Here is a 130855-nt window from a genome sequence, read left to right on the forward strand (position 1 = left end):
TGAGTAACTTGCATAGAAAACAATGAAGAGAGAAAAAAATACAGTTATTAAGAAAGACAGACAAAGGACATGAAAAAATCAAAAACACAATACCCTAAAGTTCTCACAATAAATTTTCTTAACCTCAAAAGCTCACAGTTTAACACTATGAAAGCTAATATTTAAGCTAAAGTAATCATTCTTACAGTTGCCTTATGAATATAGATAACATAATCCACAATGAAGACATGTCACTGTTAGATTTTCAGACTCCAAGTAAAACAAACACAGAAAAAGCAAACATGTTGGTAATACAAAGTTTATGTCATTGACCAGCTATTAAGCTTTAATGAAAACTTCGATCATGTATAGAATAGAAACCTTACTCATTATATCCTCTAACTTACTGCTGTAAAACTGCCATCAGTAAGTAGGAAATTAGGTGAAACAAGATGCCAACATTTCAATTGGAGATTATTAAATGTATCATTTTTTAAATCCTAAGCATCAAAATATGAGAATTTTATAGTTACTCTTTTTAAACAAGATAAAATAACAAAAGAACAGGTAAGTTAGAAAAATACCAGAAAATAAAACTTGAAAAAAGTAACATTTTACATAAATTAACAAAATTAATTCTGAATAGTAATAAAACATCCCTTTAAAAACATAGAAAACACTGTAATAGCATAATAAAGATAAAAATTCAAAATTAACAAGTAGATAATTTTGGAAATATTTCAGAAACATCTTAATCAAGTTTACTTCACAAAGAAATTTTCAAAAAAACCCCAGCAAATTAACAAGTTATATTGTAAGTAATGTCTCCTTTATTACAAAACTGTAAAATATCTGCACTGCGAAATACCATCATTAAAGTTTTTAACTAAAGTAGAAATATATTTGTAAACAAAGACACATTTCTTTAAATACACAGACACATCGTGGAAAGAATCAGGTTGTCTAGTTGGGAGTGAATGATTCATGCTAATAATGGTTCCTTCCACCAATACCTAACGAGTGTCTTCCAAGGTTCAACCAGCCTTCCCTTCTAGCACCCTGACAAATGCTGACTATGCTCCCTTGCAATTCTATTTCTTCTTTCTGTGCCCCCAGCACACTATGGTATATGGTCCACTGTATGAAGCTAGTATTTGGATTTGGCAGCTGAAAAGATCTCCTAACATGGGCACTTTTGGTCCCTTTGTTTTGAGCCAATCCACCATGATGACATGGGACATCCCACTGGATAGGGTCCTCTACATCCTTGAAGGTAATGCTGTGTCCCTACAGCTACCTACCACCTTTAAAAACCATTGATTATCTGTACTACCCACAAAAAAATAAGATACTCATAGTCGATGGTGTCTTGGCTTGTCACCCAGTCAGTGTTGTCACTTGCAGTCCAATCATCTATCCAAACAGCCATCTTCTGGGTGGTTTCATAGTATACTGATTATTCGTGCCACCCTCAGAGAACAAGATGCACCTCCAGCCCGTCTACCTTAAAGTATGGAAAACTCCTGGGTGTTGTCATATCACACTGTGTCCAGCCTGACTGTAATAAAAAAACTTTGATAAAACCCCTCCCCTTGCTTTTGCTGAACATTCCCCTCAGCACCTCACACCCACCTGTTCACAGAATTCCAGTTCCAGGGTCACATCTCCAGTTTCCTCTCCTCAGCTGGCCCCATCAGGAACACCACCTGTATCAACAAATGTTGTAACTCTCATATTTTGCCTTCTTCTCTAACACTCACATTTTTCCCCTCTTTGAAAATATCTGGCATCTATTATTTCACTGTGTGATTATAGGGTGGGAGTTCAAAATGCTATCACAGTGTTGAGCCCATGAAATATTATTCTCCTTAAAATACCTTCTGGTATACAAATGTTGCTATACACCATTCAACTTTCTACTCTATTTTGGTAGATTCTTTTTTTTTCATTTGTAACATCCAATAACAAAACACAAAAATTAGTTTATTTTTAAATAAAGGAAACACAACTTTCTTATAGAAATAGAATAGAAATAACTCTAGGCTAAAGGTCACAAATACTGTCAGCTAACTACCTGTACCTTTTAAAAACAAGAAAAATTGCACTCAAAAATAAATTTTACACTGAGCTCAAATGTCCTTTCAGAATAAGGAGATTACAGGATGCACCATGAGAGGAAGTAGCATGCTGATATGAAAAACAAGCATTTTAATTGTCTATGGGGTCAATCAGCTCCAGAGCAGACCAGAAAACTGAGACTGCAATTAAATAAAGGGGGAGCAGAGTGGTAAGTGAATTAGTGAGACATATGCTAATCTTATAGAAATGAATTTCTGGAAATTTATTTGTAGTCAAAAGTAAGACCAGTTGGTTGAGCAGATAATGTATATCTTGATATTATTTCCTTTTAAGTCAATAAGATGGTCTCTAGATCTTGGCAAGATGTTTCAGAAATGTGTGTCACTGCAAAAATATTTGGGTCAGGGGACTGTTTTTTTTTCCATTTTGAAGAATATACAGAGCTTCCATTAAACCCATTTGTTGCTGCCTTTGAACAGGGAAGGTATTAAGCATCAAAAAGGAAAAAGAAAGAAAGAAGGAAGGAAGGAAGAAAAAAAGGAGCTAAGGCAATTTTATGAGAAAGAAAATTTTCTGGAATAATCAGAGACAACATGAAAAGATTAATTTGAAATCCAGTCTTCACAAGTCTGTTTCTTTAATTTCATAGTTTGCTCTATCTGCAATAAAACATACAATCTAGTCAGACGAGATGAGATGCTGGTCTAATGACAGCAGCTGGTGCCTCCTGTCAATGTACCTGTTTCAGGACAAAAACATGACTTGTAGCCTCCGGAATTACTTCCTTGTCCACACTACTTCCAGCGGCCTGTGTCTTGAGAATAAATAAATAAGTGTTCAGTTTATGCTCCCAGAAGCACAGGAGCTATTCAAGAAAAAGCAAACTAGGGAACCAAATGAGAGGTTCCAAGAAAAGGAAGTATTCAGGGTGTTGTAAAGTCTGACTTCACAGTGACTACCACCCAAACCAATGTCATCATGCCCAGAAAAATAATACCTTATCTTCTTCCCCTACCTGAAAGAGGATGCAAGAATGTTGAAACTATCTTTGGAAGTTTGGTGCACAAATGAAATTTGATCTTCAGTTATGACTAAAAAGTTATCACAATGGCTACAGAGCTGCTTCTCTGGAAGATGAATCTCTCTGCAACAGCTCTAAAACATGTTGCTCCTGGTCCATGCAGTTTGTGGTACAACATGAAAATATCCATCCTGAATAATGGCAAAATTAAATGTTTTCTAAACCAGGTCCTGGGGCTTGCAAGGTAATGTATCAGAAGAAAGTGAGCTACCCCTAGTGACCCCACTTCTTAAAAAAATTAACTTGAAAGAGAGAAACCTCATTGACTTACTTCCTCCGTAATGAGATGGTTTATGCTAGGAAACAAACAATAGACTTTGTTAATGTGGCATCATCATGTCCCCAGAAGGGTACAAGAATTACATTTCCTCTATGGAAAACATGGGACTCATTAAAATGTCCATAAGATCCCGGGCCATGATCACGAAAAAATGCCTTGCAATCTTTCTTTCTCTCACTTAAGGATTTATGCAGTAAGATATCAGGAGCTTACCTTGGCACCTTCCAAAACATTTGCTAATTAAAATTCATCCCGATTACCCCTTTATAATTCTTGCATAAGGCAACAAAAAAATACTATCATTCAGTAATTACAGAGAATTCAGAGAAATTACAGTAATTCAGAAAAATAACCTCATGAGTAAATTTCTTGAATAATTGGCCCAGAATATCAAGGTGGCTGAAAACTGACTTCTAATTGAACAATAAATATCAGACATTATTGTACTGCTCTGTTCTCACTACAGTAAAATGCCACTTGGAATTTTTGAGCAAATTAATCATGTTCTTATTTCTCTTTTCTACTCTTAGAGTACTTCACAGGTTCTATAGAAGAAAAAAATTAATTGCTGCTTTATTGTCATTCAGAATTGGAGAGCCCCCATTTTTCCTTGATTATCTAAGTCTGATCCTGCTTACCAAAAATTTCCAGATTCCACATCCTGCATATTAAGTTGTTTTATACTGGTCTCAGTCTATCAACAGTTAACACTGTGGCTGGATCAGAGATTATAGTAGTTATAATGCTTGCAAAACACCCTTCAGTGGGGTGGGGAAGATATAGCTCAGTGATAGAGTGCATGCTTAGCAATGCATGAGGTCCTGGGTTCAATTCCATGTACCCCCATAAATAAATAAATTTAAAAAAAAAACCTAATAGCTTTCCCCTCAAAAGAAATAAAAATTAAAAACAAATTAAAACCTTCAGCAATCATCAGGAAACTTTGAAAAAAAAATGTTTTATTACTGACAAGACCTGAAAATTACACAACACACCTGAGGCCACATGATGCGGTGGGGGGAGGGCACAGCAGTGGGCCTGAGGTTCTACTCTTGTTAGGTGCAAGGATGGAGACCTAGGATTCCTTGGATTCACACTCTTTTTAATTGAGGTATAGTCAGCTTATAAGTTGTGTCAATTTCTGATGTACAGCAGAATTCTTCAGTCATACGTGAACATACATATATTCATTTTCACATTTCTTTTCTCCATAAGTTACAAGATACTGAATATATTTCCCTGTGCTATACAGTATATGCTTGTTTATCTATTTTATATACACCAGCCAGCATCTGCAAATCTCAAACTCCCAATTTATCCCTTCCCACCCCCCTCCCCTCTGGCAACCACAAGTCTGTATTCAACGTTGGTGAGTCTGTTTCTGTTTTATATATATTCATTTGCCATTTTTTTTTTTTAGATTCCACATATGAATGACATCATATGGTATTTTTCTTTCCCTTTCTGGCTTACTTCACTTAGAATGACATTCTCCAAGGACATCCATGTTGCTGCAAATGGCATTTTTCCTGGCTGAGTAGTATCCCATTGTATAAATATACCACCCCTTCTTTATCCAGTCATCTGTTGATGGACATTCAGGTTGTTTCCATGTCTTGGCTATTGTAAATAGTGCTGCTATGAACATTGGGGTGCAGGTGTCTTTTTGAATTAGGATTCCCTCGGGGTATCTGTGGATTTTTGAAGGACAGCCATTCTGATTGGCGTGAGGTGATACTTCATTGTAGTTCTGATTTGCGTTTCTCTGATAATTAGTGATATTGAACATTTTTTCATGTGCCTATTAGTCATTTATACATCTTCATTGGAGAATTGCTTCTTGTTTAGGTCTTCTGTCCATTTTTGGATTGGGTTGTTTGTTCACTTCACTCTTTGTTGGTGAATGTAAAACATTAGAGGCAGAATTTGAAGTGCCAGAAGATGTGGGGAAAAAGATCCAACCAGGAGCCCAAAATGTCAGTGACTGAAATGAACTAAAATCTCTAAAACAAAGGTGCCTCAGTGGGAGAAGGTGGCCTGATTGATTACCTTGTCAAGTGGCTGGCAACGTGTCTGTTGGAGAGAGACATCTTTGAGGTGGATTCCCCATTGAAATGGATCCCCCATTGAATCAAACCACAAATCAAGCACTCACATTACAAAAGAGAGAAAAAACCTGTCAGTGCGTGTGCTCCATAAACTGATTTTCCTTTCCTATATATTTTTCTAAATTATTAAGCCCCAGTTTACTTGGAGTTCAGAGATGTTTGTGCTCTCCTCAGCATGAGGGAGAACATTCTATTTCCAACCATATCCTGCTAGGTGTATATATATATAAATCTTCTAATGATTTTTTTTAAAAATGTCCTCCCTGTCACTTAAAATATATCACTTGAAAACTATTTGGCTTCTGTTATAAGCTGTCAGCCCCTTTAAAACTCACTCATGGATTCTTTCCTTTCTTATACACATATTAACATATTTGTGATTTAGCAAATAACAATATAAACTCTTTCCTCTTTCTTCAGGGTGGGGTGCTACTGCCTAGATGATTTTGTTTAGCCACCATATCAGTTTAATATCAAAAATCCAAACATTATAAAAACACATAACCATTAATATTAACACTTCTTTGAGACAGATTTGATTCTACAATCAATATGCTGAAAGTGAGGGTTTTTCCCCCTAATGTCTTCTATTGTTTGCCAATAGATACCATCACAGAGGGAAAATCTCCCAGTCGACTGAGTTGGACCATTAGCATATAAAACTGTGGGTGCTGTTTTGTTCACATCTGCATCTTCAATGCCTCAGTAATTGTTAATAAACAAATGCATTTCAAAAAGGAGATAAAACAAACATAAGATCCATGATGCACTAAACATTGCATGTACCTAGCAACATCCAAAATAATAAAAGGTATAAGGGAAGATGTATTTAATTCACTTAAATAAATATCTTCTGTCTAGTAAGGAGATCATCTTAGAAGTGCACTGGTGGTAGAAAATTAAAATGGAAAGAAATGGTTAGACTAGAGAGACAGCTAAAAGGTAAAATCCACAGGACTGTGTCTAGGTTACGTACAGCAGGTGAAATAGACAGGAGTTGGGATGATGTATGTTCCATTTTGTGATACTGGGAATAGTGTGGGAAAACAAACAAAATCAGGGAGCTTTCGATTTAGTTTGGATGTGCTGATTTGAGGTTGTTTTAATACACCCAGGTGGAGAAGGGAAATACATAGTTGAACATAGACTATTGAATATCTGTGTTGGAACAGAAATCTGGGAGTCACCTGTGTAAACGCTTTAAACTGTGATGACTCCAAAAACCTACTAAGGAAAGAAATACAAAAAATCAGAAACTTGCAAGCAGGAGGGAAAACGCAGCAATAGAGGTGAGCTCAGTGTATAACGGGACTCACTCAGGGGAACTTCCCACAAGCTGAGGGGTCCTGGAATCCATGGCTAGTTGAAAGAATAATGCCACTGACATTTATGTTTTGCTCTTTCTTTTATGAGCAACAGGTCAAAATATCTCTATCTCTGCAAAAGAAAAATTACAATTATACCCATATAGCATATGGTTATACCTACTAAATAAATTGATTTTATGAATAAACTTTATACACAATAAAACGTCTAGAATAATCTAATTTTAGTTTGGGTTGCTCAATATTATGCAGCCCAGTTTATAGATAACATACAGGTTATGCAAATTGTACAGGTCACACAGATGTTATGTGGTGGAATGGGTATTCAAACTCAGCTCCGTCCAAGTGGAAAATTCAAACTCTGTTTAAAATGTTTTCTACTAAAACTCACTTATAAAATCATGAACATGACCAAATCATTTACTGAGTCATTATCCATTAGCCAGTCTAAATAACTCTCTTCTAAATGTCTTTTAATAATCATGTCCCACTGAATCATAAAGTTATCCTCAGAATTTTTTGTTCTTTTTTAAAATATTTTGGAGGGAGGGAAGTAATTAGGTTTATTTATTTGTGTGTTTGTTTAATAGAGGTACTGGGGATTGAACCCAGGACCTCGGGCATGCTAGGCATGCACTTTACCACTGAGCTATACCCTCCCCCTCCTCAGAATTTTTTTCAGTGCTCCCTTCACTTCCTTATTTCTCAGAATATAGATAAGGGGGTTAAGTATGGGAGTCACCACAGTGTAGAAGAGGGACACAAACTTATCCTGGTCCTTGGATCTCCTCTTGGCTGGCTGCAGATACATGAAGATAATGGTTCCATAGAAGACTATCACCACCGTCAGGTGGGAGGAGCAGGTTCCAAATGCTTTACGTCATCCAATGGCTGACTTTATCTTTAGAACTGCTTGGGTGATGTGCCCATAGGATATCAGGATGAGCGACAAGGGCACCACCAGGAATAAGACGCTAGCCACAAAAAGCTCTGCCTGGTTGAAGGTGGTGTCCACACAAGCCAACTTGATGAGCACAGGAACCTCACAGAAGAAATGATCCACATGGCGATGCCCACAGAAGGGCAGCTGCAGGGTGAGAGTGGACTGTATGAGGGTGGTTGCCAGACCACTGAGCCACGCCACAGATGCCAGGATGTGACAGAGCCGAGGGTGCATGACAAAGGCGTAACGCAGAGGACGACAGACTGCGACATAGCGATCGTAGGACATCACAGCCAAAAGGACACACTCTGTGGATCCCAGGGCAAGGGAGACATAGAGCTGAACCACACAGCCTCCATACGTGATAGACTTATCTGGACCCCCCAGGTTGACTAGAAGCTGAGGAATAATACTGCTGGTGACGCAAAGGTCCAGTAATGAGAGATGGGAGAGGAAAAAGTACATGGGATTGTGGAGTTTAGAGTCCAAGAGGGATACTAGGATGATGGCAGCATTGCCGAGGAGTGTCATGAGGTAAAGGGACATGATTACCCCAAAGAGAACCAGCTCCAACTGAGGTCGGTCAGAAAAACCTACCAGAATGAACCCAGAGAAGGTGCTGTCATTAGTCCACGGCATTACTCTCACTTTGATTACTCACTCCAGAGTGATTAAATCACATTAAACAGAAACTGCAAGGATTTTATGTCAATTCCCTGGCAGTTAAGATCTGGATGTTGAGAAGTGAGTTTGTAAACAGTTAAAGAGAAAAGGCCAAAGCAGAGAATCCTGGTGTGTGATATCTTTGATTATCTCATGAAGTGGCATTCCTGGTCTCATTGGTCATAGGTTTTCCATCTACCTGGAGGATGAAATAAAAGTTAAAATGCATTAACGCTGAGATTTTTCACACCTTTTCCTCAATATAATTTTTTATATAAAGGTAATGGAATTTCACAGGAAATACAGGAATTACAAACACCATAGTACATTCTCACAGTCTACCAAATGGATACATAAATAAGGCAGGAATGTGATAAAACATGTGAGAGTATGCATTTTATGATCAGTGTAAGCGGTTCACTGTGAGGATGCAGAGTTGGGAGAGGAATCTATAGAAGAGGAGGTTTGGATTGTATTCACCTTGCTCTTAAAGAGATGAGAAGGAGAGCAATCCAAGACCAACAAATTTCTTGATAATAAGAAACAAATATAGAAATGGAGAGTACATGGTAGGGTTTTATTTAAAAAAGGAAAAAGAAACTAAGTTGGAAGCATGATTATTTCATATATTAACTACGCCACATAACAGGATACGATACTTACAAGGTAAATTTGAGTCACTTCTTTAAGGAACACAAACATCAGTAGATATCATTTGGATAGCATAGGCCTTGTAGGACGGTTTTGGTTGTGTTTGAATTTTCCTTTTCAAGATAAATATGCTTGCACAGTATAGAATAATTTAAAACCAAAGAAACTCTAGTCCAGAAAGTCTGTACACAGCCAATGCAAAGTGGACAATCACAATTAGAGACTGAATGTAATATCAATAGAATGCAAGAAATGCTGCAGAGGGCTCAGTGAAAATCATTAACATTTAACTCCCAACAGGATATTGAGACAACAAACAGGAAGAAGCTAAGATTATTGAAGTTTTACATATGATGAAATAAGGAGATTAAGTAGTTAAAAACCGTGTGCATCCATTTAGTTCCAAGTCAGCTGAAGCCGGGAAGAATCAGACTGATCATTTCTACAACTGAGAACCATTGTTTCGACATTCTTCTTGTCTTTAGGACTTTAACCCAGAGTCCCACTCAATCTGTGACACATTAACACTAGCTACTCATTTGACACCGTACACAATTTACAGTATCTAATGTCCCACATGCAGGTGCCAGAAATAAGAGTTGCCCAGCTTAGATTTACGTTCCTTCCTCTGCAGGAGACTGCATGGGCATCACTGTGCCCACCTAAGACTAACTGCACGATGAATACGGTCACATATAGTCCCTGAGTTAACGAGTTCCCTTGTGATGTGATTAACTCCAGGGATTCTGGGCAACAGGAGCCAGCGACAAAGGGCAAACAAATTAACACTGGAGGACAAAAATGAGGCCAGGGGAAGTCAAGCAGCTGGCCTGCTGGCCACAGAGCCAAGTGTAATGAAAATTAAAGTTCCACTATTGGGGACCTCTTCCAATTGAATTTTGTGATTTTCTTTCCACTTCTCCTGCCCTTTTCTCTTGACTTTATGTATATGGAGTGGTTGTGGGGGTAGGAAAGAGAGAAATTGTTATAATTACACAAACACAAAAATACACTAAGTGAGAATAAAAATATTTTGCAACTTAGAGTAGAGGACACTGTTCAGCAGGTAGATGCCTGAATACCTGATGGGATCCTCAACAGGAGGAAACCAAATGTTCTCAACAAATCTTTTTTTCCTTAGTTATAGGGAGCACAGAGCTATGGGCCCAAGGGTAAAGAAAATGCTTTTCTGACAATCTTGCCATCCACCCCTAATATATGACACAAAGAAAGATTAAACAGAAAGACATATACAACAAAAATGAAATAAAAATATCTGATAAAAAATAATGATGCCAGTCCTACAGTTTATGGAACTAAGTTAAGAAATAGACTTTCCTAGAATCAAAAATTGATGCCTCAAAATTCTGCTACTGAAAACTACCATAGACAATCTGGAAAAAAAATGCTCCTTGACTTTTTTATGGCTTTTTATTGATGTAAATGATTGCTAAATGGCAAAAACACGACAGAGGATAGCCTCCTGGATGTGTTCTAGAAATTTAAAATATATGCTGATATTTCAGTACAATGTTCCATATTAAGGATAAATGGTAATGATTTTTACAGACTAGTGAGAAGAGTCAGTAGGACACATGGAATATACTGCTTCTTCCATTTGGGAGAGCAAATGCAGAGACAATGAGGAGGACAGATGATCCCCAACACCACTATATAGTTTAGGACACAGTGATCCAAAGAAATGGTGGTAGCAGTTTGTGGAAAAGGCTCCCAAGTAATTTAGCATCTTTGAACCTCACTGTAAACTGTATGTGACAAAATGTAGTAGTTAAAGCTCTTGGATAACTGATATCCAAAATAAACCCACTTTGGCCACTTAACGATCTTGGAAGCAGCTAAAGGTAGCAATTAGAAACCTTACAGCACACACAAGTGGCATGCAGCCCTTTTGCAGATTCACAACAAACATTATCATATTATACAACGTGGGAAACTAGGGAGTGGGGAAAAAAATCCCTCTCGTACTTTGTGAAAACCACAACTCCCTGCTTTTCCTTTAATCCACGGGAGAAACATTTTACGATGTGTTGGCTTATGGTGTGCATATTTAGAGCACCCGTTTACTGAAACACTGCTGTGAGTGGACCCGCACACCTCACGCCCGTGTTGCTCAAGGACCTACTGTCCCTATGGACACCCATGTGGAGGCCGCGCGGAGGGAGGGGACACAGGTTACCTTTGGCCTTCTGGTGCGGTCGCCCCTCAGGCTGCAGCTCGGAGGCCTCTCGTCCACGAAGACGAAGACGAAGACGAGGCTCCTGGCTCTGTGGCCTCCCCTGTGTGTCGCAGGTGAGGCCGCTGAAGATCTCCTCCCGCACGGCTCACCTCCGTGGGAGCCAGGGGCGGGAGTGGCCGGGCCACCAGAGCCAGGCAGTAGAGCTGGCCCACAGCGGCAGCCACAGAAGCGGGACCCAGACTAACACCCACTAGCTGTAAACCCCCAAAGCCGTAAAGTCCCCCAAGTCGTAAAGTCCATCAAGCCGTAAACTCCCCCAAGTCGTAAACTCCCCCAAGTCGTAAAGCCCCCCAAGTCGTAAACTCCCCCAAGTCGTAAACCCCTGCCGTAAACCCCACAGACGTAAACCCTACGCATATAAACCTGGCAGCCAGACGGAACCCCAGGATGCATCGAGGTCTTTTTCTGGAAGCTGCGGTCTGGAGCGGAGAGCGAGGTGGCCAGGCCCAGCGCTTCTGCTGTCAGACCTGCCGCCTCCGCTCCCTCCGGGGCCTCTGACAGGACGTCGGCCCCTCAGGAGACAGCGCCCCCGAGGAGCCTCTGACAGGACGGCCTCCACAGAGGGTGAGTCTGCAGTTCTCTGAGCTTCTCAGAGCTGCTCGAGCTGGGGGCGCGGGCCTCGGGTGCGGGGTGTTCCGGCGACCCTCGGTCCTGGGCGTGAGGTCCCTCTCGACTGGGCTGGGGTTGCGGGGCGGGCCACCCGCCCTCTGGCCTGCAGGCCTCTGGGAGCCCTTGGCCTGGTCGCGCTTCTCCAAGGAACCTGGTGCGCGGGGGTCGGAGGTCTGGTCCTCCTGCGGCACTGTCGGGACCGGGGCCCCGACGACCATGCGTGGTGTTCCTGGTTTTCTTGGTTGGGGTTTCGGTCGTGAAGGTTGTGTGCAAATGTGTGTGTATCCCGGGTCTCGCCTATATTTTTCCACTTAGGACATTTGCTTGTGGAAATAGTCTTTGGTTTGAGATTACGTGACATTTTCTGCTAGTTTTCTTATGATTTTATTTACCTCCTACCTTGTTTCTCAACTCAGAATTAATTTGACTTAAAATACGAATTACCCAAATTTAATATTTTTTCTGGTTGGCTCTACAGCAGTAGTTACTGGATTACTGATCCTTTCTCACTGATGTATCTGTTTGGGTCTCTGTGTTCAGTAAACTGTTGAGCCGGTTGTAATTCTGTGCTTTTTGGAAGAGGCGCCGCGCTGTTCCCCACAGTGGCCACACTAGTTTACATTCCTGCCACATCGTCAGGAACACATTATTTTACACTTTTCTCCTTAGATTTTTAATATGTTTTTGTTGTTCTCGCTCTTTCAGTGGGTGTGAAGTGATGTATCATTGTGACTTTGAATTGCATTCCTCTCATGACCAGTTATACAGAGCATCTTTTCAGATGGCCATTTGTATAACTGTGGACTTCAATAAGTCCTTTTCCCATATTTTAAGTGGGACATTTCTCTTTTCGTTCTTGAGGTGTAAGCATTATTTATATATTTTGAAGACAAATCCCCTTTACATTTACTATTTGTCTTTTCACTTTTCTGATCATGTTCTTTAAAGCACAGAGGTTTTCCGTTTTAAAGTGCAATTTATCTATTTTTTCTTTTGTTGCTCATGTTTTGGTTTTCGTATGTAAGTATTCACTGCCAAATATAAGGTCATGAAAATTTATTGTAAAGTTTCTTCCAAATAAGGTCAGTCATGTTAGCCTTTATATTTAGGTTACTGATCCATTGTCAGGTAATTTTTGTATATGGTTGCTGTAGGCAGCCTACCGCCGTTCTTTTACGAGTGGGTATCCTAGCGTCTGAGCGCTATTTATTAAAAAAAAACTGTTTGAACCCATTGACTGGTGTTGCCATCCTTGTCAAAAATCAATTGGCCATGGATGTATGAGTTTATTTTTGAATTCTCAACTCTGGTTCACTGGACTAGACTGTCTATTCTTAGGGCAAAACTATACCATTTTTGATTATCTTTCATTATTTTCCAGAATTCTGAAAGTGTTGATTATGATGATTTTTGCCAGGTGTTTGTTGCTTTTGTGGAGTTGCAAATTTCAGAGGTTGTTTATACTGCCATCTTCATGGTTGACCAGTTTGTACATTTGCCAAATTGTTAGATATACATTATGGGTTTCCAGTTTCATCATTTCATGTCTCTCTCTCATTTTCTTTTTCTGTCTCTCAAATAAAAGTTTGTCTGATTTTCAAGATGTTACTTGGGCTTTTTTTTTTTTTCTTGATTGAAATGGTTTGTGATGTCTTTTATAATTTTTTTTAACTTGGAAATTAACTGCAATTAAAGACATCCTATCCTATTTGTAAAAAACTTTTAGTTTGCCTTATAATTATACATAGAAGTACAAATATCTTAGAAGTGTGCCTTTTGAAAAACTTTCGCAATCTTTACACATTTACGGAAACAGCGTCCAGCTCAAGGGAGTAACACTACCCAAACCTCAACTATCTGCTCACATATCCCTTCAAGTGTCTTCACTCATTAAGAGGAAACTTAATCTTGACTTCTAACAGTATAGATTCATTTTGCCGTGGTTTTTTTACATACTGTGTATAAATTGTATAATCATTATGTGTTTTGTGCGACTTAACTTTGTTAAACTTTATGTTTGGATGTTTATCTCAAAGGTGTGTGTTTTTGTAGAACATTCATTTGTATTCTGAATATTATTCTGTTACGTGAATATATCATGATTCTTCCACTATTGTATTGAAGGGCATTGTGGAGTTGACATTTTATAGATACGAGGATTAGTTCTGCTGGGAGCATGCTCATCTGTCTCATGGTGCATATATGTTTGGGTATGTATTTATTAGGTGTAATCTAGGAGTGTGATTGCTGTAGATGAGTATAGGTATGTTCAGCTTTAGGAGGCACAAAGAGTTTTCCAGCAGTTTCCAGTTTATTCATATGCCCTGTAATACTTAGCATTTTAATCTTTTATAAATTTTAGCTGCTCTCGTAAGTGTTGGTATGTTTCACTGTGTTTTTCATTTGCATTCCTCTGACTATTAATCAAGTTGAGTGTCTTTCATGTGCTTTTTTGCTATTGGCATATATTTTCTCAACTGTCTTCACAGGTCTTTTGCCCACTGTACCACTGAATTTTCTATGTTACTCATAGTGATTTGTAGGAATTCTTTACATGTGGTGGATAGACTTATTGGTTGTATATATAATTACAAATGTCTTCTCACAACTTAGATTTTTATCATGTTTTTAATAAACAAAAGTTCTTAACTTTGAAATAGTCCAATTTATTATTTTCCTTTCTTAGTATTATTTTACCATTTTAGGAGATATTTGTCAAAACCAAGATCACTAACATAACATATTGTCCTACATTTTTGTTAAATCATTTTTTTGACACTTAAATCTGCAATCCATTCATTTTTGTTATAAGGTAAGATGAGAATTGGGTTTTCTTTATAGTGTGAGGAAGGCGTTTAGCTGCTGCTTCTTCTGTTTTCTTTTCCTTTTTTTTTTTTTTTTAATCTCTATGGGTATCTGACTGTGGTGAGAAAATTCTGAGATATCCTGTAAGTTTCCTGCCCTTGGTATTCAGTATAATCTCGCCCCCTAGAGTATGTAAAGAATGATTGTCATGATGGATTTTACTTTTCATTAGGTTATGTTATAGACAAAGGTAAAGTGATTTTTCCAATGTCGTTAAGGCCTCAAGTCAGCCGACTTTGATTTAATTAAAAGGGAGACTATTTTAACTGGATCTGATCTACTCAGATGAGTCCTTCGGAGGGACTTGGCCCTTTTTGAAGGAAGAGCTTCAAAGCATGAGAGAAGTTCTCCTGTTGGCTTTGAAGGAGTGAACTTCGATTTTGGAGAGGGACCCATATGTGAGGGAATAGCAGATGGTCTCTATCAGCTGAGGGCTTGAGCTCAGCAACCAAAAGAAAATGAATTCCAGCAACAACCATGTATGTACAAGAGGACACAGAAACTTAAATGAGTCTCCAGCCCTGACAGCAAGCACCTCCTATGCAGCCTTTTAAGTTTGTGAGCAGAAGATCCAGTTCACCTATACCAGTACCCACAGAAATGGTGGGTAATAAGTTTGGATTGTTTTAAGCCAGCACATATGTGATAATTTTTTATGGTACCATAGAAGACTAATTAATGCCTGGTTAATACAAAAACTACTTATTGAAAAATGCATCATTGTCCCCACTGCATTATAAGGCCACCTTGGCCATCAACCACATACAGTTCTATTTCACGATTCTCTGTTGACTTTCACTGACTACGTAGTCAATGCCTGTGCTGATGCCACATTATCTTTTTATAATAAGTCTTGGTATCTGGTCGTGTTCAGTCTTTCAGGTTTGTTAATCTGCTTTCAGGTGCCCTTGGCAGTTCTGGGTCCTTTGAGTTTCTGTATGAATTCTAGAATAGACTGGGATTTTTGAAAAATAAGTGCAGGGGTTTTGATTGGGATTGCATTGAATCTACAGAGCTAGCTTTAATTCTGTATTTTACTTACAGTTCCTTATTTAATGTAGTAAAAATTGATCCACACTATGAGCAAGTAGTAAATATATTTATTTTCCCTTTGTATTTCTGTCTTAATTACACTACCAAATTTCAGTATATGAAAACCTTTTCCTTACTCTATCTTTATACTAGTATTTACTTATAATCTTTCTAATTTATCATTGTTGATTAATACCATTCATTTCCTTGCTGTAAAAGATGATGAAATTGGTATGTTTACACCATCTTCCACTTTCCTTAGTTTTTTCCTCAAAACTTTTGTTTTATTTCTGCATTATTATAGCTTGTGACATAAATATTTGTTTTTAGTTGGCCCTAAAATGAAATACATTCCATGATATTGCCATTTTTTCTTTCTTTTTTTTATTGAGTTATAGTCAGTTTACAATGTTGTGTCAATTTCTGGTGTACAGCACAATTTTTCAGTCATACATGAATATATAGATACTCATTTTCGTATTCTTTTTCACTGTGAGCTACCACAATATCTTGTATATATTTCCCTGTGCTATGCAGTATAAACTTGTTTATCTGTTTTATATCTACCTGTCAGTATCTACAAATCTCAAACTCCCAGTATGTCCCTTCCCAACCCCCTCCCTCCTCGCAACCACAAGTTTGTATTCTATGTCTGTGAGTCTGTTTCTGTTTTATATTTAAGTTCATTTGTTTTCTTTCTTTTTTTTTTTTTTCAGATTTCCCATATGAGTGATATCATATGGTATTTTTCTTTTTCTTTCTGGCTTACTTCATTTAGAATGACATTCTCCAGGGACATTCATGTTGTTGCAAATGGCATTATGTTGTCATTTTATGGCTGAATAGTATTCCATTATATAAACGTACATCTTTATCCAGTTATCTGTCGATGGACATTTAGGTTGTTTCCATATCTTGACTATTGTAAATAGTGTTGCTGTGAACATTGAAGTGCAGGTGTCTTTTTCAATTAGGGTTCCTTCTGGATATATGCCCAGGAGTGGGATTGCTAGGTCATATGGTAAGTCTATTCCTAGTCTTTTGAGGAATCTCCATACTGTTTTCCACAATGGCTGCACTAAACTGCATTCCCACCAAAAGTGTGAGAGGGTTCCCTTTTCTCCACAGCCTCTCCAGCATTTATCATTTGTGGACTCTGAAATGATGGCCATTCTGACTGGTGTGAGGTGATACCTCATTGTAGTTTTGATTTTCACTTCTCTGATAATTAGTGATATTGAGTACTTTTTCATAAGTCTATTGGCCATGTGTATGTCTTCACTGGAGGATTGCTTATTTAGGTTTTCTGCCCATTTTTGAACTTGTTTGTTTGTTTTTTTCTTATTAAGTCATATGAGCTGTTTATATATTCTGGAAATCAAGCCTTTGTCGGTTTCATTTACAAAAATTTTCTCCCATTCCATAGGCTGTTGCTTTGTTTTCCTTATGGTTTCCTTTGTTGTGCAAAAGCTTGTAAGTTTAATTAGGTCCCATTTGTTTATTTTTGCTTTTATTTCTATTTCTTGGGTAGGCTGCCCTAGGAGAACCTTTTTTAGATATATATGAGATAATGTTTTGCTATATTTTCTACAAGGAGGTTTATTGTGTCTTGCCTTAAGTTTAAGTCTTTAGTTCATTTTAAGTTTATTTTTGTGTATGGTGTAAGGGAGTGTTCTAGGTTCATTGATTTACGTGCAGCTGTCCAGTTTTCCCAACAGCATTTACTGAAGTGATTGTCTGTATTCCATTGTATGTTCTTGCCTCCTTTGTTAAAGTTAATTGACCAAAAGTTTATGGGCTCATTTCTGGGCTCTGTATTCTGTTCTATCGATCCATATGTCTGTTTTTATGCCAATACCATGCTGTTTTGATCACTGTAGCTCTGTAGTATTGTCTAAAGTCTAGGAGGATTATTCATCCAACCTTTTTCTTTTTCTTAAGTAATGCTTTGGCAATTCTAGGTCTTATGTGATTCCATATAAATTTTATTACAATTTATTCTAGTTATGTGAAATATGTCCTGGGTACTTTGATAGGGATTGCTTTAAATCTGTAGATTTCCTTGGGCAGTGTGACCATTTTTAACAATATTGATTCTTCCAATCCAGAAGCATTGAATATCTTTCCATTTTTAAACTCTTCTTTAATTTCCTTAATCAATGTTTTGTAATTCTCCATGTATAAGTCTTCACCTCCTTGATTAGATGTATTCCTAGGTGTTTTATTACTTTGGGTGCTATTTTAAAAGGAATTATTTCTTTACTTTCTTTTCCTGTTGATTCATCATTAGTGTAAAGAAATGAAACTGATTTTTGTACATTAATCTTGTATCCTGCTACCTTGCTGAATTCTTTTATTAGTTCTAGTAGTTTTTGTATGGAGCTTTTAGGGTTTTTCATATATAGTATCATGTCATCTTCATATAGTGATAGTTTTACCTCTTCTTTTCCAATTTGGATCCATTTTATTTCTTTTTCTTGCCTGATAGTTGTGGCTAGGACTTCCAAGACTATGTTGAATAGGACTGCTGAAAGTGGACAACCTTGTCTTGTCCTAGATTTTAGTGGGAAGGTTTTCAGTTTTTCATTGTTGAGTCCTATGCTGGCTGTAGGCTTGTGATAAATAGCATTATGTTGAGATATGTTCCCTCTATACCTACTTTGGTAAAATATTATAAATATTTTGTCACTTACGGCCTTTGTGTCCTTATTGAGAAGCTGGCATATCATTTGGAATATCCTTGGGAATGAAAGTAAAATAGATGGATTACTTATGAATTTACCTAAATTTTAAAACCAGACACTATTCATCCTTCCTCATTTGAGATAACTAGTCATAGGTTAAATAAGTAGTATGTTGTGAACAAAACTATAAGCATGTATATTTTCATTTTCTTAGGAACCTTCAAGCAGAATTCTATGATTTACTATTGGAAAGAAAGACCCTAACCCTTATTCATTTATTCCTCTTTTTTTTTAAAGGCACTCTCAGTTTCTCCTTTCAGAAAGGCCAGTTATCAAAAGGTATTAGTTTTTGAACTACTACCTCAAATTTATGGCTAGAATCTCTAATACATGGAAAAGACAAGATTGAAGTAAATATCAGGTCAGCAAATGGTTTAGTCACTGGTCTTATATTTTAAAAGTTTATTTAATATATTAAACCTCAAAAACTGAAATACATGATTAGGAGTATGAATGTTGGCTTTTGAAATTTGGAAAGCAGGATTGAAACTGGATATTCTAAGTTGTATATCTGTGGGTGTTTATTGTCTTAGGAAGGTCTTCCCACCACCTCCATGTCCTCAGACCTTACAAACAAGAGGGTGCAGAATACTGTATCTCATTATGTCAATCTATATGGCTTTACCCAAACCACAGAAATGCCGTATTTCAGAGTTTCTCAATGCAAATATAGTAAAAGGACATAATTTCTAAGATTTGGCCAGAAATGAATGTTTCATGAACTGCTGAAAGAGAAGCTCCCCTGGAGGCCACTATGCTGTATCATCTTTGTTACTGGAAGACAATAAGGAATGAAGGTTCTAGTGAGGAAGTACAAATTCATAATCATTCTCAGGGGTACAGGAAGAAGACCTAGTAACAGAAGTCCTGAGACGGGCATATTCTGTTTCCGACTCTTCTCTTAATGGTCTCCCTCTTCCTGTGGTAGACAGAACATTCTCATAACCATCATCATTGGAGCTCAGAGAGGGTCTCTGATAGGGCAGGTGATTAATGACAGTGTAGCTCACTTCTTCAGAACCACTGCCATTCTCATTTTCCTGCCAAGAAAAAAAAGAGATCAAGGATCCAGAATCATCCATCAGGTTTTAACTCAGTGACCCACGCCTCCTTTCTTCTTGTTTGATGGTGATCTTACACCTCAAGTGTTCAAAGCCCTTTCTCCAAGCCTCTTAGAGACCTTATTTTAGCAACATGAACTGTGCTCCAAACTACTACTCATTCTGCTTTCATTTCACCTCAGGATAATAAAAGAGGAAAAAAAGTCGCTGTTGTCTCCCTGAATACCTAGAGAAAAGCAGTCGTATATTTTAGGTCACACATATTGAGGTGCAATATATGCAGCAATCAGATCTCAATAAGTACGTATTCAAGTTACATAGCAATACATTTTCATAGGATAAAATACAATTAATAAAATTTACAGTTTAAATACATTGTCAGTTGCATAGACCCATGGAAGAAAATTTAAAACATGAATACTACATGTTAATTAAATCAGTATAATGCTTATGTATTAAAAATAATAGACATTTTAATATGTTTATTGATATTCCATACAATGTCTAAATATAAACGCTAATTCCTGGACATGTGGATTAAAGAGGAATGTGAAAAGATAAAAAGAATTGATGCTCTCACATTGTAACTGAATTTGATTTCATTTATTTTTGTTACAAGGTTTTTGAAAATTAAAATAATAGATTTCAGTAGACTTGGGACAAGAATAAGAATTTACAGATTACCTAAATCTGTTAAAATATTTCAATATTTTAATTTCCTTTTATGTCTGCATTAAAATGAACAAGAATATTATTTAAAATATGAAAAATTTGATAAATCCATTCAGAAGTCACAAGTAAAGGAAGAGCTACAACTAGGCTTATATGAAGTTGTCTGTATTTTGACATTTATAAGACAAATGTAATAATTTCTCTATTACCTGATTAGAAGTGGATGGGACATCTTTACCTGGAGGATAACAAATAAAAAGGATAAATTGGGAGTTCGAGATTTGCAGATACTAACTAATATATAAAAAAAATAGATAAACAGTAAGTTTATATTGTATAGCACAGGGAACTATATTTAATATCTTGTAGTAACTTATGGTAGAAGAGAATATGAAAATTCATATATGTATGTTCCTATATGACTGAAGTATTGTGCTGTACACCAGAAATTGACACAACATTGTAAACTGAGTATACGTCAATAAAAATATATGTATGTATATAAAAAAAGAAAGCAACCTGAGAGTTGTAGAACTTCACAGGCTGGTGGTAAGGAGATGGTGAAAGAATAAAATACAGTGATAAAACTTCATCTAAACATCGGACATGATTGCATGTTATTACTACGTTCTCAAGGCTATATGACAAAATCAAGGAAAAACAAATGTTATGAGGCAGTGTCAATACTGTGTTTCTGTGTAAGTGACACACACCAAAGCTGGTGAATAAAAGTGGATTTTGAAACTGAGTAACAAAATTTTGTCCAGAAACATGCTATGAAATAGAGTTTGGCAAATATTTTTTAAAGAGTAATTATGACTGTGATATTTAAAATATAAATTGTATAAAATTATCACAGGAAAAGCACATGATTTTTAAGATGAACAATTATTATAGAGATAAGTATTAAGTAGCAATCATTACAGAGAAAATTACATTATAAAGAAAGTACTAAAATAACAAAAGTAACTATCTCCAGTTAAATCCAGATTCAGGTTGATTATACCTATGAATACTGAAGCAAATTATACATGTGTTAATCTGAGATCCACTACTAGTATTTTAATAAAGAAGTTATTAGAGAGGTCACAGAATACTAAATATATCAAAACCCCAATTTATAAAAGGAACATTGACTAATTCTTAAGTCTACAGCCTACTAAACTTGGTAGTGATTCTTAGCAAAATCTTAGAATATATTAAATAAATTAAACATACTTTGTATAACAAAGTTTGTTAGTAATTTCTAATAGCTCACTGTTCTTCACAAAAACAATCATGTTCAATGCACTGATTTCAAATATTTGCAGCAACATGGATATTCCTGGAGAATGTCATTCTAAGTGAAGTAAGCCAGAAAGAGAAAGAAAAATACCATATGAGATCGCTCATATGTGGAATCTAAAAATACAAAACAAAACATAAATACAAGTCAGAAACAGACTCATAGACATAGAATACAAACTTGTGGTTGCCAAGGGGGCGGGGGGTGGGAAGGGACAGATTGGGATTTCAAAATGTAGAATAGATAAACAAGATTATGCTGTAACACACAGGGAAATATATACAAGATCTTATGTTAGCTCACAGAAAAAAATGTGACTATGAATATATATATGTTCATGTATAACTGAAAAATTGTGATCTACACTGGAATTTGACACAACATTGCAAAATGATTAGAGCTCAAAAAGTTTAAAAAATTTTTAAATAAATCCATATAATCACATATCTTTATAAATATAATTATATATAATTTAATTAACAAATTTTTTAATTAATATCATCTTATAATCATAAACTGAGAGAATTATGTAGCCTGAATACAATTCAATTAAAGCATTAGAGGCAAGAATCTGGGGAACTAAGCATCAATATGAAGGGCATGAAGAAATCAAACAGTATTGGGTGAAGTGGTTGCAGCTTTTGGTGCTGAAGGTGTTAAAAGAAGTATCATATTTATTCTCAGAGTAAAGATGTGAAACATGTCATCACTATGCTAAAGGTCAGCTGAATTAACATCCTTAGTAGATTTCCTATTTGAGGTTAAGGCATTGATTGGAAAAGAATATGAACCTTAGAATTAGAACAGGAATATCAGGAAATTTCTGATGACTGCAATTAACCTGAATTCCAAAACCAGCAAGTAAGACTATGTTTTTAGATGAAGGACTGCCTCTCATCCTGAATAAATAGTGAGACTCTTCCTTCCTTGATTAAAAACCCTGCGGAAAGTCATCTTGCAGAGGAAAGCCAGCCAATATCCCTCAACAAAACACATCATTGTATTCAGACTGAAAATAAAAATCAGATCCAAGCATGCCCTTGAAATGGAAGAGATTAGAACAGGAAGAGAATATATGCCTTTTTATTCTTTAATATTTATTAACTACCTGCCCAAATCAAATAAACAAAAGGGTGAATTCAACAACATGGTATTTGATTGAATTGATTCTGTGAGTCTTAAATTATGAAGGAAAACACACACGTTATGGGACTGAATGAGTATCTAGATATTGGTGCACTTACCAGAAGATCTGGACTCAGTATTTTAGCTCAGAGTTGAAATTATTAACTAGAGCGGCTGCCTAGGAACTGACCTCAGTAATGACCCTTATAAAATAGCATTACTATTTCAGGTTGTAATTGTCTCCTATTAATGCTGGCCGTCTCCTATTAATCTTGGCCGTCTCCATTGCTTCAAACCAACTATGGCTATTTGAGTTTTTCTCATGCTGCATCACTCTGACTTTGTCTTTTCTGCTTCTCTCTTCTACCTTTTAAGAACCTTTGTGTTTATATTGTGTTAACCTGGGTAATCCTGAATACTCTCCCCACCTCAAGATTTTTTTTTACTGTCATACAGTCAGTTACAATGTGTCAGTTTCTGATGTACAGCATATGTTCCAGTCATGCATATACATATATATATTCATTTTCATATCCTTTTTAATTAAAGCTTATTAGAAGATATTGAATATAGTTCCCTGTGCAATACAGAAGAATTTTTTGTCTATTTTTATATATAGTGGTTAACATTTGCAAATTTCAAACTCCCCAATTTTTCCCTTTCCACTCCCTTTCCCTCACTAACTATAAGATTGTTTACTATGTTTGCGAGTGTATTTCTGTTTTATAGATGAGTTCATTTGTGTACTCTTTTTCCTTTTTTTTTTTTTAAGTTCCATGTATAAGTGATATCGTACGGTATTTTTCTTTCTCTTCCTAGCTTACTTCACTTAGAATAACATTCTCCAGGGACATCCATGTTGCTACAAATGGCATTATTTTATTCTTTTTTATGGCTGAGTAGTATTCTATTCTATAAATATACCATAAATTCTTTATCCAGTCATCTGTTGATGGACATTTAGGTTGCTTCCATGTCTTGGCTACTGTATATAGTGCTGCTATGAACACTGGGGAGCATGTGTTTTAAAATTAGAGTTCCCTCCAGATATATGTCCCAGAGTGGGGTTGCTGGGTCATATGTTAAGTCCATTTTTAGTTTTTTGAGGCATCTCCATACTGTTTTCCATAATGGCTGCACCAAACTGCGTTCCTTTCAGCAGTGTAGGAGGGTTCCCTTTTCTCCACAGCTTCTCCAGCATTTGTCATTTGTGAACTTTGGAATGATGGCCATTCTGAATGGTGTGAGGTGATACTTCATTGTAGTTTTGATTTGCATTTCTCTGCTAATTAGCAATATTGAATATCTTTTCATGTGCCTATTGGCCATTTTTATGTCTTCTTTGGAGAACTGCTTGTTTAGGTCTTCTGTCCATTTTTGAACTGGGTTGTTTGACTTTTTTTATTAGCTTGGATGAGCTGTTTATATATTCTGGAAATTAAACCTTTGTCAGTCACATCATTTACAAGTATTTTCTCCCATTCCATAAGCTGTTTTTTGTTTTGCTTATGGTTTCCTTTGCTCTGCAAAAGCTTATAAATTTAATTAGGTCCCATTTGTTTATTTTTGCTTTTATTTCTATTGCCTGGGTAGACTGCCCTAGGAGATCATTGCTAAGATGTATGTCAGAAAATGCTTTGCTATGTTTTCTTCTAGTAGGTTTATAGTGTCTTGTCTTATATTTAAGTCTTTAAGACATTTTGAGTGTATTTTTGTGTATGGTGTGAAGGAGTCTTCTAACTTCATTGATTTACATGCTGCTGTCTAGTTTTCCCAACACCATTTGCTGAAGAGACTAGACTGTCTTTTCTCCATTGTGTATTCTTGGCTCCTTTGTCGAAGATTAATTGACCATAGGTCTCTGGGTTTATTTCTAGGCTCTCTATTCTCTTCCATTGATCCACGTCTGTTTTTGTGCCAATACCGTGCTGTTTGAATTCCTGTACCTCTGTAGTATGGTCAGAAGTCTGGGAGGGTTATTCCTGCAGCTTAATTCTCTTTCTTCAATATTGCTTTGGCAATTCTAGGTCTTTTGTGTTTCCATATAAATTTTAGGGTGATTTGTAAAATTGTCATTATATGGGGGTGACATGGTACTATATTCTAAAGGCTGTACACAAAAACTACTAGAGCTGAAAAAAGAATTTGGCAAGGTAGAATACAAGATCAACATACAGAAATCAGTGGCACTTCTTTACACTAATAGTGAAATATCAGAAAAGGAAAGTAAAGAAATAATCCGTTTTAAAATTGTATCCAAAAAAATAAAATACTTAGGAATAAATCTGACCAAGGAAGTGAAATATTTATATGTGGAGAACTACAAAATGCTGATTAAGGAGATTAAAGATGATTTAGAGAAATGGAACGATATCCCATGTTCTTGGATTGAAAGAATTAATATTGTTAAAATGGCCATACTACCCAAAGCAATCAACAGATTTAATGCAATCCCTATCAGATTACCCAGGACATTTTTCACAGAACTAGAACAAATCATCCAAAAATTTATATGGAATCACAGAAGACCCATAATTGTCATTGTGGTTTTGATTTGCATTTCCCTGATGTTTAGCAACATTCAGCATATTTTCATGTGCTTGTTGGCCATCTGTATGTCCTCTTTGGAAAAATATCTATTCAGTTCTTCTGCCCATTTTTAAATTGGGTTGTTTGTTTCTTTGATGTTGAATTGTATGAGCTGTTTATATAGTTTGAATATTAACCTCTTGTCAACCATATGATTTGCAAACATCTTCTCCCACCCAGTAGGTGGTTTTTTGTTTTGTCAGTGGTTTCCTTTGCTGTGTAAAAAAAGCTTTTAAGTTTAATTCGGATCTATTTGTTTATTTTTGTTTTTATTTCCATTGCTTTAGGAGATAGGTTAAAAATATACTGCTGTGATTTATGTCAGAGTGTTTTGCCTACATTTTCCCCTAGAAGTTTTATAGTTTCTGGTCTTACATTTAGGTCTCTAATCCATTTTGCATTTATTTTCGTATGTAGTATTAGAGAAAGCTCTGATGTCATTTTTTTTACATGAAGCTGCCCAGTTTTTCTAGCACCACTCACTGAAGAGACTATATTTTCTCCTTTGTGTGTCATAGATTAATTGATCATAAGTGTATAGGTTTATTTCTGGGATCTCTATTCTGTTCCTTGATCTATGTCTGTTTTTGTGTCAGTACTATGCTGTTTTGATTGATTGTAGCTTATTGTCTGAAGTCAGGGTGCATGATTCCCTCTGCTCTGTTCTTCTCAAGATTGCTGTGGCTATTTGGGGTCTCTTATATTTCCATACGAATTTTTATTTGTTTTAGTTCTGTGAAAAATACCAAAATTAGTATTTTAATAGGGGTTGCTTTCAATCTGTAGGTTGCCTTGGGTAGTATCATCATTTTAACATTAATTCTTCCAACCCAAGAACACTGGTATATTTTTCCATCTGTTTGTGTCATGTTCAAATTCTTTAGTCAGTGTCTTTAAATTTGTGGTTCAAGAACTGATTAAGGGACCAAGGAGACTGCCCTGAAAGAATCTTCTTTATATTTTGGCCTTAGTAAAGGATGGCTAGGTCTTGGACAGTTTCTCAGATTTAATTAGATGGCAACTTTGATTGCATTTACTGTTCGGATAAGGTCTGTTTACTTCACTAAAGCAGCAGAATGACAGATATCTAGATACATTTGCTTTCATGTGGAGGGACACCAGTGCTGCTTCTTTGGTGTGTCTCAGAGCTTCAGCAGTTTCTGTCTCTCTGTCAAAATCTGACTTGCACAAACATTGATCATTTCATATACCCACAGGACGTATTAATGGTCTACTACATGGAGGACATAAAGCTGATAGGTCCTAGTGAACGGAAAAGAGCAGGTACCTCAGGCCACTTTAAACACATAGGTTGCCAAAGGAAAATGAAAGAATCTGCACCTCACTGAAGTTTGAGGGGGGTTAGTAGCCTGAATTATTTCAGGATAACTACATCGGATTCAACTTGCATCTCCTCTTCCTGTAAATCAAAATAGCACAATATTTGATGAGCCTCTTATTATTTGGGTAAGCTATATACCAATTGGAATTAGGCCCAGAAAGAGAGCATCTCTTGTGATAAATGATTAATGAGTTACAAAATCTGATTCCATAAAAATATTAATGAAATAAAGGAACTCTAGTAAAACTGATTAATCAAATAATAGAAAATCTGCATGTGCACACGTGCACACACAAACACGCGTGCACGCACACACACACACACACACACACACACAGAAACATTGTTAGAAATCAGAGGACATCATTATAGATCCTGCAAACATTAAATACATACAAGGATATGATTAACAATTTTAAGCTAAGGGCTTCTGAATTTTAGTTGAAAATGACAAATTTGATGAGAATTTCAAATCTGACAAGATGAATTAGAAAATGGAGATGGTCTATAACTACAAAAGCATTTACATCTATATGTTAAAAAATTATTCACAATACATATGACCTTTCCTAGATGATTTTTCCAAGAAAATTCTACCAAAGAGTAGAAGAAGTAAAATCATTCATACACAAATTTCTCAAGAAAGTAGAAAGATTCTAAATCTGGGTCACCTAAGAAGCACTGGCATCTTAGATGTACCCAAGAAAGGGTAGCACTGGATCGTAGAGAAGTGGACAGCAATTGAGAACCCAAACAGTGGAATGTGGTGTCAAAACAAATGGAGGAAGGAAGAATTTCAAGAGGGAGATGTTGAGCAACATTTGTAAGTGCTAGAAATAGTGTGATTTACAGCATCCCTAGTATGAGACATATTCTGAAGCAATGACTTACTTTTCTTATCTTGACCTTGATTTTCTCTCTCAAGTGTAGTCATTTCCTGCCTACAAAGGAAAGAGATAATAACATGAGACACTCCAGTTCTCAAAGCTAAAATTGCACTTGAAAGGAATGTTTCTTTGCTCTTAACCTAAGGTCATTGCTAGATTACATTTCAAAGGTTAAGTAAAATTAAAAGTCTGCTTACTTTGTCTCTTTCTGAAAAAGTATGAAATACAGTTAATAACACAGTATTATATAATTGAAATGGCTAGAGAGTAGACCTTAAACGCTCTCACATAAAACAAGGCAAATGTGTGAAGTGATGGGTGTGTGAATTACTTCAGTGGAAAAATACTTTCCAAATGTGTACATATATCAAATCATCAAATACTCTAAATATCTTAAAGTTTTACATGACAAGTTACTTCAGTAAAGCTGAAAAAAGAAAAACCACAAAAATGTAGGATAATAATGAAAAATGTGAAGAACAGACTCCATAATTTATGAAACTTCAGGAATTACTAAATTCTTAGACAATGCATATTGTATATTATCATATGTACAGAGAACATGTGCAGAGAATATGTGCAGTATGGTGAAATCAGGAATGATTCAATGAAGAATATTGAAACACAATTTGTTTCTCTGCTATTCTTCATGAGAGAGTACGTATCTTCAAAGACAAATGAGAAGTCTTAGAAATTCTAACTGCCAACTTACGGTGACATACATTATGTGGGCTAATGATGAGAGAAATAGAGATTATTTCCACAGGGACACAATTCTTTATGAAAACAGAGAAGAGACAAAGGGGTTGGGATTGCCAACACATCACCTTTTGTTTGCTTCCCGGACTGCTAAACTTGAGAGGAAAAATGGAGATGGCAAAGGATACAACCTGAAATGACCTGTCCACCGCAAAGAAGGTAATACACGCAGAACAGGGATGTGCCCAGGGCAGAGGGAGAGTATTTGGTGAGGAGGCAGTCTGAGACTCATACTAAAATCAAAGCCTGAATCTTAAGTTACTTCTCCTCTGCACCCTCCCCAAGCAAATGCTCAGATGTACACATACATATCACTTTATCTCAAAAATGACCTGCATAACAAACATAACACAAAAATAGCACAAACAGTGTATTTTTTAAGGCAGACAAAGAGTGATTATCTGCTATTAAATATTAAGAATAATAAGACATGGAGAGGGAAAGTGGGCCAGCATAAATCAGGAAAACAACTGAAAGAAATGACAACATTTTAGAGAAATTAAAACAGCATTAAAAACATGGAAAAGTAAAATCAGTTCCTCTAAAAACAAAGGAGTAGCATGTAAAGCACACTGGAAAATTAAATGGTATAAAATGAGGAGGTCAAGTCGTTAATTATGAAAAAAGAAGGCCTAATAAACATAGTTGTTATTTCTGGAGGTGAGAACCAAACAAATAAAGCAAAAGTGTTCAAATATATAAAAATAAAACTTAAAGACTTGAAGCTGAATATTGATTTTATAGGGAAAAATGCACAAATCATATGGAACATTGATACGTAATGCCTTCTGAACTTCAAGAATAAATAATGAATCCCAAAACATCCGTGGGGAAAACGCTGCAGATAAGAATCAGAAAGTTGGTTCTATAACATCAGCAGATACTTGCTATCTCCTTTCCAACCACAAAATGTAAAGGAGAGTTGCAAAGTGTCATAGGGCAGGCATAGTCCCTCTAGCGTTTCTACTTTTTCCTTTGTGCAGAGAAAGCAGATATGAAACACGTAGGAAATGACTGATTCCTGCAAACATTTTTGTTTCACATCACCAGCAAACACCTAGGCCTTCCTCTCAATCCCTCATCCTTTTATGCTTTGTAGCTGCAGGAGGGGCCATCTCAGAGGTAGAAACCCAAACCTTGAAATGGAATGATTAGGAAAGAGGTTGAGTGCAAAGATATGAAAAGCCCATGACCGATAAACAAGTCAGGGTGTTTCTCTGTTCATCTAAGCCAAGGCAAAATACCGGTGTCCAAATATAGATTGTTTTTTTCACTGCTTCTTTTTTTTTTTTCCTTTTTTTCCATTGAGTGTCTTGTGAGGGTTGGGCAACAGATAGGCACTTGTAAGTCAAATGGTGGTTAGTGCTTTGACAAACACATGGCCTGTAGAGGAAGATGGACTATAAAAAGCTAAATTAACAAATATAAAGTTACGAGGGAGGAGTAAATAGATGGAGCACAAGAGATTTTTAGGGCAATGAAAGTATTCTATATGATACTGTAGTGGTGGCTACATGTCTTTATGCATTTGTCAAAACCCATAGAATGTACAACATCAAGAGTGAACCTTAATGTAAACTATGGACTTTGGTTGATAATAATGTGCCCATGTTGGTTCATCAGTTGTACCAAATATGCCACACTGATGAGGGATGCTGACGGTAGAGGAGTATATGTGTGTGGGTAGGGAGGGCTATGTGCCAACTCTATTTTCTGCTCAATTCTGCTATGAACCTGAAGCTGCTCAAAAAATAAAGTCTATTAATAAATAAATTATATGTATGTATGTATGTGTGTGTGTGTATGTGTGTGTGTATGTGTGTGTATATATATATACATATATATGTAAAGTTACAAGTTAAGATAAAGGCATGGCCTATATAAGTGGGGGAGGTGAGGTGGGCAGTGCAGGAAATCCACCAGGTGTGGAAAAAGCATTACCACATAGTCTAGTCAGGGAGATTTTTCAGAGTAATCACAAGAGCCAGCATCTCCAAAAGAGATGATATCAAGCACAAGCAAGGAAAACAAAAACCATGAGCCCTAACAGAGCTGTATGTACCAGGGTCCTGAGGTGAAAATGATTGGTGGCTTGAAGAGTGTGACTCCCTGGGAGATAATGGGTGAGTGTGCAGGGTGAGATAGGACATTGGAGAGGTACACAGGAGTCAATCCTCATTGAAGCCTCAGGTGAAGAATTTGGATTTTATTCTGATGTAAGAGAGAACCATTGAAGAGTCTTAAGGGAAAGTCATAATTAGACATGTATTTCCCAAAGACTATTCTGGCTAAGCATAAAGAATATGCTAAAAGTGTGGCCATTACAAATAGCCAACCAAAACCAAACATCTTTTATTTCGGCTATACATTCATGCATTTGCTTTATATAGCTATTAAAAAACAAAATATGTACACCCACTAATACCCCATCTTTCATGTTTAGGTAGAGTCCCCATCCAACATTCTGCGAAGATCTTAGAAGCAATCACCAAAGAATTGGATCATTGTGGTTCTAAGAGGTCTAACATAAGGTGTTAGCTCTCTTGGGACAGAGATTCTGGAAGTTAATCTTTGGGAGAGGGAAATGCTCTGATATGCTGTGTTCTTACCGTTTACTTTTCACATCTGGGTTCTCCTTCCCGAGCTGCTTTTGATTATCTTTCAGGCAACTAAAGGAAAACATAAAGAAAGAGACTGCTACCTCCCTCCAAATATTTTCATCTCCATTTCTAGCTTTCCTTGCCATGAAAACCAAGCCTGCCTTTCCATTTTGTCAAACTTCTCTTTTCCTTTGAAATTGGCAGTCGTAGTTACAGAATGCAATTTGGAAATTGACCACAGGGGCCAGGCTGATGATGGGGCAAAATGTCTGTAGTGTGATCTATGATCTCAATGTGTCATTTTTAATAATCAGGAAAGTTCCAAGGCTGTAATTGATCAAAATTGGGAATGCAAGTTTCCTGAGTCACCAGAAGAGGTAGGTGGGGACAAAAAGGTAGAAAGACCTTAATAATGGGAGGGTGCAGACTCTCCATTGAGCCCAAGTAGCATCAGCAGCTTATGAACATCCATGTGCAGTACTAGGGCTATCGACCCTGGTCCTCTGAGCTAGAGCAAGGTCCTCCAAACACTGCTGTCTTGCTATCCATGTACATATAGGGCAATGTAATCTTCACCACTATTCAAGAAATTTTGGGGGGAGGGGATAGCTCAAGTGATAGAGCACTTGCTTATTAGCATGTGCAAGGTCCTGGTTTCAATCCCCAGTACCTCCCAAAAATAAAAGTAAATGAATAAACCTAATTACCTCCCCTCAACAAAATAAATAAAAAAAGAAAAATTTAAAGAAAGAAAAGAAATTTTTGTTGTACATATTACTCTTAGGGTTTTCCCATAAATTAAAATCATTCTTATGAGAATCAAACACAGACTGAATGATGATGATGTGACCAGAGTGACAATGTGATTACACTGTGGTTATGCAATAGTTAGCAATAGAGCCAGGCTCATAATTCAATTAATCAAATCTTTCACTACACCTGTTGTACAACAAGCATAGCATTACTTTGGTCTTTTTCTGCTGTCATCAGATCCCCAACATTGGTCTGTTGTCCTGTTTCTACATAGGGCTGCATGTAAAATATCTCAGACTATGAGCTCCACACTTGTTTACTGGCTTTATTCGGAGAAGTCATTTCCTCAGTGTTGGTGTTTACAGTTAAAGAAACATTGTTAGATATTGACATATAGGACCACTAAGCAGAGAATAGAATTTGTTAAATACAAAGTAAATCAGATTTGCAGAGGAAGGGACCCTTTTCTTTTACAGAATATATTCTGTTATAGAGATTTCTGGATAATACTCAAAAGTGGTCAGATTTTGATGTAATGATTATTAGTAGGATAGATTGTAAAATCAGGTAAAATTTAATTTCAGCGTCCCCATCTTCTGTTCTTTTTCTGCCTTCCTAGAGTCCAGTTTTCTCATGATTTCATTTTCCTAAATTGGTCAATGAAGAAAGAATCTACTAAAGTAATTGTCCTTGAGGTTATTAATGATTCACAGATTTAACCTTCTAAGGGATGTTTGTATTTTAAAGTTTAAAAAAAGTAGGAGCATAAACTTCTTACCTTAGTAGGAACCTAGTTAGAGTTTGATGTCATTAATATTACTGAACATAACTGGGCATTAAATTCTACTGTACATGAAGTAAAAGATTTTTTTAAATCAAGCAGAATTCAGGTAACATCAGACATCGGTGATATACAAAGATTTGTTGACTGAATTAATAGATTATCAATATTCTGTCATTAAAATAGCAGATACTAAGTTAAGCCTAGAAATGTATGTTTGCCAGAGTACTGAGATAATGGCTGATTTTTGCATATTTTAATACCTACATGTAAGATCCATAACCAAAAAATTCCTAGAAGGGAATATACACAGAATACTCTTTGACATAAATTATAGTAATATTTTTTGGATCAGTTTCCAAAGGCAAAAGCAATAAAAGCAAAAGCAAACAAAATGGACCTTATTAAACCTAAACATTTTTCACTGCAAAGGAAATCATTGACAAAATGGAAAGACAACCTACAGAATGGGAGAAAATATTTCCAAATGATGTGGCTGACAAGTGGTTAATACACAAACTATATAAAAAGCTCATACAATTCAATATCAAACAAACAACCCGTCAAGAAATGGGCAGAAGTTCTGAATAGATTTTTTTCAAAGAAAACATACAGAGGGCTAACAGACACATGAAAAGTTGCTTGACATCACTAATTAGTAGAGAAATGCCAATCAAAGCAGCAATGAAATATCACCTCACACCTGTCAGAATGGCTAGCATCAAAAAAACTACAAATAACAAACGTTGGAGAGGATGTGGAGAAAAGGAAACCATTATATGCTGTTGGTGGAAACATAAATTGGTGCAGCCACCATGAAAACCAGTGTGGAGATTCATCAAAAAGCTGAGAATAGAACTACATATGATCCAGCAATTCCACTCCTAGGTATATATTTGGAAAAAACCAAAAACACAAACACTAATTCAAAAAGACACACATATTGCAGTGTTTATACAACATCGCTATTCACAATAGCCAAGAAATAGAAACAGCCTAAGTGCCCTCAACAGATGAAAGGATATAGAAGCTGTGAGATATATGTATTTATACTATATATACTCTATCTATCTATCTATCATCTAGATAAAATGGAATATTACTCAGTCATAAAAAAGAATGAATTTCTACCATTTGCAACACGATGGATGGACCTAGAGAAAATTATGTTTAGTGAAATGTCAGACAGAGAAAGAGTCATACTGTTTGATATCACTTATATATGAAATCTAAAAAATAATACAAATGAATATATACACAAAACAGAAACCAATTCACATATACATAAAACATTCTAGTGGTTACCAAAAGGGAGAGAAAAGGGGGAGGGACATGTTAAGGGTATGGGATTAAGAGAGAGAAACTACCATGTATAAAACAAATAGGCAACAAGGAGATAGCACAGGAAATTATAGATACTTTCTTGTAATAACTTTGAATGGAGCATGATCTATAAAAATACTGACTCACTATCCTGTACACTTGAAACTAATATAATATTGTAAATCAACTATACTTCAATAAAAAGTAAATCAAAACAACAACAAAAAGCACATGACAATCAATAAGGTTTTATACCAAACAGGGTAGGTCATCAATACAAAGTCTATTAACATAATTTACCACCTTAGAACCTAAGAAAACAATACAAGATTTTCTCAATAGTTTCAAAAAATCCATTTGATAATATTGAGCCACATTAACAATAAAAATCCTCATAAAATGTATTGTAAGTTGGAACTTCCTTATTTTGATAAAAGCAATATATCAAAACATACAGCAAGGTTAATAAAAATGAAATAAGAAACAAGTAGGCTTTGCAAGAAATGAAAAGGAAGAGAAAAATCTTTAACTTTATAGCTGATGTGTTAACTGTGTAGAAAACCCAGTAACATTAACAAACCTTTAAAATAAATGAGAAAGTCAGCAAGGCTGGTGGACACAAAATGACCTTACAAAAGTCAGTAGCATTTCAACAATACCAGGCTAGAGAATAATGCACTTCATAGATTTGCTGTTTTAAATGGTATCTCGAAATCAACCTAACAAAAGAATACAAGAAAAAAACAAAAATTACAACTCTATTAAAACACATTAAAGAGTTGAATAAGTACAGTTACAAACAATTTTTGATTGGAATAGTGTATTTGCATTAACATAGCATTGTTTGCCCTCTAGGTAGTCAATGTTATCCCAATCAGAATTCAAGCTGGCACTTCTGATAAAATTAACAAATTAAATTTTTAATGAGTATGGGAGGGAAAAGTCCTCAAAGAGCTAAATCAATTTTGAAACAAAGAGTGATGAAGAGAGCATGTTCTGGACACAGTTGATGGGCAATGCAACATCTATTCTACCTTCTTTTCAGAGAAAGGAAAGCAATTACCATCTTCCTCTGACTCAGTTTCCACCAATATTCAAGCTGCAAATTAGGTGCTGCCCAAAGTGAGAAGAGGCCTTTTTATGGCTCTTCCTCTGAAAATCAGGCTCACAGAGGAATTTTCTCCACATAAGCATTCTGGTGTCCATTCTCCAGCCTCATAGACATTGTTGGTAGGGGGTGCGGAATCCTTAATTGGACAGCCCTTCTAGAAGCCTCCTGGGCAGGAGGGGCTCCCCTCAGTCAGTTCTGTAGGGTGAGAGTATCTTTATAAGAGGCCCAGCCTCAAACCTACAACTTCAGTCATTCCAATGATTTTGTAAGCACCAAATTCTTTATATTAAAACCCATCTTACTGGGGGAAAAAATCTGCTCTGTCTTATATTTCTTATGTCAAACCTCTATGATGTCATTGAGGATAGCATCACACCAGATACCAAGTCATACTACAAAGTCATAATAATAAAAACTGTATGCTGCCAATAAAGATATAGGCCAATTTTTTTTTTAATTGAGTACAAAGAAACAGAACCATCTATACGTAGAAACTTGAATATAATAAAGAAGGAACTACAGTTCGAAGAGAAAAGAGTGGCTCTTCTAGTAGATGAAATCACAAAATGTGGCTTAGTTTTAGAGAGAGAAAAAAGCAAAATTCCTAATTTAAGCTATATACTAACAGGGATTGATGATGTAAATAACAAAGTCAAAGAAATGTCAGAATAATAGCTTTGTCATATGAGAATGGGGAAAAACTTCTTCAGTTCCACTCCTAGGAAATTACTCAAAACACATATCCACAAAAGCATTTGTACGTGAGTATTTTTAGTAGCTTGATTCATTATAGCCAAAAATCAGAAGCAACTCAAATACTATGAATAGAAGAATGTATAATCATAATCTTGTATATTTGCACATAAATAGACTCTGGAACATTAAACAATAAAAAAAGAATGGACTTTGGTACACGCAATGTGGATGAATCTCTTCATTAATGTTAAGTAAAAGATAAATGCAAGAGTATATTCTTTTGTACGGGACCATTTACAAAATGGCAAACATGGGAATAGAAACCAGAACAGTGTTTGGAGGTGACTGACTGACAAGAGGCATGGAAACTTTCTGAGATAATGAAAAAATTACATATATATCATGATTTGGGTACCAGTTATATGGGTATCCACATTTGTAAAACTCAAGTCTTACACTTAACATTTGCTCATTTCACTATATGCAAATTTTGCTTTAATATAGAAATCGATGAAAGGAAAGTTAATTATTTTGAAAGCACCAAATCACAAACCATGAGGCAAAAAGATAACAAATTTTATATCAACATTTAGGATTTCCAGTAAATAAAAAATGTAACTAGCATATAGATGCTCAGTAAGAACAGGTATTTGTAATAGCTAACAGAGATTCTTTGTGTGAACCAACATTAGTCAGTCTCCTGAACCTCCTCCTAGTCCCATCTATGCACTTCCTTGTAAAATCCAGTTTTAACAAGAATCTTGCTATGAAACTTTTACTAGAAACCTCGCCCCTGATAGCTCAAATTCTTCATCCTCCACCATCCCCCAAGTAATATCTGATCATCCCGGCCTGTCTTCAGCAAGAATTCACTCAGGTTGGTTTAGCCGAACCACCTTTATCCCTATTTCTTCTTAGCAATTTTTCACCCACTGACCACCCCCCCAACTCTGTTCCATAGTTATAAATCCCCACTTGCCCATGCCATACTTGGAGTTGAGCCCCATCTCTCTCCTAGACTGTAAAATCAGGTCTTCTTTGCCATCTTTCACATGTGTCATTGAGTATTTTTTATTTTAACTTGGCTAACACTCAAGAGGTGAGTCTGCAGTATTCAAAAGGTGCTTGCTAATCCACAAGAATGCAAGAGACCAAATTAAAAAAAAAAAGATGAGTAAAGGATTTGAACAGTAAACATTTGAAAGAAGCTTTGGTGCCTAACGAGCATATGAATAAATACAGAAAATCACCAACAAACAACCAGAAAAATGAAAATTAAAATAACACTTGGATACAAATTTATATTAAAATGAATGAATGGCAAAAAAAAAAAAAAAAACTTCATGGACTTGAGCTTTGAGCCAGCACCTCTCCCAGGAGTGAGGTTGCTACGTGACAGGAAACAGAACGAAGAGAGGCCACGCAGGAAAGCCGGTGCTTTAGCAGAAAATCCCAGTAAAACACTGCTCACAATGAGGGCTCCTGCTGCAATGGCACCTCGGACCGGGCACTGCCAGGCACAGCGCCAGATAAGTGAATTTTCCAGACAAACACAGATTACCGCTTTAAGCGCAAAAGTATTTTAATGACAAGAGGCATTCTAAAGAGGTATTTCATAACCCCTTTCCTTGTTAAATAAAATGTTCTGTATAGAGGACACCCTCTAGTGACGAATCAGGGCCACTGGCATCACCTGCAATTGGAAACCTGGGCCACTGAAGTCCCCTGATGTCCCCTGACCCAGTGGCCCCAGCTGCTCTACTTTCAGACTTCTGCCGTATCTATCTCTTCTCTTTCTCTTATTCATTTGGCAAAGTTTCCTTACTTCCCAAATTCTCAAACTCTCCCTGCTTGAACACTCAACCACCCAAATTCAGGAGCTAAACCAATTCAGACAGATTTTCACAAGGCTCTCTCAATATCTGACACACTACTGCATACTAATTGCAATTCACAAGCCAAATAGATTTGGAAACATGGAAACCCCTCCCCTTCTACCTCTCCCTGACCACGTGGGAACCAAATGAATGGCAAGAGATACTTGTCTTTGAGAAGCACCAACCACGAGCAGGTGCTGAGGGGCTGGCAGTGGGCACACTCCACCCTCGACCTGCAGAGCACTTGTTTCCAGACGGAGGAGGCGGATGACAGATCACCAAACACACAGCTATGCAGGATGGAACCAGATAGTGATGAGGGCCATTCTGAAGAAGGGAGAGGGAGTGCAGCAAAGGAACAGGGCTGGGGGGTGCTAGACAGGTGATGCGGGAAGGCTCACAGGTTAGGCGGCCTGGAGAGGTGAAGGAGTGAGCCCCGCAGACAGCTGGAGACAGCGTGTCCAGGGAAGAGAGAGAGAGCAAGCATGTGCAAGGCCCTGTGGTTGAAGGGACGTGATGTTTGTGAACAGTGAGATCAGTGAGGCTACAGATGCTGTGAGGGGATGAGAGCAGAACAGGGGTGGTCGGGTCCAAGGTCAAGGCCCCACAGGGCTCCAGGCGCCTTGATCAGGACCTCCAGTTCTGCTCAGCTATCACAGGAAACCCACGAGGAGGGTGAAGCATGGCAGTGGGGGGGTCAGATACATCACTCTAGCAATGAGAACAGACCAGACTTGGGAAACTGGGCAGCAGTACCCTGGCCTCTGCATGAGCAAAGCCCCGCCCCAGATGAAGGATGCAGGCTTTTCCACGAAGGCTATTTCTCTGCAGACCTACCCTTAGACTCTGGAGTTTAGGCTGCGTTAAGAAATTCACTCCAACCTTACTTCCAGGGCACTGAATCTGCCAGCCCCTATGCTGGAGGCTAGGGCGCAAGAGGTCTGACCTCTGGGGAGGTGAGGTGTGCCTCAAGCTCTCCACAGGCCAGCCAGGAAGGAAGGCCAGACTTCAAAGGAGAGGAAACCTGAGAAGCCCTTCCTTCCCACGGACCTCGAACTGAGACACGTTCTCAAAGGGCATCAGTCATCTCCCCACCTCGCACGGCCTCCCCTGGTTTGCAGTGGCAGATCCAGGCCTGCCAGGCACACAGTCTTTACACAGTCTTTGCTGGTCTCGCCATCCGAGCTGCTGCTCACCCCCAGGTCTCCGAACACTTTCCGCACGTGGCTGTTCAAACCCCTGCAGCGGGAGAGCCCGCAGGAACTGAGCCAGCCCCAAGGACAACCACCTTCCGCGCTGACAGATGAGCAAAGTAAATCACATTTTCAGATCCAGTGCAGAACCAGATCTACACAACCGTACCCGTACCGCACCATACACACTCCTTTGTCTGCCTGTCTTTCCTCCAGTCTTCCTCTTTCTTCTCCCTCCTTGGCGCGTCACAGATGCCAGCTGCTTAGGGAGACCAGCAGGACCAAGAGCCGCAAGTGTCACAGACTGGGCCTTTCGAAAGCAAAGGCGTAAACACAGCTGACCCTTGAATAACGTGAGTCTGAACTGCCTGAATCCACTTAAACGTGGACTTTCTTCAATAAATACATGCTAGAACACTACACGATCTTCAGTTGGTTGGAACTCCTGGTGCAGAGGGCCCGAGTCTAAAGTTATACCCAGATTTCAAACTGCACGGGGCCTCAGCACCCTTAACCCCCATGTGCTCAAGAGTGAGCTGTCCTTGCAGAAAGCCGTTCACCAGATATGACTCCTACCTTGAAGATGAAGCCATGATATACTGGGAACACGAGGCTGTCTTTACTCACAGGGTCTAAAAATCTGTAAGACAACAGAAGGCAGTTTTCAGAAATTGTATCTTAATTAGCCAGGCAATGGGATCTCCTCTACCATTTAAGGGGAAAAAACGTCTCCGGTTCACTACCAACCAGAAGGAAATGGACAAGTACACACAGGAAGTGGTGTCCAGCTGGCCGGCTCATCAGAGGGAAAAGAACGAGGCTCCCCATCTCACACTACACAGACACACAGCAAAATACGTTCTGCGGCAGGGTTTCCCGTAGTCAAAAGAACTGGCATTTGGGGCTGGATGAGTCTTGATTGTAGGGGACCTGTCTTACATATTACGTGATGTTTAACAGGATCCTGGGCCTCCATCTACTTGATACACACCAACAGAACCACCACTCCCCTCACTGTGTAAAGCAAAAAGGTTTCTACAGTCTAGACATTGCCAGGTGCCCCCTGGTGGGGAAGGTGGGAGGAGAAATCTCTCCTGGTTGAAAACTGTCCTATGTCAGTGCTGCCAACAGAACTTGCCAAAGCAACAGAAATGTTTTCTATCAGTGCTGTCCAGCATGGCAGCCATGAGCCACACGTGGGTGCCAGGCACTGGCTGGTATGACTGAGAAAGTGAATTTTTAATTTTGTGTAATTTTAAATCGTTTTAATTTAAACAGTCATATGTGGACAGTAGCTACTGTATTAAGACAGTTAAGTCCTAGACGTATTCAGCACTAATCACAAAAAAGCAAAACATTTAAACTTTTAAGTACATTAATGACCGTAGCATAGGATTACCTTTCTTACAGAAAACGCAGAAGCTTAAAGGAGAATGGATAATTTTAACCACATCAAACTTGCAACACATCTGTAGTAGGCAGCGTCCAAGATGGTCCCCAAAGATCCCGACCTCACAGCATTCACACCCTTATATAATTTTCTTCCCTTGAGTGGGCTGGACCTTGTGACTTAATTCCAACAAGTAGAATATGGCAAAAGTGATAGGATGTCTCTTCTGAGATTAGACTATAAATGAACCACCTTATGCACACTGTCTCTCTTGCTCTCTCACTCACTAACTCCAAAGGAAGACAGCTACAATGTTTCTGAGCTAGCTGAGGAAACGCCCACAGGGCAAGGAACTGCGGGAGGTCCCTGGCCAACAGCCAGAGGGGACTAAGCCCTCACCCTCAGTCCACTGACCCACAGGGAACCGCCCAGTCGAGCTTTCCGATGAGGCCACAGACCCTGCTGACAGTTTGTCTGCAACCTCATTAAAGACCCCAGGCCAACCGGAACTCAGCTAAGTCACATTTGGATTCCCAACTGGCAGGAACAGAGATTCAAAAATGTTTGTCGTTTTTAAGCTTCTAAGCTTCTAATTTGTGGTGCAGTAATAAATGACTAATATAACATCTTACAACAAAGCACAGAAAACTAACGCCAAAGCTGCGGTCTGTCAGAAGTTACTCACGATGCAGACAAGCAGCAAAGAACCAATATCCAGAACACATAAAAAATCCCCCATAAAACAATGAGAAAAAGGTAACCCTACTAAGTGAGTTCATTCATTAGCTAGCTTTCACCCTGAGCTCTCATGAGCCCAGGTGACACTGAGGTGATTCTGAGGGCCACGTGTAATCTAGAGACGAGAAACAGGACCACTTAAAGGGCTAACAGAGGAGGACTGAATAGAGGCACTGCCAAAGCGCTGCACTCCGGAAATGCAGATGAATGATAAATAACCCCATTGTGCAGAAGTGGCCAGAAAAGTGAACATGCTTGATTTAAACTTACCACTTCATGAGTGAAGAATCTCCCAAGAATCTGTAACCATGAAGGTTTATAAGCCAATTCACATTTCTTATTGATCCCAACAACCACAAGTGAAAATTTTAACTGCAAATGACATTCACCGGTAGTGCCCCCTGCCGGGGTGGGGGGAGGTGGAGATAAACAAAATCCCTCAGAAGGAATATATTCCAACAAAGACATCAAAGAACTCTACTGGTAACAGTTCCAAAGGACATGAACTTGGTCTGGAGGTGGAGGGGTCGGGGCGGCTGGGGAAAGAAAGGTCACAAAATAAACAAGGGAACAAAGCACCATGAGTGGGAACCAGCAGAAACAACGGACAGGAGAATCAGACCCACAGATCCAGATCCCGTAACCACGAGACAGAGAGCATAAAACACGTATGTTTTATAAATTACAAGGAACAATATGAACAAAAAAACCAATAAATTTGAAAAGAAAATCTTCAAGTACAGTTAAAGGGAACCAAAGAAAAATTTTAAAATAAAGAAAAAAAATAAGAACCAAATAAAAGTTTAAAAAGAAAAAAAATAAAACGGAAAGACCCCCCCAAAAAAACTTAATATAAAAAATACCAAATAACCAAAAAATACCAAAATACCAAATAGCCAATATCAGGCAAATTTTAAAAAGAACAAAACACCAAAACAACATCAACAAACCAAAATCAAATATAAATTTAAGAACACATAATAACAACTTGAGTCAAAAACAAGAGTGACGTCAATGAAACAAGAGGCCTAGGAAACTCTCACCCTCAACAGAAACACTGAAAAAACCACCAGAAGTTGCCTGAACCAACTTAGTAGGAGTTTTGAAAACAGTTAAAGGTGTGAAGCCGGCTGGCCCTCTCTAGAGTCATAAAACCCCGGCCCCTGGGCGCTCTGTGTGCCTGGGGCCTATGGACACCTTAACCCGGCCTCCCCACTGCGGGACCCTTCACATCCCTGCATTTCTGCAAGCTACCAAACAGCTTCTCTTGATGTGCATTTAACCTAACAAAGCTAAACTGCCCCAAGGAATAATGCATCTCACAATACCTTAGGTGGCCGGGCCTCACATCCTGCCCTTATCAGAGTTGTAAACCCTGTTATTCAGAATGGCCCCTGACAGATCTTAAAACCAGTCAGGAACCTGTGCACAAACCAGTCATGCAGCCCCCTACTCCTGGTGCTCACAGCCCCCGCACCCCAAATAAAAGACTCTGCATGGCCACCCTCAGCACTCGCGGTCCCCCTCGGCGCTCACGCACCTCTTGCCTGTGCGGTCCGCTGTTGCCTATAGCAACATAACTGTTAAATTTTCCTAAAGTCTCCTTGGCCTCTGGTAGATTCTTTTACCAGCCCGCATCACCAGCCGGTGGTCACGTTGTGCCCACACTGTAAGGTTTAAAGAAACCAAGTGAGACAGGAGGGAAGGGGGCAGGGCACAGCCACTCAAGGAATGACAGCAATTTAACACCAAAATGGTGGAAGATTCAAATCCCAGTTGGCCTTGAGGATTAAGAGGTTGGACTCCTAGTAGACCTTGAGCTTCATTATATGCTCACTGTAACAGCCTGATCAAATAGCATAGCATGCACGGAGGCGCCACAAGAGCCCCAAGGCTAACTGCAAAAGGCCAAAGAATGGGCGGTGGCCCCATCCCCGGGAATCCCAGCCACTTCCCCAGGGCAGTTGGAATGGTCCCACCTGTAGGCGTGTGAAGCTCCTGAGCCCATAAAAACTGACACCATCATGCCTAGTGGCCCTTTTTTGAACCCCCCTCTTTGGAGATGAAGTGTGTGCCTACTTTTACTTTAACCTGAGCACCCAATTCCCACACCCCGTTCCTTGCCTTTCTCTTGCCTTACACCCAATGCAGTATGCATCTCTCTAAAGAAATCCACCTTTACTCAACCGTAGCTTGCCCTTGAATTCTTTCCTGCGTGTAGCCAAGGACCCACACCTGGCAGGGCACGTCCCAGGGGCTCAACCAAGACCTGACACACAGCCCTCCTCACGCCCCACATCCATTTTCCTGCATCACAGGCAGATCATCAATAAAGACATCTTGGCCCTGCCTTGACTGGGCACCTAACTGTATCCCTGCTCACTGCTAAACGCAGCTGTGAACCTGCCTCGCCAGGGAACCTAACAACAGCACACGGGAAGCTGGGTAGCCCACTCCATTGCCCCACTCACAGGGGCACTTGAGCAGAGAGCACAGCCCATGACTCTCTCCACCTGCATCACGAAACTAGTCGCTCCATCTCACGAGCTATTTCACTGTGCAAACAAATGAGCTGTGCTGGTCTCAGCACCTATTCTGCTGCCTCATCCAGGCAGCAAAGCTAATTATTTCCTAGCACTGCCTACTGCTGAGGACACTACCCAGTCCCAGCCATCAAAGAGGGCTTACCAGGAAACCCAGGCACCCCAGAACCCATCTCACAGCCTTGCTTGGGCAGGGAACCAGGCCAGTAGGCCTATCCAAGTGTTTTCAGCCAGGGTTGAGCCAAGTGACCCTCACCCTTCTGTCGCTTATTAACTTAATGTGCCTACCCACTGCCCCAGGCAACCGCTGGTGCTGTTTCTCATTGTATTCTCTGCCTTCTGGCTTTTCATTTCTCGAAACTGAGGTAAACAGAGCAGACTTGTATGGGACCCCCAAATGTTGGGGGACCAGCAGGAGGTCCCTTTGGTCCACCTAACCTTTAGCAGGGCTGTATTAAAACCTTTGTTTTAATCCCATCAATGCCCATTTTATTCATCCCATTTCTTAATAACTATCTAAAGATTTCCACCTGCTGAGGTAAGTCCTATTGACTCTTCCTTTCCTGTTCCCCCTTTGTTTCACCCCTATCAGTATTTGCTTTATTCACTTTATTTCCTAATAATCATATAAGAACGTCCAACCTAAGACCAGTCTCTTGCTTCTTTCCTCTGCCTTTCCTCATTCTCTTGTCTCAGGAAATGAGGGCAGGGAGGCGGGGAGCCAGGGAGCCAGGGGCCAATGGAAAACCCACGCCAATACAGAACCAAGCAGGGATTCCATTGAAAAAGGGAGGAAAGTTCATGGCATTCTGCGGACTCACGCTTCTCCCCCAACTCAGCGCAGTCGGGTGCAGCTGGGAGAAAACTCTGCCTATGGGGGCTCCTCCCTTGAGATGGAAACAAGTGAGCTATGTGCCCAACATTCGGGTTTGCCTGGAGGTTGTGGGGCGGACAGACCTGTCTCTGCAGACCTGGAGCACTACCGGGCATGGCAGCAGAGTTTGGAAGACCCTGAAAACGTAGGCAGGCGTCACAGTACAGCAGCTCCAGAGCCTGCAATTCAGGAGGCAGATGCCAGGGAGAGCAAGAAACGACAAGCTCTTGAGAAGAAGGACGGACAGGCAGCGTATGGAAATGGAGACACTTAAAAGCACACACACAGGTCTAGAGAAGAGTCCTCACTACAAAAGGATGGAGAGGTCCCAAACTTCCAGTGGGGTGGCTGGTGAAGATATTCCTCTGAACAAACCTGGTCCATAAAGACCAGGTAAGGAGACAGTTTTTTTTTCAAATGGCCAAATCTCAACAACAGATCACAAAGCAGACAAAGAAACAAGGAAACATGGCCCAATCAAAGGAACAAAGTAAAACTCCAGAATGGACCCTAAAAGAAAAGCAGATTGCTGAATTTCTTAATGAAGAATTCAAAACAATTTCTTAAAGGTATTCGGTGAGCTAAAAGAGAAGACAAATAAGACAACTGAACAAAATCAGGAAATGCATGCACAAAATGAAAATATCAACAGATAGAAACTGAAAAAGAAATTGTGGAACTGAAAAATACGATAAATGAGCCAAACTTACCCTGATTCTAGAGCCAGGAAAACACTAGAAGAAAACTAAAGACCAACAGCCTTGATGAATATGGATACAAAAAGCCTCAATAAAACACTAGCAAACTGAATTCAACAGCACATTGAAAAGATTATGCATCACAACAAAGTGGGATTTCTGGAATGCAAGAATAGTTCAATGTATAAACTTCAACCAATTAAAAATCAGGTAGAAATCGACCATATGTTCATATTAATTGATGAAGAAAATGTATTTAACAAGATTCAACAGTCTTTCATGATAAAAAACACTTAATAACTAGGAAGAGAAGGAAACCATCTCAACATAACAAAGGCCATGCATGAAAAAAAATCACAGCTAATGTCACATAAAATAGTGGAAGACTGAAAGCTTTTCCTCTAAACACAGGATGAAGACAAGGATGGCCACTCTGGCCATCCTATTCAACTCAGTACTAGAAGTCCCAGCCAGAGCAATTATGCAAGAAAAAGAAAGAAAAGGCATCCAAATTGAGAATGAAGGAATGAATTATCTTGTTTGCAGATGACACGATCTTACATGTAAGGAATTCCTAAGGAGTTTTTTTAATCTGTTAGAACAAATAAGCAAATTCAGCAAAGTTGGAGGAATCAAAATCAACACACTAAAATCAGCTGCATTTCTGTACATTACCAATGAACAACCTGAAATGGGAATTAGGTAAACAACTCCATCTACTACAGCATTAAAAAGAATAAAATATTCAGGAACAATCCTAACCAAGGAGGTGAAAGAGCTGTACACTGACAATTATAAACATTAATGATAACAATTTTTTAAAAACACCAAAAAAATGGAAAGACATCTTATGCTCATATACTGGAAGACTGAATATGGATAACATGTTAAAACTACCTAAAATGACCTACGGATTCAATGCAATCTCTATCGAAACCCCAATGGCATTTTTTGCAGAAATAGAAAAATCCATTCAAAAATTCATATGGAATACCAAGGAACCTCAAATGGCCAAAATAATTTTAAAAAAGAAGAACAAAGTTGGAAGACTTAAACTTCCTCATTTCAATACATGTTACAAAGCTACCGAAATCAAAAGAGTGTGGTACTGGCATAAATGCAGACATATGGATCAATGAATCAGAACAGAGAGCCAGAAATAAACTCTCAGGTATTCAGTCAGGTAATCTTCAAAAACAGTGCTAAGAACACTTGACAGGGAAAGGATGGTCTCTAAAAAATGGTGTTGGAAAAACTGGATATCCATGTAAAAGAATAAAGTTGGAGCCTTACCTCATACCGTATACAAAAATTAACTCAAAATGTATCAAAGACCTAAAATTAAGAGGTAGAATTATAGAACTCTTAGGAGAAAACATAAGGGAAAAGATTCATGACATTGAATCTGGCAATGATTTCTTGACTATGACACCAAAAGCACAAGCAACAAAAGCAAATAGAGACAAATAGGACCACATCAAACTTAAAGGTTCATCAAAGGATTCAATCAACAAAGTAAAGAGGCAACAAATGGAAAGGAGAAAATATTTGCAAAACACGTATCTTAAAAGGAGTCAATATCAATAATGTATAAAGAACTCTTATAGCTTCACAATAACAAAAAGTAACTCAATTTAAAAAAAGGACAAAAAATATGAACAGACATTTCTGCAAAGAAGATATATAAATGGCCATTATATGGATATGAAAAGATGCTCAACATCCCAAATCATTAGAGAGATGCAAACCGTACCATAATGGGGTATCACCACATGCCCACTAGGATAACCACTATCACGAAAACAGAAAATAACAAATGCTGGTAAGGATGTGGAGAAACTGGAACCCTTGTGCACTGCTGACGGGAATGCATAATGGTGAAACCACTATGTCAAACAGTATGGTGGTTCCTCCAAAACTTAAACATAGAACTACCATAGGATCCAGCAATCCCACTTCTGGGCATTTAACCAAAAGAACTGAAAGCTGAGTCTCAAAGGGACACCCAGGTTCACAGCAGCACCATTCACAAAAGCCAAGAGATAAGAGCAACTCAAATGTCCACCTATAGATAAATGGATCAAGAGGCGGTGTATACCTACAACAGAATATTATTCAGCCTTAAAAGGAAGGAAATCTTGTCACATGTTACAACTTGGGGATGAAACTTGCAGGATATTATGCTAAGTGAAATAAACCAGTCACAAAAAGACAAATACTGTGTGATTGCACTTACATGGATATCTAAAGTATTTAAATTCACAGAAACACAAAGAAGAATGGTGGTTACCAGGGGTGGTGGACGAGAAAATGGAAAGTTGACATCTAATGGTTTTAGCCTCAGTTTTGTTAAATACAGAAGTTCTGAAGATTGTACAACAATGGGAATACACTTAACACCACTGAAATGTACACTTAAAAGTGGTTAAGGTGGTAGATTTTATTTCATGTGTTTTTTACAATCAAAAACAACAAATAAGATTAAAATGAAGTCTTTTCAGAGGTAATGAGGTAACTTCACAGGAAAAAAGGTATGACTCATCAGAAAACTATAATAATTTTAAACTTTATGCATCTACTAATACAACTTCAAAATACAATAAAAATTAATATAATCATAGAAATTGACAAATGCATCATAATAGAAAGAGATTTCAACACAGTAACTGGTCAAGCAGATAAAATTACTGAGCCTTGAATAGCAGAGCTGACACGTTTGATCTATCCTAGGAAAAGAGAGACAGGGAGTGACCCTAGCATGATAGTGGAACAGGAAGTCCCCAGTCTGCATCTTCCTACACAAACAATGATTTGGCAGGCAACCACAGACAAAAGTGCCTCTGTGGAAGCTTTGGGGTCCAGGTAGGAGGTTACAAAAAACCAGTGACCCCGCAGACCAAGGACAACTGCTTTGAAAAGGCAGGCTTGCAGCCTGGTGGCAAGCTCACATGGTTCTGCCAGCAAACTGAAAGCAGCCCCAACTCCCTATGAACTCAGCTCCAGGCCTCCCTGGCCATGGTCCTGCAACCAGTCCCATCTGACAAGGGACTCAGGAGAAGCCACACCATCCATGCCTCTAGTAACAGGCCCACCAGCCTTGGACCAGACTACAGATCCTGAAGCGACCCTGTGACCAGGCTCTAGCCCTGCTCTCAGTCCTGCTCACCCAGGGCCCGAGCAACACCCATCCCTTCTGGGCCCCTGGTAGCAGGTATGTTACCCTCACTGAGACCTGGTTTCAGTGCTGCTCCAGTGTGGTCTCCTCAGAGGCGGTCCTGTCTGCCTAGGGATCCGGCAGGAAGCGCACCTCCCTGCAAAAACCATTAATCATAAATAAAGTTCTTCCCCATTTAAACCAAGAACTTCTCTGTTCATCAGAATAAACTCATGAACTGGAGAAGTTACCTACAACAAATATAAAGGGTTAGTGTCTCAGAGATGAGAAGAATCTAGTATATATAAAGAAATCCCAGATACAATTAAGAAAAGCACAAATAAAACAACTGGAAAACGGGCAAAATGGTATCAGGAGGCATTTCTCAAAGGAAATAAAAAAGCAGACAGACGCGAAAAGATGCTCAATCTCATTGCTATTCAGGAAATGAAAATTCCACAGTGAGACATCATTCCACATTTACCAAGCTGGCAAAAATCTGAAAGGCAGCGATGATCAAGTGCCGAAAAGGACAATGCGTAATTCAAGAGGCCATGTACTGCTGAAAAGAGTGTAAACAGCTCGTTAGTATCTACTGAAGTTCAAAGTGCACAAACCCACCCAGCCAGCCAGCAGTCCACCCCAGGTACCTACCCTAGAGCAGGGGTTCTCTGTCTCGGCACCAGCATTTGGAGCCCAACAATTGTTTGGTGTGTGGGAGGGTGGGAGCCGGTGGGAAAGCTGTCCTGAGCACTCATTGTAGGGAGCTGAGCAGCATGCCAGGTCTCCACCCACCAGAGACAGTAGCACATCACCTCACAGGTCCGACAGCCAAAAGCATCTCCCTTTCTTCCCTTCCTGCAACTCAGCCCCCTCACCCTGCAGAACTCCTGCACGGTGCACAGGACAGGACAAGGATGCCCACTGTGGCACGATCTATTTACAGCAGCAAAGACCAGAGACAGCCCAAACAGCTCTCAACAGAAGGGATGCAGCGGACCACCAGAGAAAAAGGGAACGAGGAACTTCAGCCACACACAACACTGACTGAATCTCAAACAAAAGACACTGAGCCAAAGCTTTCTCAAAATATTAGCAGTAACTATTACTTTGATTCCTCATGCTTTCTTCCCTTATAATTCAAATCCCCAGATTGTTCCTTGTAAAAATATACAATGAATTTCTCTCTTAAAATTTACTTGATACTTCTCTTTATAGGTATAGTTTCATCCTGATATTCCTGAGGTCATAGGACATGGGACAGTACGCAAGTCCTAAAAAGCATTGTAATAATGTTTCTTGATGAGTCGTAGATTCTAAGGCTTAAGTTTAGATTACTGGATAATACTCTGTGAACTCTATTTGGCAAAATATGGTCTTTAAAAAGTCTTAATCATACTGAAATCATACTGGAATAAGGTAAAATATAACCTGGAATACATACATATAAGTTTAGAATATAAATAACAGAAAACTTAATTTGGAAATTATTCTTGGAAAATATAGTAAAATTAAAAAAAAAAAAAGACACTGAGCCAAAGAAAGAAAGAAAAAAGAAAGAAAGAAAGAAAGAGAACTTGCTACATGATTTCATTTTATAAGAACCAAAAGTTAAAACTATCTGGAGACACGTACACACGTAAAATTATAAAGAAAAGTAAGGACATGATTAAAAGGAACTTCAGGACAGCAGTTAATGTGAAAAGACACAATTAGGGCAGACACCCAAGGGATTTCTAAGGTTTTGGCAAGGCTCAATTTCTTAAACTGAATGGAATACTCAAAGTTCTTTCATGATTCTTTAAATCGTTCCTGCACATTTTACATATTTTTGAATGCGTATTTTGCACACTCATACATGCACACACAAATGGACACGTGCCCACACATAAGCAAATACTATCACTGACACACGCAGTGCCCTTCAGGAAGACCGCTGTCTGCAGGGACGAGTGGCAGGCAGAAGGCATTCACCTGCGGCGGTCCCTGAGCACACGTTATCTTTTGTAACTAGAGAGAGAAACTTAGAATATAGTCACCTCCCAACTCAGCAGCCTGTGACCATCATGAAGAATCTCTTTACAGAATCCTTGTGAAATCAGGCACCTGAATTTTCTCAAAGCCCAGCCAGCCTGCATCCCAGCTTGTCAACGCCCTCTGACCACCCGCCCCCTCTCTGGTCCAGTCCATGTTGTATTTATGAGAAAAGCTCAGCGCCCAACCAGGCCACTGGCCCCAGGCATCCAGGAAACAAGTCCCCACAGGCATTCAATGTATCTACACAGGATGCAACCACAGCCTGTACAGGGCTCCCGCCTCCCCTCCTGTCTGACCTCCCTTGGTGCTCCCACAGGCTGGCTGCAGGTGTCAGGGGCATGAGATGTAGAAGAAAAGACTGTGGTCCTGCAACTCCCCAAACTCCCATTCACATGTACGCAGTCTGGTGAAAATGCGGACTATGGAGCCATCAGTGGCGAGCTGTGTGACTGTGGGCAGATCACTTGCCCTCTCTGTGCCCTCATCGCCTCGCCTGTAAAATGGGATCTTCCTGGTATCAACGCTCGTAGGGCTGTTCTGATGATGAGCGTCAATGAGCGTGACGCACAAGCCAGCAGCCCTGACTCTACAAACGACAGCTATTTTTTCCGATCCACAACCCCTCCCCTGAAATTCTCAAAACTAAACATTTTCTTCAAAATTTGGGAACAAACTCTTTGGCAGCAAAACCTGAAATTATCTGAGGCTCTTTACAATGTCTATTTGTATCACTTGCTATAGATATCAATATACTTATTGTTGCAATAAATCTCATGTTTGATTAAGGGGTGCTGCTGTATGACTTTGATATAATTCAGACATTCCGACTCTTCCCCATATCTGGCTGGGTTTGGGTCAGGGAGTATGACCTGTGTTGCCATCTCACAATTACATCACCCTCAGCAGCTGAGCTCATCGCCTTTTTCTCTGTCGTACCCTAGGCTGGCTCTTGTCCACTCGCCAACATTCAGCGACAGCTCCCACATGAGCCCATCCTTGTGACGGAGAACCTCCCCAGGTCACAATCCCACGAGCGGCCCGGAAACAGGTCCAGGCCGCTCACAGCCGGCTCCCCAGCCTTCCCCCACCCAGCCCCTGCCTCAGCTCAGGCCAACCCGTGCCCTGCAACACCCTTCTCCAAGTCGAGGCTTACTCTTTTACAACTTTTACCTCGATCGCTTCACAGTGACTTCACCGTGCGCCCTCTGATGGCAGGGTGGGCGCAGAACTTAGTCATCTCTGTATCCCCAGAAGCCAACACGGCTCCTGGCATGCAACAGACAGCAGGTAAATGCCTGCCAAATTGAACAATTTGTGCTGCAGAGCAAATGGCCACACTCCAGGGCATCCACCTCACCCTGCAGTAGGAGTTCATTTTCATCTTCACTTTCTGGCTCTGAGAAAGCTATTTGGAAAAAGACTAGGAACTCTTAATGTTTGATTGACCCCAACCAAAATGCATTCCTAAAGATACTCTGAAATCTTACATAGGAAATGTCTATCAATGGAGAGTTCATTGATGAGGTGGACTCAACCAAGGACGGAAAGGGTAGCGGGGCAGCACGAGCAGTGGAAGCCATCTCCCCCTCTCTATCCCCTACCGTGTGGCCCCTCCATCCTTCTTGTCCCGCTTGGCAGACCCTACAGAGGAAGCAGACAGGAGTAAGCAGGGCCCCCACAGGTTATGCAAATTCCAACAGGAATAATGTCCAGACAAAGGCAGTCAGGCAGCCGAGTTCAGCATCCCATCACTTCTTCATTCCTTTAGCAAACATCAGGTGTCTACTAGATGCCTAACACATGTCCGTATAAAATTACCACTCTAACGGGCTACCAAAAAGAGAAGGTAGGAGAGATTAGGACCTGGACCCAGTCAGGAAAGTCACAGAACACTTAACTAAGGAAGGGATGGCTAGACCAGAGATCTGCAAGAAAGGGTAAAAATTCCTTGAGTAGGCAGGGAACCGAGTCCCAGGCAGAGGGCTAGCAAATGAGGGGGAAAGCAAGCCAGTCAAGAAAGGATAAGGAACCTGAGGGAGACAGGGTGCAAGAAGAGGGTGGACCAGCTCTGCTGAGTCTTGCAGGCACTGTTAAAGAGACCTGTCTTTATCCTACAGCAAAGGGAAATCAAAGATTACAGGCAGAGCATGGCACACTTGGGTCTGCATTTTAACAAGCTTATTCTGACTGTGGTACAGACAACTGGGTGAGGGCACCAAAGCAGGCACAGGGAGGCAAAGTCAGGAGGGTGGTCCCTGGGGGGAAAAGTGGGCTGGACAAAAGGGGATTCACAAAGAAAACCAGCAAGTCTGGACAGATCGAAGGGTGGGGAAGAGGTGATCAGGGAGGCCTCCTAGGGTTCGGGCCAAGTGGCTGGGGTAGGGTGGTGCCATTCACAGAGATGAAGAGAACTAGCAGGGGACAAGACACGGGGGAATTTGGCACTTCGTTTTGCATATATTGGGATGGAATGGTTTTGAGATAACCCGGAGAAATACCAGTACGCCACAGACTCTGCAGGTGTGGGACAGTAAATGGCCTGGGCTCAAGTCATAAACGAGTGAGTTTTCTGAGGATCCGTGGAATGCTTGAAGCCACAAGAGACCACTCAGGGAGGAAGCCCACACTGAAAGAGAAGGTGGCCAAGGAGGGAGTCTTCAGAGTTCTGATGGCAGGAGGTTGACTTGAGAGGCAGGGGTAGAATTTGGAGAGGCTGCGCAGCCACGAGGTAGGTGGGCCAAGGCACAGAGGGTGACTACCCGTGCCAAAGCTGCCTAGAGGCCCAGCTGCACATCCTCAACTGGCCCTGGCATCACAGAAGAAAAGGCTCTTTGATTTGATACCTGATGCTCCCACAGCCACTCTGACGGATCCTGGAGGTAAGGGGGCCTCCATTGTTTACAATATAAATTTTTCCAATGGCTGTTGACAACTAAATGCAACTCAATCCTGACTTGGATTCCATACTGCAAAAAGGAAATGGATGAGAACAGCAAAAAAAAAAAAAAAAAATCTGAATAAGGCCTGTAGATGTTAGATGTCCTGGTTTCACTAGTTCTGTTAAATAACATTTGGGGAACCTAGCTGATTAAGAGTGTGGGGATTCTTTGTACTAGTTTTTTTTTTAACTTTTTTCAAATTCTTAAGTTATTTCCAAAATAAAAATCTTTTTTAAATAAGACATTTTATAAATGCAAATACCTCAGAGTTGAGCCAGGTGCAAAACGGCTCAGGAATAGTCTTTGTGAGATAAAGGGCCCTTCCCCTTCCTCTCCTACCCATCTCAATACCAAACGAAAAGCGGGGGAAAAGGGAAAAGAAAGACCCTAGGCAACCTATGCCATCCCAGAAGGAAAGAGGACCGGCAGAAAAGCCCTGCACCCAGCGCGTCCCCTGCCGCCCCGCGGAGCCGCCGCCCACTCCGCCCACAGTCCCTTCAGGGTCAGGCCGGCCCCGCCCAGGGTCCCAGGCACCCGCCCTAGGTACATCCCGCACTAGCGCGCCCGGCCGTGCCCCGCGCCGAGCCTGCTCTGCTCCCCGCCCCGCCTCCCCGTCCCGCAGCGGGAGCGCCCCCGCTCGGCGCCCGGAGCTCCATTGTTCCCGCTTCGGTCCCGCCTGCCCACCGCCCGCGGGCGGCAACGAGAGCCAACGCCCCGGGCGCCGTTGAGAAAACGCAACGCCAGGGCCCACCGCTCCCACATCCAAGCGGGGCCCGGTCGGCGAACGGGGCGACGCCTACTTTGCACTGAACTGTCCGGAGCCGCGTGGGTGCGCGGCAGACGCTACCCGCAGCGCGGAGTCCGGAGCACCGCAGCCCCCGCGGCATCGGGCGTCGCGGCCGCGCAACATCCCGCACGAGAGAGCGCGGCTCGCCTCGGCCCGCCTTCCGCTCCCCCAGGACACGCCCCCGTGGCCAGCGACCATAGAGACCTTGGGGCCTCTGCGGCGCCTAGACGGAACCCAGAAGTGGCTCCAAGAAAGGGCCTGGACAGCAGAAATGTTTTTTCCTCTTTTGCCGCCTCCACGCGCTTTGCTCGCTGCGGTGCAAGCCTGGACGCGTTCCTCGCTGGTTCTCACGAAGGCACGAAGCCTTTTTCTCTCTAGGTTGGTGACTATCCATTGTGAGTCCAGAGCAACAGCGACTTCACTTGGGAACTTAGTAGAAATGCAAATCCTGGGGCTCCGCCCAGCCCTACCGAGGCGGGATCCAACAATCTGGGCGTTACCGTCCAACCTCACACTCTGGCCTTTGTGGTTTGGCCAATTCTTCGTTGTGGGGCCCAGTCCCGTGTATTGAAGGTTAAGATTCAGATGAAATGTAGGCCGCCCAGTTAAATTTGAATTTCAGATAAAGGTGTACTCTAAGGTTAAACTTTAAGTAGGCGATATGTATTTATATGGCGACCCCTACCCACAGATTTTTATTTGCTAAATCTGGCAGCCCTGATTTTAGGATTTTGAACATCCTTTACCCACTAGGTGCAAGTAGCACACCACACTCCTGCTCCCCCAGTTATGACAACTAAAAGTGTCTGCAGACAACATACCCTGGGGGGCAAGATCCCCCTCCCACCCTGGCCCACACCCACCCTCTTCCCCCCACCCCCAACACGCACCCCTTGAGACTCACCGCCCCATAAGGTATACAGGACAGAGTACTTTACAGAAAAGGGTGCCTTGGCCTCCAAGGGTTTGTCTAATCACTAAAAGCCTTGGGACCAAACAGTGCTAAACATTCAAGAAGAGGGCCAAGTAGTGAAGGTTCTGTATTTGCTCCTCCACCCTGGCACTTCAGCATAAGGGTTTTTGGTCACTGTGAAGCGTGTTCCAAATCCCCTGGGTCAAAAAAGTAAAACATCATGCCAGTTTGTGAGATTCTGGAGCCAAGGTCACACTCAAGTTTGTCATTGTTCGTTCCACATATATGTCTTGCCCTGCAAACCAAATACAGGAGAACAAAATGTCCTCGTTCTCACGGGACTCACTTTGTAATTGTATGTAATATACTGAAAGGTGATAAGTGCTGTGAAGAAAAATGAAGCAAGTAAAGAGGGTAGACGGTGAGCCCTGGGGGAGGTAGGGTGCTTTTTAGGTAACATGAGGTCAGTATTTCCTACCGTGCTTGGTTCTCCAGAACCTCCGTCTCATTCAGTCATTCATCCATTCAACAAATATTTACTGAAAGCTCACTCTGTGGCAGTCACTGCTTACATTCCAGCGAGAGAAACAGTAAACAAGTCAAATATATGGTATGTCAAAGTGAAAAGAGCTACGGAGAAAGAGAAAGCAGTGAAGTAGGGTGGGAATCCAGTTTTAAACAGCGTGGTCAGGGAAGGTCTCCCTGAAAAAAACATATTTGAGGGAAAAAAGAAAAGCTATTAAGAGTAAACCATGCAGAATTCAAGGGGGAAATGCTTGAAACACAGAGAATAGTCAAAGGCCTGAGGTGGAGGCCAGCCCAGCACTTTTAAGCAACAGCATGGCTGGAGCTGAGTATACAAGGAGGGTCCAAAAAAATGAAGTTGGGGAGGCCAGGTGGGTGGCCGGCCTCAGTGTTCACTTTGGGCCCCAGCAGAGGAGGAGTGCGGTCCGATGAAGATTTTCTAAGTGCCCTCTGAGGTGAAGCAAAAGCAAAGCCAAACGAGGCTATGGTAGTGGGTCAGACCAGATATGATGGTGATTTGGACCATGGTGTGGATGGCGGAGGCAGAAAGAAGTACTGAGCTTCGGAATACATTTTGAAGGTAGAGACAAGAGGATTTGCTTATAGATTGGATGTAGAACATGAGGGAAAGGAGTAGGAGGAAGGACTCAATGTTTTTAGCCTTCATAAATAGAAAAACAGTGTTGCCTTCCACTGAGAAGGGAGAGATGGCAGAAGCAGCAGGTTTGGTGAAGATGAACAGTTTAGTGTTAGATGTCTTAGATGCAAACTGGAATCCTCATTGTTTTGAGACCTTGCTTAGCAAATTAATGGAGATTACTGACTGGCTTGTCTTTTCTAGATGGATAAATACCTATCTCACTTATATCCACCTTTGTCTTAATTAATGCGTAGGATGCTGACGTAAGCCATCTTCTGCGGAAGTGCTCAGTAAAAATCTGAGGTTTTGCTTGGGTAACTGGATTGTTCCACTCAGAAATTAAGGTTCCTCATTCCCATATGAACAACACAAGTAGGCACAATGCCTCGCTGACTCGTAGAGTTTAACCTGGGGAGCGATTACACTAAAACTTCCCCCTCCATCCTAGCTCCCCAATTCCTTCCTCCTCAGGTCATACAAAGGGTGTCTGAAAGGACCTCACTATTCATATGGCAATACACGTGCTGGAGACGGTGGCTCTTCATTCACAAATGACCTCCAACAGAGGATGGAGGAATCTGAGAATGAGAGGCCAACACTCTTTCAGAATAAACCAGCATACAAACCGCCAGGAATATCAGGGCCCCACTGAGGGCTATTAGGATCGGAGAGATTTGGGGAAGGGGGAATCGAAGATACAGGGAGACGTAAGTATAGATGAAAACCAGGGAGAAAACGACAGTCATAAAAAGATGAAGGTGAGAAGAGAGGGATGAGGAGAATGATGGAGTAGAGGGTGCCGGGGTCCTCTGGGTGAGCCCATCTGGTGGCGCTGGAGCGCTCTCCTTGACTGGTGTCATCTTAAAACAATAAAATAACCAGTTACTTGATGAGCAAAATGGGTTTATTAACATTGGCTGTGCTGTTGCCACACAAGGAGAAAATCTTTCTTCCTCAGGCAGATGGTGGTAAAGCAGGGTCACTCCCAGCCAGAAATGCAAAGTGTGTGTTTTTCCTGTTGCGATCTGTATTGACAAGGAGTGGTACGCATGTGACCCTCCCTCTTGTGGCCTCCCGACTCCACTGTGGTGAAGTTCGCTTTTATTAATTTTCACACGGGTCTGCCTTCTTGGAGTACACTGAAGGAATTTTTCTGTTTTGTTTGTTTTTGTATTTTTAGTGTTTTTTGGAGGGGGTGGTAATTAGGCTTATTTATGTGTTAATTATTTTTTAATGGAGGTACTGAGGATTGAACCCAGGACTTACTGCTCTACCTACTGCTGAGCTATACCCTCCCCTGCAAGGAAGTTTTCGTTTTGGTTTTTTAATAAAGAAGCCGTTTTTTTACTTGTAATGTTGGAGGTTTTAACCAGCCCTGTGGTGAATTGAATGGTGTCCTCTCAAAAGATAGATTGACCTAGAATCTCAGAATATGACCTTATTTGGAATAAGAGTCTTTGCAGATGTAATAAATAAAGGTAAGGTCTTGAGATGAAACCGTCCTGGATTAAGGTGAGCCTTAAGTCCCATGGCGAATGTCCCTGCTCTTCCCTGGCTTGTGGCTGCATCACTCCAGTCTCCACCTCCTCTTCACATGCCCTTCTCCTTGTGTCTTTGTGTCACATCCATCATCCCACCTTTGTGTTTTAAGCTGTTGCTCATAGTATTCTGGCAAAAAAAAAAAAAAATGTTCTATTAGTTATTTAGGTTTACGGCTCAGCATAGTGGGGTCTCAGTTATCATGTATCTTGTATAGTAAGTCACTTGTAGCTTATTTATTCCAGCTGGCGCTTTTTGAATGGCTTTGGTTAAAATTTAACTTTATTTCTTGTTTCTCTTTTAACACACCTTATGCCAAATCGTGTTGAGTTAATCATGTGCCCACAGTGACTGGCATGAAATTTACCAACCTTTCTACATGCTGCTGAGTATAACTCAGTCACACTTTCATTTATTGCTAAATTTTGTTTTGTCCCATAAAGGTCAGTTCAGCAAGGAGTAGCGAGCTACATGAACAGTGCACTCAGCGCCTGTTTCTTTCAGCTCTTTATAATCTAGAGAGCATTCTGCCTGCAATGTGGATACTAGTACATGTAGTTTTACCAGAAAGTAATAAAAAGATCAAGACCAGGTCTCCATGTTTATGGAGGTTCAAAGAGCCCGTCTAGATATTTTCGGTGCCTTGCTTGGATTGAGCTAGTTTAAGAATTTTTAAAAATTGAATATTTAGAAAAAAATTTCAAATTTGGAGTGAAAAGGAGGGAAAAACTACATAATAGGAATTGGGAAAATCAGCCCATTAAATCAGAATTATTTCTAAAAATGCAAATTTTGAAATTGCCTTTCATTGAGAAAGTAAGTGTTAAAGAAAATTTCTTGGAAAAAAGTATTAAAATTCAGTTTATTATTTTATTATTTTTATTTTATTTTATTATATTGAGTTATAGTCAGTTTACAATGTTGTGTCAATTTCCAGGGTAGAGCACAATTTTTCAGTCATACATGTACATACGTATATTCATTGTCACATTCTTTTCCACCATGAGCTACCACAAGACCTTGTATATATTTCCCTGTACTATACAGTATAATCTTGTTTATCTATTCTGCATATGCCTGACAGTATCTACAAATTTCGAACTCCCAGTCTGTCCCTTCCCACCCCCCTCCCCCGGCAACCACAAGTTTGTATTCTATGTCTATGAGTCTGTATTTATATTCATTTTGTTCATTTGTCTTTTTCTTTTCTTTTTTTTTTTTTTAGATTCCACATATGAGCGGTCTTATATGGTATTTTTCTTTCTCTTTCTGGCTTACTTCACTTAGAATGACAATCTCTAGGGACGTCCATGTTGCTGCAAATGGCATTATGTTGTCATTTTTAAGTTTATTATTTTATTATTATCTTCAAACAAGCCTTCTGATAGCTTGTTTATAAATACTGTCTGCTTTAGGGGGTTGACAATTTTGAAAAAGTGCTTATAAATATAAAGTAAGAGGTACTTAAGAACGGAAAGGGACTTGAGGAATTAAACATATTTATTTAAGTAATTGTTTAGTTTACTTTGTGGGTATATATGAATATGTATATGTGTGGGGTGAAACTTTGCATATAAAAACTCTAACGTCTGCCAAGCATTGACTAAATAACACTTCATGCCTGATGACACTGGTAAATAATATTCCATTAAAGCTCAGCTGTCAGTTGCTTGTCTGTTTCAAGGCGGGCCACAGCCATAAGCAGAATCCCAGTCCGCCCAGCAGTTAAGTGTGCCGCGTGCCTGGCACCACGGTTGTGTGGGACCACGGGCAGCCTTGTCAGCTGTTCATCAAGATGTTTTACTTAGGGGAACGGGTAGAGATTTTAGGCAAGATGGCTCCGAAAACAGACCCAGATGCCAATTACAGCGTCAAGCTAGACTCTCCTGCTATTAACGGGCCCAGAGTAGTAAAAGCGTCTTTAACCAAGAAGTTGCTGGTTTCTCAAAACTTGCATATTAGGGAGTGACACTGAAGGTGACATACGTGCTGACAAGAACTGAACCGACTGGATGTACTTTGTACAGCTAAGGATTTAGTGTCCTACGTAAAGTTAAGAATTACTCTTGGTAAAGAATACGTACCCACGGAGACAATAAATACATGCACAATTAAACGTGTATTATGTAATATCAAGTGTACAACGTACATTCCATGATGAGTATGTATGGCAGCATATCGTATTTACTATGCAAAATTAAACATACGGTATTAATAGAAATATAAATGGGAAAAGACTGAAACATGGCCCACGGAGGAGTAAATTACTCTTTTTCGTGTCTTCCAAATAGGCATAGCACATGAAAACCATTGCAATGAATATAAAGAATCATTTCTTTGAATTTTTAAATATACGTCTTTGTGTTTTAGAAGTATTATTTATCTGAAATTCACATTGCATTGGGAGTCCTACCATCCATAGTATGTAGTGCCCTTACCTTTAGGTACAGACTTAAAGGAGATGAGTTCTCTACCTGCCCTGTTGACAGTAGACAGCAGGGACACAGCAGATGTAAGGAGAGAAAGAGAGAAGCCGGGAGGCTACAAAGATATTCAGACAAGAGATGAGGACACATAGGACCAGGGAAGGAGAGTAGAGATGCTGTGAGGTTGCGAGTTGTATTTTGAAGGTAGGGCTCATGAAATTGGCTGATGTGAGTGTGAGAGGAGTTGAGGATGACCTCCTGGATTTTGTCTTGAGGAACTGGAAATGTGGAGGTACTATTAGTTGAGACTGGGCAGGTCACGGCTGGGATGAACAGAAATCAGGAGATGAGTTTGACCCACTCTGTTTGAGGTGCCTCTTAGACACCCCAGGAAACCCCACCTGGAGTTCCCGGCTAGAGAAGTGAACTGGGGTCAGCAGAGTATAAATGGCACTGAAAACTGCTAACCTGAATGACAGCACCAACCATGAGGGTAAGTGGATTGGACTGCACGGTGGGAGTGGAGCCCCTGCCACGCCCCTTCTCCTCACCACCAGGGCAGCTGAGCTGAGTAAACTCAGCTTTGGTCCCTTTGGTGGCTTCAGTGCCTACCTGTGCATGCAGGCCAGATTTCAGCTGCCAAGATAGGATGGGGCAGTGGCCTGGGAGCCCATGCAATTCAGACAAATCTCAAGGAAGGAGCTTAGAGTTCTGTACCCAACACAAGTTTCTATTATTTGGAGATAAAACAGAAACTTCAGGTTGAACTCTTTCTGAAACACACTGATCTGGTCACAGGGTGATGACCATCACCGAGTTGCTCTCAAATCATTCATTTTTAATAGAACAAGGCCCCTGAACTTGGACCTCCCCACTGGAAGACAGGCGCCCCAGTCTACAGTTCCCAAATCCCTGAGTTTGCTTGTTACCCCAGAATTTAACTCCCTCTCCCCCAGAGGAGTATTGGAAAATAATTTTCCAATTAAATGAGGGCTCTCTGAATAAAGCAAGTCTGGACTTAGTTTTCCCCAGTCCACCAAAGACAGACAGGAGCCTTTCCCCGGCTTCATCCCCACGCTGCTTCCTTCCCCGCGGCTGCTCCCTGAGGTCAGAGTCCTCTAGTCATGACATCCTCAAAGGTAGTCTTGCCGCAGCTTTGCTCCCTTGAGCAGCAGATCCGTCATTGCTCACACCTGTCCCCTTGTCACCCCAGGGTGTGTTCAGCTGGGCTGGCAGTGTGGCCTCTACACGTAAGGGGTCATTCACCACCAGTGAGGAGAATGGACACTCCGGGGGCACGGCTGGTCTCCAGGAGGTCAGAGCAAACTTGATGGCAGCCGCAGCCACTCCCCCTGGCTTCTTTCTGTTTGTTAAGTTCCTCAAAACAGCCTGTTGTTGAGAGTCCCCAGGACCACCCTCAGGTTCAATAAATAGAAGGACGCACAGAACCGAGAAACGCTGTTATACTCTCAGTTACAGTTTCTTGCAGTGAAAGGATACAGATTAAAGTCAGCAAGGGTAAAGCACAGGGGCCAGGAAAGACCAGGTACAGTCTTCCAGTTGTCCCTCCTGGTGGAGTCATACAGACCGTGCCTCATTCTCCCAGTGAGAACAGCGCACGCGGAGCACCATCACCCGGGGTCAGTCACATAGACACGACTGCCCGCCTGTGTGGCTGACCTCAGTCCCCAGCCCTTTGAGAGGTCAAGCCTGTACTGCATGGCTCAAGGCCCCCAATGTGAGTCAAGACCTTGGCCTAGACTATCTGAGGTGGCGCAGGTGAAGAAAGACCCTCTTATCAGGCAGGATATTCCAAGGACATACAGGTTACCTTCCAGGAACCAGGCAAGGCCTCCTCTGGAACGTGCAGAGTTTGGAAACTCCAGGCTTGGCAAGTCAGCTCTTCCCTGCCGAGACCTCGCCAAGAGCTTAGGAGATTTCATTTTGTTGGTCGTTGCCTAGAAAATTACAAACTAGCTGTAAAGACTTTGGTTACAAAGCGTTGGACTTTCCTTCAAAACATTTTTCAAAAGCATCTCTGGCCCTCCTCTTATGACTCTCCATCAAAATACACAATTCTTATTATGCAAAATGGGTGAATTCAATTTTGAATTATCGAACCAAGCTGCTTCCAAATTTACATGAGGAAACTCAAGAAGTTTAACCCATATTCCACACTCATAATTCCAGGTTTTCCCAGAAATGTCTATGGCACAGCCAGTCCGCACTGTCCTCACCCCCTGGGTCCCTGTGCTAGCTGGCCCCAGGATTGACACATAGAGGAAAGAACAGTGGGCTGCAGGCAGGCTTTCCTCACCCTTTATTAGAGAACCATTATTGCAAAGTCCAGCATTTTAAGAAATGAAATGGAAGGCAAGACAAAAATAGAGGCATCACACCTGGCAGCGATGATTCTGCACAACTGTTTCACTTATGCGACTGGGTGAGTGTGAGTAACTGTGTGTGAGAACGTGTGGGGGGTGTGTATGTTTGTGCTGTGCCCATGAGTAGGCTGGGTCATTTGATGACGTGTTACTTATGTGGCCCTTTGGTTAGTTGGAGGCAGCCATGGTGTTTGGTGAAGGATCAGACTTGAGGGCCCAGAGGCCGAGATTTGAGTTCTGGCCCTGCATTTTAGGAGCTTTGTGGCCTTGGGCACATTTCTTGATTTCACTGGGTCTCAATTTCTTTTTTTTTTCTTTTTTTGTGTATTTTCTTTTCTTTTTACTTTTTTTATTGAGTGATAGTCATTTTACAATGTTGTGTCAAATTCTAGTGTAGAGCACTATTTTTCAGTTATACACAAACATATATATATTCATTGTCACAGTTTTTTCCCACTATGAGCTACTGCAAGATCTTATATATTTTTCCCTGTGTTGTACAGTATAATCTTGTTTATGTATTCTACATCTTAAAATCCCAGTCTGTCCCTTCGCACCCCCTGCCCCCTTGGCAACCACAAGATTGTATTGTATGTGTATGAGTCCGTTTCTGTTTTGTATTTAGATTTTTTTTTTTTTTTTAGATTCCTCATATGAGTGATCTCATATGGTATTTTTCTTTCTCTTTCTGGCTTACTTCACTTAGAATGGCATTCTCCAGGGACATCCATGTTGCTGCAAATGGCGTTATGTTGGTGGTTTTTGTGGCTGAACAGTATTTCATGATATAAACATATTACATCTTCTTTATCCAGTCATCTGCTGATGGACATTTAGGCTGTTTCCATGTCTTGGCTATTGTAAATAATGCTGCTATGAACATTGGGGTGCAGGTGTCATTTTGGTGTAGGGTTCCTTCTGGATTTATGCCCAGGAGCGGGATTCCTGGGTCATATGGTAAGTCTATTCCTAGTCTTTTGAGAAATCTCCATACTGTTTTCCACAGTGGCTTTCCTTGCTTCCCTCTCCCACTCTTAATGATTTGGATGTCTTCTTTTACAATTTTGTGCTTATTCTTTTTGTAATTCATGGCAGTTATCTCCTTTCCAGTTATGAGTTTCTCAGTTTTGTAGCATCCTGCTGCTTTTCTAGAGTAGACCTGTCAATATTTCTTTCAGCATGGGTTTAGTGTTGCTAAACTCTTTCAATTTTTGCTTGTCTGTGAAGGTCTTTATCTCTCCTTCTATTCTAAAGGATAGCCTTGCTGAATAGAGTACCCTAGGCTGCATCTTTTTTTTCATGCAGGACTTTGAATATATCTTGTCACTCCCTCCTGGCCTGTAGTGTTTGTGTCGAGAAAACAGCTGAGAGCCTTCTGGGGGTTCCCTTGTAACTCACTCTTTGTTTTTCTCTTGCTACTTTTAGGATCATTTCTTTATCCTTGACTCTGGCCATCTTGATTATAATATGTCTTGGTGTGGATCTGTTTGGGCTCTTCCTGTTTGGGACCCTCTGAGCCTCCTGTACTTGGCTATCTGATTCCCTTAGGTTTGGGAAGCTTTCTTCAAATACCTTTTCAATCCCCTTTGTTCTTTCTTCCCCTTCTGGAACCCCTATCATGCATAGATTGGCAGGCTTTATATTGTCCCATAGGTCCCTTATGTTGTTTTCATTATTTTTTATTTGTTTTTCTCTCAGCTGTTCTGACTGGGCGCTTCCTGTTGTCCTGTCTTCTCGGTCACTTATCCATACCTCTGCGTTATCTAGCCTGCTTTGCACAGCCTTTAGGTCAGCTCTCATCTCATCCAATGAGTTTACTAATTCTACTTGGTTCTTCTTTATAGCTTCTATTTCAGTTTTGAGATATTTTATATCTCTAAACACTATTTCTTTTAGTTCCTTCAGTACTGTAATCACTCCTTTTTTGAAATCTTGATCTAGTAGGCCATCCATGTCTATTTCTTTGATCATGATTTTAGAATTTGTTTTTAAATTCTGACTAGGGTATGGTTTATATATATAGCACAGTGTGCGTATCTTATTTGATGAAGTTGAGTGTATTTATACACTCGAGGGACCACCCAGATGATATGAACCATTTCCATCGCCCCAGGAAGTTCTCCTGTGCTCCATTCCAGTCAATACCCTCAGGTGGTAATCCCTACTGTTACTTTTATCTCCAGTGGTTAGTTCTGCGTGTCTTTAAACATCATGGATGTGAAATAATAAGAGTATGTAAGATTCACCCATGTTGTGATTGTTATCAGTAGTAAGTTTTGTTTTCTTTGTGTAATTGCTTGGTTTCTGCTGGGTAGTATTATATGAATATACACTTTATATATTGTTTATTTATGTCAGTTTGAATTTGGGGCCATTATGAAAATTCCTGTCCATGTCTTTTGTGGACATATGTACTTATTTATTTGTGGATCTGTACCAAGGAGTGGAATTTCTAGATTGTAGGATATACATATATGTTGCATCAGTAGAGAATGACAAATAGTTTTCCAAAGTGATTAAACTGAGTTACACACCCACCAACACCGTATGAGGGTTCCAGTTGCTCCATATGTTGGCCAGCATTTCCTAGAATCAGTCTTTGAATTGCAGCCATCTCTCATGGCTAATGGACGAGAAGGGGAATCTCACTGGGGTTTAATTTGCATTTCCTCCATCTCTTGTGGAAGTCCTGTGAGTTTTATTCCCTAAGGGATCCCAAGTCCCGGAGTAGGGGTGGACAGTAAAGGCATGCTGAATGAGTGAGCAATAAATGACTCAACAAGTCAATAACAGCCATTAGAATATGTCTAGGCTTAGATGTCTAGGCTTACCCTCACCCCAGCTTTTTCTCTTTCTGCCTGGGAGCCCCGCTTTGAGAACCTCTGGCTAAGAGGCAGTCCATCGGGAAGCTACAGATCTGCTTTGCTCTGGGCCTCACCTGCTCTCCCATTACACAGGTGAGGGTCGTGACCAGGGGCACTCACTGTCTTTCAGCCCAGGACGATGTGTCAGGGGTGCTAACTCCAGATCCCAGCCACCAAGCCCCTGGCTGCTCTCAGGACAGGCTGGGGCTGCAAAGACAAAATAAACTGAGATTTACCCTCCCTTCGGGTTCTGTGACAGGACTCCAACTAAAAAAAAAAAAAGGTTACAGAGATTCACAAGAGGGCAACAGACCCTGCAAGCCCTCAGTGGCCCAGGGGGCTTGGCTCTGTTATTTGCGCATCCAGTCTTCTTTTTTTCCCAGCAGCATCTTCTCCCTTCCTCCCAGAATTTTTTCAGGGTGCATCCATTAAAACTCAAGCCAAGGACTGTCTTAAAGGGAGAATGGAAGGAAGAGGAAGGTCTTAAGACAGGCTGATTGGGAAACTTGATGGTGCTGCGTGCCTTGAGGCTGGGATTATGGAAGGGACTGAGAGCTTCTAAGAGCCCTGGTTCTTTGTCAGCCCCACAGAGTCCTGCCTGGAGGTGGCTGTTTGAGGAGGCAGGAGGGCTATGACTGACAGCCAGGCATGATCCATGTTTCAAGCCTGGGGCTCTGGCAAGGGCCTGTACCTGCCCAGAGGGGATGCATTTTTCTCATCTGTCAGTCCCCAGTGGCACTTATCTCTAGTTTCCTGGAGTTAGAGCTGCCCTGCCTGGCGTGTCCTCCTTTTGCCAATGGTTGTCTCCCTAGCACACAGGCCAGAGTGGGTCCATTAGAGAGCTCAGCCAAGCGGCCATCCTCTGCACGGCCTTGTCCATCAACCTGCTTCCTTTTCCCTTCCTTGTCTGCTCACCTTTAGGTTAGATGAAATCACTGGGGGCTTTGACCAGCTCCCCCAGGCCCTGCATGCTGCCCTCTTGCCTGGGACAGTCCAGCTCCACTCTCCCGCAGAGCTGGTGGAGTCCTTCGGAGACCAAGTCCACATCACCTACCGAACACCTGACCCCCTGCGACCCAGGGCACTTCTGACTGCTGATTACGTGATTGTGGCCATCCCAGCCAAGGCTGTCCGGCTCCTCCATTTCCAGCCCCCCCCCTCTCGAGGCAAGGAGGATGCGCTGCGATCCATTCACTACAGCAGTGCCACCAAAGTGATCCTGGCCTGCACACAACGTTTCTGGGAGCGCGAAGGCATCTTTGGGGGCAAGTCCAGCACTGACCGGCCTTCCCGCTTTATCTTCTACCCCAGCCATGTCTTCCCCAATGGCACAGGGGTCATCCTGGCCTCCTATACTGTGGACGATGACTCCTCTTTCTTTGATGCCATGGACCTTGCCCAGGCAGTCGATGTCGTCCTGGACGACCTGGCTGCAGTCCATGACCTCCCCAAAGAGGAGCTGCGGGCCCTGTGCCCCTACTCCGCCATCAAGCACTGGAGCCAGGACCCCCACTCCATGGGCGGCTTCGCCTTCTTCACTCCCTACCAGTATGTGGACTGTGCCCAGGAGCTCTGCAAGCCAGAGGGGCGGGTCCACTTTGCCGGTGAGCACACGGCCCTGCCCCATGGCTGGATTGACACGGCCATCAAATCGGGGCTCAGGGCCGCACAGAGCATCCAACAGGCTGTGGGCTTGGCTTTGACAAAGGGCCACAGTGACCCAAAAGAAACTCGCTCCAAAACGGAGCTATAGCCAACCTCACGGCCCCAGGAATGGGGGCAGTTCTGGTCACCACGGTCCACCAGGAAGTCTCCAAATCTGCTCTTTTACTTTATCTCTACCTTTTCCCAAAGAAGCCAGACCAAGAGGTGTCACATAAGGCCAAGGGACAGAGTCCCTCTAATACTTGGCCACCCATGTCCGTGGATTCACTGGCAGTGTCTCAACAACAACATAGGATACAGTGATTGAACAGTAAAGCATTCATTAAGTTTAAGACCATCACTAAGTGTTTTATTTACATCCTGGGTGGCATCTGGATAATTACTAGAGTTGAGGACTGAGAGTTAGGGAGGCCTTTGATTTCTGGGGTCCTTGGCTCTTCTATTATTCCTTTAATCTGAGTTTAGCCCTGCCCCACCTCCTCATCTCCACTCCTCCACCTCCCATGACTGCGAATTTTAAGAGAAGTGGGGGACTTAGGTCTTTAGATGGAGGCAACTCTGTGGCCAGCAACACGCTTGATACTTTTCCACGTTATGAAAGCAACCCTTGATACACGTAGTCTAATATGCCTCCATTTTATAGATGAGGAAACCTGATTCTCCAAGAAGTTAAACAACTTGCCTGGGGGCACAGATGCTGATCCAGAGGGATCAAAACCTTCTTGCTTCTTCTGTCACTCGGCGGCTCTCTCTGTCTTATTCTTTTGTGTATTCCTGAAACGATTAATGATTCATTTTGCAGACATTCAGCGAGGAATGTGTAGAATGTTTGCATGAATAGAAATTCTCAGAATGCACAGCATCAAAGCAGCAGAGGCTGCTCTCCATCTCTTGTCCATCCTTCTGGATCTTCTTTGCCTGACAGCCCCAAGGGGTGAGGAGACAGGCAGGTGGAGTCAATACTGATGAGCACTTTCAGGTAGACAGATGCATGAGGTCCAAAGAGATCCATCATTTGGCAGAGACCTGGCCTAAATTATGTCCCTAAGGGACCTCTTGGTGTGTGTGGGGGGGGTTGGTGGCAGGGGAGGGCATGTGAGTAATAACCCGAGGGCTACAGGAAGGGGACAGGTGGCCATGGGGTGAAAGGACAGTTTGTCACCATAAACAAAAAGGTGGCTTCAGAGCAAGCTGAGAAAGTGTCATTCTCTTTAGAGTCTGAGGCTGGGACAGAACAAGGTCCCCAAGAATCCGCCCCCCAGCTGGGACCTTATCCGACTTGCAGGCTAACAAGTGAGCCTGCCACAGTTCCATGGCTGCTGGCAGAGGACACGAGACTCATGGGTCAGTGACAAAGGACTTTACGACCCGTGGCACAGCAAGCAGCTAGAGCACCCCAAACCCCCAGGCCCCAGTGGGGGCATCGCAGAGGGACCCAGGTGGACACCACGCATGCAGTGGGCCTGCATTGCAGCCGAGCAGCACTGAACTCAGAAAACAGCAGCTGTACAGCGAAGTAGTAAGCAAGGCTACTTTCTGTCTGGGGACGGTGAGGGGGTGGGGGGGTGGGCGCAGGGGACAAGACGTTACCGCATCCCTCAAGGCCACTCACTAAAATGCAACTCTGGAAAAGAGCCCGAAGAGCAGTCAGGGCCTTGCATTCCAAGCACATCCAACAGGACCGTGCAGAGGGGCTCACGTTCTCACTGTGATCGCCCCTCCCAATACTGACGGACCAGTCTCCTCACCGCCTCCGTCCATGGTGTGGTTTCTGTCTCGTTCCTCATTTCCAGCCCAGCTCCAGAGGGGCTGGCTCCCCCGGTCTCACCAACCCCCTCTATCTCACTGTGCACACGGAGCTCCCATGGAATACACAACCACTCTGACAGTGGCCCTGAAATCCGGTGAACAGACCTGAGTCCTGCCCTTGGTGAACTTGGAGACAAACTTAGGGACTGTCTTATTCTGTAAGAGTTGCTATAACAAAAATAACCATAAACTGGGTGGCTTATAAACAACAGAAATATGTTTACTACAGTTCTGGAGACCAGGAAGTCCAAGATTAAGGTGCTAGCAGATTCTGCAGATTTGGGCCCATTTACTGGGGGCCCAGTTTCTTGCTGCGTCCTCCCAATTTTTGCCCCTGCCGCTACTTGCTGAGTTTCTACAACAGACCATATGTGGTCCTTGAGTTCCTGTGATTGAGCAATAAACAAAGTCTTCTCCCTGAGAAAACACCCTGATTGTGACCTGATAGGGAGAGAAGAAAGGCTATAAACATATAAATTACTACATATTAGGTAATAATAGATGTTCTAGCAAAAAATGGAACAAAACTGGATGGTAAGTGTTGCAAGGGTAGCTATTTGACACAGAGGTTTCGGGAAAGGACTCTGTGTAGAAGTGACATTTTATCAGACAGCTGAGTGAAGGGAGGGCAACCACTGCAGACACGTGGGTGAAAACATTCAGGTCATAGGAGAAGCAGCTGATAGCCTCCAAGGCAGAAAAAGGCTTAAAAATGACGACGATGAGAGAACACTGCGAAAATAGCAGCGTGAAAGAGGACAGAGCGGTAGAAAGTAGGCCAGTGACATGGGTAGTGGCCATTAAACTTCGGCTTAATGTGTATGAGAGGAAAGCTACTTGTAACAGAAGTGCAGTATTACCTGATCTTTCTGTTTACTAGATGGAGAATGGACCACTGGGGGCAAATGTGGAAGGAGGACACTGGTTTGAAAGCTGTTACAGTGACCTGAAGAGTTGATTGTATCTTAGACCAGGGGCTGTGATGGAGATGATGAGCAATATTTGGATTCTTGATTTATTTTCAAAGTAAAATGTGATAGGATTTGCTAATAGATTAGACGGGAAATATCAAAGATAAGAGTCAAAAATTGCTGAAGTTTGGACTGAGCAGCTGAAAGTGGACTTCTACTTACTAAGAAATATGAGATTGCAGTAGAAGCATGTTGAAAATTAAAAAAAAGAAACATTTATTTTGAGTATGTTGAGATATCTGTTATATATCCAAGTGTGCATGACTGTGAGAAATTCCTCTGGCCTGTTCATATTATGTGTATTATTTTTTACCACCTAGAGTTCAGTGTCCTCTACAACCCTGAGTATTTAAATGTGGAGCTATTAATGGCAACTTATAAAACTATTGAATACTTAGTCTTAAGCCTGGATTCTGAGTTAATCACTGTTTTAAATTCTGTACCCAGATAAATCCATATTAACTTCTACCTTTTGTTTTTGTTTCTAAATAATTTCTCTACCAATGAAAGAACAAAACTCCCACCACTTACTCTTCTCTCTTTTCCCACACCCAGACAGACCAGACAGACCAACACACACCAATACACACTCACACCAACACACACACCCACATACAAACTCTTCCTCAAATATATTAAATTATACATTAGTAACAGTTTTTCATATGTAGATGATATTTTTATAAGATTTTTCTCCATTAAAGCTTAATTAACTAGATGCACAATTATACAAAATAAAACTTCAAACTGTGTTTAAATTTATATATAATTATTGTTGAAATTAAAAAAGGTAAAGCACTAATCTGGAATTAGGTGACTTTTTTCCTTACAGTATAGATTTATTTTTCCCATTCCCATCTTTATAAAAGTGAAGCATGGTTTAGCCTAATGTTCACAGATGTAGTGTGTTGCTTTGATGATGAAAGAAAAGAGAGAAATCTGTATAAGTTAACATAATATGGACATAGAAATGTTTTGCTTGTAAGCAGAGCAAAATCTTTTTCTAACTCAGAAATAATAGTTAACATTTCCTGAAACCTACTACACACTAGGCATTTTGCTAAGGGCTCTATGTAAATTATCTTATTAAGTCCACACAGAAAGCCTGTGAGGCTGATCTCATTACCATTCATTTTCAAGATTGTAAGAAAATGGAGGCTGAGAATTTAATCAACTAGAATATGGTAACATAGTGTTAATAGGTGTAGGCTGAAAATGATCCCACTTATATCTCATTCCATCATCTGTTTTTATAAGCGTTAAGCTCTGAAAAGTTGTCATTGAATAAATACTTCTGTATGTGCAGTTTTGCTATAACAGCTGTACGTGAGAGAGTCCAATAAATAAGCCACATTTAGGTGGTTAGCAGTGGTGTTGGCATCTCTGGGAGTATCATTTGCAAGGTGGAACAACAGTTGGCACATTTTGCTTTCCAGAACAATAATTTGAGGCCCAGCTCAGTCCATTTTTTATTTTTCCACTAGGACAAGGCAGGGCAACTAGACTAGTGGCTTCCTAGAAGTGGCCTCTAAAATAAGATCGTTTATAAGCTGCACTTGAGTTAAAGTAGCGTTCTTCCATTCTGGTTTTCACTCACTTGTGGGCCATACCAAGTTCCTCTACTTCAGGTCTGTGTTCTAATTTCTGAGTATGTTCTTCCTTGGACTCTTCCAGTTTTTAAAAAAATTAGCTTTCTGTCAAACACCAAAACTCAAATGTCATGTCTTCAGAGAGGAATTTCCTGACCCTTTGATCAAGAAACTTCCCCTTAACATATGCACAGCTATCATTTATCATCATCATGTGTTCATTTCCTTTATAGTATTGTGCATACTATTTATAAATTTATTTCCTTGTATACTTGTTGATTGAATGCTTTCCTCTCTAAAATGTCAGCTTACTCACCTTGTCAAGGAATAAAAGTTGCCTGTCACAGCATCCTGCACAGCTGATCAATAATTACCTATTTAATTAATGAATCAATAGTGCTGCTGCTCTCCTGCAATCGTCACAACTACACCCAATAAATAAGACTCTGCCTCTCTTTTCAGTGCCTGGCATTAGAGAGTACTTACTTTGATTGACAGATGTGGGTCAGAATGTGAGAAATTAAACAGGCTTTTTACAAATTAAGTTACTACAGGAACTATTTGCTACAAACAGATTTGGAGTTTGTATTGAAATTATCTCAAATTGCCAGTTAAAAATCTTTGGTAAAAGCCTCATCATCACTTCACATGTAAAATAATTAAAAACAAGACCCACCATATGGAGCCTAATAGATTTCTCTACTCAGTAAACCTGCTTCTGTCACTCATTTACTGAGCCTAAAAGTCTCAATATCTAAGCTTTATTTCTGGGTCCTCCCTGTTTTTTTCCCTATAAACTTATGCAGTCATAGAAATATTTACTCATTTATTTGTCAATACATATCTTATTCTACAGCAACTATGTATGATGTCCTAGAATTTAGGGGGAAAAAAATCAAACCTTACCTCTGACCAGGTCCAACTTTTAATGTCTCTGAGACTCAGGTTTATCATTTGTATAAAGGGAGTGATGATTTGAGTTTAGTGATTGTTATGAAATTTACACAAGGATGCAAACAAGAACTTTGGGATTCTAAAGACTTTGGTTAGTGTCCTGTCTCTTCTTAACAACTCTAAGTCTTTGAGCAGTGTTTTGACCTATGAACCTGAAGTAGGAATAAGATCTACTTCACATTATCTAGAGTGAAAGGTGCATTTTCTGAAACACCATAGGAACTACATAAAGGGTATCTACTAAAGAGCTTACTAACTTGAAGGGAAAGTTAAACACAAAATATGAGTACAGTAGTGAGGTTATATGCAGAATAATAAAAGCCATTTATTCATAGAGTGGTCACAGAAGGGAGTAGCCAGTGCTTCTGAGGGAGGGGTTCTTTACAAAAGGAGAGTATTGAATTGAATTTTAGAAGAGCAGTAGGTTTTTAAGTAGATTGCTCATAGCGTAATGCAGGTAGCATGAGCTTCATGTTTGCATTTCTCTACTTTACCCTCCCGAGTCTCAAGGGGGTGATGCAGAGGTGAGACCAAGTAGGAAGTAGAGTCAAGGGGGCTGTTTGGATAGAACATCCATTTTATCCAAATCAAGACCCCTTTGAGATGGAATAGGAACATTCTAGTAATTATTCAAAGACAGTAAGACTGTAACTACGAATATAGTTTGTCCTGGCTAAACTAGGACCCATGGTCACCCGGGTTTTAGATATTTGAGACTTTTATTAGATGTTTATTTGTAGAAATCAAATCGGGAGTTGGGAAAGGGCTCTGTGGGGAGATGAAATGAAGATAAGATTTTGGAAGTCATCAGTGAATGGATGATGTGTAAAACCATGAGAATAAATATTATCACCAAGAGAATTAATGTAGATAGAATAAGATAGCCAAGAAAGAGCTCTAAATAATTCAGACTTTTAGAGTTTAAGATAAAAAGATAGTAGCATAAAGGGGACTAACTGTCCTCTATAGAGACAATGGAAGACTGTGAACTCTGCAGAAGGAGAGAATTTTGTCCATTTGGTTTGATGACATATCCTGGGCTCCCCAAAGCATGGTTAGCATGTGGTAGGCGCTCAGTCAATATTTGTTGTATTAGATGTTTTATAAAAAAACTGTTGGTTGCAAATAGATTAATTTGTTATGAAAACTCATGAAATGGATAAAACATCAGTAAATGTCCCTTTTATAGCTACCTGATAATATACTATTATTTTGGTTACTTAAATATGCATTAGGTACACTGAAAACAAGACAGTAAATCATTAATATCATGAGTCATGTTTGAAGAAGAACAACAAAACCAAAACAAATAAGCCCATTTACTTGGCTATTTGAGAACTCAGCCATAAACATAAAATATTACAAGCAAATTTAATATTTTCTTTAATATTTATAGTATAATTTACACATAATAAAGGGTTCCTACATTTATATTTTGATGAGTTTTAAAATTGTGTATATTTATTTATCACCATCAAAAATCAGATATAAAATAGCTCCATCATCACAAAAAGTTTCCAAATGATTTTTTCCAGTCAATTTCTGATCTTTCTCTGTAACCTGAGGAAATTACTTTCTGATTTATTTTACCATGGATAATTTTGCTTATTTGGGGTTTTAATACAAGTAAAATAATAGATTATGAGTAAATACAGTTCAAATCTGATTTTTTATTCAATCTGATGTTTTTATATGCTATTTTTAATATTCCCATTATCAGACAGAAGTATGCTCTTATTTCTACATTGATGAGTTTTTATTATAAATGAATGTTGGATACTATCAGTTTCTTCTGCATTTACTGAGATGCTCATATACTTCCTCCTTTATATTGTTAAGACTGTAAATTGATTTTCAAATGTAAAATTGATTTTTAATTTTTGAGAGCCCTAATTTGATCATGAAGTATTACCCTCTTGGTATATCATTGGATACACTTTGCTATTATTTTGTTAAGGAATTTTGAGTCTATCATGATAAGAAATTATTCTGTGAATTTTTATAATAGTTTCATCAGATTTTCATATCAGATTATATTGGCCTCGTGAAAGAGTTGGGAATGATTCAATCTGCTGGATTTTCTAAAGCGTTTATATTGGATTTTTTTTTTTTTAAAGCTTAGGAAAATTCACCACTGAAGCCATCTGGGCCTAGAGTTTTTTTTATAGGTTTTTTTTTTAAATTATATTTTCTATCATGTTGATTGATATAAAGCTATTTCCGTTTCCTATTTTGTTGTGGGCTAGTTTAGGCAAAATTGTTTTTTCTTACAAGAATGTTTGATTCCTTATTATTCTCTTAATTACTGTAATATCTGTAATGGTACCTAGTCTTTCATTGCTGATACTTTTAGTTTGTTTTCTCTCTTCTTCTTTGGCCTTGCAAAGCATATATTTACTTCCTATCCCTGGAGATAGCACAAACGTGCTGCAATGATGGCTCCTAGAATCATTGTTTTAAAAAGCAATAATGCATAGTAAGTGAGGAGATGCCTGTAATGATCATGTTAAAGTGTGAAGGCATTCTCCAAAAACCCACCAGGTGATCATGTTCCAGAGCAGGATTTAAAGTTCATTTTATTTACTAAAGTGATAGAAAACCTGGTGAATAGGGCAGACACCAGTATCTTGGCAGTTCACTGATATTCTTTCCTTTGAAAGCAGAGTTGACGGTAGAAGATTCTGTTACAAAACAGGGCTCATTGATAACAAAAGGGATTTCAGGCATGTGAAACTATATAGTCCAGGTGTTGATGCTTAGCTGCCGGAAGCCAGGTGTTCAGTTCTCATGATGAACAAAAATGTTAGAATGACAGCCCAGACCCGAAGAGTATTATGGGATATTTAGAAGAACACAGTGTCATGAGGGCAAAATATGCAGATAATCAACAAGGGTAGTTCTAACTTTGTACCATCAAAAGAGATCAAGGATGAATGATCATGAGTCTGAGGGAAGTTGTTCCAGTAAAACATTGTGATGCTTTGTTTAATTTCTAGACCTACATTTATTTTTAGACCCAAAACAATTTGATTTAACTAATAGGTAACCAGGCAGAAGGACTCCATATTGAAATTACATACAGTAGTATTAGTCTATTAGGTTGGACAGAGAATCAGAATGAGCTCATATTCTTTTGGAAGAAATAATGGTGTATAGTTGCAGCTTACCCAGGGCTATGTCAACTTTCTTGCTTCCTTCCATATCATCTGAAGAGATGCAGACTATGTAGACGTACTATAAAATATCACAGTACACTGAACTGATGAGATCATATAAATGAGATTGGATGAGTAAGATTCGCCTAGTGCATTGAAGATCTTGGTAAGACATGCACTCCAGAGGGAGAAACTAAAGATTCAGAGACCTGCAGCACTGATAAAATATCTATGGGTCAATGTGCTTAGCATTCTGGAAAATTCCCTCCAAAGTAAAAGCGAATGATCTCATCTGACTCTCTTACAATGAGGACTTTTTAGATTTATTTTCCCATCATACTTTCTAGTTGTTGTTCTAGAAATAGTAGTATCTATCTTGTCTTACTAGATTTTTGTCTCTAAATAGCATACTGTTTCATGAGTGATATATGGGACATAACTGCATAATTCCACTTTTCTCATAGTTTCCTTGATGCCATATACTTTATTTCTACATATACTATAAAGTCCATAGAATGCATAAATGTCCTTTCAAATAATTAGTTGATAGTATATCCTTTGACTATATACACAATTTTGGCCCCCAAACTTCTGACTCCTGGTGTAAGGCCCAAGAATAAGTTCCATTAAATTGAAGACTTCTAGGTGTTCCTAACCACTTAACTTTAAATAAAGTTTCCTGGATTATTAAACTGGGTTCAGGGCAGTACATGAGCCCATAAAACTAGACGGCGACTACGCAGAGCCAGTCAGACTGGAAGCACGAGAACCATTCGACCAGCCATTGCCGGCTTGAAGACGGAGGGGCAGTGCAGAAAGCATGAGGAGGAAATTAATTCTGGCAGCAGCTGGCGAACTCAGAAGTGGATCGCAAACATAGAAGATTACTGTAGCTGCGGCTGACAACTTGATTTTAGCCCAATGAGAATGAGCAGATCTGCCCACTAAGTGTCAGGTTTCTAACACTTGTAAACTGTCAGATAATACATTTATACTATTTAGAGGCTAACAACTTGTTATACAATAAGAGAAAGCTATATATATAAAATATATATATAAAATATGTATGTTACTTACAATCATTCATATTATGTATATTGCATACATTGTATATAATTAAGTACATGCATATATATATAATACATAATAACTAACATTATTTTCGTTGTTTTTCACTCTTTCCATTCTGCTATAGTATTTTTTTTTTTTTTTTGGAGATGGGTAGTTAGGTTTGTTTATTTTTTAACGGAGGTACTGGGGATTGAACTCAGGATCTTGTGCATCTAAGCACATGCTCTGCCACTGAGCTATATACCCTCCCCACCCCCACCATAGTCTTAATCTGACCCACAGAGAAAAAAATGTGACAATGAGTGTGTATATGTCCATGAATGACTGAAAAATTGTGCTGAACATTGGAATTTGACACAACATTGTAAAATGATTATAAATCAATAAAAAATGTTAAAAAAAAAGAAAACTCAGCATTTATGGAAAGAGACATTTTGTGTTAAGAGATTAAATAGCTCCTTAATTTGCTGTAGATTACTGTGCCCCCCTCCCTATTCTCAGGTCATTAATGAAAGTGGGTGGGGTAGATAGAGGTGAGGGTGTTGGGGTTATAATACAGTATGTCTGTTCTGGCAGGTTAGATTTGAAGCTGATGGAGAACACATAGGTAGATCTGTCCAGGCAGCAGTTAAAACACTGGCTTGTATTCAGGAAGAATTTGCTCTCGTAAATGATAAATTTTGGGAACTGTGTATTTGTTCCTAAGGCTTTATTCAATGTTAAACTGCCATTCTATAATCTGGGGATAAAGCTGCGATGAGGTTTGACAAAGATTCTCCTCTGCTTCTGGTGATTTGAAACTGATAAATACACACATGAAAACATAAATACATGAAAAACTTTGGAGTAATTAAAATGTAGATAATTTGTTTAAAAGTGGGCAGGGAGGGTTTTTACTTAGAGTGAATGGTCAAGAAACTCTGAGGAAGTTAACACTTAAACAGAGATTCTAGCCATGGGAAGGACTGGGGAGAAATCAAGAAGATAAAGAGAATGGTATGATCAAGGAAGATAAATTATCCAGATGATCCTTGCCTAATCAGCCTGAGCCTTTTAAAGCTGGATCCAGAGGTCAGAGATGAAGGAAGTCAGAGATTAAAGCAAGTGAAAGATTCAGTGCACCATTGTTGGCTTTGAAGATGCAGGAGGTCAAATGGAAAGAAATGAGAATAGCTTCTAGGAGTTAAAAGTAGCCCAGGTTGGCAGCCAACAGGGAAAACAGGTAACTCAACAGAGATCACAGCCCCTGAGTACCTTCATAGACTGAGCAGAGAACCCAGCCTACAGACTCTATCCTGAGATGATGTGGTTAAATGAATTATAAACTTGAAGTTAGTCTTGCCAACTGGGGGTGGGTTAGTGTAGGGGCCTGGTGCTATATCAGACTCACTTCTTCTTTCGTGGCCCACCATTGCCCGGAGAAAAGAAGACAATTAGCAAGTTATTTTTTCAAAGAAAGACAGTAGAAATGTAAAGCACAAGCCCACATCAGCATTTCACATCTGTAAGTATAATGGAGAAAATTCTTGCCAAAGTGTTCTATTTCATTCTGCTTCTGTCTCCAAAGTCTGAAGATTGACAGTGTCCTCCTTCCAAAATCGTATGCATTATTTAAACAAATCTATCAAAATGACTTCTGACTTTTAAAGTAGCAAGTTATCATCTCTTTGGACTCGGATCCGTGGCGTAATTCTAGGGTAGCTGCATGTTTGCTGAAAGGCCTCTGAAATTGACTCAGCTGTTTCCTCCGGGCATCCAGGCTTGACATAGATGTGTACACCAACGATTTTACAGACACCATTTGCTATTACATGCAGCATAGAGGACAATAATATGTCTCAGGTGAATTCCTGTTAGGCTCTACTTTGGTTGTCTTTCCTTCTAAGGAGAAAACAAAAAGACTGCAGAAAGCTATTTCTGCATGAGCTTTGACCCACCCCATGGTATTTCTGGTCCAAAAAGAGATTAGTTACCTACTCCAGTGATTAAGCTACTAATTTGGCAAGTCATACTCTTTTTTTACCCCCCTCTAGGCTTTCTTCTCTGCTACATTCCCTAGGCCTTTCTTAGGAATGGCTTCATTAACATTGAATTGGCTTTCTTTATGGAGATTGGAACTCCCAGTAGCTTTTTAAAAGTGTTTTACAAGCTGTGTAGCCCTCTGCTAATTGATGCTTTGCCTTTGCCTTTTCTAAACACCCTTAAATATGTGAATCAAGCAAAAGCTAAAATATTTTTAATCTAATTTTGAATAATTACATAAGAGCACTGTTTTCATAGTTATTAAAACAAACTTACTATATATAAAATTCAAAGTTCAACTTGGACATTACAGGTTATGAGATGCAAAATTTGAATAATCATTTTAAAGCATATCTGCAATAAGGTATTACTTCCTCAGTTGCTTTAACTGATCAGTTAATGTCTGTTGAACATTTCCGTATTAATACTGAGAGTTACTGGATGTACATTGGCTAGGACAGTAACAAGCTGTGTGTAAGAAGCCGGGAAAGCTCCCTTTAAGCAACTGAGATTTCTACTGGAGACACCAAAAGAACACTTATTAAACTATAATTGAACCAGTTCAGAGTAACCTGATTAATTTTTAAATTATTAAATGTGTGTGAAAAACCATCTGCAGATGATAGCTACTTGTCAACCACTCTGATAGACTTTGATAGACTTGGATACTTAATCATTTGAAAGTCTTAAAATTTCTGTATTTTGTAGTTACCATTGGTATTTAAGTAAATGGACAACTTTTTAAAATTAACTGTGTTAAATAAGTATAATGAAAGATGTAAGGAATTCAGAATACTGATGAGAGAGAAGATCAAGAAGGCAATGGAGCAATCTTGCCTTATTGCTTTTCTACCTCAAATTCCTAAAAATCACATGCACATGTGTGTTATTTATACATGAAATGCATATAATACACAAACATGTATCTTTATATGTTATAATCATATATATACCCGCATATAATCTATGTGTGCCATAGAAATTATAAAATCCATAACTGTCTTGAGAAACAAAACATAGTCATCAGGAGAAAAAACATTGAAATAAGTTTCAGAAAGACTAAAGGAAAACGTGTCCTTATTTGGAAATTGTCATTGTAAACGCAATTACTTAAGGTGAGGTCATACTGGAGTAGAGTGGACCCCGGATCCAATATGACTGGTGTCTTTATAACAAGGGGAGTTTAGACACAGGCACACATGCAAACACACACACACACACACACACACCGTGTGGATACTGGAGTTATGCTGACACAAGCCAGAGAACTACCAGAAGCTAGGAGACGGGTCTTGAACATATCCTTCCTTAGTACCTTCAGAGGGAGCTTGGCCCTACTGAAACCTTGATCTTGAAATTTGAACCTCCAGAACTGCTGCATGATAACTCTATTAACTATTCAGTTAATGCTACTTTGTTATGGCAACTTTATCAAACCAACACAACTCTGCAGGCAAATATGCTCAGTGGATATGTATGTAAATATTAGAAAATACAACCATCTGAAGACCGTCCCTCAAAAGTTTAACATTCAAAGTCAGATTGGCTAAAATAGATGATTACTCTCATCTCTATGTTCTGTATTTTCATGTTTCTAAAATAAGTATTATCTATTTGTTTAGGAAATAATGCTATTTTATTTAGTATTATAAATGAGAAAGAATTACCTGAACATTTAAGAATTATTATGATAAGTAAGCAGTGTGACATTTACACAGAGTCAGTAAGGAAGTTAGTAAAACTTGGAATTTGGATAGTCCGAATGGAACTTCAGCTCATCATTCACTAACAAGGCTATTCTGATCAAAGTGTTAAAAATAATCTTAGTTTTTTTTAATTTATAAAATGTGAGTAAGAATGGCTACCTCATGTCATTAATGCTGAATTTAAAAATGATGTAAAGCACAAATCAGAGTATGATTAATAAGTATGAAACACTCAATAAAAGTCAGGTAAAACTTGTAGTATTAGTATTACCATTATTAAAACAACCCTTCCATAATACTGCCCTAATTTACTTTCTTTTGTTCTAAATATATTGATTCACATTATGGCAAAACTATACAAACATTTTATTAGTAACTATATGATGACACATTACAAGAGACAAATGTGCAAACCCCTAGCTCATCTGAAACATATCCATTAAACATTTATAGAAATCTAAATTTTTAAAAATTTTTATGGGCACTCATAATGATACTATAACAAATACATTTATCATTTTGAATAGTTACTGATTTTTTAAGCAATGTCTACTCATGTAAGCCCAAAGTGACAACATTTGAACAAGACTTCATAAAACTTGGATTGAGGATTATTTGTTTGGAATATAATAAAGGAATATGTATCAAATATATATCTTTTACCTTATGATTAAGTAAACTAAATCAATTATAAGTATTAGACTAGTAAATTTATATAAAATATTTCTAAATATAAAGTGTTACTTATAGTGTTAACCTGTGAGTGGTAGATTTTGGCCATCTATCTTCTCTATACTCCCCACCTTTATTTTAATTAAAAATGTATTTTTAATAAATACACACATTTGAGAGTCTTGAAGAAAAATTGACACTAAAGCTAAAGTAGATAAATGTTCAACAAAAGCAATGAAAACTGTTATTTCAGTGAATTTGAAAACTAGACTGCACAATATATTTCATAGCATTACTGGGTGTTGTTACCTCTTATGTATAAACTCTTAAAAAAAAAAATAAACAAAGAACTCCACTGAGTTGTGCCAACAGTTATGCCTTATGCTAAAATAAAATAAATATATTTTTTTACAAAACTCTTTTCCTAATGGAGTCCTTTAAAATATGAAATATAATATGATATGGTTGTATTTTGTTTTAATATTGGTCTTATTCTAATAAAGAGAGGGATATTCAGTTTATAATATGCTACTCTCAGGAACTTGTACTAACTACCAGTATTCCCTTAAAGTGCAAAGCATTGGTGTTTTTATTTAAATCTCCATGGTTTTAGCCTCTAATCTCTCTATATGTCACAAAAATATAGATTAACCATCCAAAACCAGAATGGGGATCATGTGTTCTGTGAAACCTCACAGAATTGCCACTTCATTTTGCTCCAGTTTCATCCTTTGAGATATTTTGTCCAAATGAATATGTATTTTAATAACTAAGAATTAAGAATTTTATTAATATTTAGATTTTTCACTCCATCTTTTTAACTGGTATGCAGATAAAAAAAACCCATGCCATGCACAAATGGAGAAAGAAATATTCTTAAAAATCACTTGATTGGTATTCTCCATTGATTGGTACATCACACAAAGGCAACTGACTAAAAGGGAAAACAAAAATGTCTTTCAAAAGGACAAATGAAACATTTGATTGATGCTGGCAGCTACTGCTTAGTCATGTGACTAATTTCCTAAATTAGAGGTTTTTATAGGAATCTAATAATGTGCATTCTGTTCAGAAGAGACAGAGCAGATAGAGAAGAGCCCACACCACAGCCCTTCCATTCCCAACACAATAATGTATTAAAGAAGGGTTTTAGTTATGACTAAATCCTCAAGTGTATTTGGAACATCAAAGAGTAAAACTTATATTCAGATAAGTTTTGATTGTAAAAATATTTTATTATTCAAACTGCTCTTATTTGGAAAATAAGTTTTAAAAATAATACCGTGAAAATGAAATGAAACTCCTTTTAGTTACCCTGCAAATCAGTTTTTCACACCAAGAGGAACTGTGTTTATTTTTTAAGTGCCTTCCTCTTGGTTCTCTGAATTAAGATTGCTTTTTGTTTTCACTGACATTGCTACCATTTCCTCTGTTCCATTATTCACCCCTAATAGAGTCAACCTAGAATATGCTGATTGTTTATAAAAACAAGACCCAGAATTGTTGTGATCCCAATTAATAAGGACGTTGTAAGTTTCATTGAAAACCAAAAACTAATGTGGAGAATTTATTTGGATTGAAGGAAACCTCCATATTTGATACAGTTCTAATTCCTTGTGAAATAGCTCTCTCTTTTGGGCAACATCGTTTTTATTCTAGGTTGAATACTGAACAAAAATTTGACAGTGGTCCACAGACCCCAGCTACACCCGTAAGGATGACTCTTTACAACGTCCTGACACAGCACTGCATACTTTACTGTACAAAGCGGCCAAATGCTCAGTTCAAAGAATATTCAGTAGAACTTTAATATTAATATATTATCAATATAGCTGATTATCAAGAATAATGTAATCAATTCAACACACCCTCGTATACATACCTATAACTCATTAAAGGCCATGCCCTTTAATTTCTTTATTTCAGCATTTGCCCAACTGCTCTTCTTCACCACATTTCCAGTTACTGTTAAGAATGTGTTCAGTATCCTCAGAGATAACTCCTCTGGTATCTGGTATAGCCACTCACTTCTCTGATTTTTTTCTTCTAAGTTCTGGTTTTCCACCCAGCCCCACCCACTCACTTATGTGGCCATGCTTTATAATATGTCCTTATGTATTACTGCACTATTAAAACATCTATTTCAGTGGCCACATCATCTGACTACCACTTGCTAAATTCTAACAAATTTCCTCTTCATACTGTTCCTGATAAGACTTCTAGTAACTAGACAGCAATCACGGACAGACTTCAAAGAAACTGATGTAGATGGTCGATGATCGTGTTATCTCCATGGTGATTTGTGGGCAGAAGAGCTAGCAGCAAAGTTTGTCTTTGTGTAATTAGCCCAGTAAATGAAATTCAAATAGTGTTAGTGGGGGACCGGTGTATTTAACTCAGCTGTGATAATGTACATTCAATTGTGTTCTATATATTTGTGTTATTCGGCTGTGTTCTTTTGTACTAGAGAAGGTGTTTTGATATAGGGACAATATTGGAAATACTGCAAATACTTTATTTCATAGTTAACCGGAGGCATATTGCACTCTTCCAACATTTCAACGAGTAACAAGAGGCAATGTTGGTTTTATGACAAAGGCATACTAATTTCCATGCTGGGTTGTAAGAGCATGCTCTCCTACCGTGGTGTGTGTGCCTCCGATTTCTACTCTTCTATGTAAAATCAATAGAGTTGTACACTGTGTTATTTAGCCTCCATGTATCTATGCAACCCAACCATTCATTGCTCTTTGTAAAGGAAATCAATGGCCACTGAAGGTGGCTGAAATTTAGGAAAGGAGATTATTCTAAAAAGAGGGTCTAAGCCTGAGGCCCACAGTGGGAGACACTTTAAAAACTCTATAGCTCACTTTATAAATGCTGGGTTATTCTACATAGGCACTTAATAGACAATTACACATTTTTGTCTTGGCATGCAGACCTTTGTCTTTGTGTTTTCAACTGAAATGTCCTAGTGATCATACCTATAAGGTGAAAAATGTGCAGAAGGTAATCAGAATATATAGCGTAGTATTAAGATATCAATATTTAAAATGTTAGTTTCTCATTGTTCCATTTGTTTCCTTATTTATTTTTGATGACTAGATGGCTTTGAGAAGTTTGTTTTTCCTCTTGGAACAGAGTTCCTGTAGTTTTGAAAAAATTGATTTGCTTGAATCCTCAGTATGCTATTTTTAATCTCTTGCCTTAGATATTACACATTTTCATCTTTCTCAGCTATTAGGGAGAATAACAGTTTCTTTATTTTTTGCCATTACATCACTGGACTCTCTCATATGAACAAACATATTAAACTATCTAAAATTTAATAAATATTTATTTAATATTAGCTTTTGATTTAGAAGATTATAGGGATCCTCTGGAGGAAAAGGAGAAATAGAAAGGAAAATTACTGAATATATGTATGTATCCACATGACTAGGACATTGTGCTGCACATTGACACATTGTAATTGGCTGTACTTCAATTAAAATTTTTTAAATAAGGATAATTATAGGACATAGAAGACAAGAAAAAAAGGGAGAAGGATGTTGGATGGTCAATCTCAATTAGTTGGGATTTTTTTTTAGAAACAGGAAAATCAAATTGAATCTGCCTACTTGAGATACTGAGGCCTCTTCCCTCTTTATCCGCTACATTCTGGCCTGGAAGTAATGCCTGCAGGAACCTAAGCTGTGAGGTGTTTTTAAAGGCATAGACACATAGACAATGGAATAAAATGGAAACTCAGAAAACAGAACCATTCTTGATTTGTGACTAAATTTCCAGTGTGAAATAAGAGAAAAACAGTGTTTCCAAATATGGTGTTGAGTTAATTGGCTATGCCACAGGAGAAGTAAAATAAAACTTGACCATCTTCTCAAAGCATCCAGAAATAGTTTGTGATAGATTGTAGATGTGAATTATTTAACATGGTAGCTTGCAGAAGAAACATAGAAAAATATTGAGATATGAAAATATGAAAATTTCTCATATAGGACATAGAAAGGTCTTTATTAAGGAATGAAAAAGTTTATCTAAAGATACCGTTGATTTAAGAATTGTTAAGCCACAGACTGGGGTAAGATATTTCCAATGCATAAGCTGTGACTTTTACTCAAATTAGGAAAATAACACATAGATATCAATTTTAAAAAAGCCAATTACATTTTAAAAATGAGCAAGAGGCTTGAAGAGAAGATGCTTGATGGAAGATCAATAAATATATAAAATACTAGCCAATCTCATTGGTCATCAAGGAAATACAGATTAAATCCACAATGAGACGCCACTATATACTCACCAAAATACTTAAATTATGAAACAAGGAGATTCCAACTGGTGGGACTGATGCAGAGCAATTGCTGCTGCTTCTTTTGTTTGAAGTACACTCAATTACAATTACAATTTTTTTGAAGTACAGTCAATTTCTAGTGTACAGCACAATGTTCTAATCATGCATAAACATACATATATTCATCTTCATATTTTTTTTATTAGAGGATATTACAAGATATTGAACATGGTTCCTTGTGTTATACAGAAGAAACTTTTTTTTTAAATCTCTTTTTATATATAGTGGCTAACATTTGTAAATCACAAACTCCCAAATCTATCCCTTCCCACCCCTTTTCCCCGGTAACCATAAGAATGTTTACTATGTGCCTCCATTTCTGTTTTGTAGACGAGTTCATAGTGTGTGTTATCTTTTTTTTAGATTCCACATGTGAGTGATCTCATATGGTATTTTTCTTTCTCTTTCTGGCTTACTTCACTTAGAATGACGATCTCTAGGTCCATCCATGTTGCTGTAAATGGCATTATTTTGTTCTTTTTATCACTAAGTTGTATTCCATTGTACAAATATACCACAACTTCTTTATCCAGTCATCTTGTTGATGGACATTTAGGTTGTTTCCATGTCTTTGCTATTGTATATAGTGCTGCTATAAACATTGAGGTGCATGTATCTTTTTGAATTCAAGTTCCCTCTGGATATATACCCAGAAGTGGGACTGCTGGATCATATAGCATGTCTATTTTAAGTCCTCTGAGGAATCTCCATACTGATTTCCATAATGGCTGTACCAAACTACATTCCCACCAGCGGTGTAGGAGGGTTCCCTTTTCTCGATGCCCTCTACAGCATTTATCGTTCATAGACTTTTAAATGATGGCCATTCTGACTGGTGTAAGGTGATATCTCATTGCAGTTTTGATTTGCATTTCTCTGATAATTAGTGATACTGAGTATTTTTCATGTGCCTATTGGCCATTTGTATGTCTTCACTGGAGAATTGCTTGTGTAGATCCTCTGTCCATTTTGGGATTGGGTTGTTTGGTTTTTTGTTATTCAGTTGTATGAGCTGTTAATATATTCTGGAAATTAAGCCTTTGTCAGTCAGTGACACCATTTGCAAATATTTTCTCCCATTCCGTAGGTTGTCATTTTGTTTTGTTTATGGTTTCTTTGCTGTGCAAAAGCTTGTAAATTTAATTAGGTTCCATTTGTTTTTTTGTTTTTTTTTTGTAGAACAATTGCTTCTGTCATTAAAAACAAAGGATGGGTAAATTGGAAAATAAGTACAAGCAAAAATACTCAGCACCATTAGTTATCAGGGATAGGCCAATGAAAACCATAATGATAGTTAAATGGTATAGTACTGGAATAAAAACAGGCACATAAACCAAAGGAACAGAATAGAGAACCCATAAATAAACCCACACATGCAGAGTCGACTAATCTTTTACAAGGGTGTCAGGAACACACAATGAGGAAAAGATGGTTTCGTCAACAGTGTTCAGAAAACTGGATATCCACATGCAAAAGAATGAAATTAGATCCCAGTCTTACTCATAATTAACTTGAAATAGGTTGAAAATGTAAATATAAGACCTGAAACCATCAAACTCCTAGAAGAAAACATAGAGGAAAAGCTCCTTGACATTGGTCTTGGCAATGATTTTTTGGATAAGACACCCAAAGTACAGGGAACAAAAGCTAAAATAAACAAGTGAAACTATCTCAAACTAAAAACTGCTGTACAGCAAAGGAAACAATAAACTGAAAAGGCAACTTATGGAATGGGAGAAAATTTTTGCAAACCATTTATCTGATAAGGATTGATATATATATATATAAGTAAATAATTAATATAACTCAATAGCAAAAACATCCAATTAAAATGTTGGCAAAAGACCTGAATGGACCTTTTTCCAAAAAAAAAAAAAAAAAAGAAAAATCCAAATAGCCAATAGGTACAGGAATAAGTGCTAAAAGTCATTAATCATCAGGAACGTGCAAATCAAAACCATAGTGAGAAATCACCTCAAACGTGTTAGAATGGATATTATCAAAATGATGATATAACAAATTTTGTGAAGATGTGGAGAAAGTTGAGCCCTTGTTCACTGGGAATGCAAATTGGTACAGCCATTAGGGATAACTGTATGGTGAGTCATTCAAGTATTAAGAACATAATTATTATACAATATAGCAACCCTATTCTTGGGTATATACCTTAAGAAAATGAAATCAGTATCTCAAAGATATATCTGGACTCTAAGTTTATTGTAGCATTATTCACAGTAGTCAATATATGGAAAAAAAACTGTTTCCATAGATGGGTGAATGGACAAAGAAAATGTGACACATACACACAATCACACAATCAGTGGAATATTATTCAGCCATCAAAAGGAGGAGAGCCGGCCATTTGCAATAACCTGTATGAATCTGGAGGGCATTATGCTAAATGAGAGAAGCCAGAGTAAGATAAACATTTCATGGTAACACTTATATGTGGAATAAAAAAAAGTCTCATACTTAGAGCATAGAATGATGTTGCCAGGAGCCCTGGTGGGGAGAGGGAAAGGGGGAAATGTAAGTCAAAGGGTAGAAACTTTCAGTTAGAATATGAATACATTCTGAAGATCCAATGTACAATTAATAATACGATACTATATATGTAAGGTTTTCTAAGCATAGATCTTAAAAATTCTCATCATAAAAAAGTAATTAAAAAAGACAAATGTATGAAGTAACTGATGTGTTAATTACCTTGATCTTGGTAAACATTTTGTACGTATATCAAATCATGTTGTGTGCTTTATATACAATTATTTGTCAATTATTCCTCAGTGAGTCTGGGGAAATTTTAAAAAATAAATGCATAAAATGTTTCAGTTATGCAAGTAGGATTAGTTGCAGAGCTCTGCCATACAGCACATTGGTGGCAGTAAACAAGACTGTATCATGCACTTAAAACTACATGTTTTACATATGTTAAGTGTTCTTACCACAAAAAACAAAGCAAAGAGATATAAGGAAACTTTTGCAGAGAATAGATAAGACTATTACTTTGATTGTGATGATGGTTTTATGGGTGTATCTTTATTTTCAAACTCATTAAATTGTATACATTAAATACATGCAGTTTTTAGTATATCACTTATACCTCAATAAAGATGTTTAAAAACAAAAAGAAAAGTTTGACAGTAAGAGTTTGTGAGGTTATAAGAGTATACGGGGCTCTCATATACTGCTGGTCAGAATACAAAGTCCCATTAAAAAACTCTATCAGTATATTATAAAATTAGACATATACTTACCATATAACCCAATAATTTTACCATTAGGTATTTACTTAAGAGAAATGAATGCAAATGCACCATGAAGACTTGAGTTAGTGTGTCTAGCAGCTTTATGCATAATAGCCCAAAATTAGGCATTTGGGTTGTTTCTATCAACTGTGAGCTAAAAATACATCACGTAGGTCCATACAGTGCAATACTACTTACCAGCAGAAATTGATATTGCAATAACATAGATCAATTTAAAAAGCCTGTTAAGTGAAAAAAGTGTGATGTTGCTACCTACTGTATTGTTTCCATTTTTTGTGATATTCTATAAAGAGCAAAATAACCATGAAAAAATATTACTAACATACCAAGGAATAATTGACTTCTCCCCAAAACCAAAATCCCTAAGATATATCTTAATGAATGTAGTAATCTTCTGGTTAAAAGAAAAAATTATTTGGGCATTCAGGTGAAATGATTCATTTATTTTTTAGAGAAAAAAATCAGTGTGGGCTCCGATTCAGATCAATATTCAGCACACAGAAACAGTGATGTAACTTTCAGGTTGACTGTCAGCTTAAAGAATTTGCTAAGTATTTATTATCCAGCCAAAGTGTCCATCATTATTAAATGGTGACAAAAAATTGAGTATGAGAAATAATTTTTCCTACAGACTTTCTTAGGTAACAACTAGTTGTTACCAATCAACCAATTCAGAGATGACTGAGGAAAATTCTGTAAAAAGCACTAAGAACCATCATGACGTATAATTAAATATGAAGCAAATATGAGTACAGGAGTGACAGGAGGATGCAAACAATGTATGCTATAAAACTGTAGAAATAATGTAACAAAATCATAGGAAAGGAGAGGAGAAAAAAGTTGTGAGATACTCATAAATATATCTTTTGTAAGAAACTTTCAATGCGTGGTTAATATTCGGTACAAGGGAAGCAGGAAGGAGAAGCAAACAACGGAGAAGATCTTTAAAGAGTACATTACATGATCACCATGTGGGCTGTATCCTGATGAGCCTCAGAAAGAACATCGTGATACTTATAGTTTATGAAGTAATTTTAATTCTAAATTAGAATAAAGTCATTTTATTAAAATAAATTATGATAAAATAAATTATAAATTTAGAATTTCTGAAGGTCAGTGGTACTTCACTTAACACTCCTTTATATTTTATATTTCTTTTTTATATTTTCTTATAAAATAATTTGTTTTACGTATGTTATCAAACAGTTGAGAATTTTAAAATGTAATTATTCAAAATTAACTCTTCTGTTTGAAGTACTTCTCATAGGAATAACTTTTTAAACAGTGTTTCTCAAATCAGATTGATTTGAGAGAACACACCTCTGCTTATACCAATGTTCATTTATATTAAAGATGTAATATTAAAGTGCACATATTTATAATTCAATTATGAAATCAAACATGGACAAATTAAGTACAAGCAATATTACAGAATAAAATTCCAATTAATAACATTATAATGGGATAAATTATATTGTTTTGAAAGGTAAATGATTATTTTAAATATTAGTTTATTTTTTAATGGTGCATAGAAAATAACAGTGAAGACCAAAGTGAAATACTTATTTAGATAATTAAATAACTATTTAAAAATATTAGATAACTGAACATTAAATATAATACATTTATAGTTAATTATTAATATTTTATAATTAATAAGTTACAATTGACTATAAATAATTATGACATATATTATATAATTAAGTCATTAATTATCCATTAGTAATTTTCCTTCATTTACTATAAATTAACTGCTAGTAGTTGATATGTACAAAACTGAGCTTTGTCCTTAATAAATCAGCTTTCAATTTGTATATCACTTAAATTGAAGGTTCTTTTGCATTGGCATAATTATTCTACTATGGGTAGTGTATAATTCATTATACCTTTATTTGTAGAGTAATACATGATGTCATGGATTTTCACTTGGTGCTAGTAAGTCATTTTTTTTATGAAGTCAGTATGAGTTTCCAGCTTAATAATAAACATTTTTTGTTTTTGTTTTCACCATAGGACAAGCCATAATTAGTTTAATCAGATATACTTATCAAAAGAGCATAAGTTAAATGTTGTCACTTTAGATACTAATTTATAGATGATGCAATTCTAAGCCCAAACTTTGGCTCTGAAATTGAAAAGCATGGAAAGTTTATGAAGTTGCCATTCAGGGGACGGAGAATAAGTAACATGTAACCAGTTATTATGAAGTTCTAAAAATGATATGACTCCTTGAAAACTTATCCTTTGAGGGACACTGAATGAGATCTTACCTAGGTTGATACTAAATACAATAATTTACAACTATTTTTATAATTAGATTTTAATGCACACAGGTTAGTTTTTAAAATAATATTTGTCAAAATCCCCCAATTTGGCTGCGTTTCGAGTCTATAAATATTTTTAAAATATTTAATGATATCTCTTTGTTTTCTAAGGTAGGTCTTTAAATTTCAGGCTTCTAAGTGCTCTGAAACTATGCTCAGAAATACTAATAAGTTGTACTTATTCCTGAGTTTTTAATGTCACTATTGTCTGCTGAAAATCCAATCTTTAAGCAGACTTATATTTTTCACTCAGGGACTCATCACTAAGCAACTAATTACTCACCCTCAGTAGTGTGTATATAGAATTACCGTATTTAAAATGCTGAAATATTTGCAGTGCCTTATCATGATTTCTTAGACAAAGTCTATGGAACCGTGGATATATAAAACTACATTACAGTATTTGATAGGCTTTTCTATGTGGAGTAACTACTGAAAACACAACACTGAGACCTGGAAACTTTACCTCTCATGTAACATTAAGGTAACTCCAGGGAGATTAAACTAAATAAATTGTATAGTTCATCTTCTTAGTACCTAATTTCAGGATGCTGTTAAATATTTTAAAGTAGCAAATAAATCTTTATGACTTTATATAGAGATGAGAGAAACCACTATATTCAGGTTTTGGCCCTTACACGTGTAAAGACATGTTAAATATAGTATGATTTACAATATTACACAGTTGCTTAATATACATTGTTGTTGCTTTGCTAAAATACATTTTAAAAAGCTAAAGATTAATCCAGCTTGAACTCAGTGTTTATTAGTAAAATGTTCTCTCCTGTAATTTGAATAGATATTCCCCAAAGGGGAACAAAATGACAATTCATTAAAGAATACAGATAATGCACTAGGAAAAGAATTATATCTTGTGAAAAAACACCACCCATTTGAAACCTTGGTAACTGTTCAGAATCATTTTTCTCATCACTGTAATCTGAGACTATCTAGAACAGTAGGTAGTAATTCGAGGGAGGTCTTTTTTGTTTCTCCAGTTTTCAAGGACGTTAGGCTGTTAGAACTTCAGTTATTCAGTTCAAAAGATTTTTTTGACTTTCCAGGAAGCTTGTGAACGGCAGGCTTATAAGGATTAGGACACAGAGATGAATAGCTGAAGTCCAAATAATGACTTTGATATTCTCTGTGCCTCTCTCTCCTATCAAAGCTAGGGGGAGAGCTCTTCAATGAGAGAGAATGAAGGTCGACAGACAGGGGGTGTTTGGGGGCCGTAATTTAACTAGTATGCAAATGATTTAATACATTCTTTTTACAGCACTTGGGGCAATTACTAAACCTGACATGAAAGGTCTAACTTTCAAGGAAACTAAGCTTAGGTTCGGTATGCAGCATCATGGAACCAACAGAGTAGCCAGCACCCAGCATGGAGCGTCATGTTGCATAAGTAAGAAAACGGAATTACTCTCGGCCCTATGGATTTACAGTCTGTGAGGAAATGACTTCCAGGGTGGAAATTTCACAGTTAAAATGTTGCCACTGCACGGAATAGCAAAATTGGAAGGAAAAAGAAAATCCTCTCAGAGTATTATTTTTGAGAATAGAAAAGTGTTTTTATAATTTTAGGGTGTTTTCTTTTCATACAGAGAACAGACCATTTTGAAAAGTTTCAAATGAATTTAGAGATTATTTGCAGGAAAGCAAATTATCGGCTCTTTATTTTATGAAATACAATAACTCAATTACTAAGAAGCCAGGTGCTTTAGAGAATCAGTGATACATAAAATGAATCTAAAGTTTGTGGTCATACAGACAAACTATAGCTTTGCTGCTGTGGAGGAATTTTAGGGCACATGACTTACCTTTTGCAAATCTTAGATTACTTATTGCTGTAGTGGTATAATGATACTTAGCTCACTGGATTGTTCCTGTGACTTATGGAGATAATATGAAAGTATCCTGGTAGTTTGTAGACATTCAATAATCCTTCTGTTTCTTTCCTTTTAGAAGAAATAGCTAAGTATGTTGAATTGTATGCATAATTTTTATCAGAATACTTTGATAGATACTGTCATTTTAAACTGTGTTTTCTCTATCTAAAAAATAGGTGGTAAAAAAATGCCTGAACAATCATGCAAAGATTTATGATGACTAAATAAGATGATGCATTCAAAAATTTTTCAAAGGCTAAAAAGAATAAAAGCAATGTAAATTATTTTCTAAAAACAAAATGGTTTATTGCAGATATAAAAACATGTAAAGCATATCACTTTATAAAATCTAAGGTATCTATGTGCCAACAATTCACCTTCAGAAATAAAAATACTGCTTAATGTAATGAGAAGCAACCACATAGGTATCTTTTCTGTTCCCTCACTAATCACTCACCCTCCCTTCGCCCATACACAAATAACTACTGGCCTAATTTGACAATCATTGTTATCATGAATTTCTCTGTATTTGTAGTACATATACATTCTCCTAGAATTATTATCTTGCATGTGTTTAATTGTGAAAGGGAACATATATTGCCTGTATTCTTCTATAACTTGTTATTTTATTTGGCATTAAATTGTGAACTCCATCTTGTTGATACACAGGATTCAAATTAATTTACTTTCAAAGCTTATTATTTCTTTCTGTAAATCAGCTGACCTTTATTTTTGCTAAGATTTTTGGCCAATCAGTTTATTTTCAATTTTTTATTATTGTAAACAATGCTGCTATAAATATATATACATTTTTTATAGCACTTGGGGCAATTAATAAACCTGACATGAAAGGAATATATATATATATATAACATATATATATAAAGGTATATATATATATATATATACATACATGAAAGATATATATATATCTCCACATTCCCCTGTCAGAGAGGTTTTCGTGAAGATATATCTAGGAGTAGATTGCCAGATATGATAGGCTCATATTTTCTTCTTTCCTGGACTATCACAAAATGCTCTCTAATTTGTGTTAATTTGTGTTTTTAGTCTTCTGCCTTGCAATTAAATAGTCCAAATGTCTGACTTTTTCCATTTTATAATTTTGTTCTTTATTGTTTCTGCTTTTCATGTCTTAAGGTATCTATGTGCTCCTTAGGGCAGAAATCATTTCTTTTTTTATTTCTAAAATTATAAAGTTTTCTTTTCATATTTAAAATTTTATTTCAGAATATTTGCAGGTGCTGTAGAAGAGAGGAATGAAGGACTTTTTAAAAAATACTCAGATTACTGATTAGTTCAAAACCATTTAATTCAAAACCATTTACTGAATAATTCATTATTTCTCCACTGATCTTGCTTGCCACTTCAGCAAACACCAAGTTTCCATATATGCACAGGTTTTCTTGGGGATCATTATTTTATTCCAGCGGACTCCCTTTTCTTACACAAATTTCACCTAGTTTAACTCTGATAGGTTTTTAATTCAATACCTGGTAGAGCAAAATCTTCTGTCTTGTTTTTGTTGGGTTTCTATTGCTGTGTTAAAAAAATAAATCACAAATTTAACAGCTTAAGCACCCAGTCATTGTCTCAGTGCTTGGTAGGTTAGAAATCTGGGCTTGACATCACTTGATTCTGGTTTCAAGGTCTCCCAAGTTAAAATCCAGAAGTACGCTGGGCTGCCTTCCCATCTGAAGCTTGAGTCCTCCCTTCTCATGGTGTTACGTCAAGAGTCAATTCCTTGAATTTGTAGAACTCAGGTCCCCGATTCCTTGCTGGCTGTCATATGCTGTCCATTCTCAACTCCTGAAGGGCATTACATTTCTGTCACGTGGCATTCTCCATCTTCAAAGAGAGCAATGGCGTATCTCCCTTGCATTAAATCCCTCTCATGCTTTAAATCTCTTTTTCAGGAAATGTACAATTCCATTTAAGGGCTGACTGGATTAGGTCAGGGCCATTCCAGATAATCTCCCCTTTTTTTTTTTGAGGAAACTGGGCCGTGCAACATTGTAACATAGCCTAAACACAGGAATAACTAGATAATCACAATCACAAACTTCATGAAATAGCTATATAGGACATGTACATCAGCAGGAGGAGGTCTTGAGAGCCATCTTAGAATTCTGCCGATCACATTGTTCTTCTGATTCAGGTGTCCCTTGATTGTAGTCCATGCCTTTCATAGAAATTTTAGAATCATCTCATAAAATTTAACACAGCTTTCTGAGTTATTCCAGTGGACTCCTTTTCTTACACAAATTTTCACTGGATTTATATTTAATACACCAGTATAGGACAAATCAACCTTTTTATGATACCATATTCTCCTACTTCTAAATGTGACATATGACTCCATTCATTTTAGTATTTAGTCATATGTTTCATTAGTTATATATTTTCTCCCTCCTGGTCTTGAACAATTTTTGTTGTACTTATTCCTGAGTAATTTATTTTTCTTTCTTATTGAAATTTTCTAAAATTGAATTTAAAATTATTTTAGTTGGGTTTCAGAATTCAATTACATTTTTACTAGTTTTATTGAAGGGCAGTATATATATGTGTATATATATGTATGTGTGTGTGTGCAAAATAAAATGCATATAGCCCAACAATTTTCTATTCAACTGAAATTTTCTTTTTTGTACCAATGTGACACTGTCTTACTAGAGCTTCAAAATATGACATGCTATTCAGAATTAAGTTCTCCTATTTTTATTCTTTTTCAAAATGTCCTTGGCTCTTATTTGTCTTCTGCATTTTCACATGAATTTTAAAATCAGCTGGTCAATTTCACACACACAGAATAAATCTGCTGGAATTTTGATTTGAATTATGCTGAATCATTAATTTATAATAAACTTAATTTACTGCTCACTCTTTGCCTTATTGTTGCCATGTATTTCAATTTTATATCCATTTTAAACTCCAAAGACATTACTATAATTATTTTGCTCAGTCATTATCCAGTCAATATTCATTTATAATTTAGCCTTTTCTAAAATTTGTTGCTGAATTTCCTCCTCTGGAGTCATTTGCACTGCTTGTGAGAGTCATTCAAGTATTTGTTTTACTATATAATTGTCAGTTGAATTGAAAAGTCCTGTGTCTGAAAGCACCTTTAGTTTACAACTACTTTTTTTTTTTACTTAAAAACATTTTTTAATATATATTTTTATTGAAGTGTAGTCAGTTTATAATGTGTCAATTTCTAGTGTACAGCACAATACTTTAGCCATATAGGAACATACATAAATTTGTTCTCATATTCTTCTTCACCATGGTTACTACAAGATATTGAATATAGTTCCCTATGCTATTTGGTATAAACTTGTTGTTTATCTATTTTTTGCGTATTAGTTCATATCTGCAAATCTCGAATTCCCAATTTATCCCTTCCCATCCCCTTCCCCCACTGGTAACCATAAATTTGTTTTCTCTCTTGTGAGTCTGTTTCTGTTTTCTAAATAAATTCATTTGTCTTTTTTTTTTTTAGATTCCACATGTGAGTGATACCATATGGTATTTTTCTTTCTCTTTCTGGCTTACTTGATTTAGAATGACATTCTCCATGTCCATCCATGTTACCGCAAATAGCATTATTTTATTCTATTTTATGGCTGAGTAGTATTCCATTGTATATCTATACCACTTCTTCCTTATCCAGTCATCTGTTGATGGACACTTGGATTGTTTCCATGTCTTGGCTATTGTAAATAGTGCTCTTATGAACATTGGGGTGCGTGTATTTTTTAACTGAAGTACAGTTGATTTACAATGTTGTGTTAATTTCTGGTGTACAGTTGATATATCTTTTTGAATTAGAGTTTCTGTCTTTTCCAGATATAAGCCCAGGAATGGGATTGCTGGTCGTATGACAACACCATTTTTAGTTTTTTAAGGAACCTCCGTACTTTTCTCCAAAGTGGCTGCAACAATTTATGTTCCCACCAACAGTGTAGGAGGGTTTCCTTTTCTCTACACCCTCTCCAGTATTTATTATTTGTACACTTTTTAAAGATGGCCATTCTGACCTGTGTGAGGTGATACCTCATTGTAGCTTTGATTTTCATTTCTCTAATAATTAGTGATGGTGGGCACCTTTTCATGTGCTTGGCCATCTGTATGTCTTCTTTGGAGAAATGTCTATTTGGTCTTCTGCCCATTTTTTGATTGGGTTGTTTGTTCTTTGATAGTGAGCTGTATGAGCTGTCTGTATATTTTGGAAATTAATTCCTTGTCAGTTGAATGATTTGAAAATATTTTCACCTATTCTGTAGTTCGTGTTTTCATTTTGTTTATGATTTCCTTTGCTGTGCAAAAGCATATAAGTTTGACTAGGTCCCATTTGTTAATTTTTGCTTTTATTTCTATTGCCTTGGGAGATTGAGCTTAGAAAACACTGCTAAGGTTTATGTCAGAGAATGTTTTGCCTATGTTCTCTTCTAGGGAGTTTATGGTATCCTGTCTTATATTCAATCTCTAAGCCATTTTGAGTTTACTTTTACATATGGTGTGAGGGAGTATTCTAACTTCATTGATTTATATGTGGCTGTCCAGCTTCCCCATTACCAAGTGCTGAAGGGACTGTCTTTTCTTCATTGTATATTCTTGCCTCCTTTGTTGAAAATTAACTGACCATAGGTGTGTGGGTTTATTTCTGGAGTCTCTCTTCTGTTCTGCTGATCCATATGTCTGCTTTTGTGCCAGTGCCACACTGTTTTGATTACTGCAACTTTGTAGTATTGTCTGAAGCTGGGAGGATTATGCCTCCAGCTTTGTTCTTTCCCCTCAGGACTGCTTTGGCAATTCTGGGTGTTTTGTGATTCTGTATACATTTTAGGATTATTCCAGTTCAGTGAAAAATTTCCTGGGTAATATGATAGGGATCACGCTAAATCTGTAGATTTCTTTGGGTAGTATAGCCATTTTAATAATATTAATTCTTCTAATTCAACAGCATGGGATACCTTTCCACTGGGTAATTCTTTTAAACTTTACATGCTTACAAAAAAGCCTGTCAAGCAGCTCTATTCATTTTTTTCTTTTAATTTTGCAAACATTAGGAAAGATGTTACATACAAGAAGTTCACATTAGCCAATGAGGTCATGAAGACTGCTTTCAGAGAAAACAGGAACTGCCCAAGTATTGATTATTAGACTAGGAATAATTAGCATATTTGTCTTTCAAAACCAAGCTCTAATAGACAGAGCCAGTCTTGTTATTTTAAAGAGTATTTAGAAAGAGTTAGCATTAAGAACATTTTGCCACAGGGAAATATACACAAAATGTTATGATAAATCACAGAGGAAAAAATGTGACAATGAGTGTGTATATGTCCATGAATGAAAAATTGTGCTGAACACTGGAATTTGACACAACATTGTAAAATGATTATAAATCAATAAAAAATGTTTAAAAAAAAGAACATTTTGCACCTGATATATGTTATTAATAGTTTACATTAGCTTCCCCTATAAGGGAAGATACTATCTTACTTTATAAATAGGTCTTATGGGAAAATGGTTTCTTCCTTGAGGTTAAATAATCAAATATACATTTTTAATGTAGGGATAGTTTAAGGCAATTTGAAAGCTAACCCATGTTGGGTTGTAACATGCCAAACTCCTAAAATAACAAAGACTCCATCATTCACGGTGTTTTAAAGACTCATTAAGTTTGGTCTCCATGCTTTATGGAATATATAGAGAAGCTAGAAAAATGCCCCCCAAAGACTAACATTTGTCAAGAGTTAAAAAGCAGACGATAGCTGAGTGTGATAAAAGGTCATGTAAGAGAGAATGTTTAGGTATTAATAAATTCTTAAAAAGTTAAACATATGAAAACTATAAGAGGTAAGTGACAGTGATTACCAGGTCCTTTCCTAATTCATTAAGGATGGAAAAGGTAGTGGTTTGAAATTGCAGTAGGAGAGATTTAGGTTAGATTTCAGAAAGAACTTCCTAACTATGATGGTTGCTGATCACTGAATGAAGGATATACTACATTCTGAAAGAGCTCCTTGCAGACATTTAAGAATGAGATATAAACTTTTTCCTCAGGGGTGGTTTAAAAGTAGTCCCACCCAACCACAGTGACATTAAAATTGTATTCTGAAGTCTTTTTAGATTCATTAGTGAAAGTTGGTCTGTGTGTGTGTGTGTGTGTGTGTGTTTAAAGGTGAATAGATATAACTTATGATCACAAAATAAAGCAATGGATTCCACAGCACAGTGACAAAACTAGGTGGCACAATAAAAGCCACATACCTTGTGAATATGCTGTTCATAAAAGAAATTAGGAAATCCTCAGCTTATGAAAACTAAGTGTTGACTTCGAGGTTATTTTAAATGAAGCAGTGCATTGATAGAGCCATCAATTTTTATGAAAATCAGAAAAAAAATCTCATAAAAGCCCCTTCTTTGCCTTGCCTTGAGAATATTTTAAAAACAACAAATTTATAAATAAAACAGAGAATAGTCCTTAAAATAAAAAGTCTGAGTGTAAAGTCTATCAGCTAGAATGCAGCTCTTCCACTTCCCTTGCATCCAGATAAGAACACAAAAGCTTGGGAAAGCTGGGTGGATTATTCAGGTTCCCTTGCTCGGGGCAAAGACAGGGACAGAAACAAAGTGGCTGCTGCGGCACACTGCCCAGATGCCTCCCCCAGCCCGCCCCACTTGTATAGGCTCATTCCGTCTGTCAACAGCTAGGAGTGCTGGTTGCTGAAACAAACAGCCAGTTTCCTCTCCAGGAATTCCCTCTTTCTCTGGACACTGTCCTCTGCCAAAGGAAAGCTGCCTTGCCCAAGTCTGTGCTTTCTCCCTAGGGACAGCGTGCGTTCCACGACTAACTCATGCGGGGCCAGGGGAAATTCAAAGGACCAGCCTCTTTGCCTCAATTCAGGATAATCCAGGACCCTTTGAAGGGCCATTCTAGCTCCAGTGCTTCCCCATGGGATCTGCTGAAGCCTTTGGTTCAACTGTACCACGGTTCAGTGTCTCCATCTGTCTTGTCCTGGTTCCACTGCTTCAATTATGGAAGACAAAAGGAGCTTCCCAGAATGCTTATGTATTTCTCTGTGCTGTCACTACTGTGGAATAAGACAGAGGAGGGAAGCAGTTAGTTTAAGGGTTAAAACTGGAAGTGAAATAGAAGAATAGATGGAGACGGCAAAAAGAAGAAGTGAAATCAAACTACTTCCTTTCTCCTCCATCTCAAGCTCCACTTGTACACAGAGACTGAGAGAAACAGATGGACCCTAACTCCTTCCTGACTAGATGATGGACTTCTGTCAGGGGCATTCTTCCGTCCCTTGCTGGGTAAATTCCCAACTGCTTGCTTTTCAGGGGCAAAGAATTAAACTCTTATTACTACTGATGACGTGGATATTTAGGATCTTGTTCTGAATCTACTAATATTTATTGACTGTGTTCATCCAAGGGAAATATAAAAAATTACAGAAATACGTATTAGGATTCTTTAGCCAGGGCACATTCAAAATATTATTCAGACAACTTAGCAGTTCACGCTAAGAGTACCAAAATGATGACAATTGCACTACTACAAAACCACAGTCTTCTGTTCATTGTGGACCCCTCATACATAACCCATCACTTAAATTTTACCATTTTACCTCCCGCATTGTTCTTTCATATCCTGTGATCTCTAGCCCCACTGCTGTTGCACCAGTTCAAGCACCCATCATTTTTATCTTTGCCTTTATTTTGACATAATTTCCTACTTAAAGACAAATGGCAAAAATAGTGAAAGAACTTCCATATACCCTTCACCCAAATTCCTCACATGTTAATGTTTTTTTTTTAGCTTTAAAAGACCATTTATTAATCTTGAATATTTACAACTCATGGATTAAAATACTTTTAATTTATTACCAATAGGCTATTTTGGGTGATTTTGTTTGAAAGGGGCTTTACCTGTTATCTATACCATTTTGATTTCTGATGGAAGAGAATTCTGGGCTGTTTTTCTAACTTTATATCCTTCTTTCTAGAATTTTTGAACCAGTAAACTTAGTAAATTTTAACAACAACCTCATTAACAGGCTAGAAATGGTTTCCCATCTCCGAAAAGGTCCCACTGACTTTTTAGCCACTGCCACATAAAGGCTCCCAAATAACCTATTGTGAAAAGCACATACCGTTACGAATAATGGCACTAAGTGACCTCAAACACACCCCGCTACCATTCTGATGGGAAACTGGAAATGCCAACATTGATTAAATAATGAAGACTGGCCGTGGACTCACTTAAAGAAACACAGTAATAGGGAACATGGAGGCAAAGTAAGGATTCATGAAGAACCTATCAAGGAGAACTGATACTCCATTTAAATAACAAAAACCCCTCTAGGTTAAACAGGTCCTTTGTACACTACGATTGTTAGACCCTAAGTAAAAACATCTTTAAAGCTGTAAGAAAATTTCTATAAATTACGCTAGAACTTAATGTTTTGCATGGTTTTAAAATGTTCATACTGCTTTAATTTACTTAATTTTACATGAAGATATAAAAAATAAATATTGCCATGCATAACTTGCTGACATTTAAAAAACCACAAATAAATAACTTGCAATGGTGTCTACAGAAACTACTCCTGCATACTTATTGTTAGTTATGGAGGACTCAAGCAAGTCTATTTTTATATAGCATCCTCAACTGAAAAAGCTTCAAAACAAGCCTAACATAATGCCCTTAAATGATCAAGAAAATGCTACAGGGAAGAAAACAGTACAAACCAAAACTGGAGTGCAAACACCTTTTTTGCCGTAGGTTTTAATGGAAAGGGGTTGTGAGCTATGGGGTTCCTTCCCGAGGGCATGCTGGAAACACGGAAAGTGAAGTTGGGGAAACTGGGAATCCTTCCTCAGTCAACTTCTTATCCAACTTCAGTTTCCTGAAACATCCCTGGTTAAGACTCCTGTGATTAAAAAGACAGACAGGCACTTATAAAAGTCCATCAAGGTTCCTCATTAAAGCTGAAGTCACACACTAGAGACAGGTGGTCTGAAGGGTAATTGAAGGATGGTAGGCGGTTGGGTCCGATCTGTTCCTCGGTGAGCAAATCCAGAGCCGAGCGCACACTGAGAGCGTGCTTGGAATACCAGATGTAGTCCAGGGTGTGCCGGCACTCCCCTGAGGCCCAGATCTTCCAGGTCGTGTATGGGGGCTCCGACTGCCCATCAGCACTCAGCAGCTTGTAGGCGCTGTTCAGGTTGAGGCTGGAGGAAGCGAAGTGTTTGTAGACCTCCTCCGTGGGCTCCGCATTAAAGTCCCCACAAACAATAAGGGGAATCTTGGCTCCTTGGGTGATGTTCTGCAGGTTCTGGAGAAGGTCGCAGCCTTGAGCTGATCGAAATCGCTCCCAGCCAGTACGTGCTTTTAAGTGGGTGACGGCGATGCAGAACTGTCGGCTGGACTCCTTGCACTCCAGTGTCTGGGCGATGGCCACCTGATTGGTTTTCAGAGTCATGGCTGTCAGCCTGATGTTGGCACTGTTGACTAGCTTGAATCGGTTCTGAAGAAAAAACAGGGCACAGCCATCCGGCCGGTTCTTGTGTTCTACGTCTAGACATGGTGACCAGGGCTTGGGGAAGAATGCGCCTTGATAGCCCAGTCTACTGAGAAGTGGGTGGAAGGTGTCAAAATAGTGGTCCACCTCTTGGAGGCCAAGTAGGGCTGGTAGGCTAGGATTTCTTCCAGGATGAGACACTTCTTTCTTCCCACTTGAGTGCTTCGATAGGGCACTGGACAAAGTTGTCTTTGCCTTCTCCAAGAGCTTGGGCGAGGATGTTCCACTGCATGACCCTAATAGGTGGGTGGTGGCTACTGGGGCAGTCTGCCCTCAGATCCACAAAATCCCTCTGGAAGCGGGGAGGGCGAGTGTGCAGGACAGCCCTGCATTCCTCGAGGAGCTCTTTAGGATCAACGGGCTCCAGATGTTCTGGGTCAGGTGCCACCAAATACTCTGGGTGCTGGGAGGCGGCGCTGCTGTTCAGTGTCTTGGCGAGAGCACCATAGAGTCTGCTCGTACCGTTTCCCATGGAATACACTGTTCGGGAGCAGCACCTCGCGACGCCGCGGGCCGCTGAGGCCGCCGCCAGTAGCGGGGCGGGGGGGGGCGGTCGCGGGCGGGGGCGAGCGGCGGCGCGGCCGCGGGCCGGGCGGGCGACACAGGCCGGGCGCGTCCCTCTGCAGCAGGGCGGAGCAGAGCCGCCGCGGGCTCTGATACATGCCGGGCGCCGCCGCCACAACCGCCGCGGCCCCTCGCGCGCCCGGCCGACCCGCGGGGCCCGGCCGAGGCGGGCGAGCCGAGCAGACTCTCAAGCCCGTCCAGACGGCGGCTCCCGGGCTCCTTCTCGCCCAGCGGCGGCCCGGGGGAGAGTCCTGAGCAGGCGAGCCGGAGATGAAGAGGCTGGAGCGGCGGCAGCTGCGGCCGCTGACTAGCTGTCTATGTTAATGTTTTATGATATTTGTTTTCTTTCTTTTCTTTCTCTCTATTTTTCCCTGAACTGTTTCAGAGTAGACATGAGGCATCTTTACTCATCCACCCAACACCTCATGGTGTATTTTTTAAAAACAAGGGCTCTTTATTACATAACTGCAGTACAAGAATCAAAATTAGGAAATTAACATCGATATCAGTGTTATCTGACTTACAGGCCTTATTCTGATTTCACAGTTTGTCTCATAATGTCCCTGCAACCGAAGAAAACCCGGAGTCATGCGCTGCATTCAGCTGTCATGCCTCTTTAGCCTTCTTTCACTGGGAACGATTCCTCAGCATTTCTTTTCATGACATAGGCATTTTGGAAGCAAATGGGCTAATTATTTCATACACTGGCCCCCCCAGTCTGGGTTTATCTGATGATTCTTCATGATCAGCCTCAGTTATGAATTTCTTCTCAGTGAATCACATGGGGAGGCACATAGTATCAATCTGACCCATTACCAGTGGTGTCAACTTGATCATCCAGTCAAGGTGGAGTCTGCCAGTTTCTTTACCGTAAAATTACTATTTTTCCTTTTTATGAATGAGTATCTCATGGGAAGAATCTAATTATTTTTCACCAGGGTGGCACAATAGCCTGTGCTGGATAACTTTGATTAGCTTGGCCATGTCCCCATCCCAACCTTCTGCATCCTTCTTTGTGGCCACAACATTGAACTGTGTGGACCGTATTAGCTTGGCCCTCTGGCTTCTGGGTGGGTTCAGTTAATGGGGGGTCCTGAAGGAGATATGAAGAGAGTGGAGAGTGAGAGAGTGAGTCCGGGGACCCCCAAGGACAGGTGCTATTCCTCAGCTGAAGGGCAGGGCACTTCTCGGCCTGCAGCTCTGGGTTTTGTAACTGCCCCTTCCCCTTGCTGTCCTGAGCCTAGGGGTGTAGCACACATCCCTTATAGTTTCTCTACATTTCCCACATTCTTCCCCACACCTTTGTGGACTCTCCTTATGTTTCTCAATTTGAACGTGTCATACGTTTCCTGCAAGGGCCTTCATGATACAGCCTCCTGTGACATTCGTACTTTTCTTTCCCATTTTCTCTTAGTTGCAGATATGCTGGTCTACACTGATCTCAATCCTGGCTTGCCCTTCTGTCCATCTGACCTGGGCAGAAAGTACACTTGATGCTAAAGGCTTCAGTGAATTACATCAAAGATGAGCTTCTCTGCTCCGCAGCCAGGCCTCCAGCTTGCCTGGGGACTTCTTACTCTCCCAGCTCTAGCACAACGTGTGACTTCTGCGGACTTCTGCCTTGGCTTGCTGCTAAACATTGACTTCCTACCAGGGCAGAGTCCCCTTCTGACCCAATTTCTTTTTTTGATGTGGACTCTAATACTCTGCTTCACTCTGCTGGCCCCTTTCTCCAGATGCTGGACCCTTGCCCCCAGACCCCCACATATTTTGATGGATGCTGTTTGCACCACCGTTCTTCTGTCTGCCCTGCCAGACCTCTCTCCACCTTGTTTTCTCCCTCCCTTCTCCATGCTGGCCCATATGTGCCCACTAACCCTTTCTGGCTCCAGCTGGGTTTGGCCAATGGGCGAGTCCTGATTGGAGATCCCAGGGAGTGTCTGGGTGAGACAGAGGTATTGTATCACTAGCTTCTCCCCTCTGGGGTTACCTTGAGCTGCCCACCTCCTTCTACTGAAGAGCAGAGCTCTGTTCCAGATGGTCCTCTGCTTCCAGATTCTAGGAACTCCTTTCACGCCTCACTCCTTCTGGTCTAGGGATGGTTACAGCCTAGGTGGGTAGTGACGTACTGCATTTTCCCTTGTGATTTCAACCTACAACCTTAGAAACAGTCCCTTAATTGAACTTCCCTGAATTTTCCTGAGTGTGATGGATGCTTCCTTCTAGGACCCTGGCTGATACAGGTTTGATAGTGACAACTGAATCTGTCTTGGCAGATCACCTGGTGCCAGAAACCTCATTTTGTCAAAATGTCCCTGCTCAGTGAATCTCAGACACTGATGACTGCTGCAACCCAGCTAGGGGGTCACTGTGCACTTTTGGACTGCTTATTTGACTGCAGACTACCTCCTTGGGCACCCATCCTGCAGCTGGGTCAGCTTCTCCCATCTTTGTCCCTGCCCAGTCCTAGTTTCATTCCCCTCATTACTCACTCTTGCTGTTGAAGTATTAACATGACTTGTAGCAGAAGCAACATTTGCCCAGGTGAAAACATGAATCTCCTTTTCTGTAAGCTACATGAGGCAGATTTTTTCAGTCTGGACCTGAACTGTATGGTGGACAGACCCCGGAAAAGTAGCCTTCTAACTCAGTTCTGTGATGGATGCAAAAATATGTCTAAAATATTTATATAACCATCAAGGACATGCTTTTCAATATGATTTATAATATAGCTTACTAGTTTAAATTTTTAGTTACTTTAGATGTTAAAAATAAGTATAAACTGGTTTCATTCTACAAGAATTTGTTGTCAAGGAAATTCTGTACCTACTTGATAACTCTCTAAGGTTCTCCATTTGTGGAGATATTTGAATGTGTTTTAAAAACCGAGCCAGTAGATTAGTAGTCACGTTTTAGTGTTTTTCAGCTGTTTTTAGGATAATAAAAATTTCACTGTAACTCAGAAATGCATCTTTGTATCTTAAATTGTGCCAGGTACAAAGGATAATTTGTAGTGAAATGTCCTAAATTACAGCACGTCACTTTGAAGCACCTTTGGCTTAGACTGCATCATGAGATCATTACATTTAGAGTTTTCTAGTATGCTATTTTAATAGTATATTAATTTGTTGGTCATGTGTAAACTCTATATACCTTTTCATGTGATATTACCTACTGTAACATTTTGGAATAGCTATTTGTACTCCATTTTGAGTTGGTTGGTTCATGATTTGACAGGCTTTGCTATTTGTCTTATGTTAAATGATTGATGGTCTCAGTCCAGTTCCTAATGTGCTTGTGTTTATCTCTGTTGAGGCTGGCATTAATAGGTCTTCTCAACAAAGGTGCCAAGGACTGACCTGGAACAGACTCTAAATTAATTTTTAGCTTTGGAGATGTTCCTTCTAGGTCAGGATTGAGGCCAACTAGTAGCACAATGCAACAGAGCAGAATTGTCACTGCTGTGTTTCTCCTGAATGGGAGGGACTGTCAAAACTAGACAACGATGTTAAATAAATTCATTAGTTAGAAGACAAGCAAGATCTAGAATCTTACTTGAAATGTTTTAAGGCCTAATATACCTATAGTAAAGATAGATATTAAGGGAATTTGCAATAGATTTCATAAGCAATTCTGTGGAATCCTCATTATAACCAGAGCTTTAATATTGAGAGATTAGCTGTATTGTTCGCCAACCCCCAGTTTTATTAAAAAATAATTGACCAATATCATTGTATATAGTTAAAGTGTACAACATGATAATTTGATATACATATACATTGCAGAATGATTACCAACATCAATATAAATAACATATCAATCATCTCACACAGCTAATCTTTTGTAGTGAGAAACGTGAAGATCTAGTCTCGGCAACTTCCCTTTCAATTATACAATACCACGTTATTAACTGTAGTCACCATGCTGTGCATTAGATCTTAAGAACTTACTTACCTATACCTGAGACTTTGTGCTCTTTGACCTACATCTCATTTGTATATGCCATCTATTTGACCTTCCTTTTCTATTTGTGCAGTTTCCAAAGAATAAACAGGAAGAAGAGAACAAAAACACTTAGGGGAAGAATTTAATCATTTTATTTTACGAATAAATTATTGGATTAAAAAATGGCTTTGATAAAATGATGTCATAATTCTGCTTGCAGATTTTTTTTAAATTGTTGTGAAGGGCCATCCAAAATTGTATTAATTGTTGTTTTACTTGAACAAGCTCACACTAATGAAGCAGAGGATAATTGTACAAATAGCAGGAGCCTGAAAGAGGTAGAACTAATTAAAACATAAAATCCTGCTCCCTGGATTTTATTAAAATTTCTGCTTCTCCACTGCTTGACTTCTTGTAGAGTTGGTCTAGCTTATTGCCAGCCGTCAACCTGGGAATATATGCTATGTAAATTTGTTGTGTTATACAATATAGAAGGCAAGTGGGAAAACACAAAGGAGCCTCATGGTACATGAGATCTGGACTCCCCCAGACATCTTTATCCAGCAGCGCAAACCAACTTGCTAATGGAAACACCCAAAGTCCTGTGCCCTTATCTCAGCTTCAGATACAATGTGGCTGTGAGGTGGCAGAGGCAGGGAAAAGCAACAGCTCATGTATAGCAATCTTTCTTGCTGTGTCAATATCTGAAAACCGAAGGCTGAAATTTTAACTCCTGGCAATGAGAATGCTGCCATGACGCCAATGTTCAAGCAGGTTCCACTCTATCAGTTGTGTTCCCGTAGAGCTGTACCCCTTCATCCACCAAGGACCAGATGAACGTAAGATGATGCTATCACTTTCTGGGAAGTAACTTCTCCCAGATTGAATATCTGGGTGACAAAGTGACAATATATTCATTTGTGCAGTAGGTAGCTGGTAGGCTCTTTTGATCACTGACTACAGTGCTACTCTAACTTGGTTGCTCCTTAAATGGGTTAATAGTTTCCCTTAAGGCTAAAGTCAATTTAAATAAACATGAGAACCTTGGCTGAAATGCCTCCCAACTCCTCACAGTGACATAACTTCACTAGGGTAGCTGAGCCCCAGGTGTTTGCACCCTGCCTCATTTTCCTTATCAACCAGCCTGCAGGCTTTTAACATGTGACACTTGAAACACTGTAGTATTGAGGTCAGAGGAAAACTGGTCTCCAGCTAAAGCTGAGTATCATCAGTGAGCTGATACCATCCTGAGGCACCAGCTGACTGACCTTGGCTTTATGAAACACTGAACAATTTTCAGGCCTAAGGACAGGACACATGGTTTGGGACTTTGAACTTGATGTTTTTATGTCAAAATTAGCTTTGGGAGATAAATGAACTGCCATAACTAATTGCCTTAGTTTCTGAAAATGGAGCTTTAAAGCAAGAGAATATCAATTACTAGTTAAGTAAAATTACAACATGAATTCCTTGCATTTACAAAATGCTTTCACATGTACTGTCTTCTCTTATTCTCTTAGTAATCCAGAAGATATTTTTATCCTCTTTTCTAGATGAAAAAACTGAGAGTGATAAAGACTGAGAGATTTTCCCAGGGACACTGCAGAGCTGATACCCAATCTTCTGGCTTGCAGTTCAGAGCCTTTCCATTGTGCTGCATGGGCTGTCTGAGAGAGGGAGACCTTTAACCAGCCAGCTGATCAGCTGAAATGGACTGAGCATGTACCAGTAACTGTATCCAGGGTATAAATTCCTTTCCTCTTTGTAAATCTAAAATGACCAGGTAAATAATTTCAGTTATTTGATTAAAAAGTATGCAATATATCAAATTTATTTGTATATATTGTAAAATGATGACCACAATAAGTATGTGTAACATCCATCACCATAAGCAGTTATAGATTTTTTGTCTTGTGATAAGAACTTTTAAGATCAACTCTCATAGCAACTTTCAAATATGCAACACAGTATTACTAACTTCAGTTGCTATGCTGTACATTACACCCCCATGACTTAGTAAGAAAAAGCTTAATTTTCTTGAATTTTATTGTATGAGAAAAAGCATCATTTGTTGATTAACCAATTAAAATAATACATGTTTCATTTAAAATTACATATACATTAAAACATACTAAAATGTAACAGCCTATTATTTATCAAACCTTGGCAAAAAACCACTTTTGTAGCTATGCTTAGAATTTTTACCACTTGCTTAAAAAAGGAGCTAGCTTATTTTCCTAATTTTTTTTGTTTCTTTCTAAGTGGTTGGATAAAAGAGAAGGCTTCAGACTGCTATGCCAAACACTTATCCACAAATAACATATTGAGAGTTTAGAAGGCCTTTATTCCTAACAAATTATAAGTCAGTTTGGGTAAAATGTTATTATATTTCCTTTTCAACAATGATTCTTAAAGTACTAGAAGTACACCAATGCACTGCATAAAACAAGGTTGATCAGACATGCAGTTTACAAATTCAGTGTTGATTATCCTGAAGGAAATGTTCAGAATGATCATTTTATGTTTCGTATCAGGATTATATGTTGCAAACCATAGAAAACTATTCTTGAAAAATCAAGCAAAAAGAGAATTGACGGGAAGGCCGTGGGTGATGCACACATCAAAGGAACCTCAAGGGCCAGGTCAGAAACAGCAAGAACCTGCAAAGCTGTTAGGTTTTGTGAGCAGTAGCTAATTTAATACTCCTGTTAAAGTATTATCACAGAGGTGAATCAGCTGTCATTGTTTCCTGTCCCAGGAAAAGCAATTGGATTGGCCTACTCTGGATAACATGCTCACTGCGTGGCTATGGTTAGAGGGGGATGCCCCACTTATATTGTACCCACTAGGAAAGAGGTGCTGATGCTCTCCCAGAAGAAAATGGTGTTATCATCAGAAGATGCTGGGTGAACATGAACAACACACGTCAATATGTATGTCTTTCTGTCTCCAAACAGTGGTCCCTTATGGGTATTAAATTATATAATATATAACTAAGAATAAAAATTATTTTAAGCTGAAGAACAAATAAAATTTTCAACTAGTAGTATTAACCTGGATAGTAAACTGACTAAATGATTGAGTCTTTATAATGTCCATCTGATCTCCATTGGCTGCCATGAATGTTCACTAGATAAACTCCTAGAGGCTCTGATTTAAAGGAAAACATCTGAACAATTATTTTCTTATCAATTTTAAAACACTCTCCTTCCTCTGTGTGTAGCAGACACTTGCTGTTCTCAGCTTCTTGGCATTCATTGCCTTTTCCCATGGCAACAGTAACTTAGTTTTCATTGTCTCAGGAGAAGGCAACTTCATCCCTAGTTCTAGGGATGGGCCCTGACTGACTGAAGCCCAGTTCATTCTCCTGACCACAAGGATTAAGTTTCATGAACCAAAATGGGCTTAAGAAAAACCAGGATATGTCTTCCAGGGATTTCTAGAAAAGAAGAATCCTTGTTTTTCTTCAGAATTTATCTGGAGAGATATGTTGTCTTTCTCTGGATGATATGGGATGCAGACGTGAGGCCTGATAGTGCTGCAGCCATTTTGCTACAATGAGAAATATGAAGTCTGAAGTCAAACTTGATATAAGGAAGAGGATTGCAGAGAAATGGAGCTGGAGCAAACTGCACCTGAAATTGTCATTCCTTGTGGATCTAAACTGAGTGAATCTAAAAATGTCTGCTCTAAAAATTACTCATTCTATACAGAGAAGATTAGCATGGCCCCTGCACAAGGATGACACGCAAAGTCGTGAAGTGTTCCATATTTTAGAATAAATAAATAAATAAAAATTACTCATTCTAGACTATTTACATCAGAATCTCCTGGGTGTGAGTGATTTTTAAGACTCTATACCATTCTGATGGAGAACCATGTTGAGAACCACCATCTTAAACAGAGGAGGATGGCTGTCGTTTGTCTCCTAATTAAGCACTTACAGAAGCCTTTATATTATCCCAATAAAAAAAAAATTCCCTTTCACATGTCAAATGAAATCCTTGACCAATAGACACTGTCTCATCAGAAAATTTAATAAACTTAGATTAAAAAAAAAGACAATCACTAAAGCTGATCATTCAGAAGAATCACAGGCTAAGTGCCAACTATCTCTTCCTCCAAGAAGTTCTGTAGATCAACTCAAAAGAATTACTGAATTGGTCACAGCCCAATCAGGAAAACAGATATCATCATGCATGAGATTAGTAACCACTGAAGAAACCAAGGGAGGAGGTGATGTTATCAGAGCCCAGTGGTCAGGGTTACCTGAAGGAAGCTGGAACCAGGACGGGTTTATTTAGTGGTAGCTGGAGTCAAGGAGGAGATACATCTGCTACCAGCAATAATCCCCAAGGCAGAGAAGGAGAAATAGCCTCCCTTCTGTCTTCCTTCCCCAAGTCTGATCAGAACTTCCCATTAGATGTCTCATTGACTACATCCAGCAGAACAGTGGCTGACAAAGGAGTCTGGGAGAAAGAGTGGTCTAGATTCTTGATTGGACTTAGGTCCAATTTTATACGTTATTATTTATCTTCTGGCAGGAATACTTCAAGGTGGGACTGTGCACTCCCTATTATACTACTTCATGAGGTGTATGTCTTGACTGTTACATTTTTAATGATGCTGGACTTGATCAGTTGGTTTTTGTGGTGTCAGCCTGACCCACTCATTTCTCAAGTTCCCTTAATGGTTTTACCATCCATTTATTATGAGCTCTTTTTCCTCTTTCTTTCCTTTCCCTCATCTCCTTTCTCCTCCTTCCTTCCCTCCTTCCCTCCTTCCTTCTTTCCTTCCTTCCTTCATCTCTTTCAGCTGCAATATGGCCATTTCTAATTCTAACATTCTTTTTGCATTTGTTAGAATTCTTCAATGAAGAACCTTTCATTCATCAATATGGTGTTATCTAAAAATACATTTTATACAAGAAATGCAGAAAAATGGGAAAAATGCATTTTCCTTTATTAATTCTCAGCATCCTGAATTGCTTAACCAACAACCTCCATACATAAAATTTTTACACTATTTTGTGAATACGTTCTCATCCCATGTAAAATTTTCAGGCAATTATTAAATTTAATGGTTATTTAATACTTATTGGTAGGAATATATCACAATTTACTTAACCATTTCCTTATTCATTTATTTATTGAATTATTTTTTTTATTTTATTTTTATGTTGCATAATGTATTTTTATTTATTTATATTTTTAAAAAATATATTTTTATTGAAGTATAGTCAGTTTACAATGTTGTGTCAATTTCTGGTGTACAGCACAATGCCTCTGTCATATAGAAATATATCGATATTTGTTTTCATTTTCTTTTAACCATAAGTTACTTCAAAATATTGAATATAGTTCCCTGTGCTATACAGTATAAACTTGTTTATCTATTTTATATACAGAAAGTAGATACAGAAGTTAGTATCTGCAAATCTCGGAGAGGGGAAGGGGGTGGGAAGGGATAAATTAGGAGTTTGAGATTTATAGGTACTAACTACTATACATAAAATAGATACACAACATTTCTTTATTTAGTTTGCTGATACATTTTTTTGTTACATATAATGCTAAAATGGACAACTTGACATACATTTATGGGCAAATTTCTGATGATATATTTAGGAGAAATTCTGAAAAGCAGAATTATAAAGTCAATGAACTTTAAGGCCCTTGGTACCTATTGACAAGGTCAATATTATTATTTAATAAATAATTCTTTAATTATGTTAATTTCTGAGATAGAAAACATCTAATGTTAGTGGCCATTTCTTTCTAATTATTTTTCTTTCTGTAATACAACTATTGCTAAATATAAATCTACCCCTTACTTCCATGTTAAGATCTGGGGGTTGAGAAAACTGAAGTGGCAAGAGGGTCTTGTGATGAGTCAATTTTTGTAAAAAGACGACTCATAGTAATTTCGGATATTCTCTGCTAAACAAATACTATGAAATCATTGCCAGGCGTCCCAGCTGCCTCACGGTTTAGTGGGACTGTCCATCATATCTCTTAGTTTGGTAAAGATCACTGGGAAGGCAGAAAAGACTATAATGCAAAATAGAACTTTAAGCAAAAATCAGAGGAAGTTTCCTAGTATAATGGACTGAATTGTGTCCTTCCTCTGCTGCCAAATTCATATGTTGAAACTCTAGCCTGCAATGGGACTGTTTTTGGAAAGAAGATCTTTAGGGAGGTAATTAAGGTTAAATGAGGTCCCAAGGGTGGGGCCCTAATCTGATAGGACTGGTGTCCTTGCAAGGAGAGGAAGAAACACCAGAGCTCTCTCTTTCTCTTCCTCTGTTTACACAGAGGAAAGAACATGTGGGGACACAGACAGAACATGGATGGCCATCTGCAAACCAGGAATAAAGGTCTCACCAGAGACTAACCCAGTCAAATCCTGATCTTGAGTTTCTAGCCTCCAGAACTGGGAGGAAATAAACTCGCTGTGTATGCCGCCAGTCTGTGGTCTTTTGTTACGGCAGCACAGGCAGCCTAACACATACAGACACTCGAATAATTTTATTTTAAAAAGAAAGCAGTTTGTTTACTTAGCTTGATTCTCTTAGGCAGACTATATATTGAGATATAATTTACATACCCTAAAAGTGAATCATTTGAACTGTAGTATTCAATGAGTTTTAGTAAATGTATACCATTGTGAAACCATTATCAAAATCCAGTTTTAGAATATCTTATCTATTTTTTCTAAATGGATTATAATAAGTATCAATGATGAGCTTGGTTTTGATATAGCTATTAATGAATATAAATTTTGGGTATATGAGACCAGAGGATGATATAACAGAGAGGAATTCTGGGGACACACATATTTATTGGTGACTCACAACAACTGCTCACAAACTGACAGTTATACTATGAAAGTTATGCCAGAATCATAAGATGAAATGGGTCTAGACTCTTCTATGATTTGAAACAGCATTTTCAAGAAAATAATTCACTTTGTCAAGATTTTATAAGCAACCAGTACAGAGTTGTACTTGGTATACTATAGTTTAAAAAATTCTCCATAATTATAATAATATCTCCTTTACATTCTAACTTTGTCCATTTGTGTACTACTTTTATTATATTCATGAGAAATTAGTCTATTATTATTTTTCAAAGAATTTGAATTTGCTGTTAATTTGTTTTTTCTTTTCTATGTTCTAATGTCTTGAATGTAATAGTTTATTGTTCTTTTATTAAATAATAAATTATAGTAATAAATTTGCCTCTATGGGTCATCTTGAGAAACATTTTATAAGTTTTTATATGATTTCTTCATTATTTACCAAGTGTCTATTTTTTAAATTATGGGTTGTTTCTTAGTCTAATCTTTTTTATTTTTAATAAGAGAGTTTTAAAACTCAAGTCTAAATGCTGATAATTTAGAAAAAGTAGATTTTACAAAATACATGAGGCACTAAATAAAGCTTGAAGAAATTCTGAGAGATTTTCTGGATTCTCTCAAGAATTTTGTCTATGTAGCTTTGTTGTGCATTGTGAAAAATTCAGATAAAGCAGAGAATGACAAAACAAAAACAAAAACAAAGAGCATCCATATGCTGCAAATATTATTAATGTAGTTTCTATATTTTCTTATTTTCCTCCGTGTTATCTCCAGATATAAATGAGTCCTTGGCTGATATAAGCTTTGCCTCTCAAAACTTTATAAATATGACACTATTGTCTTAAAGTAATATTGCAGAGAACCCTGAAGACAAAATTATTTTATTCCATTGTTATAAATCTATTTTTTCTAAATAACTACTTATAGAGATTTATTCATCTTCATAATAAAAATTTCCTATAATATGTTTTGTTTTGGACCTCTTTTCATTATTTTTATAATACAAAGCAAATTCTTTAAATTTGAAGACTTAGGTCTTCATTTCAGTCAGTAAAATTTTCTTCCATTACATTTTCAATCAGGATTTTGCTCTTTTGCTTCAGGGTTCTTCAAAATACCAATTTATCCATTTATTGATTTTCTGTTCTTTGGACTTTATTATTTTTACTTTTGTCATTTTTTCTTTTCATTTTTAGAAGAAATTTCTAAATTTTGACCTTAGTCACTAATTCAGTATCTTCTATTTGTCTCAGTTGTGCTAGTGATTACATTTTATTACAGCTTTCTATTTTAAGTCAGATTTTTCATTTCTAATGTCATGTATATATTACCTGATTCCAATTCTGTTTTCACATTTATTATATCATTCTTGTTGAATTTTACTCCTTATTCAGAAGTTTCTTATCTTCTTTTATTTTACTGAAAATACAGAAGTTTTCTTTTTCTTTTATTGTGATAAGAATTTCCCTTGTGCCAAAGAATTTGTCATAAACCACTTCCAGTTAGGGAGCAGATAAATGTTCACTAGTCCTAAACTATTTACATGCTGTAGGTTGGCTGGATTGAGATGGATTCTATGCCACTCAAAGTATCTGTTGTTTGATACTTTGAACCAACAGAGTAAAAGCAAAATTAGGGTTCCCATGGTTGATTCACATATTGTTCCTATTTTCACTTTTGCTCATAGTGCCTTAAGTTGTTGAATCTGTTTTTGTAAGCATGCAAGACATCTATTGTCACCACCATATCTTCCTCCTCTTTCTACACACACACACACACACACACCACTTACTTTTTGTGTTTTGGGAATTTTATTCTCCAAAGAAATAAGGTAGTAATAAGGACCAGACTGGGGTAGAGTATGCTGTCTTCCTCTGAAGGTTTTTTTTTGTCCTGGGTGGGATCCTTTGCCCTGTGTTCTGGCTAGTACTGATGCTACATTTTTGATCTGCATGATCTACAGTGAAGGATAAAAGAAAGTTCCTCCTATATTCTTTCAAGTTGTCAATTTTCTCTATTTTAAGTAGCTGCTACACTGTATACAATAGCCAAGACATGGAAGCAACCTAAATGTCCATTAACAGATGACTGGATGAAGAAGTAGTGGTATATTTATACAATGGAATACTACTCAGCCATAAAAAAGAATAAAATAATGCCATTTGCAGCAACATGGATGGACCTAGAGATCATCATTCTAAGTTAATTAAGTCAGAAAGAGAAAGAAAAATACCATATGATATCACTCATAAGTGGAATCAAAAGAAAGAAAGAAAGAAAAAAGGACAGTATGAACTCATCTACAAAACAGACATAGACTCACAGACATAGTAAACGATCTTATGGTTACCAGGGAAAGGGGATGGGAAGGGATAAGTATGGGAGTTTGAGATTTACAAATGTTAGCCACTATATATAAAAATAGATTTAAAAAGTTTCTTCTGTACAGCACAGGGAACTATGTTCAACATCTTGTAATAACCTTTAATGAAAAAGAATATGAAAATGAATATATATATATGTATATGCATGACTGGGCCATTGTGCTATACACCAGAAACTGACACGCTGTAACTGTACTTCAATTTAAAAAATTTTTTTTAAAAAGTGGCTGCTATTATGATTTACAATTCGCCTCCCTAGTTCCTGTAGGGAATGGACTTCTCTCTGTTTCTGGTGGTAGTATCACTGTCAGTTTTAGTTTTCATTGTCATCAATTGTTGTCTTTCCTTTGCCTTCGTAGGTATTTTATCAAGCTGTAGGGACAGTCTGCAGCCTGGACTGCTAGTCAAGTGCCAATTTCTGAAGTGTTTCCTTGGATCCCGATTTTAAACATTGTTACCAGGTCATGTCCTGGCATCTCTTAGTCACTTATGTGACTATCACCCAGATAAACTGAGTTCCTGCCTTAGCAAACAGGGAGACTACAAATCCTCTATTCTCTTCTAGCATGGCTTTATTCCTATTCAGGACTAAGAGTAAGAACTAACTAAATTTAGTGGCTAATTACCATCAGAAAGTGAAACTTCATATCAACTGTGCCAAATTAGAATCATGATTTTTTGTCAGCTGTTGTTCAGGAATTCAAGTTGACCAGACTAACTATTCAACAGGTTAGTTCTTATAGTTAACAGAAGTATATTTTGTAACTGATTCATCTTTCCTGGGCAAAAAGGACTTAGCATCACTCAAAACTGTATTTGGTGGGAAACAAGATATTTAATAAATGTTTAGATCAGCTATGTGCTTGTATCTACCTTGCAATTCTAGGTCTGTACTTTCTTCACTGTGATATGTGATGAGCAGTTGGCCTTAGCGAAGTATTCACTGAGATACTCAACATGACGAAATGTTGCTTCTGTAGAAAATTGTGCTCTGTAGAGTTCCTGTAGAAAATGGAATAGTTGGCACTGTCCCCAAGTGAGACTACAAGCTGTCCTTTTTTGGCAGACCCCTCTGAATCTGTATAGGAGAGCTGAACACATGTAGAAGGAATTTGCTTTATGAGAGTACATCAGTTATTTATTGCTGCACAACAAGCTACCCCGACAGTTAGTAGCTTTAAACAACAACAATTTATTGAGCTTACAATTCTATCGCTGGCCATCTGGGCTAGGCTCAGCGAGGCAGTTATTTTGGTCTCTGTGGAAGTTGCTCATTTATCTGCAGTCAGTGACTGGCAGGTCAACTGGGAGCTGGCTGTCCGAAGACAACCTCACTCACGCTTCAGCAGATGGTTCATTGTCAGGTTGGACAATGGGGGACACCTGGGTCACTCATCTCTTGCATCCAGTAGGCTAGACTAGGCTTATTCACATGGAAGCGCAGAGAGTTCCAGGTGAGAGGAAGAAAGTTTGCAAGCTATCCTGAGACTAGACTAGGAGCTGGCAGAATGTTGCTTTCATGGCATTCCATTGGCCAAAGCAACAGATAGTGTGGAGAAACCTACCCTATCCCTTAACAAGAGGATCTGCTAATTCACATTGCAAAGGGACATGGATACAGAGGCGAGTGCATAGTGTGGCTATTTTTGCAAGCTATCAGAGAAGTGTATTTAACATGGAGATGACTTGATGAATCAGTAAAGTTAGTTTCCTATGGCAGCTGTAACAAATTACCACAAACCCGGTTACTTCAAAACAATACACATGTACTCTTGCACAGTTCTGGGAGCCAGAAATCTAAAATCAGTCTCACTGGCTGAATCAAGGTGTCAGCAGGGCTGCCTCTGGAGGCTCCAGGGGAAATTCAGTTCCTTGCCCCTTGTAGCCTCTGGTGGCTGCTGGCATTCCATGGTTTGCGGCTACATCACTTCTATCTCTGCCTCCTCCATAGTCCCAATACCTTCTCTTTTGTGGTCAAATTTCTCTTTGCCTCCCTATTATAAGGATACACGTGATTATATTTAGGTCTACCTTGATAGTTCAGGGTAATTTCTCCATCTCAAGATCTTTAGCTTAATCACAGCTGCAAAGTCTTTTTTTTTTTTTCCTATATAACATTTACAGGTTCCAGGGGTCAGGATGTAGGTACCTTTTGGAGGATCGTAGTAAGGGGTAAGAGATGTATCTGTGTGATGGAGTCCAGCTATCTTGCATCACAAATTTGTTCCCTATGTTAAAAACCTGAATGGTAAATAAATTTGACCTGATTCACCTAAAATTATACAAGAAAATGTCATCTTTGTCATGTGCAAATTAGGCATTAACAGAATATGGGTCTTTTTTCAATCTTTTTTCAAGACAGAAAATACTTATATTTCACACATTCAACATTCATTTACTCATTCCATATTAATGTACACTCAAAGAGCCAGGCACTATTATGCTAATTTAGGTTCTAGGCATACACCCGCGAAGAGGAGTTTTAAGTTATACTGTCCTCCATGGTAGCCACCAGCCACCTGAAGCTACTGAACACTTGACATGTGGCCACTGAGTACCTGAAGTGTGGCTCATTCGAATTTCAGTATGTTGCCAGTGTAAAATAAACCCTGGATTTTGACTACTTAGCATGAAAAAAGGAATATGAAATATCTCATTATATTTTTATTGGTTTCTATTGAAATGGTAATATTTGAGATATACTGAATTAAATAAAATATACTACTAAAATTAATTTTTTTTACTTTTTTTAGTGAGGAAACAAAAGTTTAAAATGATAAATGTGGCTTGCGTTTATGATTCACAATTATATTTCTATTAGCACAGTTCTAGAGGTTAGGAGATGAGAATAAATACAATACTAATAAAAAAAAGATTGAAAATAAAATCTAGTGATGCATTAGAGAGTATCTCAGTAGGTTTCTCTATATTGCGTGGCCAAGGAGGAACTCACTGGACTCTTGAGCTGAGACCTGAATTATATGAAAGCATAAGTCACACAAAGATTTTGGGGAAATGTGTTCTAGGTAGAGGTAACAGAAAAAATATTTTCTAGGTAAAGGGTTTTTTCAAGTGTGAAATGTGGGGGACAAGTTTGATTGGTTAGAGGCACAGAAAGAAATTCGGTGAACAAGAAGGATAATAGAGCAGGATAACATCGGAAAGAGAGAAGCGGCCCAAATCATTTTAAGGTCAACAGAAAGTGTAAACTCAAACACTGTTCTATTTAACTGCTTTGAAAATCTTGAGTAAGAATATGAATATCTGAGCGAGCACAAATGTTAAGGGGAATGTTACTGTAGCTGTGTGAGCTTGGCTAGTCATTCACTTCTTTGCCTCAGTTTTCTCCTCTGTGACACAGGAATGGTTATGATTGTCCGAACCTTGTAGGGTTTTTGTGAAGACTGAATGAGATAATGCATGTATACACAGTCTAAGTGATGTATGCTGGCTATGACTAGATGTAATTCCATATTAGTTAGAGTATCAGAGAGATGGGTATATGTTACTTGAATTACTTACAGAAATGCCTTCATAGGAACATGATTAAATATGCTTAGTTTCAGCAGTGGTTGCTCTAAGAATGGGTCATATGTGTGATATTCTTACTTTTTCTTTTAAACCATCTTTGCCTAATAGTTTATTAAACATTCCTTGTATAAGATTCCATGTAAAGCGCCTCAGCCCAACATGGCGATGCACAACAAGGCGGCGCCGCCGCAGATCCCGGACACCCGGCGGGAGCTGGCGGAGCTCTTGAAGAGGAAGCAGGAGCTGGCGGAAACACTGGCAAATTTGGAGAGACAGATCTATGCTTTTGAAGGAAGCTACCTGGAAGACACTCAGATGTATGGCAATATTATTCGTGGCTGGGATCGGTATCTGACCAACCAAAAAAACTCCAACAGCAAGAACGATCGGAGGAACCGGAAGTTCAAGGAAGCGGAGCGGCTCTTCAGTAAATCCTCAGTGACTTCAGCAGCTGCAGTAAGCGCATTGGCAGGAGTTCAGGACCAGCTCATTGAAAAGAGAGAGCCAGGAAGTGGGACGGAAAGTGATACTTCTCCAGACTTCCACAATCAGGAAAATGAGCCCAGCCAGGAGGACCCCGAGGATCTGGATGGATCTGTGCAGGGAGTGAAACCTCAGAAGGCTGCTGCTTCTACTTCCTCAGGGAGTCATCACAGCAGCCACAAAAAACGAAAGAATAAAAACCGGCACAGGATTGATCTGAAGTTAAACAAAAAACCACGAGCTGACTATTAGAAGACTGCTAGTGCCCGAGCTCCCCGGCCCGTAGAGCCCTGCCCCCTTCCTCCGACCTCGCAGAGAGAAGCTTCCCTCACCCGAGTGCGTGACCGTCCACCGCTGCTTCCCCAGACCCGGCGCCTGTGACTCTGAGTATTTTCTTCTGAAATGTGACAAACAAGTCATTTCTGTAAGACCACATCGGATCATTTACTTTGTGTCATTTTTAGTAACAGAACTGCAGAAAGGCCCGAGACATGGTTATAATCCCAGCAAGTTGCTAACCGTGCGCTTCTCCCTTCTTAGAATGAATGTTTCCCCCCTAAAACTGGCTGGCACCAGCTTCGTCCGTGATACGCATCAAGCAGTGTTCTCTGGGCTTCCTTCATGCTGAAACTAGAATGCAGGTCACATTTCAGAGGGAGGCTGTAAATATCTGGTGTTTTCTTATTTTGTTCGTGTTTTATCATTTTTCTATTATTGTTTTTACCATCTTATTTTCTTCTGGGACTTTTTGTAATGCCATTGTACAGCTCATATCTTCCTGCTGACATATTTGATCATCTGTTTCGTGCAGTTGCCAATACTCTTAACTGAAAACAATCTGGTTTACCATAAGTAAAATGGGGACTTGGCTTTTTGTTTTTCTGCAGGGGGAAGGTAAAGAATGTTTATTTAATATTTACCTATCTTAAATCTTTCTGAGTTGGAAGCAGTTTCATGTTCAAGGAACAGGAAAAGCTGAAAAACATAAGTTTAAATCAGTCTTTTTAAAATAGATATTTTTATTCTTTTGTATAAATAAAATTTAACAGGCTTTGTCTTCTCATGCTTTACTTTTAAACCCAAGATTGTTTTTTCACTTATTTACTTGTATCATGCCTTATGGAAATTTCTCTTTTTCCATCTTTTCTCTCTTTGCTGGTATTTGCCTGATTAAAAATTGCTCTAAAAATCACTAAGGCACATGGAAAGGCCCCAAATTGTCCTCGAAGCCGATAACGTCTGGAGATCTTGAGCAGAGTGAGTGACAGGATCACCGAGAGGCTGCGATGCCCACGGATGCCCTTTCCTTACAGGGGTGGATGGGCTACGAACCGGCTGATGGTTGTTACCTGCCTCTGGAGCAGTGGTGATCCACCTCGGCTGCACATTGGAATCACTTGGGATGCTTAAGAAAGTACTGATGCCTGGGTTCTACCCCCTGAGATTGTGACTCGGGTACAGTCTAGTATTGTGGGGGCATTCTTTCAAGGAGTCCCTGGGATTCTGGTAAGAAGCCAAGTCAAGAACCGTTGCATTAGAAGACTGGGTGGTTCAATTTAAATCCTATGTCGTGAATCCGTTTAAGGGATAAGATTTGGGGCCTCAACTTTCCTTTGATTCTGCTTAGTCGTAGTCCTTTACTTATGCCCGTATCTTTGTTAGAAAAAATACGTTCCGTTTGTGATAATATTGGTAGAACTGAAATATGGATGGTGTCTATTATCAGAACACATCTACCTTGTCAGATGTGCAAAAGCTTTCATTCTTGTTCTCAAATAAACTTTTTTTTGGACTCTGCCAAAAAAAAAAAATTCCATGTAAAAAAAATTTCTCCTGGGAATTTAGTACAAAGAGAATGTGTCTCCTGATGCATTAGTATAGATCACTTTATTAGAAAATAAAAAGCTTTAAAGAGGTAAAAAGTTAAAAAATAAATACCCTCATTATTTTCACCCTTTCATTTTGTATTGGCTGACAGGATTCTCACAGTTGCATTTCTACTTGGTTTTGGGTTAGTGTAGGTTTACGGAATTTATGACATAATTACTTTCCATAGGCCAAATATATTGCTATAGAATTTCTTTCATTATTTTAAAAGCTTATGGCGTGTAGTTTATTATATGCTACTTTAAATTATTTTAAAATAATTTAAAACTCAATTAAATAAAATATATAAAACATTGTTTCTATGAGAAAATGCATTCCAAATTTCACAGAACCAAGATATAAGAGAATTCTTGGAACATAGCCTATTTACAAGTTCAGGAATTCCTTGTATATTTGGGGGGTATTCTAAAATATCTTATTAATATCTTCCTTAGAAGATATATTTCCCCAAAAAAAGAAGCAAAATTTAAGACCCTATTTTTTTGGATGACACATGTGAACTTCAAAACAAAAGGAGGTATATGAGTTTGTCTTTGTATAAAAATTTTTTGTTGAAGATAATAAAGAACTACCTAACATTTTTTCTTTAATCCAAGGACATCTTTCTCAGAATTTGTCCATTCATTCATTTATTCATTCATTCAATAAGTGCCTGTCAAGGCCTATGTTGTACTAGAGCTGTAAATTAACTGTGTCTGTGAGATGAGGCCAAAATGTTCTGGAGCCAGATAATGATGGGCCTTAGATGACAGACATGCTATAGTTAAGATTTCATCCTGGAGGCAATGGGGAGCACGAAGCATTTTAGGCACAGAAATTACTTGATCAGACTTCGATTTTAGAACGGCCTTTGATAGCTGTTTTAGAGATGAATTAATGGTGGCGATGGGGAATGGCAGGTAAGTAGGTGGGCCATACACAGGTGGGCCAAATAAGCAGCTTTTTAAAATAAAAAACCAGGAGAAATATTTCAAGAGTGGCAATGAGCATGGGGAAAAACTGGGCTAAATATAAGAAATATTTGGGAAGTAGAACTGAGCTGATTTGGCAGAACTGTCTGGAATGACTGAAGTTCCCAACCTGGACAACGGTATGGGTACTACTGATACTCATGGGGCCAGGGAGCCAGTGATGTGAAGGTGGGTGAGCTTTAATACAACACAGTTGATTTGGGTGGTGTTGGAATTGCTGGACAGTTGAATTGTTTGTGAATTTATTGATCTAAAGCTCAAGAATGGAGACAAAAGGTTTGGGAGATATTAAATTGTTGGTAGTCATTAAAGGCATAAGAATAGGTAAGACTTTCTAAAAGAGTGTGTAGATAGCTAAGATTATTGACAATGAAACCTTGGGAGAATAAAAGCATTTAAGAGGGAGAAGACCATGTAAGGAGAAGATCCAAGTGAGAAGGAGTAAATAGGGGAAATCCAGGGAACGTGGCCTTCAGAGGAGAGAGTTTTAAGGTAGGAGTAATTTATATTGTCAACTGCCAGAGAGAGGTCAAGTAACATAAGGAATGCAAAGAATACTTCTGAAATTGAAATTAGTATATGGTATCAGAAACTGGCAGAATAGAGGGCGTGAAAACCGAGTCACAGTATGAAAAATGAATGAAAAATGAAGAATTGGAGACAATGAGTTTAGACTTTGGTTCTGAAAGGAAGGAAAGAGAGCAATAGTCCCAGGGGGACACAGAGAGGAACCAGGATTGTTTCAATATTGGTACTGATGAGTGTAATTTTCTGTTGAGTCAACCTGCAAGGGAAGAGAGGGTATTTGATGGCAAAAAGCCCCTGATGTGGGAGGGGGGATGGGATTCATAGTGCAGGTGGCAGGAGCGGTACCTCTCTATTTTAATTCTGTTGAAACTTTATACAGCCTCACAACAATAGGGTAACTTGTATGTGTCCTTCATCAATTAGTAATCTTCATTTATAACCAATGGGAAGTTCAAGAAATGATTCATTTTCATTACACTCTCAAAAAGAATAACATCTACAGTCACGGTCCTCGTAAAGTCTTTAGAGTTCCATTTTCCCTCTACTCATTCTCCAGATTTTATTACTCATTAGGACTTGTTCTCCATTAATTCAACCAAATTTGTGCTTAATGTGAGGGATATGATGATGAATGAAATGCAGTGCTGGCTTTTGAGACTCTCCGGTTGCACACAGGCCCTCGCTAGGAGTCACTGCCTAGGTGCTCGTGATCGCCTCTGGCAATAGCGACATGACAGTGATACACTGATGACAATAATATGATCCTTGGTCCATGTGTCCATTTAGTATGACTGACAAAATACAGTGTCCTCTTCTACTTTGCACATGCTAGTAGTAGAAGTTCCCCAAAACAATCCTGTAGAATTCCTCTTATGAAAAGAAAATGTGGTACTAATAAAGCATAAAACAATTCTTCACACAAAAGTGCTTTCAAGGATGTCAGTTTCTTTCTTTTCTGTTCACTATTAATTGAATATCCTGAGGATAAGGATCTTGTCTAATACTTTCCTTTCAAGATGTGCTATACTGGGAAATGCACAGTGTTTAGAATTCACGATACCTGGGGTCAACTAGTAATCCGCTATGCAATTTACCAGCTGACAGACCTTGAGCACATCGTCTAATGGCATCTAGAAAATGAAGTTCAGATCTGTCCTACCTACCTTTTAACTGCCCATCTATCTATCCATCTGACTATCTATCTATCTACCTACCTACCTGGTACCTACCTACCTACCTATCTAACAATCCAATAAATGTGAAGATTCTTTATAACTTAAAAGTGCTGTGCAGATGGTTTGGGAGGATTCACGCTTAAAGTTTTTCATTTAGGAAAGGTAATAACTTCCCAGTTTTGCCTAAACAAATTTGAATTGGGTTTCTGTCCTTTGTAACACAAAGAATCTGACTTTCACAGCAATATCCTTCAGAATTCAGGTGCCTGCTGCATCTGACTGTTCAGCTGAGTCAGATGAAAGGCAGCGACTGGCACAGGGAAACTGACACAGACACCTTCTGGAGGCAGACTCACAGCCAGGCGCTTCCCCAGGACCTGTCTCTCCAAGCATGAGGGTGGCAGTGTGGACTGACCAGACATGTGTGACACTGGCTAGGGGAGCTGAGAACAAAATTCCAACCATGCTCTGCCTTCATGTCCTCAAACTGAACCTTGAATCAGATGAGGACCAGATCTTCTGGCTGCTGTGGGGTCACTGGTGTGTTCTTGTTATTGGTAGAAATAATGCTCTTCATACTTCTAAGGTTCAAGATTATTGAAGAAATAAATATGTATATCAAATTACAGATGTTAGGAATTCTGGTTGCTTTTGGGGAGCAGAACCAACTCCTAAGACAGAGGGAAATGCAAACACTTCCTTGTAGTAAATGAGCAGTTAACAATCTTGTCTGTGGTCAGTTGAGAAGGAATCATCCATGAGCGACAGAGCTTTCAAGAAACTAAATACCTTTGCTATCCAGGTTACTCTTTCAGTGGGCATTAATGATTGACAGTACATGTAGAATGACCTGAGTTATACATCCTTCTGTAATTAAAGTTTTCCTTTGCCCTCTCTTGGCTTCTGGGACTTGATACATATTGCACAACCTTACCCTGTCTACATTTTTGGGTCCAGGAATTGGGAATAATATGAGCAGCTTCTGTATTTTGAAAGAGCCTAGATCCTAGACATTAAAACACTGGGCATTAACTTGTTAAGTACTTGACAAAACATACCCACCTAGATGCTTCATGAGTAACAGCATTTGTCCTGAGCTTATTGAGCCCAGAGGAAGGCTTTTGGCACTCGTATCTATCAGGTAATATGTACTTTTATTGACCCACTCTTACCAACGTTGCTTCCCACTTTTGGACAGCTTTCTCTCTTTCCACATCACTAAAAAGAATATAAAAATATTTGTAAAGAAAATACAATGTCCCTACAAAAAAAAATGGTTTCTATGGAATTAAATGGTGATTATGCATGAATACATTAGGACTTGCTGCCTTTCTTCAGGCATGCTTGGTTTTTCAATGCTGTGCCGAGTTTCACAGCTCATGTAAATAATGCTCAAGCAGGCAAGCACAGCCCTTAGATAGCTGTGTGCTTTTATTCTTCTGAGGTCTCAAGTCAGGTTCACCTCAGCGAGTGTTGTCTTATGTTCAACAGAGAGTGGGGCTGTTTGATCATCTTATCTCATGTGACAAAGTACAGCAGGAATGCTTAAAAGCGAAGACTCTGGAATCCTACAGAGCTGGATCCAGACACAGGCTCCTCTTTATTCTGACTTTGAACCTGGGCAAGTGGCTTCAATCCTTTAACCCTCAATGTCTTCATCTGTAAAGTGAAAGTTACTTGAACCTTTGCTATTCTAGGACTGAATGAATTAATCCGGGCAAATAGTTCAGCAGAGAGCCTTCTAGAGAGTAATGCCAGATAACTACTATTGGCTATCATTTACAGGTCAGGGATGCAAAAGTCACAGAGCTTTGTCAGAATATAGTGAGATTTTGTCTCTCAGTTAAATCCGCGGTTCTCAACTGGGGGACAATTTTGTCCCGCACCACTAGCTGGGGACATTTGGCGATGTCTGGAGATGTTTTTGGTTGTCTCTATACTTGGGGGGTGGAGAGGGGGACTGCTACCAGCATCTAAAGGATAGACGTAGTAGGATGTTTGATTTCTGAACAATCTACAATGCACAGGCATCCCCCGCCCCCAAAGATGCACTTTTCAGCAAGGAATTAGCTGGTTCAAAATGCCAGTAGTGCTGAGTTTGAGAAACTCTTGAGATAAATGGAAAGGAATTCTTCCATAGATGAGCCATGAATAAATCCTAATCAAGAAACCAGTCTATCAACAAGTGCTTGTTGCCTTCTGCTCCACATATAACATCATTGCCTCCCAGCAGTGGAGCTTTTACAGTTTACATAATATCTTCACATCTATTTACCTATTGATTCTGACAAAAATGCTAAAAAAAAAAAAAAAAAAAAAAAAAAACAAGCTGGACTGCTATTAACCACCCCCTCCCTGATTTGTTTTTTGGTTTTTTTTTTTTCTTCTAGCAGATGAGGAGCTGGCTGAGAGGCTGACTTTCTCACAAAAACACAGGTGGTAATTAAACCCAGCTGCTCTGCATTTCAAATACAATGTTTCCACCACTCTCCCATGCATTGCATTTCTGTGGGGAAGGCAGGAGATATTTTAAGACATGGTTCCTCCTCTAAAGATCTTTACTCAATTGTTAAGAGATTTCCACCCATGTACACTTGCTTTTGGGGGCAGGAAAATCTGAAGTCAATAGAGCTACACTGCAGAGCTTACTAAGAAGGGGGAAGAACAGTGGCGGGTAAAATTCAATGTTGGCTGACCAGCTTACATTAATAAATTAGGGGGAGAATCACTTACATTCTTCTCCTAAGATTTTGAGCTATCACCTGTGTCCTAGAAAAGGAGCCAAAAGAGAATACATTGTTCTTTGATGTTCCCTAAATCCTGTATGAGGAAAAGAATGAAAAAAACCCAAAAAACACTTGTATTTTGTTTCACATGGCCACAATAAATCCGTGGCAGAAATAAAGTGTGTAGTTTGGGTTGCTGAAGTATTGTGTCTTCCAGTCATTCATTAGCCTACAGCAGTCTTAGTTCTGTCATCATCACTGTACTGAGTTTCTGCAAAAAGATGCATCAGTTTGGATGCTTCCTATTGAAAGTGTCAGCAGATCTGATTTAAATGGGCTCATGAAATTAAAGCGTTCAGAGGTAGATTAGCTTTAGGAAAGGTCTGATCCAGGGCCTATCAAGATGACCAATGACCTGGCTGGCTTCTTTCTGGCCCTCTGTCTTGAGATGGCCATCAGAAGCTCTCAAAGCCATTTGTCTTCTTGTTCACATCCAGAGCCTCCATGTCCCAGAATTTTTAATTAGATCCTAAGGTTCAACAGGCCGTCTTTATGTGCCCATCTCTGAACCCATCACTGTGATAGGAAGATGCAGTCCTCTGGAACTAGGTCTGGGGTCAATCCCACATGATTCATATGGCTGAGAATGGGAGAAGCAAGGCAGAGATTTCTCAGAGGAAATTCGGACTTCTCTTCCCAGAAAGTAGAAGAATAAAAAGTGGGCAACAAACAGCAAGTGTCCACTAATCCAAATGATGTCTTTTAATCACCATCTTACTTTGTCTCTACATTATGTGAGTCTGTCTCCTCTTCTTTGAAATAATCTCCTTCCTTGATTGAGTTATGCCCGTTCCTTGCTACCCCCATGACCGCTGTGCTCATTTTTCTTTAGAAGAGCATCTCCTTCAGTCTGTCTCATAAATATTGACATCCCCAGGCTCTTTTCTTAGCTTTGTTCTCATCGTACCCTGCCCTCCCCGAGTAGGGAGACTTATCCCAAGATCCAACCATCACTGGTATAAAGATTTTTCAACTCAGTTCTGGAAACTCTTAAAGGCTTCAAGGAAGACTTCAGGACATTAATGAGCCTTCCAGAAACTGTATGCACATATTGTGTAGACGTATATACAGGAAAAAATATGCCGGTCATGCCACCATAAAATCATTTAGTGGATTCCCATTTCCTACAGGAATATTCACATCCATCAGCACACTGGATTACTTACAATCTGGCCTCTCATTACATTTCCAGCTTCATTCTTTCTCTTCGTTTCTTCCCCACTTAACACATATTCCTGAACTTTTGAGATGTTCTCTTCAAGGGCAGCCATGGCCTCCAAAACTCACCTCCATTGTCTCGTCCTCTACCCACAGTAGCACTTCCTCCTTGTTCACATTACCAGGATGAGAAATCAAGCACTCACCACACAGCCCCTGCCAGTGGTGATCCAGCAGCAATGCACTCATAGTAGAGAGAATATTATTATTAATTCCTTTATTCAAAGAGGTCCTTCCTGGGCACTCGTCTTCTAACTATACAGACGCTTCCTTACTGTTCCTGATCTGCATAATAAGCAGAGGACAAAGTATTTTTTTCCTTCTTTATTTAGAAACATTATCATTTAACTGACATCAGACATTTCTTTCCTTCTCATTACTCTTAAATTCTGAAGGATTTACTGAAGTCTCATATCCCTTGATCTGGCACTTTAAGAGTTAGGAACAGCCACAAAGACTACAGCTGAGAGATAAGATGTAGATTAAAAGAACCATTAACTCACAATGGCATTGGAAAACCGGAAGTGTTGAATTTAATTTGGATGCAGTTCAAAGCACCAAGTAAAGCGGGAGGTAGAGGCTGTAAGTAGTTTTTAGTGCCCGGGAACTCAACTTTTTCTCTTGGAGCAGCCACCGAGGAATCACACTGCTAAAGATTAGGTAATTCGTTAGCTACTCTCTCCTTCGTGAACCACTAAATTTCTGCTGCTTTATTCAGAGAGGCCGTATGTCTAGCAGTTAGGAGTGTGTCCTTGGAACCATACTCCTAAGTCTGAATCCCTGCATCCTGACCCCAGTGCGGGATCCCAGGGGGCGTTACCACCCTTGTGCCTCCCATCGCTCATCTTTAAATGGGGGTCATAGCACCTGCTTCAGGTGATGTTGAGAAGTTTAACAGACAACGTGTGTAGAGTCCTGAGATCAATGCCACTCATACAAGTGCTTTACATCTTGAGTTATTACTTTTCTAGTGAGAATTATGCATTTTTTTATGGTGCCTTGCCAATCATATTTATCTCCCCAGGTTTGTGAAGGGACTAATCAGAGTAAATGCCTATGAAGACTGCCCCTGTGCGAGGCATTGTCCTAAGCACTCACACACACAGCCCCAACCTGGAGGTGAGGAAACTGAGGCCCACAGAGGCTAAGCAAACTTGCCCGAGGGGATACAACTTCAAAGAGGACTGCAGAGGCCACGCTCTTAGCCACTGTGGTGAGGGAAATGCTGGAAGGGCAGTTTAAGTAAGAAGCTCTGAAGTTCTGAGCCGGTCTTATTGTTCTCACTATGAGTCCTCCTCTTAAACCTACTGAGTTCCAGGCGGCTGGGCTTGAGCTGGGTAGGGTATCCTGGCCATGGGCTCAGGCTGGGATTTCTGACAAGCTGCCTGCAACTGCGGTGCTCTGTAGAGCTGTGGGCACCCTCCAACCCAAATGAACGCTAGAACCAAAGCCAGGCAGATGCTCGGCTGTGCCGCTGGTGTGAAAGGTTAAGGGCTGGGAGGATGCAGGGCCCAGGGGCAGAGGTGGGCAGAGGAGCCTGGAGTAAGGTCCTGGGCTCACAGAAGGCAATACTGTCATCTATTATGTGGTGACATGGGCAGTGAGCAGACAGAAACCCAGGAGGAACAGAGACTCGGCACGAAAAAAAAAAAAATGTTCCCGAGCCTACGCAGAACGAAACACAGCCTTAAAACTTTCTTATTCTCTTGAGTCATCGTACTACATTGGGGCTAAAGAAAAATCATTGTTTCCTAATCCACAAGGACAAACTGCAGGAAAAAAAGTGAAAAAAGACACGGGCACAAAGATTCTCATTATAGCGTTATTCAACAAAATAGTGACAAAGTTGGAAACTGCCTAATTGTTCAACGATAGTGGAAAGGACCAGTAAAATAAGGAGGAACCACCTGATTTAATAGTACACAGTCAGAAAAGTGATCATTATAAAGACTATGGAAAAGCAGAGAAGCATGCTTAAAATATTTTAAGGGAAAGAAGCAGAGCATAGAAGTATGTAACTATGTAAAACTATGTAGGTAGACAGACCGGGAGGGAAGTCACAAACAGGTAAAATGTGAATGATTTTTCCTTATGTTGGCCCAAGCTTTGATTGGTGCACACATACCTGGTTTTATCGTGCTCTGCTTTATGGTGCTTCACAGATAGTCATGTTTTTTACAAGTTGGTTTGTGGCAACACCGTGTTGAGCAAGTCCAGCAGCACCGTTTTTCCAACAGCACTTGCTCACTTCACGTCTGTGTGTCACATTTTGGTGATTCTTGCAGTATTTCAGACTTCTTCATTATTATGACATTTGTTATGGTGATCTGGATCGGTGAT

General features: G+C 38.9%; 2 protein-coding genes and 3 pseudogenes across 3 annotated transcripts; 2 read left to right on the forward strand and 3 right to left on the reverse strand.

The window, feature by feature from the left end:
• Nucleotides 1–6913: 6913 nt before the first annotated feature.
• Nucleotides 6914–11351, reverse strand: LOC140689213 (olfactory receptor 2G6-like; annotated as a pseudogene).
• An 8020-nt stretch (nt 11352–19371) lies between these two features.
• LOC140689215 (germinal center-associated signaling and motility-like protein) lies at nt 19372–30966 on the reverse strand. 2 transcript variants are annotated; one of them, XM_072949418.1, is made up of 4 exons: nt 30946–30966; nt 27582–27631; nt 20559–20587; nt 19372–19656 (listed from the first exon to the last, which is right to left on the reverse strand). In XM_072949418.1, exons 2-4 carry the CDS (start codon nt 27622–27624, stop codon nt 19417–19419), a joined length of 312 nt encoding a protein of 103 aa, XP_072805519.1. In that variant the 5' UTR covers nt 27625–27631; nt 30946–30966; the 3' UTR covers nt 19372–19416. The 2 variants fall into 2 exon arrangements, with proteins under 2 accessions (XP_072805519.1, XP_072805518.1); XM_072949417.1 differs by having other exon boundaries at nt 19372–19659.
• LOC140689214 (nocturnin pseudogene) lies at nt 29619–102847 on the reverse strand (annotated as a pseudogene).
• A 7551-nt stretch (nt 102848–110398) lies between these two features.
• Nucleotides 110399–110470, forward strand: LOC140689370 (U6 spliceosomal RNA; annotated as a pseudogene).
• Nucleotides 110471–119618: 9148 nt separating this feature from the next.
• LOC102526940 (chromatin modification-related protein MEAF6) lies at nt 119619–120995 on the forward strand. Its single transcript, XM_006219502.3, has one exon. The coding sequence runs from the start codon at nt 119627–119629 to the stop codon at nt 120200–120202; it is 576 nt and encodes a 191-aa protein (XP_006219564.2). The 5' UTR covers nt 119619–119626; the 3' UTR covers nt 120203–120995.
• The last annotated feature ends 9860 nt before the right edge of the window (nt 120996–130855 follow it).

The sequence above is a fragment of the Vicugna pacos genome, chromosome 25 (genome assembly GCF_048564905.1).
Source record: "Vicugna pacos chromosome 25, VicPac4, whole genome shotgun sequence".
Taxonomy (NCBI): Eukaryota; Metazoa; Chordata; class Mammalia; order Artiodactyla; family Camelidae; genus Vicugna; species Vicugna pacos.

What these genes read in the sequence shown, in the direction of transcription:
- LOC102526940 (XM_006219502.3), top strand. Translation starts at nt 119,627, where the DNA reads ATGGCGATGCACAACAAGGCGGCGCCGCCGCAGATCCCGGACACCCGG.
- LOC140689215 (XM_072949417.1), bottom strand. Translation starts at nt 27,624, where the DNA reads ATGACTACACTTGAGAGAGAAAATCAAGGTCAAGATAAGAAAA. An exon ending in TCAAGGTCAAGATAAGAAAA is followed by an intron (nt 20,588 to 27,581) that starts GTAAGTCATTGC and finishes GTTATCCTCCAG; the next exon opens with GTAAAGATGTCCCATCCACT. An exon ending in TCCCATCCACTTCTAATCAG is followed by an intron (nt 19,660 to 20,558) that starts GTAATAGAGAAA and finishes TTTTTTTCTTGG; the next exon opens with CAGGAAAATGAGAATGGCAG.